The sequence below is a fragment of the Manacus candei genome, unplaced genomic scaffold (genome assembly GCF_025592945.1).
Source record: "Manacus candei isolate 608988 ecotype Guabito, Panama unplaced genomic scaffold, ASM2559294v1 h1tg000057l, whole genome shotgun sequence".
Taxonomy (NCBI): Eukaryota; Metazoa; Chordata; class Aves; order Passeriformes; family Pipridae; genus Manacus; species Manacus candei.
The window spans coordinates 13,381,561-13,510,950 of record NW_026138105.1 but is presented as its reverse complement, the minus strand read 5'-3'; the positions used below and the strand labels follow the sequence as shown (position 1 = coordinate 13,510,950).

At 55.0% G+C, this 129,390-nt stretch overlaps 2 protein-coding genes across 7 annotated transcripts; one reads left to right on the top strand and one right to left on the bottom strand.

The window, feature by feature from the left end:
* The first annotated feature begins 12,659 nt into the window (after positions 1–12,659).
* CDH22 (cadherin 22) lies at positions 12,660–90,159 on the top strand. Of its 4 annotated transcripts, none has more exons than XM_051803449.1 (12): positions 12,660–12,682; positions 37,736–38,687; positions 42,637–42,931; positions 51,890–52,009; positions 61,453–61,620; positions 62,620–62,807; positions 63,652–63,905; positions 70,947–71,083; positions 78,137–78,258; positions 78,533–78,650; positions 85,571–85,822; positions 87,239–90,159. In XM_051803449.1, the coding sequence occupies exons 2-12, from the start codon at positions 38,463–38,465 to the stop codon at positions 87,775–87,777; spliced, it is 2,418 nt and encodes an 805-aa protein (XP_051659409.1). In that variant the 5' UTR covers positions 12,660–12,682; positions 37,736–38,462; the 3' UTR covers positions 87,778–90,159. The 4 variants fall into 4 exon arrangements, with proteins under 4 accessions (XP_051659409.1, XP_051659410.1, XP_051659407.1 ...); XM_051803450.1 differs by lacking the exon at positions 12,660–12,682 and adding an exon at positions 13,916–13,932; XM_051803447.1 differs by lacking the exon at positions 12,660–12,682 and adding an exon at positions 21,869–21,889.
* Positions 90,160–120,838: 30,679 nt separating this feature from the next.
* On the bottom strand, positions 120,839–128,012 carry CD40 (CD40 molecule). 3 transcript variants are annotated; one of them, XR_007907069.1, is made up of 10 exons: positions 127,919–128,012; positions 126,556–126,637; positions 125,889–126,014; positions 125,635–125,778; positions 125,326–125,425; positions 124,311–124,372; positions 123,956–124,054; positions 123,506–123,531; positions 122,038–123,173; positions 120,839–121,231 (listed from the first exon to the last, which is right to left on the bottom strand). XR_007907069.1 is itself a non-coding variant. In XM_051803002.1 (9 exons), the coding sequence occupies exons 1-9, from the start codon at positions 127,964–127,966 to the stop codon at positions 123,024–123,026; spliced, it is 837 nt and encodes a 278-aa protein (XP_051658962.1). In that variant the 5' UTR covers positions 127,967–128,012; the 3' UTR covers positions 120,839–123,023. The 3 variants fall into 3 exon arrangements, 2 of the variants coding, with proteins under 2 accessions (XP_051658962.1, XP_051658964.1); XM_051803002.1 differs by having other exon boundaries at positions 120,839–123,173; XM_051803004.1 differs by having other exon boundaries at positions 120,839–123,101.
* Positions 128,013–129,390: the final 1,378 nt, after the last annotated feature.

Genomic DNA, 129,390 nt, shown 5'->3' with positions numbered 1-129,390 from the left:
TGCTGGCTGCCAGCAAGTGCAGGGGGATGGAGGAGCACAAGGCAGGTGCCCAGCATCTCTGCTGCCTCTGGAGCCAGCCCCTGTAGCAGAGCACTCTGGATACCCCTGCAGATGACAGCTGGTGGCACTCAGCACCTCTGGAGCTGTTCTGCAGGCTCTGAGTTTGCTTTCCATTCGAGGTGTGTGCCTCAGCTCAACCCCACACGCTTCCCATGGGGTTTGGCATGCTGTGCCCTTGGGGCTGCCTGCTGACAGTGCTCCTGTGCCAGCAGACAGCAGCTGGGGCTGGGGCTGCACTCGGCCGCGTCAGGCTGAGCTGACAGGCCTGGTGTGAAACAAGATGAATGGGCTGAAGTTGGTGAAAATTATTCTAATTTATAATCTGCTGCTTTGTGGAGCTCCCCAATTAATTCTCTCCAGATACATAAGTAGGCCACATGTTTGCTTTGCTTCAAATGTAATAAACATTACACTCTGTCCCCAGCTTTTGGTGCTGGTTGCTGTCAGAGCATTAGTCCCTGTAGCTAATTCCTCACACCTGTCTCCCAGGCTCCTGGGACCTAGGCTGGGCATGGGGCGGAAACACCAGGCTCCAGGAAACTTGTGGCATGGAGAGATAAACTGCTGATCAAAGGGCTAGTGCACAGTGCCTCTGAATATTTAGTCACAGGCAAGGCAGCCCAGCCCGCTCGGGAGAGGGCTTTGTTCTGACGGCAGCCGGGGTGGGATGGGGTGATGGGATCTGTGCACCCCCAGGCCATAAAGAACTGGTGAAGGGCAGGGTCCATGGGCGGTGCAGCAGCGATGGGGAGACTGCTCTTCACAGCTCTGCTGGGGTCTGGGTGTCAGCACAGGGCTGCTGCAGCACCCAGGCCCCAGCCTTGGGCAGGGAGAACAACCTTGGGCAGGGAGAACAGCCTCTCTGGCTGGTGCAGAAGTGGCCCCTGCATCCGTCCTCATGGAAGGGTGCTCTGCTCCTGCCCTCCATGGTGCTGCAGAGCAGGAGCTGAGCACAGCCCCTGCCACGGAGCCTGGCCAGGAGCTGCAGCCCAGTTGCCCAGAAAGAGGTGGAGAGGGTCTCAGCAGGTAGCCGGGATGTTCATGGCCCTAAAGCACCAGGATGCCCAAGGAAAGGCCTGTACTGCCTCTGCAGCCAAGGGCAGAGTCTGGGCACTGCTGGCCCAGGCAGTGTTGTCAGGGGGAAAGAGAGGTCATGGGCAGCCCCTTGTTCTTTCAAAGGACTCCTGTGTAAATAGCAATAGAATCAATTTTGCAATGCCTTGCTGATCCCTCTCACCTCCTTCCTTACCCGCAAGGGATGGAGGGTGATTCCAGATTTGCTGATAACAAGGGTGCAGAGAGGTTTGCAAGAGCAAAAGCCCTGGCTGCGCTCTGGTGCTGTGTTGAGCTGTGAAGAGCTGCTTTGCTTGCTGAGGTGCCTCTGGTGGAGGGTGAATGAACTGGGGTTGATACTTCTACCTGGTTTGATGCAACAATGGCTTATTGATTGCTGTGCAGAAAACTGGGGGAAGCTTACGTGGCACTTTGTTTTCAACATCTCCAGAGGAAAGAGAACTTTAAAAGTAAATTTAGAGTGTAGTTCAATAGTGAATTTCAGCACTGCTGCCACTAGCAGCTCTTCTCTCTCACCTGACTTTACCTCTCACATCCACAGCTTCTCTGCTGGCATCTGAGTGCAAGCAAAGGACCTGCCTGGCCTTTGGCTCCTGTCCTGCCCTGGGTGGTCCAGAGCCAGCCACACTTATTGGTGGCCCAGAGCCAGCCACTCCATGTCCTTCAGTGAGCCTTAGGGCAAGGACAATTTCCTGGAGCCCTGGTAGGGGAGAGGTGCTGGCTTCGTACTCTGTGCCCCAGCACCCAGTTCTGTGCTTGCCATAGGACATGAGGAGCATCTGCCAAGTGTCTGAGCACACTGAGGGGATGCACTTCCCGCCTGTCCTTCATGGTGGGGCTGAGCATTCACTCCACGCTTCCATGTTCTAGCAGGAGGAACTGTGTTGAGGGCTCTCAAGGACAGAGATGCCAGCCTGGCCTCGAGGCACACGGCCCCCCCTTTTCCTGAAGCCCCAGACACAGGCACTTGTGTGCCCCACGCAGGCCTGCCAGGGAGGGGAGCCAAGCAGCAGCCGTTATCAGGCTCACACAGACCTTTCCCATCTGGCTCCTCTTCTGAGGAGTGATCCGTGTTCCCTGCAGGTGCCGGCAGCCGCCACCATCACGGGAGGTGCAGCCAAGGCCGGAGGTGCTGCTGCTCTGCCTGCAGAGTCGGGGGCTGCCCCCTCCAAGCCAGGCTGGTGCAGCCCTGGCAGCACCTCCAGCCCCTTTTCTCCCCTCAGTTAGGCAGGTGGGAGCTGGCAGGGAGCCCTGAGATTTGAGTTGGCTCAGGCAGCTTGAGCTGCGTTGCAAGAGGCTGGAAACACAAAGCTCAGTCTGGGTCTGGGTCCAGAGCACTGGGGATGGAGATCTGGGGGGCGGCAACAAGAGGATGCACGAGGCCCTCGAGACTCTAAAGCCACCACTTCTCCCAGCTGCTGTGAGGGGCAGTCCTCCCCTGGCCCTGTAGGGGTGTGCCAGGGCACTGCACACCGGGGTCGGGGATCTGCTGGCAGACATGGTCCTTGTGGCCATCGATGCTCTTTGTTGTCCCCACAGCCATTTGCAATGTGCCACTGGCAGCACGTGGAGGTTAAAGGAGAGCTGCCCTCCAGGCTGGAAGGAGCTCAGACTGAACACCTTCCCTGTGGTGTTGTCAAGCCCTGTGACTGCAGAGCCACTGAGACTGAGCCAGGACATTGTCATCTCTCCTGTTTCCCCTGAAGCTATCCACGGAATTTCTGGGAAGGGCTGAGCTGAGTGGGTGCCCACCACCCTGTTGTCAGACGCTCTTGCTTTTTTGCACAGCCTGGCCCGAGGCAGAGGTGTGGGGCTTGGACTGGCTGTGCTGTGGAGTTGGGCTGCAGCTGTGCCACTGGCTGCAGACGCTCCTGCACAGCTCAGGGAAAGCAGCAATCCCTTGGGTGCCTGCTGCTTGCTCAGTGCCTGGCAGACGGGCAGGGGTGCTGGCTCTTGGGGAGCTGTGCCAGGACACGTTTCCAGGCCTTAGGTGGGAGAGTTTCTCCCTGATGGATGCAGTTTGCTTCAGAGGTGGAGCACTCGCTGCAGGAGCAGAGCAAAGCTGATGGGCAGAGGGGCAGCCAGGCTGGTGATGCGAAACATTTCAAATGCTTTTCATTCCAGCTCTCTGCAGCCCATGCCTCGCCAGGAGCTGCTCTCTGTTTTCAGTTAACTTGGTAACCGCATCAGGACCCACTAAACAAGCTTTCCAAGGATGTTGCAGGAGCCAAGGTAGTCCTGGGTGTCTTGGTCACGTCCCTGGGGACAGTGCTGCTGAGTGTTGCTGGCACTGTGACACAGCTGCTCCACCTCTTGGCTTTGGGGATCCCCAACACCTTCTCTGGTGATACTGAGCCAGGGGTTTGGCTGCAGAGAACCCCCAGCTGCCTCCTTGGAAAGGACTCTGCTCTCAGCCTGGGTTGGACACTCCAGCACAGCTCTACTCCCTCTGCATGTGTTTCCTGCTCTTTTCTCCCTCCACCTACACCCACAGAGACAGGACAAAGGACCATGGGGAGTTAGAAGAGGCAACAGAGATGAGCACTGAGAACCACCAAGCCCCATCTTTCATGGTACCCCACTTACTACACACACCCAGTTTCCCCATCCTGTTCTGGCTCCTGTCCTGAATATACTTTTACATTTAGTGACTCTCAGAGGTTTTTAAATTTAATGGGTTCCTTTTTTTTCTTTCTTCCTTCTTATCACCTGAGCTGGATCCTCTCTGAGCTACTGCCAGCTCCAGGGATTACAAGTGAATAATTTAGGTCTGATGGCACGTTTGAAGTTTAAGAAAAGGAAATGGCAAGTGTAGCCTACTCCTCATCCCTACCCCAGAGCCACGGTGCAGGCTGCTGTTGTTTCTCCAGAGGTAATTTCAAGGATTCCCTAAGGAGCCAGGCTCTGCACATGGCATGGCCCTTCTTGGGCACGGCCATCCAGGTCCTGGCAGCCTGGAGGTGAGGGCTCCCAGGGCACCACAGGGACAAGGGGCTTATTTTCATCCAGCTGCCCTTACAGCCCACGAGGCAGCTCCCCAGCACCAGCAGGAGGATCACTGTGTGTGCCAATGGAATGACCTCCCTGCCTGTGGGAGGCACTTGGGGCTGTGCCAGCCTGGTGCCAGGAGGGGTTAAATGCCAAACCAGTGTGTCCTGGCAGCTCTGCAGCATAGCCAGGAAGGGCAAACATGCCCTGCTGGAGAGCTGGGTGCTGGGCTGGCTGCTGCTGGAGGTGCCTCAAGGGTCACCAGCCTGTTGTCTCCAGGTGCTGGGGGAGGAAGGAGAGCCTGGCAGTGTGCTGAGCAATGGCAGCACAGAGCTTTTGGCTGGTTCCCCCACCTTTGCTGAGCACTGACACACTTCTGCTTGACTGACCTGCACAGGCTCTGGAGGCAGAGAACTCCCTCCCACGTCCCGGGCTGTGCTGCCAGCAGTGGGCTCTGGGCTGTGCTTGCACAATGCCAAGCACGTTGCTGGTTCTCAGGACAGGAGGCACAGGAAGATACTCTGGGAAATTATTTTTGCCTCCCTGCGATTCACTCTTCAGAGCTAAGTCACTTTTATCAGCTCTGGTTCAGCCCCAGTGAAGGCAATCTTTCCTCATACATACACTTCTCTCTGCAAGGTGGCTCTGGCAAAATTTAAATATGAACTTTAGTGGTTTCCAGGAGCTCTTGGAAGAACTAACAAGCGTATCACAGGGTCCAGCATTAAATCCTTCCCTGCTGGGATGCAGTAGAGAACGGAAACTGTCAGGCAGTTTGAGATCCACTTAGCAATTAGTGCAGATGAAAGAAGCACTAACGCGAGAGCCCTGGTCTCTGTGCTTCTGGTGGGAGGAGGAAAGGAACGTGTAAGAGAAACATGACAAAATGTGACTGTGTATCCCACAAAACAATGAATCATTTTAACATTTCCAATCCTTTTCATGCAAGCAGAAACTGTCGATCAATACGTGACAGAATTAAAGACCTGCAGTAAAACCTCGGAGCTGAGGATCTGTGAGAATTGTGAACACAGACTAATCTGTGTAATTCTGAATACAGCATACCAGGAGAGACCAGCAAATGTACAGGAGTCAGAAGTTCCAACAGTAGAAGTCTTCTGGGCAAAAGGGCTCCTCTGCCCACCTGGAGGAACACCCACTGGAGAGGAGAAACCATCACTGGCAACAGATATGGAGCAGCTACAGAAAGCAGGAGTATTTCCCAGAAAACTCCAAGCTACAACAAATGTGGCCCTAAGCCATATCCTTGTAAAAGCCTGCAAAATGTGATTCAGAATGTGTGTTCACAAAAGCTGCAGCCATATCCGTGGCTCTGGAGGATTTGGGGCCGGCAAGAGCATCTCATAGGCTTTACACTCTGAAGTGGTGAAAACAGCCAAGAGATGCCCTTCTATGACTCTGTGCCATGGCTAACTTCAGTCCAAAGTCAAATTCAAGGTAGGTTAGTAGGATGATATCCCTAGAAAAAGGAAAGGCAGGCATACAACAGCTGAACAGGGGACTAGTTAGTTATGTGCACGAAGGACACGATGGACTGTGCTTGAACCTAGTCTAAAAATATCTTTACTGGGCCATTTGAAAAGTAGTAGGGAAGACAAAAGTGCACAGTTTGGAAATACTAACATTTTTAGAAAGTTAGAATCATTCTTTGGTAACTGAGTGAGCACAGGGGCTGGACATGATGCACTTACAACATGTCTTTGGGGAGGCTCAGGCTCCAGCAGCCGCACTTTGGAAAAGCTGTAGAACCTTGTCGTACATGCAGAGAAACCTTCTAGTCACAAAATCAGGACAATAAATGGCACAAGGAAAGTGTAACTTTAAACTCAGTGCTGAGGGACTGCCAGGAGATGAAGGAAGCCAGGGAACTGGCTGTGTGTGCACACATACTGTCAGTTAAAAGCAGTGGATCTAACGGTGGTGGAGGCTGAGCAGGATTTGCGTGCTTGTGTCCTCAGAAGAGAACAAAAGGAGGCTGTATCATGTCATTTAGCCCTTGTCCTAAGCTTTCCATCTACCTGAGGTTCTTGGAAGCAGCCCAGACCTGAGAGCCCAAACCTCTACCTTTCCTCATTTCCTTTTCCCTGTCTTTTCTATATTGCATATCTAGGGCATAGCTCCAATGCAATGCCTGGCTGGTGAGCTGTGCATCCAGATGTAGTTCTTGGGAGCAAAGAACTTGGAATTGTGCCCTGTGCCACTGAGGGCAGGGCACTATGTGAACACATCCCACAGCACAGGTCATTCTCCCTCACTTAACCCCCTGGGCACTCTCTGCCTGCACACTAGCAGAGCCAGACACTTGCCATTGGGCTTTCTTCATGCCATGGTCTGGGACTTGCCCAGCAAAGCAAATGCTGAATGACTGCCTCAAATAACTGCCCCAATCACTAATTTTTACAGGCTGAGTGGCAGCATTTCACGCTGGGCACAACAAGCAGAGGAGATGAAAGCTCAAAGCCAAATAGACATCACAGAGCCAGTACAGATGTGATTTATTAAAGAAATGTCTGGATTGCAGAGGAAGCAGAAAGGTGCATCTTGAAAGGAACTTTTAACGTCTGTGAGTGAAAAGCAACAAGGGCTGGGAAGCAAGGGAAGCTGCCGGGGGCAAAAGCTAATGGACCTGGTCCTGGGGTGTGTTGTCAGCAGGGAACATGTGGCTGGGAGCCAAAGGATAAGCTGTGCTGCTTCATCTGTAGCCATGAAAGCAAGAGCTGAGCAGAAGGGCTGCCCAAGCTGAGCTGAGAGGCAAGTGTTGCTGCAGAAGGGGATATCCCCAGGCTCCCACAGGGATCTGATGCGCTTTACTGTAGTTTGTGCAGAGAAACTAATAACTACCATGCATTCAGCAGGGCATGTTGCATTTCTGCACTCTCTCACACTGGAGCAGGGATTCCAGCTCCCACCTTGTTGTCCAGATCCAGTGCCTCAGCTGCCAAGTTCTGAGCAGACTCCCCATCCATCCCTCCTTTCCCAGTGTGCCGGCACAGCTGCTCCAGGCTGGTTCCAAGCCTTGGGTCCCCCATCCCTGCAAACAGGCCTGTGCAAGGAGAAGTGTCCACCTTCCAGCAGCTGACCAGGCCCTTTCTCTCAGCTGTACATGCTCTGGTCGGGCTGAGGAACTTGTGGGGGAAGCCCCAAGCCTTCCCTTTCCCGTGCCAGCCTCCTGCTGCCCAGCCTGTCCGTCCATGCCAGCGCGCAGCTGGGGCACTGCCTGCCCACGCTGTCCCCAGCCCTGAAGCCACTCTGAGCAGCACAATCTGCTGCATTAGGTCCATTTCAAGAGCCCCTCCAGGTCAGTTAGCAATTACCTGCACCAGATACACGCTTGGAAAGGAGCTTCTGATCTCTTCAATGCACTCGTTTTCCTCTTTCAATTTCAAATTCGCCTCACTGGAAATAGGCACTTCAGCCTCTTTTACAGACCATGGTAAATTAGGATTTCGTCCAGTTCTGTTGGTTTTGCTGATATAGATGTTTTTCTGTGCAGAGGCAATGCCATGGCCAATCCGAGGTGCAGCCAGACTCCCTCTGCTCAGACTCTTCCAGCTGAGCCTGTGGGTGATGTCATGGTACACAGAGTGTTTCTGCACAGACCAGTGGCCCCAGAATGTGCTGAGCAGCCTCTCCTGGGATGGGCACCCTGGTCCCAAAACTCTTGTTATCAATTCAGACTGGTGTCCCATGTTGTTGAGACATGGCCAGTGAGGCATTCCCTCCCTCAAAGAGTCAGCTGCAGTGCAGGTTTCCCATCTGCATACTCCAGTCTTGTCCTGGAAAGGAAAGGACCGGAAAGAAGGAAATCCAGTGTCTTTGCATCTGTCCTTATTTTTGTGCTGAAACCTGACTGCCATCCGCTTGTCACAATGATATTTTCTACAGTGACAACCTTCATGCTCTTCCAGCATAGCACTGGTCACACTGTGGGGATGCTCCAGCTGGTTTGTTCTGCTGCTCAGCTGAGGAAGACACATCTCCTGCCTGTGCCAGAGGACAGGTTCCCAAGGGAAGGGAGGCTCACCGCAATCCTGCAGCTGGTGCATCTGCAGCAGTCTCTGGGGCCAGTGTGGAGCCATTCCCTGGCACCCCCCTCACAGGCTCAGTTTGGGGGCCAGGGCCAGCTGGCTGCCAGCAGGCACAGGCTGCTGGGGAAGGGGTCTGGATTTGCTGTCTGCCTCATCACGGGGTGCCTGCGGCCCAACGGGGTCACACCCCATCCCAAAACCAGGGTTCAGTGCTCAGAGGCAGAAGCAATTTTACATAAAGTTCAATTAAATATTTGCTTTATAATTGCGCAACAAATTATTCATAAAGGCATTGGAATCTAATCACAAGGCTGACACCGCCGAGTCTGCAAATGACACAGTACTTGGAGAGAATAAAGATGGGGGGGAGCTGCCAGGCTCTGGCGACAGGCAATCTGTGGGACAGTGGGAATGCTCCCAGGAGAAGACCCACAGCAGCACCAAAGAGGCTCAGCAAAGGCAGGGGCGTTTGGCTGGCAGAGTAAGTGGGGTGGCATGTGAGAAATGGCCCCGGGCAATAGTTTGGGGGTTTGGCTCATGTGTGCCCAGCAAACAGGGAAGCACTGGGCTGTGTCCCTCCCAGCCATGTTGTGCCAGCTCCATTTTTGTGTGGGCACGCTCTGCAGAGTGTTATGGAGCATTCCCAGCTCTGCAGGACCTGTGTGAGCACGGGATTGCTGCCTTCAGCTCTCGCCCCTATCTCCGGCAGGAATCACGGTGCTGCACATTTTAGGGGGTGCACAGACTCTCCCATAGCCATGAGGTGTGAAGAAAGTCATGTGGTGGTACCTGCCCATGGGGTCCATCCTAGACCTGTGCCAAAGCAGCATCCAGGAAAAGGCAGGAGGCAACCTGGGCAATCCCACAGTGCAGCCCTGAGGAGACAGGCATGTGAGACAAGGATAAGCAGCTGGCAAGAGGTGCTTGGTAAGCACAGCAGGAGCAAATGTGACCAGCCAGGGACCCCCTGCAGGGAGTTTGGCAGGGGGACTTGCTTCCATGCAGCCTTCATGGCATCCTGAGCTGCAGCCCTGTGAGCAAAGCCCTCTCTGCCAGTCCTGACACCCAGTGTTCAGCTCCTTTCAGGGTGAACTTTGGAGGGCTGAATCCTACCCCCACGAAGAGCAAGAGTGCTGGGACTGAGCTGTGTGAATCCCTGTTGGTTCTGCTGGGATGAGGCAGGGTGAGGTCAGGGAATGAACACAGCTCTGCTGGGCAGGTGCTGAGTCCAGCAGCCACTGCAGTCAGGTACCACTTTGCCTAACAAGGACCCAGATTCTGTCCCCTGCTGTGATCCTGGGCAGTGGGCTGCAGGCTGCCCTTGTCCTGCCAGGGAGAAGCCCTGCAGGGCACCCAGCATTAGAGAGGCTCTGACTGACAGAGGAGCTGGATCCTGGACAGAGCTGGACTGGAGATGGATTGCCTGCCTGCCAAATGTGGACATTAGACAGGGAGTTAGATTAATGGGAGATGGCTCTGCCAACAGAGAGGTGAGTCACAAAGCTTGTCCTGTGCTGAATCTGTTTCTCCAATAGGGAAGGAGTAGGAGGATTTAGCAAGATTAATCTCTCATAGAGTTGTGAGAATAGCCAGGATTCATGGGCTTCTCAGCAACAAATTTCCAAGTAAGCAGACAGCACTTTGGCTTGCTTGGTGTGACACAGCACAGATCTGTACTGGTAACTCTGGTTTCCCTGCCACTATCACAGGTAAGATCAACCATCCTCCCATGCTCACACATGAACCCTGCAGAGCACAGGCTGCACAGGAGCACCAGGCAAAGTGGATTGAAAGCACCACTTCCCTGCTGGCCTGCAGCTGCTCCACCCCAAACAAACAATGCTGGACCCTGCACAGAACAGGAGGAGGTAAGAAAGAACTCCTTTTGGCAGCTGAGAGGAGCTGGTGACACATCAGCTGGGAGAGTTTGCCAGGTCTCTGCCATCTTTGCATGAAGAAGGAGTAGGAGCAGGGCTGGACAAGAGCCAGAGCATCTTTCCTGGTGTGGCCAGCTCTTCCCTCTGGCTAGCAGACTGTGATGCAGCAGGACTGACACACCTGGCAGGACCTGATAGCCACGGGGGGAGGGAGAGCAGGTCGGTCACGGCTACTTTTTGGCAGATGATGGGGAGCTCTCAGACACTCCTGTATCTGCCCCTTTCAGAACCAAACACACCACAGAGGAGGATGAGGTCAGGAAGGGGAAATCTTGATAATTAGGTTTTATGTTGTGTTTTAAGGAACTGTGGAGAGAGAACCTCAGTGTTAGTGAACCAGGGAGATTTTTTCTGGAGAAGGCAGATTTCCGTTCCATGTTGGGAGTCCTGTTTCATTCTGATATTTCTTCAGTTGTGTGTGTCATGGCTCTTCAGTCTGAGCAGTTTTACAAATGTGTTGTGGAGATGAAAGCACCAGGGAAAGCTGCTCAGGATCAAGTTGGAAAAGCTTTTAACTTTCAACTCCTTACAGACAAAGGCACATAGAGGAAGGGGGGGAGTGCAAAGACTGGGAAAAGGAAGAGGAAGAAGCAAAAAAAAGATAAGGAGAATAGATGAGTGAAAGGGACAGAGCAGAGAAGACAAATCACAACAAGAAAAGGAACAAGGCACTAGCAGAAAGAAAGGGAGAGATAGGGAGAGAACAAAGCAAAGGGGCCTGGAGCTCAATGAGATGGGGAGAGTGTATCAGAATAAGGGAACAGTGCTGCAGGTAGAGGAGAGCTAAGAAATACAAAAGAGCTATTTGAATGCTGGGATAAAACAAGGATGGGAATAAGAAGAAAAGAGAAGCCAGATGAGGACTAAATTCCCATGAATATAAAGGGGACAGCAGCAAAGTCAGAGGATAACCTGGCCATCCTTCTGTCACTGCAAATACCAAACATGACATGAAAGTAACATGTGGGCTTCTGAGAGAGGCAGTGGGATGCAGCTGTGGAGGCTGCCCTTGGTGTTCACACAGGTGGGGAGCCATGCTCACACCGGGAGTGATCCTGTCACGGGTGGTCCTTTGTTCTCCTGCTTTGGACCCTCCATCGTCCCTTCCCCACAGGGCCTGGGGTGGCTCCTGGTCTGTGCTGCCGTGTGACCTGGGCATGCTCTGAGGCATTGCTGACTCCAGGTCTCACAGAAGGACTGCCATGATGTGCTGCCTTACAGTGCTCTCTGGGGCTCGTCTGGGAGCTGGGCTGGGGCAGCTGCCTGGACTTATCAGCACCCTGCATGGCAGCAGCAAGAGGGCATGGAATCACTGAGTCATAGAATGGTTGGGGTTGGAAGAGACCTTTAAAGGTCATCTAGTCCAGCCCATGTGCAATGAGCAGGGACATCTTCAACTAGATGAGGCATGGAGCTGCTGTGGCACAGAGAGGGTGATGGTAGGAGAGACAAATCTTCCCTGTCTCCAGGATAAGGGGGTCTTAGCAAAAAAAGAGCACCATGACTACAGACAAGTGCTGGAACCATCTCCACCCACTATCAGACCAGGTTATTGGATGATTTCAGCCAGGTGTGCTCAGCTCCACCTGTGCTGGGAGGGGTGACCTCTCGTCTGTCCCAGGGAAAGGATCTGGGTGCCAGTGCCATTGTTGGCACAAGAGCCTTGCAGCTGTCCTAGGGCACTGAGCACACGGGCTCTGTTTGCAGACTGTGTTAGCAGTGGAGCAGCTGTGCTCCAGGCTTTGCTCCTTTCCCTACAAGAGCATCAGGCTCAAGTGGGATCTACTTTGGCAGCAGTGCTTGCAGCTGGGAGGCCTCTCACTCTCTCACTGGGATTGAGGACATGTCTGAAGGGAATGATATGAAGCATTTCCTGGGTTGTCCTCATTGCCCCATTGACCTTTGAGCGTGTGAGTCAGGCAGCAGTTTGATGGTGGGAAGCCTTGTGCCAGCCAGTGCAAAGGTGGGAAGGACACTGCTGGAGCCTGACAATGGATCTGTGCCCTGCTTGTCTTTTGGTCCTGGAAAGGAGGAGCCACTCCTCCTGGATCCATGCTGGGGTTATTAACCTCTCTTTTGCTTGCCATCCACCTCTCCCTGACCTGCAGGCCACCTGCCTGTGCAGGAAGCACCAGACTCAGGTGGTTTGTGGATAACCTGCTACGGGATTACCACTGTTTTTTGACCCATATTGGCCAAGCAGAGGATTTGTTTGCCTTGTACAAGGTGCTGTACACACAGAGCAACAGGGCATTCCCTTTTCTGGTGTTCTCTCTTGCTCTTTTCAGGGCCAAATTCCAAGACCCAATACCAGAGAATGCTGTGGACTCAGGAGAGCATTTTCTCCAGGTAAGAAGCGAGACCCTGGACAGCGGACACTGGAAAATGTCCCACTGGCAGGTGTTTGCCTGAGCTGTGGCTAAACCCTGACTTGCATGATCAGATTTATCTGTCCCCAGATAGTACTGCAGCCTCACCAGCCTTGAGCTTCTTCTCTGCTTCCACCTTCCACCTGTCCTGATCATGGCCAAAGTGTTCTTCAAAACCAGCACTCTGCTGTGGATCCTGCTGCTGGTGAGTGACTCCACCGTAGGCAGCAAGGTGTGCTGCCACTTCTGCCCCTGCCCCCCCTCCAAAGTGCTGCTGGGCAAGGACAGTGCCCACCAAGCTTCAAGCAGGGCTCTGAAGAAGGCACCTGAGACCTGAGGTGGGTGCTGAGGACACCAGCTGCCACGGCGACCCCTGTGCACAGCAGGATGGGGTCTGACAGCCCCAGCCTCAGCCCCAGTGGTGCCCAGAGCCCCCGACAGAGCTCCTGCCTCGCTGCCACTGGGCCGCCGAGGTCTGGCACCATTCAAAGGCTGGGGAAGAGTGGGCTGGGGTCTCTGTCCCTGACCTGCCGAAGCCCTGGCACGCCGGTTTAGTCCTGCACTCCATGCACTGAATGCGTTCGCAGCCCCGGGCATTGGAGGGGCGCCCTGACCTGGGGGGCAGGTTTGCCCCTTCCCCCGCCTCTGCCCCTTCCCCTGCCCCCGTCCGCGCCCCGCTCCCGCCTCCGGGGCGGCGGGGACGGCACTGCGGGCGGCGAAGGCGACGCGGGCGCCGGGGCGGGGGTACCGCGGGGCGGGAAGCGGACCCGCGCTGCGGGCAGAGCCTCGTCACCCTGCCGGGGACCCGCGGGGCTGGGGGGCCACTGCCCCCTGCGCCGGGGCCAGGCGGCGTCCCCAGGGCGGGTCTCTAGGGGAGGCCCCGGGGCCGGTCCGGGGCGCGGACCCGGCGCTGCATTCTCAGAGTCTCCAGCAGAGGCTGGGCTGGGCTGGGCCGGGCTGGGCTGGGCTGGGCTGGCGGGGAAGGAGGGGAGGCAGGCAGGGAGCGAGGGGAGCGAGGGGGAGGAAGGCGGCTCTCGCCGCACATGCATCCCCCGCCGCGCGCCCGCCGCCCGCGCCCCGCCTCGCGCCCTGCCCGCCCGGTGCCACAGCCGGCTCCGCTCGCCGCCGCCGCCGGTCGGGGCTGCCATCCGCTCCGTGCCGGGGCTGCCATCCGCTCCGTGCCGGGGCTCCGCTCCCTGCTCCGCGCCCGGCTGCGGGGGCTGCCATCCGCTCTGTGCCGGGGCTCCGCTCCCTGCCCGGCTACTGGGGCTGTGATCCGCTCCCTGCCCGGCTGCTGGGGCTGCGATCCGCTCCCTGCCCGGCTGCTGGGACTCCGCTCCGCTCCGTGCCCGGCTGCCGGGGCTCCGCGCCGGGGCCGCGCCGCCCGGTGCCGCGCAGGATGCCGCGGGAGGCCGAGCGCCCGGCGCGGGGGGGCCGCCGCGGCCGCCGCCCCAGGTAAGAGCCGGCTCGGGGGGCGGCGGGGCGGGCACCGCGGGGCAGCCCAACTTCTCCGTCCCTCGGCGCGCCGCAAACTTTGCCGCCGCTCGGCGGGGCTGCGGCGGGCGCTCCCCGCGGGTGAGCGCGGGCTCGGCCCGGCCCCGGGGTCGCCGCCTCGGGCCGTGCAGCCCCGCAGTCCGGGGTACCCCGGGTCTCCTCGGTGTCGGCGGGAGAAGCCGGAGGTTTGATGCCTCATGGGCGTCGCTGCCGGGCGCTCAGCGCTGGCACCGCGGGATCCAGCGCGGCTCCGCCAGCGGCGGGTCCCAGCACACCCTTCAGTTAAAGCGCTCCGGTGCTTGGAGAGCTGCAGCTCCTTCTTTAACCGGTGGCATCTTAAAACACCCTCTTCGGGCTCCTTCCTGCGCAAGAGCCGTCTCCCCATTTCTCGCAGAGACCGGAGCCTTCGTGCCCATCCCATTCCGCATGGGCTTTGCTTGGGGTGTGTGTGGCTGCAATGCCTGAGGAGCCCAGCCCGGAGCCCTGAGAGCTGGCCGGGTAACATCTCTCTTCGCAGAGCCACGGTTTTTTTTCTAACAGCAAACTAAAAATAACTGTTCTAAAACTAGCACTTTCCTCATTTAAAATGTGGTTCCCAACTGGCTGCGCACAGGCCTTGTGGGAGCAAGAGCTGCAGCCGCATCTGCCCCCACTGCCTGCCCCGGCCCAGCACTGCCGTGCAAGGTGCCTCTTGCTGGGCATCTGGGGAGCCCAACCCGTGGCATCTGGGCCCCTGTGGGCAGTGGCAGTGGGTCTGAGAATGGAGGGATGCGGTTTTGATGCCTCCACTCTTCTTGTTTAATTTCTGGCGGTTTCCCCCGCACAGTCCAGGGAGAGCTGTTGTGTCTTTTCGGCCAACCTCACTGTGTGCATGAACAAGACTAGTTACAGGGCTGATGGTGGAGGCAGCAGCAAGGAGAGGCAGGCTCAGGAGTTCAGATGTAACTTCTTGAGACAGTGCAGTGCACCTCAGGGAAGCCTTTGGACCTGAGAGGGCTACAAAGGATGGATGGCTCCACCAGAGCTCTGGTTCTTCAGAGCTTGCTTGCATGGCCTGAGGTGGTAAATGGGGGATGTGCCTCTCTGTCCCTGCTCCTGGGTTGGTACCGTGCTTTTAAAATGCCATGCACTGCATGTAGTCTTGCATGCCACTGAGGAAATCTCGGCTAATGACTCTTTGGGACCTGTTTCTATTTCTTCAGAGTGCCTAATGCTCAGAGCATGGCTGAAGCCTGCAGTCTCTGTACTCATACATTTCATGCCCAGCTCAGAGCCTGGGCTTTGCCAGGTTTTCTCTGTGAGACTGGTGGATGCTCTCCACCCCTTTCAGGAGAGCACTGGGTAAGGAGTATTTGCAGCAAACAATTATCAAGGTTGGAGATCATTGTCCTGGTACATCAGTTTTCAAATGCTGAAAATAAATAGCTTCTCTGGCTTTGAATCTGAAACCGTTTTCCCTGTGCTGGTGCTGTGTTTGTTTGTTTTCAAGGCCAAAGGGTGGTTCAGCTGCTCATTGATGAAATCCTGAAATGTTGACGGTACCCTTAGTGTAGCACAGGGTAGAGCCCACTGAAATCTGAATAAGCTGGCCCAGATTCTGCACTGACTTTTATATCACATCCGCCTGTGCTCCGGTGAGGTGGGGGTCAGAGCAAGTGAGGCTTGGTCTCTGTATGAAATGCCGGTTGCTGAATAATACAGAGATGGAATTGGTGGGCTTATGAAAGGAAAAGTATGTGCTGTTTCATAGGTAAAAAGGGCCAGCTTTGTTCCTGCCTAAAAAAAAAAAATATGCCCTTTGCTTTTTGGTGCATTGACACTTTATAATATGATATGGTGATTTCATACCTATGACACAGAAGTGGCTACTGAAAGAAGGTCAGTTTTAAAACTCTTTTTCAAAAGAAGCTAGCAGGCCTCCAGGAAAAAAAAAAAAAGAAAGAAAAGGTTGGTTTTAGCTTAAAAATAACAGTTAAAATCCTATTTTTCTTAGCTTCTTATCAAATAATACAATATTTTCATGCTTTAAATGCAATGTCATGATTGAAAAATTCATAGTTCTTGCTTGTGTGTAAGGATTCTGAGAAAAAAGGTCATAATTTACTGTTCTTTGTGTATATTGTCTGATTAGCTTTTGGGGGGGTTTTGGCACATTGAAAATAATATTGGGCTAGCAAGGGGTTTTTCATAGGAAATTTTACTTTTGTGCTCCTAGTCACTATCCCATAGTAGCAACATTTGTCTGCAAACATTGCAGAGGGAATGTTTGTTTGTTTGGTTTTTTGAAACCCCTTTTACAACCCATGAACTTTATCTCCTTAGAAGGATTAGATTCTTCATGGAAGCTTTGAAACAAGACTGGACTTCAGGTGGGATTTAATCTGATATTATTCCCTTAAAGTACAATCACATATTTACTTTCAAATAATTATTTTTTATATTTTTAAAGCCCATTTTTGGAAAGTAAAGAAAAACAGACTGAAAAAGAAGAGTGTGGTGACACTCAGGTTCTTTCAACATCGTGTCACAAAACAGTATTTTAATGTAAGAATACAGCCATGTATGAATTTGTGTCATTATCTTTTAACCATGTGGTTATGCAACTGTGGTTGGGTTTACAAGCAATGACACTTCTCTGCAGATAAGTCCACACATATCCCGAGGCACAGGCCCTTTTGAGTGATCTGCTTTCTTGAAAAATTAACATGTAAAGATGAGGTGGGTGTGAGTCCCAACAAGACTCCTTGCCTGAGGTGGTAGGTGGACACGGTGTAAGCTCCCTGCTGTTCTCTGGATCCCTTTGGTCTCTACCACCAGTTTACCCCATGGAGTTTCCTTGCAGGAAGGGTGCCCGATGGGGAGGGATGTCACCAGCTTTGCCTCAGACCATTTGTTGCCCTGGGAGTGTCCTCCCTGTGCCCTCAGCACCCTCTTGCTCCTTGCTCTGCAGTGGGCAGGGTTCCTTTGGGTCACCCTGTGCTCAGGGCTCTGTGTGTGGCTGCCCCGGGCTGCAGGTGAGGGGACAGAGCTCTGCCCCGTGGGTTTGGCTACTCCAGCACCCACAGGGCTCACAATTGCATGTCCTTTGTGTTGCTTGTGAGGCACAGTCCTCCCTCCACCCCAGCAGAAAAGCCAAGTCTTTTTGTCTGGATTTGGGCAGCAAATTGCTGCCTGTCAGCCTTCCCTGCTCCCGTGAAGACTTGGAGTATGGGGTTGAACTGGGACTGGGACTCACCAGTCACCTAGCATGGGCTGGGGGGTTGTGTCTAGTTTGTGGGTTAGTTTCTGCTTCAGAGAGCTTTGGAGGGGTCAGGTGAGGGGCTCTCTGCTCCTGCTGGTAGCCACTGCAGAGACCCATCCTCCCAGTTCAGTTTCTTTTTCATTTAGTCATCACTTTCTATTATTTGCAAAATCCATAAAAGGAATACAGCACATTACAGTAATTTTCAATCTTACCCTTTGCAACAACTCTGCTTTCAGAGGCTAGTCCAGACTTTACTTCAGCTTGGCTCTGTGTCCCCTTCATTTTCTTTCTTTTCACTGTCCTTTGTGCTGTGGAGGGAGAAGGGAGTTCTGTGTTAGAGAGTTCTGTGTTATCCTGTTGAGAAAGGGTTTTTGGATGACATTTTAGTGCTGGTTCTTCAGGACAATATCTGGGTAGCAAAAGGGGATCTTTCTCCACCAGTCTCTGCCTTCTCTCATTGCACAAGGCTGACTGGGACTCCTGCAGAGGGTCTGGGTTCTTTCTTTTCTGATGGAAGCTGTGTATCTTCTGGGTGCTGCTGTTCCTCTGATCCTCTTGCAGTGTGGTTGGAATTCTTCCTGTCTCAGCTCTTCAACAGCATTGCAGCACCTTCTCTTCTCTCATTTGAGGGCCTGTGGGCAGGTGGTAGTTGGCAGCTGGGTGCAGAGCCCACGGCAGCTGCAGAGCTCCCTTTGCTGCTCGTGTTACCTGGTGCATGTAAAGGAAATGGGGATACAGGGCTCTGCTGCGAGGTAGGGGCATGAGAAGAGGTTGTTCACAGTGCATGGGTTGTCCAGGGTTCCTGTGCATCGGTGGCTGAGCATGTTTTTTTCCTTCACACTTTGGGTTTCAGTGCTGCCTCTGCACTGGGTTGACCCAACCTCTCCACCGGTGCCCAGCATGGGGAGTGCAGTGGAGGTGAGTGTGCACCCCAGTACCAGCTGGGAACAGGTCTCCCCAGAGGCCCTAGAAGGCCTCTGAGCAAAAGGTGGAAAGGTGGGGGACAGACCTTGCTAAGCTGAGGCCCCTGCCTTGTTCTTCTTGAGAGTGGGGGTGGTTGTGCCCTTGGGCATAGGAGAGGCAGCCAGCCCAAAGCTGGTCTGTCTGTGCTCCAGCCCAAAGCTGGTCCATCTGCTCCAGCCCAATGGCTTGGTTTGACTAGATCATTCATTGCTGCTACAACTACAGGCTGAGAATCAAGGTGCTTTTCAGAAAGTGTGTCCTTTCTGCTGGGTGCCAGATCTTAGGACAGCTCACTAAACACAAGGGAAGGTTACAGTACTCATTGCAACCTAATGACATTTTTTCAGCTAAAGGCAGCACTTCTGTGTTTCCAGTCCTGCCCTGCTGCTCCTGTCTGGGAAATCTGTACTTGCCTTCTCTCTGCCTGCTGTGCCCTGTTCTGCTGCCCTGCTTTTACTCACTTCCTTGCCCCTCACTCCTACTCCAGCAGTGCCATCTGTAAGCCTGGAAAAAAAGCCCGGCAGAGCTCATTCAGTTTTGATTCCACTCGGTGCTACACTTCCTAATTTCAGGTCCTAGTGAGAGAGCCATGCCTTAGCTCACACTCAGCAGGACTGAGGCTCTGGGCAAAGTGCCTGTTAGCACTGCTGTTACACTGTTGAGGGCAAGGTCTGCTCCCCAAACAGAGCAACCTTGCCTGTCTCACACTGTCACTGCTGTCACCTGTGCTGAATTTGGCCCTGACTGGGTGATGATGGAAGCTGTGGGTACAATGGAGGTGATGCTGGGTCTGGTGTTTGTCAGCAGCAGCCACAGATCTGTGGCTGTCCTGTAGAAGCATTTAGCCAGGTACCCAGCAGAGCTGGGAGCATCCTGCCCCTGGTTTGGGCAGTGATGTGTCAGGGTATGTCACTTCATGGAACAAGGTGGTCCTGTGCTCTGGCTGTGACAGTTTTGTGAGCCTTGCTGATTGGTAAGTCCTTCAGGGAATCATGAAAGCAGACTTGGTTGTTTAACAGCCTTTTGCAGACACCCCCTACCCCTCTTTGTTGCTCCTCCCTGCTACAGAGAACACAAGGGGAAGGAGACATGGGCTCATTCCTCTTTCCTTGCTGACACTGCCTCACTCACCATTGCCACTTCATCCAGGATTTTGTTAATCTCTTCCTAATTGACTGTAGCCAGTGGCATTAACTGCAGGTGACTTGAAGCTCGAGGCCCTCAACTCACCTGAAGCTGCTGATGGCCAGAAGCTTTCTGCAGCCAATGATGGGATGTGAAGGGAGTCGCCATAGAAACATCTTGGGCAATAAATGGAGCCTCAAAAGCTCTGCCTGCCTTTTGGCAGGAGCCTGTGTGTGCATGTGGGTGCAGGTAGTGGTGTGCACCCAGCAGACCAAGGATGTGAGACATTTGGAAACAGCAGCTGCAGGAGCAAGCACAGGATCTGAGCGCTGCTCTGGTAAGCTGGCATTTCCCCGAGGTTTTGATTGCAAAACTGAGTCAGAGCAGGAGGGTATGATATGATCCTGATACTGGCCTGGCAGGAAGGGGCTCATTCCCACAGCTGAGCTGTGTCCAGTGCTGTGCAGAATTCAGCCCCTCCTGGGCTCTGCAGCCCCAGCCTTGGGGCAGCCCCATCCCCTTGCTGTGCATGGCAGCACTGGGGACTCAGTGCAGCCTCTGTGGGTGACACCCACCTGTCCCTGGGCTCTTTCCTGAGCACTGCTGCCCTTGCCTGTGGTCTGGCACTTGGGAGCTGTGTGCAGGCAAACCCCAGCACAGGGAGGTCTGAGGCCCCATGCCTACCCAAGAGGTGCTGGAGCTGGGTACCTTGGAGGTTGTGTTCCCCAGGTCCTGGTCTGGATCTGCCCCCTTGGTGATCCCTGCTGCCTTCCTGGGCAGAGCCTGGATGCCCCTTGCTGGCCAGGATGCCTCATGCCAGCCAGAGCTGGGGAGGGCAGATAAAGGTTTGGCTGCTCCTGAGGCTCAGACCCTCCTGGTCTGGCCATCCCGGGACAGAAGGAGTGTTGGGAACCCTGGGCCAGGCCCTTGTTCTGATGTCTTCCTCCTGCTCTGGAATGGCTGTGCAAGACAGTAACTTGTGTACGTGTGCCTGGGGATGCTGTGCTCCCTTCCCCAGTCCTGCTTCCTTGCGTCTCTGTCTGTCACACTGGGATTATCTCCCTCTGCTCCTACTGCAGCTGCTTCCCGGAATCCCAAATCCCCAAAATGCTGTTTCTCCAGTAATCCTTGTCATTAAAAGTGGCTCCTAAGCTCAGAGCACCTCCTCCTGTCCTCATCACCCTCTCTAGAGAGGAGCAGTTTGAGATGGCACATACTAACCATGAGCAAATGAGTCTGCTAACCTGGAACAGGGCACTGTTTTGTCTCCCACCACCCACCACCAAACTCCAGTCGCCCTTGAGTCCTTCTGGGTTTTCACTCTTCTGTTTTTCAGCAGTGTGAAAATGTGCTTTCTCCCCTGTTGTTATGGCCCTGTCAAGGCACGTGGCTGTTGGTGCCAGTGTTGTGCATGTGTGGGAGAGGGAATTGTTTCCCCTGTCACTGGAGTCTAGAAGGTTGAGGACATACAGGTGAGGGAGGGGGCTGCTTTGGGAGCTGGACTTCACCAGCTTTCTGAGCTTGGCTGCCTTCCCACTTATGAAATACAGCTGAACCTTTTGATGGCAGGTAGGAATAGCTGAGCATCAGCAGAGTCCTTAAGAAATTACATCCCTGCTTAAACTTTCAAAAGTCAGCTGAACACCCGTTCGCCACAGCCCTCCCGGGCTGTTCCCCAGTGGCACGGTATTTTCTGCAACAAAACTCCTGCTGCAGCAGCACTGTCCGAGGGCAGGGCACTCCTTCACTGGGCATCCTCACCTGTGCTGCAGGAGACGGGGACTCTTCCCGTGCCAGTTTTGGGATGCTGTGGAGGTGCGAGCTCGGCTCTGCCCAGGGCTTGTCCCCGAGCCCCCGAGGCGGCCCGGGCGGGGGTCCGGGTGGTCCCCGGGTGCCGGAGGGGAGGGAGGGCGGGCGGGGGGCTCCTCTCGGGCCGGTGCCGGCAGAGGGAGCCATCCTTCCTCCTTTCGTATGCACAGCCCGGCGTGCCAATTAACCAATTAATTTGAAAGGTGCTGTGAGAGGTGAGATTAGAACTAGGGTCCTCCACTGGGCAATGGCTCTGCTCGTCTCGCTGAGGCTCAGGAGCGAGCGTGTCTTTCCCAAATCCCTTCTCTCTGCTTTGACACCCAAGTTCTCCTCTCAGGTGAACCCTTGGGTGGGTTTCATCTGGTCCAGCTTCTCCTGGCCATGCAAGAGAGGAGCAGCCTCCACAGCAGGTGTGGTGGGGGCTGATGGCAGTGCCTTGGTCAGCTGGGGGTGTGGGCAAGGGATGAGCCCCAGACATGCAGTGGACCAGGTCTGCAACTGTGAGCCCCCATGGACCATGGGATGAGTGACCAGGGACTGTGGCTGACCCTGCAGACGTAGACTTGGCCTTGCTTTGCCTTGCCTTGCCCAGGACTTGGCAATGGATTAGCTAAGGCAGACGAGCTTGTGAGCTGGAGCTGTGAAGTCCTGCCTAGAGAACTGACTGTTGTGCTGGTGGATGATGCTGCTCCCCCCTTCCTTGGTAATCACAAAGCGATGGAGGCATGAAGTGAAGTGCAAGCACTGAACCTTCCCTGGCTGGAGTAGCCACCACAGGTGAGCATTTATGGATTTTGCCTGAAAAAGCTGTTTATATTTTTGTGCAATGGGAGACCCGTGTCTGGCTGGGAAGGATGTTTGGAACCATCGGTTGAGGCTTTAATTGGTTTTGCACCTACAGTGCTAACGTGTTTTAGTGGACTAAATGGGAGGTGGGTGGTGCTTGGCTGCTCCAGGACAGGAGATACGAGCTGGTGTCATGGGACTGAGGGGCTCAAAGCTTTGTGCAAGGAGAGTGGCAGCTTCTCACTGTACCGTGGCTGCTGTTTTCTATTAATGCATTCAGAAAGGGTCAGTCTGACTTCCTCTGCTCTGGCTGTGAACCTGGCCTGCAGTGGTGCTGCCGTGTGTTTTGGAACTGCTGTGGAATAACCTCACTAAGCAGTTAAGCACCACACTGCCACCTGCTTACTCCCTCATTCCCAAGTGGGGCATGGGAAAAGGAAAGGAAGAGGAAAACTTTTAGCTTGAGATAAAACTGATTTAATAAGTGAAGGAGAAGTGAAAGAAGAGAAAAACTAAGACAAGGGATGCAAAGGCAAACACTCACTGCGTTCTATAGATAGACTGATACCAAGGCAGTTCCTGAATTAAAGGTGGCTCACTAAGCTCCCTCCTCTCCCTTTTTATTGCTCAGCATGTCATTAGATAGCTTTGTGGTTGGTCTGGGTCTTCTCTCTGGTTTTCTCCACTCCCAAACTCTTGTGCATCCCCAGTCTGTTTGCTGGGGGCATAGTGAGAAGCAGAGGAGGCTTTGACACTGCAGTTTGGCAGTAGCTAAAACATTAGTGTGTTATCGGTTTTGTTTTGGCCACAAATCTGAAACTCAGCACCATATAAGCTGCTGTGAAGCAAATTAACTCCTTCCCAGCCAGACCCACTACAGGACAGTTAAACACCCTTTAGTGCCCTTGGCAAAGAGCCCTCATCAGACCTGGGCAGTGGGAGATGAGGTTTCTATCCTGTGGATCAGATGGCCAAGGCACACTCAGGCTGTCCAGGGCAGAGGCACAGCACTGCCTGTGATGCTGCCAGAATATGGTGTTTGTTGGGAGAAGCTAGAGAGACACCAGAGTGCTGGAAAACAACCCTTGGGAAGCAGGGCTGGATGCAGGCAATGAGCTGCTTGCTCAGCTGGTGTGAATTAGCCTCAGTTCTTCAGAGTTCTGGCAGGTCAGGGTCTGACCTGTGACCATGCTGAGTATCTCCCTTCAGTTCCTGGGCACAGACTCTGGTCAAATTTGCTTCTAGGGAGGCATTTTCCAAACCTTGGGCTGTCCCAAAAGCAGAAAATCCTGCAGCTGAGCCTGTGTTGTTCATAGTAAGCACTGCCTTGGTTGTGAAAAGCTGCTGTGAAATAGAAATGAGAGGGAGGGACCATGAAGCCCCATGGTGGAAGGCCTTTTCTTTAAACTGCAGCTGAGGTGGGCTTAGGCAGAGGTAGGACACAGTGTCTGGTCCTGGTTTCCACAAGGCAGCACGTGTGTTTCCCTTGTGAGCAATGAAAGGCTGGTACTGAGACTCATCTCTATCTTTTTTATATCTAGTCCATCACTGTGCTATCTGGTGCTTCCCCAGTATATATAGAAATAGCAACAACAGATTTCTTTGTCGTCTTCTAGCCAATGCCTGAAGTGATTGATAAGTTCATATGTTTTTGTGTGTGAGTTCTGTCTGTGCACAAACATGAGGAAAGCTGTCTCGTGGACTGATGTTCTTGGTGCCCCCCACCATGGGGGCCCAAGGACTGTGCAGGTGCAGTGCTTGTGCCTGGCTTGATCCTGAACCTCTCAAAAGTTTGGTATTGGCCCTGCTCAGGGCAGCTGTGTCTTGTTACTCAGTTTTGGAATCACAGTGACTGCATGTTCAGGTGTGAGTTTTGGTGTCAAGTCACTGAGAGGTCTGATGGGAGAGGGGAGTGGCAAGACATGTACAGCTCTGAGACCGGCGAGGGGGAGAATGGCTTCTTGGCTGGACACTGCTTGACTTTGGATGCCCAAACTCTGCCTGAGGCTGCTGCCAGCCCAGCAGCCTGAGAAGGGTGGTGGTTTGGAGGGTAGTACACAAAGGAACACATTTTGTCTGCAATGCAGTCCTCCCTAGTTGGCTTCAGGCAGTCCAGTGTCTATCTGGAGCAGTGGGGGCCTGGAGACTGGCGTGGCAGCACACTGGGGATGTTTGTGCAATTTGGGATTTCAGCACTTTTTGCAACTGCCTGCATGGCTTGGGGGTGGTGGGCTCTAGGCTGGGGACTTTGGGGCATGTGAATGGGTTCTAATGTGTCTGCCATCAAACAAGCTAGAAAGGAGTGTGGAGAAGGAAGTGAAGCAGCCCAGAGACAAGGGGAGAGTGAGCTCGGAGTGACCAGGGGTCTGCAGTGTAGTGACAGAGAGCAGGATGCAAACAGTTGAGGTGTGTGAGGGTGACAAAGGCAGAGAAAGCCACAAAGGAAAGTGGGAGTGTGACTGTACGTGTGTGCTTCCAGTTCTCCCCTTTTTCCAAGTGTGGAACTGCTTTGGGAAGGTGGGGTGGCCTTGATGAGCGTACACAGAGCCAGTGTCTCTGCATCTTGTTGGTTGTGAGGATCTTTCACTGCCAGCAGTACCGAGTGGCTGTTGGACTGGATGGAGAAAGTTGGGCCATGGGGGTCCTGTGTGTGCCCGGGGGTGTTCCTGGGGAGGCAGTGCCAGGCTGCAAACCTGCGGCAGGGCTGAAGGACTCGGAGCTGCAAAGGGCTGCACCCGCCCGTGTGAGTGCCTGCACCCTCTCTTGCATGCACATGCTCACGTGTTCCAGCACGATCCCGCCTGCTCACGTGGATGTGGATCTCCTTGGCTCTATTCTTTCACATGCACTTTGTCCATTTGCTTTTCTGTCCTCCCTGTTGCTGCTGTAATCTCTCTCTCTCTTCCTCCCTTTGTTCCCTGGGTTGCTTTGCTGCCTTCTACTTCACCATGTCCCTCTTTATTCCTTTTGATAATAATAACATTAGAACCTACATACAAGGCCCCAAGGTCCCTGCTTTGTGCAGATACATGAGCAAAGACCCTTCAAAGCCTGTGTGCTGGGTTGAGAAGGTTCTCATAGTCTCTCTGTTGCCAGGAGTGGCAGAGGCAAAGGGCTTGATTGTGAAATAAGGCCTGTGCAAAACCCCACGCTGTGTCCTCTGTCCATCCTGGAATGTCAGAATGTTGGTCTCGTTTGATGGAGTTTTACACCAAAGCCCTGAACCCTTGTGCCTGATGGGAGGAACTGGACGATTAATCTCCCTTTATCACTTGTGCTGAGCAGAGTGGTTGTTCCCCAAGCTCCCAGTCTGTCCCTTCCTCACTGTGCCATTGGTTTGGTAGTGACATTAAAGTGAAGCTACTTGGGGATTCCGTTCCAGCCTGCTGCGTTCACGTGCTTTGAGCTTTCAGAGATATTCTCCTTTTCAACTGCAATTTGCACATTTGGCCTCTGCTGAGAGGTGATGCTTCAATGGGATGCTGAAGTCTGGTGGTTGGAAAGCAGCATTTCTTGTTTTGCATATGTGGTACCCACTGTATTTCCTTTGCTTGGTCCTGTGTGGCTGCTGGGTGCTGGTCCACATCTGCAAATACAGCACTGCAGGGGGTGGAGGAGGAATCAAATACTTTTTTCTTCAGCTGACAAAGTGGTCAGAGTTTCTTGCAGAGAGAAGGTTAATACTGTATCTGGCTTGCAGAATCGTATCCAGAAACCTGTTGACTTGTCACAAGGATGTGGCTCTGGTGTGCTGGTCCATCATGGAAAGGGAAGGGCTCTGAAATCCAGAGATACATTTAATGTTTTGTTTTTTTCTCCCTCTCAAAGTCCTCCAAGAAATGTGCATCCAGTCTGCAGTGGTCTCTTTCAGCTTTTTTCAGCCACACTCCAGTTTTCTGATGCTTGCTACCACTTTGGCTCTCTCATAGGTTAACCTGTGTCCTGCAACTTCTTGCTGAAAACTGGATTTGGGAAAGAGCAGGCAGTAAAATCAAAAGCCTTCACCTGTTCCTGGAATTTGCTGCTGTCTGCAACCCTTTTGGTTTATACACAGCGAGGGTCACAGAAGCAACAGGCTGTTTTGGCATATTTGCTTCCCCTGTGATTTCTCTTTGAGCAGCATGACCTGTGTGTGGGGTCATGACTCAAGAACAGTAAAAGCAGCCTGGGGATGGGCTGTAGCAGCAGGACCCTCTGTTCTTGTCTCTCTGCAGTAAAAAGCAGAGGGGCTGTAATGCCCATGTCAGCCTCTTCCTGGGCATGTGGGCCACTGTGGAGCCTTTTTGCAGGCACTTATGTTGGTCACTGTGCTGGAACTGGCTGTCAGCAGGATCATCTCCTCCTTTCTTTGGGCAAAGTGCCTCAGAGGGCCTGAGCACCCTTCCCAAGGAGAAACTTGGTCTTTCTTTTGAGCCACAGGCCTGGGGGATGATTCACTTGCGGATGCAACAGGATTGGCAACTCTGGGTCCCTGTGTGCGAAGATTTTGGGAATCCTGCCTGGAAGCACCTGTTTGTTGGTGCTGGCAGCAGAGAGCAAAGCCAGGGGCTCCCAGAGAAGGTGGCCAAGGTCCCTCTTGATGAGATGTCTGTCCCAGGCTCACCACCCTGGGAGAGAGGAGTGGTTTCCCTTTCTCTGGTATTAGCTGTTCCTGCCCTTAGGTCTGCCCCTGAGTTGCTGTGCACCTGCCTGCAGCTCTCAGAGAGACCCTGGTAGCTGAAGCTGGAGGGTGATTCCTCCCTGGACAAGTCATGCTAGTGAAAAATAAACTGGGTCTGGTCAGGGAAAATCTTTGAACAGCACCTATAAGTACTGTCTGAGCTGCTCTGTAGTGGCTGCCTCTTTAAGGGCGTGTCCCCCTTTGGATTTATCCAGGAGCTGTTTGAAATGTGGAGAGTGGCGTCGTTCTGCTTGCAGTGGGCATGTGAAAGGTGTGATATTGCTGGCAGAGCAGGCAGAGTTGTTGTCTGTCCAGTACAGGGCATATCAAATAGGACAGAAATGGAGCAGGACCTCGTCACCTGTTGTAGCATTTACTGGTGTGTGTTGGAAGAGCCAGGATCTGCCTTTCCTCGAGGGAAGGTGAGAGGACTAGCCCAGGGAAAGGCAGAGGGGCCGGTGTGCCTGTCCTTAAACTGTCCCACCGCTCCTGGTCTGCAAACTCTTCTCCTCCTGCTAGTTAATATTAGTATTCCGTTTGTGGAACGGGCGATGCAATTAACACAAAGGTACAGTCATTCATTCTGACTGGAGGACTCATGGGATCAGATGTACTGGGGATAGGAAGCGGAGGCTTTCTGCTGGGAAAGAATGTCACAGCACAGCGGACACAGAAATGAAAAGCTATTAATAATGATCCCGGAACTTCACTTCCATCAGCTGTTTATTTAAAGGTGCTCCGTATTCAAAGCCTCCTGATTTATGTGGGCAATAACACTCACAGTCCTGGGATCACTTTTTTAAGCAAGGCTAATGGGGTGAAACCATCATACTGCGACAGTAGAGATCAAGCTGGGAAAATGATACTGGAGAGAAAAATAAACTATTGCCTAGATAATCCCAGAGCTACGCTGGGCTGGGAGCTGGTGTGAGCTCCCTGCTCTTCCAGCATTTATAAAGGCTCTTACTTCCTTTTTTTCCTTGGTCTTTGTGAACAGAATTTACTGGGCATGGAAGGATATAAAAATTTGATTCTACCAGGCAGGATGCTAAAATGCTGCTTCCCTTGCATGCAAGTGAAGCTCTGTCTGTAGTAGAGCTGTGTGTGGCTGTTTGGCCATGCAGTGCCCTGGGTCAGGCAGCCTCTCCATCTCAGCCTCTGGGGCTCCCATCCTGTCTTGGTCCCTTCTTGAGGGACTGGTTCCTCTGGAGAAGGGGGTCTCTGCTCTCTGCTGTGTGGATTTGCCTGCACAGTGGTGGTACAGGAGTGCCTGGAGGGGCAGAGTTGGGATGTTCTGCACCGTGGCACAGAGGGGAGGAAGGACTGCTCTGCACTGGGGGAGGTCAGGTGCTGTGAAGATTCTCTTTACGGGGCTATTAGTCCTGGCACCACCAGAGAGGGCTGCTTGGTGGGACCCAGGTGCTGAGCCGTTGACCTGACCCATGAATTTGACACAAACTCGTGGTGGTTACCTCGTCCTTTACCAGTTAAACCACAACAGGAGACTGGGCTCAGGGCAGGAGGAGTGCGACAGCGGTGCTGGTTTCTTCTGAACCTGCAGTAGAGCCCTTAGGAGCAGGAGCTGGTTTCAGCAGCTCCCTCTGGACGTCGGGCAGAGTGCCAGGAGTGCCAGATGTTGGCCACCAGAGGATACGTGACTTGTGGTACTTGCAGGGCAGTGAGCAGCTTTTGGCAAAACCTGCATGTTTTTCCTGGGGGTGTGGAGTAGCCCCGAGGCCGTGGAGCCGCTGTGCCTGTTGCCCTGGGCAGCGACTGACTCCTGGGACACGACTCCGAGTGCTGTGCGCCGTCAGGAGCTGCTGGTGGTGGTGATGTGATTAATAGGATGAAGCAAATGATTCCAAATAAATAATGCATCTATCATTAATGGCTGAATGCAAAATTTAGCCTGTTGCTGTTGTCTGCAAGTTGCTTACAAGGAGGTCACAGTCTTTTAGTCTGCTGTGGGCTGGAGCAGGCTGTTCTCTGCAGCTCGCTGGCAAATGCTCTGCTTGGAGGATTCCTGGCCCCCTCTGCTCCAGTGTCAGTCCCTGGCCCAGCAGGAGGGGCCAGCCCATCCTGGTTGTACTTTGTGAGGGGGAGGTGGGCTTTGCTTTGAATGAATCTCTACCAGGGTGAGCATCCAGAGGCTCCTGTGGGACTGTTCTCAAGAACACCTCACTGCTGACCTGGCTCTGCTCAACACGCAGCCTGAGGGACCCAGGGAGGGACCTGGCAGGGCTCTGATCACCTGGACAGCCTCCGGGGGTGTGCAGGTGCCCATTCCTTGCTGTGCTCCTCTTGGAGGTGTTGGCTTTCAAACAGACTTGGCCAAAATGTACCTCTCTGAGGAGACTCAGCTGACAGAGGTTTCTGCCAGCTGTGGTGGACTGTTCTGTGTGATGCTGTGACTTAGCAAAGCGTGTTTGCTTCCTGTTTGGCGGATGAGGATGTGCAATGTTCCACTTCAGCTTCCTGAATTCCTGTGGTACCCAGATTACTTCCTTTCTTCCCAGTGTGTTTGCTCAGAAATTCCTGTAGAGCAGGAAGGTTTGGACCTGGAGCCTCTTCTTCCACATGCCAGAAAAGCCTCAGTGTAGTCAAAGTAGTGTTGGATTTTAGCAGGATGCTGCAGAAATAATTTTCTTGCCCATTATACTATCTTGTTTCTAATTTTTGTTTAATGAGCTTATCTGAAAATAAAAAAATCATTGTTACAGCTTTCTTAAGTGTGAAAGATCAGGCTGAAATTGGCATTAAAGAGACTAATTACTTTCATTCTTCCACCTTTCTGACAGCTGTTTATTGCTGCAGGCTCATCCTGAGGTGCTGAGGAAGCCACTTATCTCTTCAGGTGCCTTTGGCCCAAGGTATCTGCAAGAGAAGATTGGGTGCCTGCTTCTAATCTGGGCTGTGCAAACTGGATCATCTTGTTACACAGGACAAAAGTGCTGTGGAAACTGTAGGTGTGACACCTGTGGTGCAGCCCCACAGGTCTGGTCCTGGTTTTTTGTTGCTCCCATGTCCTCCCTTGTGACTTCCCTGCTTCATCAGGGAAGTTTGAGTCGCAGAATGACTGTGATGCCACGGAAAGGAACTTCCTTGGTCTTGTACTTTCCATAAAGGGGAGTTGCATGTCTCCTGTCAAGAAGACTGAGGGATTTCCAAGGACAAAATTGCTAAGAGGATTAAGATGTGTATGGAAGAAGAGTGAGCAACAGCAAGAGACCTACCTGAAAGTGGCATTTGCCTGCCATAGTATTTATTTCACCAGAGGACTGAGTCTGAACATGACCTTGAACCCCGAGAAGCCAACTGAAGGAGGTTTCTTTGAACCTTTATGGCTCAGTATAATACCCACTTGTTATTCTCTGTAGGAATTTGGGGAGACTTTCACGAGAGGTGGAAAGTTGCAGACAAAGCTGTGAACATCTTCAATTTTCCATTTAATCACACAGTATTGAATGATAAATAATTCATGCATCTGCCAAACACTGGCTTAAAAGAACCCAATTCCCTCCACATTTGTCGAAGTGGAAGAATTCCATTTTGTGCTTTTTTATTTTGCATCGTCCTTTAACTCCTGTCCAAAAGCCCTGTTGTCTGGGCCATCAGCTTTGATTCCACTTGCCCTGTTTTGGACTCGTGCCTTTCCTTTCTTGTCGCTTCTGCTGTTCAGAGCTGGCAGGAGGGGAGTGATGGTGCTCCCTGTGTGTCCACGGGGTGCAGCCCTGGCAGTGGAGGCTTGTGGGGAGTTGTCTGCCCTGCTCTGTGGGAGCACTCCTGGCTCCTCAGGAGGTGCTTAGGCACAGAAGATGTGAATCTTTTGGGAATGCAACTTCTGACTCTCTGCAGGGTGTTTAGAAGGTGACTTTCAGATGTGGCTATCTGTCCAGATCCTAAAATTAAAGACTTGCTCTGAGCTCCAGAGCTTTCTCTCCACAGCAGGAGAACTCTGTCCATCCCAGCAGTTGTGACAGAGATGCTGTGATGGCTGCCTCCACCTCCTCTCAGAGATTGTTTTTAAAGACGAATTAAAAGTATTGTATTCACGTAGACAAGGCATGAAAATTCCATATTTGGAAAAGAATTGCTGCAGAGCGAGACCGTTATGGCTGTAAAACCCTCTTCCCTAGGGCAAGCATTGAGGATTTTCTTTGCAATTAAAATTTCTTTGAAACTTGGACCAGAGAAGATTTGGAGGAAAAAAAAAAAAAAAATCTCCTGAACTTTGAAAGTACTTCTTTCCAAACAATGCTTGTGTGAGAGCTTTAACAAATGCTGTTCCTCCCAGTGTGTCTGATAGCAGAAAGTGACTGAACATGAGAAGTCAAAAGGTTGTGAATAGCTCCTGCTCTAGTCTCACTCTTTCTATTAGAATTTTTCAAGGCAGCATTAAAGGGGACAAAATTATACTTAAAGCAACTTAAAAAGAAGGGGCAAGATGCGTGTTTAGTCATACAGTCCTGACCATTGCATAGATGTATATTCCTCTGCAAGAACAACTTTTCTGGGCTGTGTGCAAGTTTATCTGAGAAGAAAGGCAGATGAAAATGTTCCTTGCTGGGAGAATAATTCTAAGGAAGTAGAAGGAGGAAATCCAGATATTTACTTCAAGAAAAAGTATGACTAAACTTTTACTATGGATAATGGGCTTTCTGCCCTGTTGTCAGAGCTGAGGCTAGGGGGACATTAGTGAGAGAACTTGATTTTATCGTTGCCTGCCTGTCTTCTGTGCTCTTTATCAGGGCTGAAGACTTGCTGAAAGGCAGATTGCTACCAAAACATTGCTTTGCACAGTCTGGACCTGCACTTGGGATATGCTCATCCAGCAGCTGGTTACACAACCCTTTCACTGTGTAAGTAAAAATAAAAGTAATTTGAATATCTTATTTCAAAAACCGCTACAGTTTTGAATCCCTTGGCCACTGATCTCCAGCATTTGTAATACTGTGATGCAATGTGCCATCCAGGTCATCCCTGGCCATCTCTCACTGATTGTCAAAATGTGTTGGGGTTCTGGAAATGACACTGAATTAGGACATGCTTTCTGCAGGATGCATTTCAGTGAAGGGATGCAACAGGGGTACCAGAGTTTGCAGTGACAGAAACCTGTCTAGCTTTCAGCTGCTCTCTGTGGCACCAGTGCTCTGATATCTTTTCTAGCTTTATCTGAACGTTGTGTCTCAGTTGTCACTGATGGGATCTGCTGTGGGATGGGGACCTTGCAGCGCAGTGACTATGATCATAATCCACCTTGCTGTGTGTGGGCATCCCACAGCTTTACTTGCAGCAGTGCTGATGTCCCTTGCAGATTTATTGGCCGTGTGTGTTCATGTATTCCACCCAAAGACACTGGTTTGTGGGTGCTGGAGCAGAGGATGTTGGAGCAGCAGCCAGGTTGTGGTGTTTGGTCCCTGGTGTTTTAAACCTGCAGAACCCTTCTTGTAGGGCAGAGGGCTGGATGCCCTGGCCATTCCTTTGTCCAGCCCAAAGGGGTAATCATGGGATGCCTCTTGCATGCTAAAAAGAGCCGTGGGAAGCTGTGGGGATATGGGTGGGTGCTTGGCCATGGTGCTGTGGTCCAGGCTTGGTGTGGTGCTAATGTGCATTGTCAGGAGGCAGCGTGTGGGATGTTGGAAGCTTGCATGTGATACACTTGCCTGGTCTGGAGGTGACACTATCGTATGTCTGGCAAGATTGCCTCATCCCTCATCTCTAGATTTTGAGGAGAAGTTTATAAAAGGAAAAAAAAAAGAAAAAATCTGCCTCATCTTGTCTTACAATATCCAGTAGAGAAAGTGAGCTCCAGAGAGCTTGAGTTCATGTCTTAGCCCTAGGCCTGGAGATTATGAACCATCTTAAAGCTTTGCAGCAGCCTTGCCATGCTTGTATTACCTGCACACAACAGATACGGGCAGTGTGCTGTAGCCAGCCTGTTCCTTTTCCCGGGAAGGGGAGCATTAAGCGGATTTGAATCCTGTTTAACAGGAGGAGACGTGGTCACGGGCTGCGTGCTGCTGCACTGTAGGCAGCACTAGAGAAGAATTGCTGTTGAAGTAATTGCAGGCTTTTTCCTGCCCCGACTCCCAGCAAGGTCTGTCTGAGGCTGGGCTGTCGTGCTGCCCACGCTCTCGGGTGTGAGGCAGGTGGGCTGCCCATGGATGCGGACTGAGCTGGCACTAATGTGTCCCCAGAGCTGCCCTTGTGCTCACACGTGGCCCGTTCCCTTGTGGTGACACAGCTGGCACGTGTGGATGGTGCTGGACCCGCTGCACACCCTCTGAGCTCTCAGGGAGCTGCTCTTTCCTTGGTTTTGCTGTGTAGCAGGTCTGGAACTGGTTAATGGATGCTCCCAGTTTGAACTCATTCAAAGCAGCGAGAGGACTGTGGAGATAAGGGCTGAGCTGTTGTTTCTGACCAGTGACCCTCCTGCTGCAGCCTTGTGTCCTCTGGGGAGTGCGTGTGCCGTGGGAAAGCAGGAGAAAGCCCAAGCTTTCAGGAGCTCCTGTCTTGTGCTTGGTATTCATTCTGTGGTTCTGCCTTCTCGAGGGTGGCACAAGTGGTGTCTTACTCTTGCCTTGCTCCTCAGCAGCTTTTGTAGCATCCTTGTGGCTGTTCTGAACAGCCAGAGCAGTCCTGATGCTCCTGACAGTAGTGATGCTGTTCTGCTGGGAGGAGTGAGGAGTCAAGGCAGAACGTTCAAGCCCACATTGGCTTAGACAGCTGGCTGAGGTCAAGGAGGGAGGGCTTTCCTTCCCCTCTGTTGCATCTTTCAGCAGCTGCTGGGCAGCTCTGCATTTTCTGCCACTTATAAGGGCTTGTCTTGGAGGAACAGTGCTGGTGTGGCCAACACTTCCAGTAGAGCTGTGGGCATGAGGAGCACTGCATGGGCTCCTGGGTTGCTCCCAGGCCTCTGGGTGGGATTGTTCTCCCTGGGCTCCTGGGGCATCACTGCCCTGGCCCTGGGACTCCAGCGGTGTTGGGCAGTAGTGCAGGACTGTGATGCACTGGGCAGTGCTATCTTTGTGTGCTCTTGCCTGCCCCTGTCTTCCCCCTCCCCCTGCCTACCTTCTCCTGCATCAGCCTGCATTTTTAAAATGAAATAAATATTGACACGGGCGGGATGCTATTCAATTTGTCCTGATCACTGGGCTGCGGTGAGTTCTGACAGAGCACAGTGTAAAACATAAGCTCAGGATGTAATTTCTACTGTCAACATGATGTACAGTATAGCTGTGCCAAATGCACACCAACAAACTGCACAAGCTCTTGTTGGAAGGGGAGGGGGAGAGTTGTGCTGATAATTGGGATGCAGGGACGGCAGAGCAGCAGGAGAGGGGACATCACCCTGGGCCTGGGGCCGTGTGAGGGTCTGGTGCTTCACTCTATGCATGAAAACCTGCTTGGCTTGGTGAGTACCTGGGCATCCTGCCACGTGGGTGCATGTGTGCTGCTGCCTGCTGGGACCCTGCAGGCTAGGCTGGCTGCAGCAGCAGCTCCTACCAGTTATTTATGGCCCCACTGCTCACGTGTGGCAGAGAGAAGTGGCACTTCCAGCTGTTGGTTAGAGATCTTCAATAACACAGGGAAATAAATTTAGTGCTTATCTCGGTTCCTATGCACAGGACTTTCTGTGGTGCCTTGATTCCTGCTGCTGCAAGGGCACGAGCAGGACTTGGGGGTCTTGGCTTCACAGCCTCTGAAAGGGGTCCGTGATGTGATAGCTGGAAAAAGGGTGTGCACACTGAGAAGAGACATGACCCTGACCTCAGCTGTGGCCTGAACCTCTGACAGAAGAGACCCAGGCTGAGAATTTGTGGGTGGAGAAGAAGGGTCTGGTCTGTGGTAATGAGCCTGGCTACAGGTGTGTTTCTGGATCAGTGTTTTGAGGTGGCTCTGGGTGTGGGGGGCTGGAGGTCACCATAGGTTGTGTAGACGGGCTTTGCAGCCTGGGACCTGGAGGAGGCACATGAGGTTACACCACCCCCACCTCTGCCCATGGGAAGAGCACACAAGCAGCTCAGCTGAGCGTAGCTGAACTTTGGACCCATGAGAGAGCCACCAGCAAAACACATTAGCAGTAAGAGGAGAAATCAGTTAAATATAAAAAGCAACATAATAGCTGAGACTCTAAACAGAAGGTTGTGGTTCCCACAGCAACGCAGCCCAGCCCATGGGTGCTCAGCAGGACTCTCCTCTCTGTGGCAGGAGCTGCTCTGTGGAGTGCTCAGATGCAACAGGGCTGAACAAGTTGCCTTGGGAACTGTGGGCCAGCTTGTCCGCCAGCCAGGGAGCAACTCAGCTCCAGTGGAGCTCACCCACTGCAGCATCTTCTGCCCTCACTTCCTCTTTTCTGCCTGACCTTAGTACGTGCATTTAAATTGTTGCTTTTACTGTTTTATTGATACATTTTAGGATTGTGCTGCAGCTCTGGCCAGGCTGACATGGAAGGCACAGTGCCCGTTTCTGAGCAAGGAGCAGGGCCATCCCTGTGTGCACAGGGCTGTCTGCAGTGCGTGCCTCGGGTAGTCGTGTCGTGGTGCAAATCAGCTGCCACTCAGGTGTGAAATGGTGTGATGAGGAGAATGAAGGTGGCTCCTGCTGGGTCAGGGAGCCAGGGTTGGTGCTGCCTGCCAGCTGTGTGCCCTGAGCACTGTGTGCTGCAGGCAGTGGGGAATGTGCTGCCTTCGTGCCAGCTCGGTCGGGGCCCCTGGATGCTGATGTTACTCGTGGTGCCAGGACTTGCACCATTGGACTGGCTTTCTTTCAGCCTCCCTGTGTGTTCAGAAGGCCTTTGGTGCTGCAGAACTGCTCCCTGGCAGCCTCACTGCTGCCTTGTCAGGCTTCTGGCAGGGCTTTATAAACCAGTGTGGATGGATGTGCTCCTGCATGGCAAGGAGAAGGTACTGGGTGGACAGAGTGGCTGGTGGCTGCCTCTCCCTAAGGCTCTGCTGATGTATTTGTCCTGAGAAATGGACTCCTTTTTAAGTTCTTTTTCTGACAGTTGCATTTACTAGGTACAATTCATTTGTACTCAGACTTTGGATGCGTCTGGAGGTGTTGTCTGCAAAAATACTGCAGGGTGGCGGGGCAGAGATGCTGAATGTGTTCTTCCCACACTTGCTGTTTGCCTTGGGTGCTGACCTGAAACTCTTGCTCTGGCAGAGCTTGTGCTGCTCAGTTTATTGACAGCTCTTGCTGTCTGCGGAACTTACTCCAAAATAACCACAAATCTCCCAGATGTGAGAATTTGGAGAGATGCTGTTTGTGACAGTGGTGCACTGTATCTTGGTGTATGTACCTCTGTGTAAACGTGATAAAGCACATTTGTACGTGTGCTGTTGTTGTGAGTGTTTTGTTCTGAAGCCTGTTGTGAGTCAGGCATCAGCTCCATTGCTCCAGAGCAGGGACCCTCGTCTCTGTAAAGTTACTTTACCCTGTGAGTCTTCTGACAGTGGGAAGAGATGACTCAGTCCACCACCCACTTACAAGTCACCTCATTTCCCTAAGTCTCTGATATTAAATACTCTGGTGTTTGATAGGGCTCCTCACCAAATTGGCAAGTGTAGCTCATCCTTGGGTAGCAGGAGCAGGAAGAGTTTCTGCCTGGGGAGGCCTGGCTGCAGGAGACGGTCACGGCATTGCCAACAACCTTACCTGGCTGGTGCAGAAATGTCTTAATAACAAATGGGCTGGCAGGGAGAAGAGGTGGGGAGGAATGTTAGTGCTTCTGTACCATGATTGCTAACATAAAAACACACTAGAGACCCTGTGTTCCTTGGAGCATGAAGCGCACAGGGCTGGCACATGTGACAGCTGATGTGCATGTGTGAGTGGAATATAGCATGTGTACATGGAGAGGAAATGTGTGTGCACCCAGAGGAGGCACAAATACAGACAAAAGAGTGCCAGTGTGTGTGAGTTATCTTAGCTGTGCATGGGCTGGAATGTGTGTGAACCCTTTGGGTGAATAGATCTGTGCACGTTGTGTGACATACCACTTGTGAACCACGAACAGGCAGTGCAGAACAATGCCTGGCACTGGTGCCTCGTGGTTCTCAGTGAAGTGTTAGTCCAGACAAGTGAATGCAGAAATGGCAAGGCAGCTCACTGGATGCTTTGGGAAATGGCCTTTTGGTGCAGTCACACAGGGGAATGGCAAATGTGGGTAAGAGCTGGGGAAATACTTGGGAGCTGTCCCTGCTCTGGACTGCTGGGGCTGTTTAGATTCATGGGGGGGTCTGTGAAGAGCACAGTCCAATTCTCTTTCTATGGGGAGTAGATGGACATCTAGTTCAGGAACATCTCCCTCTCTGGTCATCCTCTTTCCCCCTCCTATTTAGAGTAACAGCTGACAGGAGATTAATTCTGCAGACTGGTGCATGTTTCATGAGTAGCTCAGGCTGTGGCTGGAATCGCAGAGCTCTGGTGGAAGCTCAGGATGTTGGTGCAGGGAGAGATGGATGCTGCATCCCCATCTCCTGATCAGGTCTCTTTTCCCCAGGTGCTGACTGGATGTACTGTACTCTGGGCCAAAGGCCTCATGTCTCAGTCCTTAGTGCCCTGCAGGTGCCTTCAAACTTACCCCGGAGCCCTTTTTAAACTGTTACCTTTAAAGTCAGCCAGGTGGTGATTTCTTGAACAGATGCTTTTCTCCCACCCATGGCTGCAGAAGTGAGAGGACAGCAAAGCTTCTGCAGGGAAGGCTCTCAGGAGCAGCTGGACAGCCTGCCCTTCTCATGGTCAGGTGCTGGCATCCCCCAGCGTGAGCCTTGTCTGTGAGGGCAGGACTGGTGAGGTCTGGTCCTGCGCAGGCAACAGCAGCTGTGCAGTGCTGGGGGTGCTCCTGCACATCTCCTGACAGCGTGGGCAGCGATGACCCCCTCCAGGCACAGACCCTGCTCCCATCAGCAGCCAGGGCTGTGTGGTGAGGGGGTACCCTTGTCAGCGGGGTCCTTGGTCTCTGAGTCCTTGCTGGAGTAGGTGTCCACAGTGCTGAGAGCTCTGCAACCCCCCTTCTGTGTTCCTGCTCTGGCAGGACCTGTGGGGCTGGGCTCTGCTGTGGGGCACCTGGGGCAGGGCAGGGTGGCGATGCTGACCAAGGCTGCAGGAGCAGCATGGGGGGACATGAGGCCCTGCTTGCACACTGGCACTGACACCTTGACCTTTTCCAGGCTCCTGGAGACGCTGCTGGCCACCCTGCACCTCCCTGCGTGAGCCAGCGAGGATGGAAGTGACCAAGATCAGCTGGGCAAAGGACCCTTCACCGGGTGCTGGGGTGTCGTGCCCCTGAAGATGGGAGTTACAAATGACCTCCTTGTGAACTGCACGTGTGGCACAGGCACCTGCACTGCCAGACCCCTGGCACAGTAACCCAAGGCTGCCCCGGGACAGGGGGGCGTTGGCCACAGCAGCTCATCCTGTTAACTCCTCCGTGAAAACACGGGCGGAACAGCTTTCCTTCGCCTCCCGTGAATGAGGGTTGCGGGTGCCCGTGCCCCGCGCGCTGCTGCGGCGTCCCCTGCCCGCCGCGGGGGTGGGCAGCAGGCTGAGCATCCCCAGCGAGACCGGCAGCCGAGCACGGAGCCGCCCAGCTCTGCCCCTGAGGACAAATGCCAGCTGCCAGACTCTTCTCTGGAGACCCAGGAGCAGCCCGTGAGGCACCAGCACTGACTGCTCCCACGCTGACAGCGGGCAGTCTGGGACGCCTCTCCTCACAGATGTGACTCGTGGTGGGACAGGAGTGCTCCAGCTGCCGGGCACGGCATGCAGCAGGGATGGGGATGCTCTGCACTGACCGGGCAGCCTCACGCTGCTAGTGTGGACTTCCCTCCTGCTCTTCCCTAAAGGATGCTAGCTGCCTGTCCAACAGCTCCTGCTCATGCATCCTCCTAGAGTGCAATGGCGAAGGGTCTGCAGGGCTTCTCGTGGACCATGCTGCTGCTGTTCTGCGCCATCCAGGAGCTGGGGTCCTGGGCTGTGCACACAGCAGTGGGGGACCCTGGCCTAGGGCAGCCAGGGGACCCTGCACTGCTGGCCGGAGGGCGAGTGAAGCGTGGCTGGGTCTGGAATCAGTTCTTCGTGGTGGAGGAGTACACGGGCACGGAGCCGCTGTACGTGGGGAAGGTAAGCTAGCCCAGTGTTTCCATGGGGCTGAGAGAGACAGTGGCAGAGCAGACATGCTGGCAGTGCAGGGGAGAGAGGGGACCTTTGTGAAGGGCGCTCACAGGGACCTGGTTAGAGAGGTGCTCTGTGGACTGGGATGGCAGGAGTCCGGTCCCTGCTGGGGGCGGGGAGGTTAATGTGTTCCCAGAGACTATGATAGGAGCACTCCAGAATTCATGTCTGTGTTCTTACAGTCGTGTGCTGGGTTCCTGTGGTGTTGGGGGTGGGTGCAAGGAGCCCCATCTCTTTGGGAGCTGCTGGCAGGTGACAGTGCCTTGCTGGGCAGAACTGGGTCTGTTGGTGGGACCTTGTCACTTCACTGGTGTGTGACCTCCTGTGGAGGCTGGACAGGAACCTTTGCTCCTTTCACTCCTCGTGTCCTGAGGCTAAAAGAGCACTTCAGCTTGGGGTTGCTGGGCTTCAACGTTTCCTGGGAGCTGTGGAGAAGCTGCCTTTGTCTCCCACACATTGGGAAGATGTGTTATTTGTATACTGGTGAAGGCAGTGCTGGCTGCTGGGACCAGTCGGAGGAGCACACTGCAGTCCAGCTGGAGCTGGGGATGGGGGCTCACCCCAAAGTTCCCGAGAGCTTGTACAGCAGGGCTGCCTGATGGCCTCGGCCGTCTGGGCATGAGTCTGGAGGAGGCTTGAAAATGGGTTTCCTGGCCGGGGGCCAGCTGGGATTTCAGCGGTGATTTGTGTCCGTTTCAGCAGACGCTCCAAGCCGCGCTCCTCCGCCGCCCTCGGAGCAGGCACAGCTAATTCCTGGCTCCCCTGGGAGCAGCAGAGGCACCGGGCCCTGTCACAGGCCTGGCAATGCCGTGGCTCCAAATGAACCAAAAGCTACAACTCACCCATTTTGCAGCCTTTGTCCACACCACCCACCCCATCGCCTGCCCCGCTCAGAATAAGTCAGCACTGAGGTCACTCCCTGTGGATTCTGCTCCCCAGGGCTGAAAACCACCAGGGCCAGGCTTCTCCAGGGGCTGGGAAAAGATGTGGTGCCCTCCTGGGTGGTCCCTAGCAGTGTGACAGCCCTCCTGACACAGCCCATGGATCTGGAGCCTTCCTGCACAGGGGGGGGACCCTGCAGGGTAGCAGGGGCTTGCCCTCTGTGGATGCCTCTCACACACTTACATGTGCTTTCCAAAGGACCGATACCATTTCCATAAAATCTGGGTTCTCTAGCTAATCCTTCTTCTGAACTGTAATTTCCCCTGAGGCTGCTGTCAGTTTGATGTGGATTTCTTTGGGTTTTTTAAATAGAATTATGGGGTCAGCACTAGTTACAAACTTCTGCATGTGGACAGATCTATTTTAGATAGAGGAGAGGATTAAAGGGAAAAAAGCAGATTTAATTAAGTTGCTAATATTTAAAGAAAATTGATGAACTTGGGCTTTATGAGTTGGAGCAAACAGAGTGCGCTGTTATTACGGGCTAGTTTTTATTTGATTTTCTTTCTTTTCTAGCCCTGGAGTCATTTTTTATTTGTGTATCTGTGCTTTCTGTTTAATTGCTTTTAATAAGGAATGTGCACCTCTGTTCACATTTAATTTTGATTTAATTATTAGTACATAATTAATGGCTTCGTAAAAATCCTGGTTGTAGTCTTTTAGGACAAGGAAACTCTTTTCCTGTTCAACAAACAGGACAGATCAGCCTTTTGTCTGCCCTCTGGATGCCCTGGTGCTGCAAGCACTACTGTCCTTGGCTGGGCAAGGGGGGTCCCTCTCCTCCCAGGGCACAGTGCTGCTGGCATCCCCAGCCAGCAGTTCTGTGCCAGGGCTGTGTGACTTGGCTCTCCTGCCATGCCCAGGGGTGATGGGATCCCCGAGGCTGCCTGGGAACATGGTGCTCCCCAAGCCTGCCCACTGTAGCAGCGAGGCCAGGAGGAGAGAACATCCCTGGGATGTGATCTGGGCCCGTGGCATCTCCCCTCGGGTGCCTGTAGTCTGCAATCTGGCCCTCCCCCATTAGTTGTTGTTTAGCCAAGCAGCACAGATTTAGCTCTTTTAATCTTCCCTTGTAAATCAATCTCTGCAGCCCCCTGAGCCCAGGCTCCATTTTTCTTCCTAGCATTCCGGTTTGCAGGGATGCTGGTGTCTGCTCCGAGCAGTCAGTGATGAGCAAATATGTGAAGAGGTTGTGCTGAGAACTCAGTGTGATGCTGGGAAGAGGTGCTGGGTGCTTTATCTCTGCCCTAATTATTAATCATGAGCCTGGTGTTCAGCAGAAAAATGCAGTTACTTGCGCTCTGCAGACCAGGTGCTCCTTCTTCGTTCTGAAAAGCTCGTGGAGCAGTGGGGGCTGGGGAGAGGATAACAAAGTGAAGAGAGAGGGCAGCAAGCTCTCCAGCAGCCAGCAGGGAGGGCTGGGACTTGGTGGCAGTGTGGGATGACCCTTCCCACAATCCAGGGAAGGATGCTCCTGGTGGCCAGGGTGGGATTGACCCACCCCTTAGGCACATCCCAAGTGGCACCGAGCCACCACGACGGTCCCAGACACTGCTGGGCTCACAGCCCTGTTTGTGAGCTGAGTGAAGGTCTCTTTCCAGGCAAGCCTTGGGAGATGTGTCACCATGGGCAGTAATTTGTGAGTGTTGTGCAAAATGCATTGAATTGTCTAACGCGTGGGTCCCTCACTCATGAAATAAATACATAAACTGTATCTAACAAGACAAATATAATGAAGGCATCGTAAAAAAGAGGCAGCTCTGGTATAAATTCTTCCTGGTAGAGCTGTATGTCTGAAAGGTGGGTTATAGAACTGCAGTTTGGAAGATTGAATGGCCCATAAACATTTTCATATTTCATTAGCCGATTAATGGACGGCTTTTTTCTTTTTTTGGAGGGGGCAACATGACTTTGCTGATTCTAGGCAGAAATTGTAGGAAACAAATGAAAGCAGCTGATGAAACCTTTCCGGGGGCCTGTCCCGTTATGGATTGTCCCAATTAATGCCTGTGCTGCTCTCTGTCAAGATGCATTCTGCCTGTCCAGTTACTGTTAATAGATTTCTCATAAGTGGCTGGATTGTAAAAACCTCATAACTCAGTTTAATGCCACCAATAAAATTATCTCTGGACGTCTGGCCTGGATTCCAGTCAGCTCCTGGTCCATGGGGAACTGCTGTTTACCCTTTCTGTTCCTTATTTCAAACACTGTCTTAATTAGAAAATGAAGCAGAGACTGGCTGCAAAAGCATCTTTGGCAGGGGCTGGTTTTAGTCCTGAACATGAGCCTGATTTGTCACACCCTCTGCAGGCTTTGCCCAGGTGGGGCTCTGGTTGTGATGTTGGGATGTTGTGAGCCCCTGTTACCTTGCCATGTAAACCCAGCCCAGGAGTGTAGTGAGTGTGTGAGCTCTTAGGCAGGGAGATTTGTCAGCACCAGCTGCCCAGATTATGGAGGGTGGCTGTGGCTGGGGCAGGGGGGCAGATGAGGATGGACTTTGGGCAGCTGGATATGTGAGGGGGGTGAATGCTGATGATGAGGTACCTGTGCAGCTTGGGAGAGGTGATCCCATGCTGCCAGAGTCCTGGGTCCTTGGCCATAGGGAAATCTCTTTCTCTGGAGTGCAGTTGAGTTGTCTTTTCCTTTTCCTCCATCTCCTAACCCCTTGTTGGTGGGGTTTGTCCCTTGGTGTATGGTGTGGGTGGGCACTGGCAGGATTTCTGCTCTGCTGAGCAGGGTAGGCAGGACAGAAGTTCCAGTTTATTGGGTCTTCCTTCATGCACAGGAGTTGTCTAATGGTGCTCTCTGCCACTCTCCAGCCCAATGGGAGCAGAGGGGCATCATGCAGGCACTGTGGGTACCTCGTGCAAGGGCTCCAGACCCTTGCAGTCTTGGCTGGAGCTGGGCACAAGCACAGCCCCAGCCTGCTCCCACCCTCTCCCTCTTTCCCTGGCAGATCCACTCGGACTCGGATGAGGGAGATGGCTCCATCAAGTACACCATCTCCGGGGAGGGCGCAGGGACCATCTTCCTCATCGACGAGATCACAGGTGACATCCACGCCACCGAGCGCCTGGACCGGGAGCAGAAAACCTTCTACACGCTGCGGGCACAGGCCCGCGACCGGCAGACGGATCAGCTGCTGGAGCCCGAGTCGGAGTTCATCATCAAGGTGCAGGACATCAACGACAGCGAGCCACGCTTCCTGGAGGGGCCCTACATCGGCAGCGTGGCTGAGCTCTCCCCCATCGGTAGGTCTCCCGGGTGGGAGGACGTGGGTTGGGAAACCCGCGCCTCTCTCCTGTCAAAAAAAACCTCGAGCCTTCTGTACCCCTTGAAACCACCTGCAAATCCCAGGGATTCCAGTGCTAGGGAGCCAAAAGGGAAAAAATAAATAAGGTGGCTTAAGAAAAACAAGTGGATAAATCCTCTGAGCTGATTGCCAGCCTGTGTCTGAGCGCTCAGTCTCAGCCCTAAGCCGTGCTCTGGGGACGGGTCGTGGCGGTGCCAGCTGCCCGCTGTGCACTGACTCTGGCTTTGCACAGCCCCCTCGCTCCTAAATGCTGGGAGGTTGGACTAAGCCCTTGCATGCCAAGGGGCTCATGTCTGCCTGTGGTTCAGATTAGCCTGTGTGGTGCTTTTTCCCCTCCTCAGGCCACCCTCTGTGTGCTGCACTGCCCAGCCTTGTGTGTCCCCATGCAGCAGTGCCAGGCCCCTCTCAGCTGGATCCATCCCTCCTCTGATGGGCCAGGATTTGTTGGCTGAGATTGAGGAATTCATGTCCCTGTGACAGAAGTGTGGCTCCCCTCTGTTACCATTAGCTGCCCGTCCCCTTGGCACCAGGCCCCTTTTAAGTGTGTTGGTGATCAGCCTTGCTGAAGCACTGAGGGCCAGGCTGGGATGTGTATCATGGGGCTGCAGGAGTCCATCCCCCAGGATGGCCGAGCAGGACAGTCACCTTTGTGCTCACCCAGGTGTCAGGAGGGGTGCAGGGAGGTGGTGTGTGAGCTGCAGTGCTGCTGGCCTTGCTCCTGTGCTGGCTTGGTGCTGGATTCCCATGCTGCTGAGCACAGCTGGAGTCCAGGAAAGTGGCTGGTGCTGCACTGCCCATGCTGTTCCCAGTCCATGCCAGGCTCTCTGTTACCCCCACTGACAAGCCTGAGCTCGTAGCAGGCTGTGTGTGTCAGCAGAAGCTCTAAAGCACTGTTCTCAAAGGCTGCATCCAGGTAGAAGACAGCCTGTGAAAGACTAACATCAAAGATAAGGCGGGTCCCCAACAGTGTCAGAAAGGAATGAGTTGGCACAGGAGACAGGAATGGTGCCAGGACTGTGGTGAGACCCCCGGGGCAGCTGCACCAGGGCTTGACAGGTCAGGTCAGGTGAGCTGCCAGATCCTGTTGTGCTGCTGCAGGAAGGTCTGGCTGCAGAGACATCCTGGAAGCAGAGCTCAGGGGATGGTGCTCGGGTCTGCACTGCCTCAGGACAGAGCTCTGTCTCTCCGTGGTTAATATGCAGCATATTGCAAAGCTGGTGCGTGGCCTCCAGCAGGTACAGATGTACAGGAATTGCCCGCACCAGAGGAGCTGCTGCTGCCTGGATTCTGTTGATGTTTGGAGAACAAGCTCTCCCAAGGCATCCCAAGCTCTCCTTCCTCTTCCTGTTACCTGCACAGAGAATGACCCCTTGAACTGCAGCCATGTGCTCCTGGAGAAATGAAAGACAGCATGTGGGCACCAAAGCAGGAGGCATCCAGTTCCCAAAGAGAATAAAGAAATTAAATTAATCTAATTTGCTTGAACAACATTTTAAAAAGCAAGGAATTCTCAACTCTGAGTATTAGACAAGGATCCTAGTTCTTTGAAAATCACTAACAATTATGGAGCCGCCTGATCAGACTGATGCGAACAAGACATATCAAAGGAGACAGTTTCTATGCGAAATTGGAGATCAGAGGGAGAAAGAAACACGGTTTCACAACATGAAAGGAGGCGATTCCTGCAAATTAAAATACTCGGAAGTTAAAAGTAAAGAGAAGTGCTGTGAGTGGCGTGGGCTGTGCTTCCAAGCTGCGTGCTTGGAGAGGGGAGCTGAAGCCAAGAGCCTGTTCTGCTTTCCGGGCTGTCTGCCTGTGGCAGCCTCAAAGCCTTGTGCAGCCTGGCCATCCTGGGGAGCACACGGGCTTCTCCAGAGCATCTTCCCCTTGGAGATGGCCCAGGGAGAGCCTCACACATCACCCTCACGTGGTGCTGCTGCACAGTGTGAGTGCAGAGCCGGAGGGTACCCACATGCTGCTGCTGCTGCAAGTCCCCAGCTCCCTCCCGCTTATCCCTCGGCTTACCCAGGAACAGGCAGCACGAAGGACAAGATGGACACGTCCTGTGAAAGCATAAACAGGCAAGCCTGACACAGAGCTTTCTGCTCAACCCTCTGAGGTTCAGCAGCTGGGAGGGAGATGGGGCTGGTCATGGACCTGGTGTGTGAAGTTCAGCTCCAGATGCTGTAGGAAGGTGCTGAGGATGCAGGACATGGGAAGCTGCCTGGGCTGGGGAGGTGAAGTTCAGTGTGTTCTTATGGGAAATGCCCTGCCAGGCCCTTTTTGTGTGGGAGTGCTCCTTTTGTGGCATGAAGTCTGGGTGCAGCTGTGATCCTGGCTTTGTTGTGGTTGGCATTGGTAGCAATGACTCTAAGCTGGGCAGATCATCTTCCCTAGACCTGTGGGGTATTTTCACAAGAGTGAATGGGGAGTGTGCCTTGCTGCCTTCCTGAGTGTGGATGGAGGTGATCCCAGCTTGGTGCTGGCCAAGCAGGGGTAGGAGGGCTGGAGAGCTTGGGTTGGCTATTAGTGTATCAACATCAAAGCCTGGGGACCCACAGGAAAACATGCCTGCTCTCAGCTCCATTTGGGTTCAGCTGTGCTCTGCTGGGGAAAGGGACACCCCAGGAGCAGGGCTGCTCTCCAGCTTGTTTGTAAAGAGCTGCTCATTCCCTGTCTTGCTGCTCTGACAGCCTTTGCTCTGCAGCCCAGCCTGAAAAGTGAAGGGTGACCCCTTCTTTATCCTCTCATGCTCCTGCCTTCCCAGACCTCTCTGGGGTTTGTGCTTGGGTGGTTTTTGTTCCCACTCCAGGCAGCTCTCAGACACACTCTCCATTCCCTGCCAGAAGCAGAGTCCTCACTCCCAGAGGTGGGTGCCTTCCTGGGGCGTGAAGAGGAATAAACCAAATACAGTCAGATCCGCTCTGTGACAGCAGGAGCAGATCAAAGGACATTATTTGCATAATGAAGGAGTACTAATTGGGAGGGAAAGTCATTTGATTTCCTAGTGTCTAAGAGGGAATAACAAATGAGAGAACTGCACAAACTCTCAGAGCAACTGGGAGTAACAGGGGGCACAGCTGCCCCTTGCTCTGCGCTAGGGCCAGGACAGTGTGTTTTGGTAGACAGCATATGTGCTACTTGAGACTAAGTCAGGGTGGACTAAAGGCCTCTTTGTTCCAGGATCTTGCCTTGACAGTGGTCAGAGTGCACACTTAGGGAGGAGGAACAGCACACACAGAATGTGTGATGCTCCTCTTGGTACTCTCCCAGCCAGCATTTGGTTTTCAGCTTGGGAACTTCTTCAGTTGTGGTTGTTTTCTGTCCTGAACTTATCCAGACACACTGTTAAACTCTGCAAAGGGAAAAGAAAAAGGATTGCTGTTACTGGTGGATCAGAAGTGGCAGATGCATGATGGTCAGGAAGGTAAGGCCAGAGTCTGGAATTTGTAAAGGGCAGAGGTGGTGCCTGGAGACAACCCCAGCCCATGAGCCAGGCTGGAGAAGTCAGTGTTTTCTACACAATGTGGGATGCTGTTGGGATGCAGAAGAGGCAGCTGGACCTGGGTCTGGCAGGGAAGACAGCCAGGGCTGTGGTGGGGTGGAGGGGTCCCAGCTCAGCCCCCCAGGGGAGCAGGGCTGGAGGGAATGCACTGGGGTCACACAGGCTGAGGAAGGCAGAGGCTGGGGGTGCTGCCTGGGAGCATTTTTGCTGACTCCCCCCATGCCTGCTGCTGGGGAGCAGTCTGTCTGCAGGAGGGGGCCTGAACTGCAAACCCTGTTTACACCTCCACTGCTGCCCTGTCATCTCAGGTTTGCTGGCCAAGAGCTTCCAGACTGCTCTGTGCTGGCACCTGAGGCTCAGCCTCTGTGTGTACCCCGGTGTGGATCAATCCAAAACATCTGAGTTGAGCAGAATCCAGACCTACAGCTGCAGAAGGTAGGATGGGACCCAGCCAACAGCCTTGGAACTGCAGGAGCTTCACCTTGTTACAGGAGATGCTAAAATTAGCTGTATTTTGGGCTCCTTTCCTGAGCTCCCTGGGGTCTGCTTAACAGCTGTCTGCTGCACTCAGGCGTGAGCCCAAATCCAGCACATGGTGCCTCCTGCAAGACAGCTCTGTTGGTTGCACAGGGTGGGTGTTGAAGCCCAGACTTCACTTCTGGGCTGTTTAAGGAGCATGCAGAGCCTGGAGTGAGGGGCATGCCAGGAAATGCACATCCTTTCATCAGAACATCACTCTTCCCTTGGTGTATTTTGCTCTCATTTCTCTGTGTAGCACCATGTCCAGATTAGAGACGATTTGGCTGTACAGACAGAAACTTGGGGTCAAGCCCTGACTCTAGCACAAAGCTGGCTGAATGCAGAAGTGATTATTGTGAAAAGAAATTGTTTAATCTCCAGGCTGGAAGCAGAGAAAAACACTTTGTTTACCATAGAGCCAGAACACTTGCAGGCAATCTGATTTTTTTTTTCCCCCTTGATAGAAAGTGCTTAAAGCAGTTGTGTGCATCTGGAATCTGCTGGGACAGCAAGTGTCTGGGAGCTGGGGCTTGCACTGTCTGTTGGTCCTTAGTGAGACAAGTCCTTCCCCATCTGCTCTGGGTCGTGGGGCAGACTCTGGATGCTCTGCCCTGTCCATCTGAGCACCTCACCCAGTCTGCATGTGCACAGCCCCTCAGGGAAGATGAGCCCCTTCATGAAATGCTTTGGTTTGCTCCCCAAGGCACCACGTTTACCTGCTTGGTGCCAGGGCTGGGGTGCTTTGTGCCATGGGTTTCTGTGGTCGGACACCCCAACAGATGTTTCACAGTAGCACATTTGAGTGTTTGCACCCCTGCCAGGTTAGTGCCCTCGGGCTTGTCCTGCGGGGTGTGAAGGCTGTGCAGTGAATCTCCTCTGGGTCTGGCTTTCTACCAAGTCAGAATGTTCACGAGATTGCAAGAAACTCACTTCTGCTCCAGTAATTTTTAAGCTTCTCTAGTTCATTTTCTTCCCTGATGGTCCTGCCTGCATGTTTCTGGGGTGCATCAGCCCCTGCAGGTTTTTGGGCCAGCAAAAGCTGTAAATTGCATTGTTCATAAAATCCCACCTGCCTCCTGCCCCATGGCACCCAGGCCACTGGGATGGGAGTGCTGCACACTGGCATCAGCCCAGGGCACGTGGGTTTGCATGACACAGCACTCCTTGCAGGGTTCCTGATGTTCTGTGGAGGTGAAATGCCCAAGTGCTGTCCTGGAGCTGGTCAGATCCACACAGAAAGGGCTCTCAGCACAGCTGGAGAGCGTCCTTGGGCTCTGCCTGAGCTGGAGATGTTGGCTGGACCCCAGAGCTGGGTCTAGAGAGCATCTGGAGACTCCTGGCTCCACCACGGAAGGGTGTCTGTGGCTGTGGGCAGGGACAGTCGATTTTAGCAAGTGTTGGCTTTTCCTGCTGCTCATTTGCCTCTTTGCTGGCCCAGAGCCCGGCTGTACTTCTGTCCCTGGGGAAGTGACAGGTCCCAGTGGCTTGCTTGTGGATTCAGTGCAGGGCCTCTCTGCTTGTGGATGTCTTTGGAGTTTGCCTGTCAACATTTCTTCTAGCTAAATGTGTTTGGAGTGAGTGGCATAGCAAGTGGGCTGGAGCTATTAGCCTTCTGCATGCAGGGTCGCTGGAAACAGCCCCAGAGGCTCCAGGTTCTGTGGGAAGGTGGTGATGGATGCTAGGAGAGGTGTGCATTGGTATTCCAAAGGTGTCCTGCAGAGCCCAGGACTTGTGGATTCCTGTCCATCCCAGACAGGGATCCTCTGGATCTGTGGGGTGAGCTGGCCAGGGGAGGAGCCAACATCTTATCTCATTTTACATGTCTAATTATCCCTCTGGATACGAGCTCAGGCTTCTTGGTTATGGGAGGTGGGTGATACAGCACATGATGGATGTTTCGATTTTATTTAGTGTATCTTTTATGGCTAAGGCACATGCCAGAAAACTAAATAAAAGCTGTACATGCTGTACTTGCTGTGGGCAGTGCTGTGCTCGGAGAGCAGGGACTAATATTGAAGCATGGTGGGAGCCAGGGAAGGCTTGTCTCTGCGGGAAGGAGGGGGCTGTGGTCAGCTGGAATTCAAGACCAGTTCTCTTCACATGGAAAGAGAGTGGGAGGGAGGGGTGGAAAAGGGGTAAGTGGGGTTTAAGAGAGGAGGCTGGAAAGTTGAACTCATAGGTCCTGATACCCAGTAGGTGACCTTGAGCAGGATGCATTACACCTTCACAGACTACGAGTCAAGGCACAAAATGGGGTCAGTGTTCCCTACCTGCCTGTTGTTGCTCATTTGTTAATGAGATCTTGTGAAGGCAGGTGGGAAAGGGCAGACCCTTCATCACCTCCAGGGTTGCTGGCTGCTGTCCAAGGGCAGTGTGCCCCATCCTGCTGCCTCTGAGTGAAGGTGCCTTGCTGCAGTGTCCTTTAGGCTGCTTGGTTCAGCAAAAAGCTCTGGGGACTCATGCCTGAGACCTGGAACTGAATCTGCTGCCCTGTTGCTCCAGTTCTTGGGAGTGCCCAGCAGCTGTGGGCCAGGAGCCTCCTGTGCTGGCACAGGCAGACTTGAGAGCAGCAGCTCACCTGACCAGTCCAGGGCATGGCTTAGAATGGAGACACAAACTCCACTGTGGATGGGCACAGATCCTGCCCCCTCTTCATACTCTGGCACTGCTGCAGTTTTGCAGTTCAGGTGAAACTTGGAACACAGGAAGTACAGCTGTGCCTGGCAGGGAGGAATTAGGACATGAATTATGCAGCTGAGTGAATGCACCTTGTGAAAAGCAGCATGTGATACAGAGCCTGGTGCAAACTTTTAGTGGACAGCCCACCTCTAATGATCCTTATTCTGGCATCTGTGGGGTGATTGCTCAGAGGTGGCTGGAATAGGAGGCTGTGGTGGAGCAGAGCACCTGATCTGTCTGCATGTGTGCAGTCCTGACTCAGGCTATGCTGTGTACAGGGTGAGTGCAGGCAAATAACCAGTGGGCTTGTGTGGGTGAAGTTTTGGATCTCCTATTCCTAGGCAAGAACAACTGGTTCTTGGAGCGTGGGATGTTTGTGCAAGGTCAGCAGGCTCTGCTGTGGTGGTGATGGGTGCAGGAGTGGGTGCTGCTGTGGACACCAGGCGTGGGCTCCCATCTGATTGCTGCCAGGCTGAGCAGAGGGGGAGCCCTGTCTGTTGTCAGGAACAGATACTCCTTTTTGTGATTCTCAGACTTTGGCACCTCCAGCATCCCTAGGAGGCTTCTCTGCTGTAGCTGGGAGCGGGATGCTTGGAGAACCTCACGCTGTTTCCCTTCTCCGGTCCCTTTCTTTGCTTTCTGATCAGAAGCTTCCCAAGGGAACATGCCAGGGTGTTCTGCTGGTGTGGGGGTGATCTGCCTTGGCTCATACCTGCTGAAAGAGTTGTGTGACGGCAGGGAGAGGAGGAGGAGGAAATGCAGCAGTAGTATTTCTTAAACAGTTGTTTGCAAGGCAGAGAGCCAGTGTTGCCGTGGTGTAATCTGGATGTGCCTGGCAGGGATGCACCATAACTTCACTGGAGACAGCAAAGCATAAATAAGTTGACTCAAACTAGCTTGTTGCTGAAGACCGATGAGGGGGATTCTCCTGTTATCAGCAGAGCTGCAGCTCTGAGGAGGCTGCCAGGGAGAATGAAAAGCAACCATGGTAACTGCTCATTTTCTTCAGTGAACACCCTTTCCAGGAGATCGGAGTGAACTGGGCTGAGGGGAGCATGTGCATCCCAGCTGCTCACAGCAGCACTGCTGTCTGCACTGTCTCATCTCCTGCCCAAGCCCAGGCAGGACTGGTGCAGGAGCTCCCTGGCTTGCCTGCAGGCTCTGGGCTTGTGGTCTCCTGACAAGGGAAGAGGAAGGCATCGGGGATTGGAGTTCTCCATCTCCATCTGGATGGCTTCAACTCCTTTTCTACCTGATGCAGATGTGGCAACAGAGAATGCTTCTGACTTTGACTGGTGGCAGTGCTTGACCTCTGGAGTAGGGATGCACTGAATCTGGTGCTAGAGGTGGAACTGGGTAGCCTGTTCTCACAGCACTTTGGTCACACCACCTCCTTCCTCAGGGTGTCTGTAGGTAGGATTAGGCTTTCCTTCCTTCCTCCCTTCTGTTGTCTCTGTTGATCTCAGCCCCTTTGCTCCTGCCCCCATCCTCGTGCCCTGGGTCCTGCTTTTGTCAAATTGAACATGATGTCAAATTAAAGCCATCACAGGGGCAGTTGGAGTGAAGTACCCAGTTTAATGAGGCAGCCCTGAAAATCAATAACTTAATTGCAGACATTTGATGGACTTTTATCCAATTTGTAATCCTCCTGCCCTGCTACGTGTAGAGCATGAGGAGGTGGTGCTGTGTCTGGCTCTGGGCAAGCAAAAGCCTTTCCTCTCCCGTGGCTGTTGTCCCTGTGCAGGTCTGCCTGCTGCAGAGGGGTGCTGCAGTGTGGGTCAGGCCTTAGCTGAGAGGATCCTCTCTAGGCTAGAGGTGACCATGTTGCTCTGTGTTGACAGGAAGGACAAGTGTGGGTATAACATCTCATCCCCAGCTCCTTCCAAGATGGTCCAGTAGAAGTCTACTGGGAGAAAAACTCCCAGCTATTCAGACCAGTGATCTCCTGGAGAGCAGGTCCTGCCCCAAGGTGGCCCAGGGTCCTGCCACCCTGCAGTATAAGAGGGGCATTCACAGCAGTGTCTGGAGTCCTGGATCCCAGGCTTTTGTGGGGAGGTGAAGCTGCATTTGCACCCAACTGTTCTTGTTTCCCGCGGCATTTGCAAGCAATCAAGTGTTGGCTCCTGCTCTGAGGTTTGTGCTGCTCTTCTCAACTCCTCCCTGACTTTGTTTTCCTCTCTGTCCCTGCTGCAGGCACCTCTGTGATGCAGGTGATGGCCTCTGATGCTGACGACCCCACGTACGGGAGCAGTGCCCGGGTGGTCTACAGCGTGCTGGAGGGTGAGCAGCACTTCACTGTGGACAGCAAAACAGGTGAGCAGCACCCAGCTGGGCTGGGGCAGGACACCCTGCCCTGGCCACACATCCTGAGCTGGCTGTGAGCCAGCAGATCTGTGCTCCCTGGTGGTTGCCAACGCTGGGTGCCCATGGCAGGAGTGTTGCTGGGTGGGTTCCATGGCAGGGGCTTTAGAGGGGAAGCCCAGCAGCCCTGCAAAGTGCTGCCCAGCTCCACGCCCTGCCTGCAGCAGGCAGGACCCAGAGCTGCCAGCCCAGAGTGCCTGGTGTGCCCCTGCACTGGCAGAGCTCCTCTGAGCTCTGTACCTGGAGCAGGAGTGCACCCACAGGCACGTAAAATCTCACTGTAGAAGGTTTAAATACTACCAAAGGGGCCTTACCAAAGGCTGCATCGTTATCACCAGGGCTTTGATTAAAGGTAACACTTTAAATTAAGGATTGGTTTATAAATGTTCCATTAATATTTAATGAAAGAACAGTAGAAGCTGCTCCATTCCTTAATAACTTATAATAGGGGCTGTTGTAAAATGCCTCTGTAATAAATTCCTGGCAGATGATGCTCTGACATACTGGTTAGAGTAGACCATAACCAGGAGATGTTGGGGTGTATATTCTCCTTGCCTCCCAGGAGTGTGACTCTCATTACCCTTAATGGGAGCCTCACAAGCTTGCTAAGGGGTGAGACACTCAAATGCTAATAAGAGATATTTAAGGCACAAAGCATGCAATAAAGTGCCCACAGTTTAATGAAAAATTGTCAAAGGACAAGCAGGCTGGGGAGCTGCAGCTTGTGTTGGAAAACTGGACAGCAAAGTCCCTTCCACCCTATTGCTGAACCATAATGAGAGAGGCTGAGATCAACCCCTGGGCTAAAGTGCCAAGGCTCTGTCAGGCTGATCTGTGTCTGTGCTGATAGATATTTTCTAAGGCTATTTTTATGTAAGTCAGAGTGAAATTTATTTGGAGACTCTGGTGTAAGGAGAGTGTAAGGAAGGTCTGTGTGCCTGAGCCACTGCATCTTCATTAAACCCTGCACCTCCTGACAGTGGTTTGGTGCCTCTGGGGAAGCTGGACACTGCCCTGGCTGTGCCACCTGCCCTGGCTGTGCCACCAGCCTGGCTGCTGCTGGAGGAAGGCTCAGATTTGGGAGTTTGGGAGCTCCTCCAGCAGTACCAGGGTATGTGGTGGGAATTGCCTTTGTCTGGACAGAGGCTGGTGCAGTGCAGAGAGGGCACAAGCAGCAGGTTGGGGCTGTACCTGCTCCTGGTTCAGGAGCTGCTGCAGCTGGGCTCTCTTGTCTCCCAGATTTGCTTTGTTTTATACTGTGTGTTTATGAACAATAGGCTAAACACTGAAAATTCAGGTGCACGTGAGGTCCTGTTAATCTGACACAGCTTTGTGTGAGTGAAAGTCTGGCTGCTGGAATGGAGAGGGACCACTGGGAGCAAACTGCACAAGCCAGAACGTGCAGAGGCTCAGCTTCCTGCCACATTAATGCTCTGTATTAAGGCATAAACTAAAATGTGCCCTGTGGGACTGTGGTGAGAATTAATGTCACTCTGGGAATCCAAGCTTCTTGATTCCTTGACTTTTTGTGTCTTAATTCTCAAGCTGGCTGTTTCGTACACTGGGGGGTTGATTTACTGTTCTATTTGCTTGTAATTCATAGCAGTGAAACTGCTGACAGTCTGCAGAAGAGTCCTCAGCCCCTCTTGAGCCTGTCTGTTCCCAGAATATCTGGCCGCTAACGTGGGCGTTGGGGCTGACTCCGGTGATGTCTGAGCTGCAAATGGCCCGTGGCAGCTGCCCCTGGCGGCTGTGGGAACACGAGGTGCAGCTCTGCCTGTTGGCCTCTCAGGTTGTGGCTGCAGCCTGTCCTGTAGCCTCGTGCCCCTCTGTCACTGCTGGCCCACGTGGACATTTCTTCATGTCCACCCGAGCATGTCCTGTCCTGCTCCCACTCTGTGTTAGAATAGGGTTTTTTATGCTGCACGTGGGAATCCAGCTCTGATTGCCCGGGGTGGCCCCGCTCCTGCCCTGAGCATAAGATTTAATTAACCATAGCAGCAGCATAACTCTCAGTGCCACCATTGTTATTAATGACCATAAAAAGAACCATAAAACCCTGGCATGTTACATTTCTTATAATATATGGTAATGAAGAACAATTTGTTTTCCCTATTGGGTTTTGACCTCCTTCTCTGCCTTTCCTTGCATCTGCTCCCTTGCACAACACCTCAGCCCCTGACTCCTTCCAGCTTGGCTTGTTTCTTCCCTCCTTGTCTTTGCAAGCAGCTCTTTTCACACCCCCTCCTTCATAGCACAGGTGTGGCATGAACAAAACTGGTTTGCACACTTGAGCACAGGATATGGACCATGTATAGCTTAGTTTGTCTCCTGTTCTTGGATGTTACCAGCTGTAGTGTTCAGCTGGGATTTCATATTCAATGGACCTTTCACAGGCAGACCCAAACTATCTGGATAACGTGCTGTGCCAAGTCCTGCCATTCAGTAAGCCTTGAATGCCCAGAGTGCCTCAGGTGTCTTTTTGGAGATAGATGAGTGACTAAATGGCTCCACTGGAATAGCGGGTGCAGCATCATGGCATTTGAGCTGTAGGAAAATTCCAGTGGTGAATGATGGTGAAGAGAAAGCACAGTTGATGCACATGAGCTTTTCTTTCTTTCGTATACACCAGGCACTCTCATGCCTTGAGAATTAAGTTTCAGACACTGAAACTTGTGCTGTGTACCCCAAATCAGGTTCAAGAACTTCCCCTGTGCATGTTGAAGGTCCAGGCTGGCTTTTTTGGTATGTTACTGAGGAGCTTTGTGTGCACAAACTGTGAAGACAAGACTTTCTGTGTCAGCTGTAAGAATATTCCGGTGGCTTCTTGCAAGAGCCTGCAGGCATTAGTCCTGTGTAAGCTCTGTGCTGCCTTCCTCATTCATTGTCAGTCTGCAGATGGGGTGCAGCTGATCTTTGCTCCTTGCAGCAGGTGAGCTGCAGTGCCCAGGCTGTGGCTGCCCTGCTCTGCTGGAGGAGTCTGTGCCCTCACAGAATGATCACACACCTCTGCCCCACTGCTTCCATTGGGAAACAGCCACTTCTGCCACTCTGGTGGGTGTTGGCTCTCAGTCAGAGCATTAATCTGATGGCAGAGCCCCCTCACCACTGCTGGGCCACAAACCCAGCTCTGCCCAGAGGGACATGGGGCAGGAGGTTTAGTGCCAGCTCCTGTGCCAGCTCCAGGAATCTCATCCTCACCAAGACCTTTGAAGCTGATGCTTTTAAGATGCAGAGATGGGCATGTGAGTGTGTGGCTCAGTGCATTTACGTGAGAGGAGAAATCTGTGCATTTAAATCTGCAGGCAGTGTTTTCATGTTGCTTTATATCACCCTGCACCTCTGCAGATTATTCACCTTTATAGGGGCAAATCTCTCCTTTGGCAGGCAGCTATGCCTGCCTGCTCATGTCTGTTCCCACATCCTTTGCAGTGCCCTTTCTCATCCCTGGGCAGTGTGTCTGGAGACTCACTGCTGCCTGTGATCCCTGCCCACAGCCTTGGGAGGGAACCTGAAAATGCTCGACACCCAGGGAGGGACACAACCTGGTGTCCCTGCTTCCAGCAGTCTTGTTCATCTCCTTGCAGGGATATTTGCTGCTACACAACAGTCACAGCACATAATACCACAGGCCTCCTGATATTCAGTGCCTTCCTTAAAATCAAGGGATTGTCAGTTCAGGAGAGTGCATGGGAACCTGGCTTTTTACTGGAAGGGAGAGGTTATTCTTAAAACCTGTCATTCTGCTGAATGCAGGGAAAAAGCAGAAGGACTCAGAGGGTAGTTGAAACGCAGTCTGGCATTTGTGATGACTTAAGACAGCTCCTAAGTTCTAGAGCCTGTGTCCTGATTGAAAACTGAGCTGGTAAGGGCTTAAGGTTTTTGTGCTGGAGAGAGCAAACTCAAGATACCAGCCTGCTGGGATGAAGCTGATGGTTATTTGTGTGCAGTCAATAGTTGTTTCATCCCTATCAGCCTTGCCCTTTGCAGGCTGACCACAGCCCTGCCCTGGGGCAGTCAGGCTGGACTGGGAGAGCTGCTCTGACTGGGAGCATGCAGCAGCTGAGCTGGGCTGGTGAGCTGTTGGGTCTGTGTGATGTGGTGGTGGGAGGCAGAACGTGTTCCTCTGCTGTTCTTGCCAGTTTGTTAAAAATGGTCCCCGGTGACTGGAAACACAGGTATATCAGTATGTGTGTGTTTTCCTGTGAGCCCAGGGGGTTGTGCAGGTCTGTGCCCCATCCCCATCCTTTATCCACCAGAGCTGTGCACACACATGAGGGACTCTGAGTGTGGGGCGTGAGAGTCCGCAGAGAAATCACATTTATTTAAGGGGATTGCTCTTAATAGCAAGACTGAACATTAACAGTCCTTTTCAGAGACTGGTGCAGGAACTTCAGCTGGTTTGGGACCACAGTGTATGTGTGGTCATCTTGAGGAAATAAGAGTGTATCTACTAATGTACCAAGGGAGTTAATGTTAAATGATGAGGGATTTAGCTGCTAAAAGAAGGGACAAAGGAAGGGGGAGTGTGCTGGCCTGTCTGTTGGAGCTCACTGTGGGTGCCTCCCTCTGTGCTGGCATGGGCAAGGCTGATTCCAGCCTGGAACAAGCCCTTGTTAAGTGCTCCTCTCTGAGAAGAGGCAGTAGCTCTGTCTCTGTAAGTGGTGCCCTAGAAGCTACAGGGCACACTGGTTTGAATACAACTTGGCCACCTGCTGTGAAGGGTACTGTGTTAGAGATATCCAGCTGCAACATCTCTCAGCCCCAGTGATTCTGCACCCTGACTTTGGTCAGCTTGGCCATGCTGATGAAGCCATAAATGTTTTCATTTCTGGATTGCAGCCCTGTACCTTATTTGCTGAAGAGCCATGAAGCTCCTGAGCCTTGTGCCCAGCACCTCGCTCAGACCCCCTGTAGTTTCTACCTCCCAGATTGTGCTGAGCTAAAGGACAGGAGTGGGGGCTGTGCATGGAGGGCAGATGAAGTGCTGGTTCTTGGGGCTAAGACCCCTCCTGCATGGGCTGACCTCCTCCAGGATGTGTGCTTCCAGCAGCACTTGTGTCTTGGCAGATATATTGATATTTCTGTGTCCCTGCAGGCAAGTGAGGGCACAGGTGAGGAATATGCAGTCTGTTGGCAGATGCCTTGCCACTCCTGGCCTGAGGCAGAGATGGGTTTGCTCTAACTGACCAAGCTGCTGAGAGGAATGAGTCTGTTTTATCCAGCTAAATAGGAGGGGGTAGAGAAGGCAGACCCAGATTCTTCTCAGGCATGCACAGTAAAAAGACACAAATGGCAGATGACAAAGCTTGTCACCATGAAGGTGGCATTTCCATCCCTGGAGATACTAAAAACCTGACTGTTCATGGCCCTGGGTAATCTCATCTGCCTGCTTTGAGCTGTAGTTGGACCAGGAACCACCTGAGGATAGATCCATTTTTGTTACTCCATGACTTTCTGGCTTGTTGTTCCTCTTGCCCTCAGCTGGAAGGTCCTTTGTCCAAATGCTCTCCAAGGATGTGGACATCTGACCTAGAAGTACCTGAGAGCAGAGCAAAGCCCGTAATGATGGGATTCCTGGAAGGCAGTTACCTGCTGAGTGCTTTGTCCTACTTTGTTTTTATTACCCAAAGAGTGTCTGCTGTTGGAGCAGATTCGATGGTATTTATGTGATTCTGTAAGTGTCCCCTTGCCTGGTAATTATCCTGATTAATCTGGATCATGCTGGAATGCCACATGTGCCTTGTACCAGAGGGTATGCCACCACACATCTTCACTAGTCAGCTCTAACAGATGCTGACAAGAACTGGGGAGAAGAGTCGGAGCTGGAGGTTGTTCTTGCTCTGTTAGCAGAGCCTGGGAAGGACAAGGTTTGTCAGAGTTTCTGACTGGAAAGAAGGTGAATCTTGGGAGATGATAGCAACACCTCTTCCATGCTCTGAGTGTAAAGGTGCCTGCCCCTGCCCTCTGTGCCCTGAGGACAGATCTGTCACCATCCCTGGCAGCTGCTTTGCAGAGCCCCTGGGGGTCAGGTTTTGGGAGCAGAGGCTGTCCTGGCTCTGGAAGGTGGGACCGTGCAGGTTTGGTGCTGGTGGGTGTTTAAGGCAGTACCCATAGTGCCACATTCAAGGAACTGATGTGGAGCATGTGTGGAGACCCTGATTTGTCACAGCCACCAGCAGATAGTAAGTGGTACCTTGGCCTAGAAGGCAAAACCAACCTGACTCTTGGGGTGGTGACCTGGTGTGGCCCATGGAATTTAGGAAAAGCCTCCCAGTGACAATCCTGCTGGGGCACAGGGCAGTTCATCTGCAGCAGACCCCTGCTTTTCCAGGATGGATGGACACATGGCACCTTGAGAGAGGGAGTTTCTGATCAGTCTGCACCACTACCAAAGGCAGGGATTTTGTCTGCCTTGTGCTGCTGGAAGAACCAGAGCTGGCTGGGGCCATTTGCCCTGCTCTGCACGTGCCAAACAGCCTGGACTTGCTCCCCATTGGGATGAGTGACCTTGGAGGTGTTCTGGGAAGTGCTTGAGCACTTTCCTCCCATCTTGCATGGCGTATTATGAGCTATATCATTACGAGCAGCTCGGTTAAGTCATTACAGCCTTGGTGAATGCATGAGCTTTTTTCCCTCTCATCCCAATTCATCACTATTGTGCTGACATGAATCATTTTCATTATAAAATGCTTCAGACCCCATTAATTAACAGAATTGCTTAAATTTCAATGAGATAGTGCCTGCCCAGAAATAAGGTTTTGTATTCACAGTGGAGTGGCAGGAGAGGCCTGTCAGCACAAGCAGCTGGGGCTGGTCCCTGAGCCCTCAGTGCTTGTGCAGGGCTGATCCTGCTGCCCAGGTGGGAGGGTTCCATCCTTGCTGGGACAAGTGCCTGGAGAAGTGTTCTTCCCACCCTTTCCTGTGTCCCCTTCTGTGTGAGGTGGGGTGGGACTCCTTGTCAAATGTCTTCCTCTGAGCAGAGCCAGGAGGAACGAGGGGGTCAGAGCAAACCTCGGGCCCCATCACAGGGTAAATGCCCACTCCCTGCTCCGTGGGGCTGAAGGCAGAGGAGTTCAGGTAATTACAGAACTTGAAGTGACAGAGGGACAAAGGAAGCTGAGTGAAATTGTGCCTCTCCGTGAGAGCTGAGGAACGGCAAGGATCTTAAATGGTGGTTTTGTCTTTTATAATAAATGCTAACAATGATAATCATTGCAATAATTGCTGGTTTCATAAAGGACAGGAGCAATAAATGTCTCCTGAACCGTGTTGCCTGCTCCTGCTGCACCTGTAATGTCATGTAAAGAGCAAGGGGGAGGAATTTCATCCTCCCAGCTCAGTGGCATTTCTGACTGCCTTTGGGCCACTGCAGCACTGACTCTGTGATGTGAGCCCTTGTCAGGAGGTGCACAAGGTCACACTGTACACCTGAACAGGGAAACTGGCACCCTGCTGGCTGGGGAGGGCTGATACCTGGAAACCTCAGGGTCTGTCCCTGAAGCCACATCTTGGCTCCTTGCAGCCCACTTGCACCCAGTTCTCCCCTCTGCTGGGCTCAGGTTGTGCTGAGGGCTTCCCAGGAGCCAGGTGACTTGGGGCTGCAGTGCTCTGCCACTGCTTGCTTTGCTGCACGTCAGCAAATGGCTTGGAAGGTGCTCAGAGCAACTGGACGGTTCTCTGCTGTTTGCTCCACAAGGGAGGAGCTCCTTGTTCCCTTTGGGTCCGACCCCTCACTGGAGACCCGTTCCAGCAGCCCCTTCCACCATCCTCCTTAGCACCGGGCAGGATTACTGGTGGAACAAAGCAGGGATGGATTTTGCAGTTCACAGCAGGAGGAGGTAAAGCTGGTAGTTAAACGGAAAAGGCTGGAAGAGAGAGGAATCACAATAACATAAACCAATATCTAAATCTGTGGGAACACTAAAAAACTGAGCTGGAGGGGATTTTAAGCTGATTCCTTGCTGTTCTGGGATGTTGCTTGTACAGTGGGACTGGAATGTGGTGCTAATGACCTTGTATCCCTGTAGGCACTCCTGTGTGCCCCTGGTGCCACCTCAGGGCAGAGTCGTTTCTTTCTTTCATTCTCAAAATGTTTCTTCTCTACTTTGTTTCCATGTAAATGAAACCCTCCTGGGACATAGGAAGTGGTAACTTTTGTCATTCACATGGTTTTCAGGGTTTTATTGCTCTTTGTTTCTTGTTTTACGTTCCTTTATGTTTTAGTCCTGGTCAGTTCCCCCAAGTCCAGATGAATACTGGGGACCTATAAACACTATTTTTTAAGAGACTTCATAAGAAGTACTGCCACACCATACATTTTTTTTTAAGCTCCAGTGCATTCTCTGACACAGAGCATGTGTATTGTCACCTTTGGTCTCCTTAGAGGAACACTTGAAAGCCAGGAGTTTTTGCAGATAGGCTTTTGGAAGTGCCCTGTCCCCATCATTCTCCAAACACACAGAGCCCCCCGAGGCGTGCTAAGCCGTGGCCCCTGTGAGATAGAGGACACCCATTATTTGCTAGGGGTGCTGCAGCAAGCCTGGCTCTTGCTCAGCACATCAGGATACGTGGGCTGCTGCAGAGCTGTGCCAGAGGGGTTTCGTGACTCAGCCTGGGCTTTTACAGAGCCCTTGTGTGCAGACCTTGAGGCTGGCCCCAGCACAGCCCCCGCACTTGGGTAAGGGCGAGGATGAGTCCTCTTGCTCCTGTGACTCCAGCTCCCACCAATCCTCTGGCCCCCACAGATCTTCCATCCAGCTCCCGGGCTCCCTGGAGAGAAGCACAAGCCTCCTCTGTGCCAGGGTTTAACGCTGTGGGAGCTGCCAGCAGCCCACGGGAGGAGCAGCAGTTGAAACTCTTTTATGCTTCATGCGGAGACTTGCTGGGAGCAGGTTGGGCCTGTGGCTATTCCAGGGCTTCAGGGGGATTTTGGGGATGTTTCTGCTTGGCTGACAACCCCCTGGGCTTGTTCTTCTCTCCAAAGCCCTTTTTTCCCCTTAGTTGGCTTCTGCTTATGTGACCTCTGTGAAGGGGCCCGGGAGACAGTGACCAGCAGCACCAGGGCTGTGTTGGGGAGAGTGTCCCCAGCAGTCAAGGAAGGTGACTGTCCCTTCTACTTGACACTGATGAGACACAGGTGCTGTGTCTGGCTCTGGACTGCCAAATATGATTCTATGGGCATACCAGAGTGAGTCCAGGGAAGGGCCATGAAGGTTGGTGAAGTACTGGAGCATCTGCCCTGTGCAAAGGGGCTGGGAGATGCAGCTGATCCTGCTCAGAGCTGGAGCTTGCCCAAGGTAATTTCCAGCAGCCCCTTCCAGCCTCACCTCCTCTGTGACTCTTCAGATCTCTGTGACCTGCCTGTGCTCACACTGTGTCCTGCTGGTTCCCAGGTGTGATCCGGACGGCCGTGGCTGACCTGGACCGTGAGACGCAGGACCGCTACGAGGTGGTGATCCGAGCAACAGACATGGCAGGACAGCTGGGCGGCCTGTCAGGATCCACCACAGTCACCATCGTGGTCACTGATGTCAATGACAACCCACCACGCTTCCCCCAGAGTGAGTCCCAGCAGTGGTGGGGGTGAACTCCTGTCCTGGTTCCCAGTGGGTGGTGGGATGGAAGCTGCAGGCTGAGCCACGCCAAGCTGGCAGGGCAGCAGTACTGAGGCAAGCACAGCTCCTGGCCTGGGTCTGAATGTGTCCCTGCCTGGCAGCACGATGGAGGGGCAGCTGCCTTGACTGAGCTCGTCCAGGGCCCCAGGCAAGACTCTTGCTCTGGTGGTGGTTCTGGGAGCAAGCAGGGCTGTGTGGTGGGAGAGCACCAGCAGAGCTGGCCTTTTCCTGAGGCCTCTCCGAGCAACAGGGAGAAGGCAGCCAGGTCTGCTGTGCTGCTCTCTCCTGGGAGCTGGAGCAGGAACTCGTCTGTTGGCTGCTGGCCTGGCCCCTCCTGGCTCCTGTGTCAGAACTTGGCACACTCTGCCCCAGTGCAAGGCACGGTGACACTGCTCATGGACAGCAGCCTGGTGACACACAGCTCTGTTTTCTTAATTGCTGCTGGTGGCCTATGGCTCGAACTTGTGTGTGATTTGGGACCCTCCTGAAACAAGGTGGGGGGTGGTCCTGCTGTGAGGAGTGGGCTGTGCAGTGCAAACCAACTATGGAGCCTGGCAGCTCCTGCCTGGCAGACCAGGGAAGGAGCTGCAGCTGGAGGAGGCTCAGCTCTTTGGCTGTGTCTCCTAGAAATCAGAAGTGGTAAAGGAATCCTTGCAAGGAATCAGAGAGCACTGATTGCAAGGCAGTCTCTGTATGAAGAAATCAGCCTTTACTTCACCCAGCACCTGGCACATCAGTACTCCCCAGTTATCTTCCCTCAGCCCTTGTTTTTGGCTGGGGTATGTGTTTTTTCTCCTGCTGGGGCATTCAGGGACTATAGACACAGTGGAGTTTGTGCAGCCCTCAGAGCCTAAGGGTGTCCCAGGGAGGTTTGCAAAGGGTCCTATCAGACTTGGGGGTGTTCACAGGCAGAAGCAGTGACCCTGGTACCTTTTTCTCCTCCAGAGATGTATCAGTTCAGCATTGTTGAAACGGCCCCCGTGGGCACTGCCATCGGCAGGGTGAAGGCTGAGGACTCCGATGTCGGGGAGAACACAGACATGACATATCAAGTGAAGGATGAGGAAGGGGTGGAGATGTTCAAAGTCACCACGGACAGCAATACCCAAGAGGCTGTCATCACGGTACAGAAGGTGAGAGATGAGGAGGGCTGGTTGGGTAGGGATGGCACAGGTCCCCGGGAGGGCCCTTTCCATTGGGGACTGCTGCAGTTGCATTTGAGCTGAAACGAGTGCTCCTCTGAGTGCTGCTCTGGTGGTAGCAGTTGCATTTTTGTGCCTGCTGATGCAGGGAGAGACCTGTCTCTGCTCTGCCTGGATGGCAAAATGCAGGGCAGTGTCTGGCAGGAGACACTGAAAAGAAGCAGCACACAGTGCCTGCTGGAGTCCCCCAGGGTGGCTCGGGGGTGGCAGTGAAGCAGAGAGCTGTGTGGAGGGGACACCGTGGGTAGAGCTGCAGAGACGAGTGCTTACAGCTGTTATTGATAGCATCTGTTAGGGGAGAAAAATGCTCACCTAATTCCTATACCTGCCCAACAGCACTTTGACTGTATCTGCTTTTGGTGGCAAAAACAATCAAGCAAATACTTGGTGCAGGCAGAAAAGAATGATTGTTCTCCAAGGCCACAGTATGCAGCTCACCTACCCTGTAGAAATAAGAGAGTGATTAATGATCAGAACTCGCTCATGTGCAGTGCACGCTCTGCTGTCTTCCCAGTGAATCCCGGCTGCCCACAGCCTGGGCACCCTGTTGGGGGCTCTGGGGGAGTGGGCTGGGGGCTTCCCCTCCCTTCTGCCCCCTCAGTGTGGGTGGTGCTGGCAGGAGGGCGAAGCAGAAGCCCCCAGGCTCCTGCAGAGACACTGCCTGGGAACGGGCGGCTTTAGGGGCTCTAGTGCTGCCCTGATGTCTCTGGTGAAGGAAGGGGCAGCAGAGGGGCTCCTTGAGCTGGCTGTGGCTTACCCTCTTCCCTTGTGCCAGCCTCTTGACTACGAGTCAAAAAAAGTGCACACTGTTGTGGTGGAGGCCCTCAACAAGTTCGTGGACCCGCGGTTCGTGGACCTGGGCACCTTTCGGGACCAGACCATCGTGAGGGTCTCAGTGTTGGACGTCGACGAGCCCCCCGAGTTCCGGCCCCCCTCCAACCTGATGGAGGTGCAGGAGGACGCACGCGTTGGCTCTGTCGTGGGGGTGGTCACTGCCCTCGACCCGGACACAGCGAACCACCCTGTCCGGTAACGCATCGCCCGAACCTCGCGTCATCCCCCTCCCTGCCCTGGGCGTGGGGTCACCTGCAAGGGGCACGCGTGGCCTGGGAGGGGCCTGTGGCTGTGGCTGGGATGGAGGAGGTGGGACAGTGCAGGTAAAGGTGGCAAGTGCTGCACGTGTGGCCAAGTGTGTGAGAGTGTCCCGTGGGACAGGCAGGTGGCAGGTGAGTGGCAGCCTGTGCACAAGCCAGCACAGCTGTCTCGCAGGTGACAGGTACATCACTGACGGGTGATGGGTTTGTGAGTGCAAGGGAGTGTCAGGGAAGGTGGCTTGGGTGATGCTTGCATGTCCTTGCTGCTGACAGCAAGGTGTCTGCAGTGGTGCCTAACACAGGCCAGGCTATAGGAGTGGCAGGAGGACAGTGGTGAAGGATGATAAATGAGGTGAGGCTTGCGAGGTGCAGAGCCACAGCCTGGCTGTGTGTGCGTGCATGTGTGCATAGGATCAAAGATCAGAGGAGTTTATATTTGGGCAGGGGACATAATCCAGGCAGCAGCTTATCTGCACAGGACATTTCCCATTTCCATTTAATTTGTGGCTAAAGAGATTGTTACCTTGTTAAATTGTTATTACCTAAGGCACAAAGCAGCCTTCTGGCTCTGCCAACTGGCCTGAGTCACGAGCAGTTGGGTTGGAAATCTGGTGTTCAGAAAACATCCTCAACGTGTGGAAAATTTCCTTGAAATGTGTGTTCTGGTGCCAGGTGCCGGTGGGGCTGCAGGCGCCCGTGGAGCCTCTCACTTCCAGGGAGCAGCAGTGGCTTTGCACTGAGAGCTCTGCTGGGATAGACTGGGAGGGACAGGGATGTGAGGTGGAGGGGCACAGGCTGGGGAGGGCTCAGTTACAGCGCTAGTTGCTTGATGATGCTCCTGGGTGCCTGCTCAGGGCAGCTGTGGGTAATGCACCGTTTCACGGTGGGGTGAGGGAGGATCTCCTGATCTTCATGGAAACGAAGACTGAGAGGGTTAGAAAGCTCAGAAAAGAATTTACACGTGGAAAGCTGCCATCCACATATGCCTGGTAGCTAGCAGAGAGTACTGTGTCACAAAGCTGGATGCTGAAGGTTGACTTTGGGGTGAATGAGGATGAAATCAGCCATGGCGTGCCAGGAACTGTGTATGCGAGTGCTGCACCACTTGCACTACTGGGTGCTGACTGTTGGATGTGTTCTCGACATACCTCTGCTCACCTTGTGTGACTCTCCAGTCAGGCCACGTGTCTGACTTCTTTCTGGCCTCTGAGCATGTGGCTGTCAGCTCACACGCTTCAGGAACCTGGTCTGTCCCCACGTCTGTGTGTGTGCACGTGTGTGCATGTGCTTTTTCACTTGACTGTTTCTAGCACTGCTAGAAACATAGATTTCATTTTCTGACCTGTAATTGTAGGAAAGGGGCCTTGGGGATAGAACTACTCTTATTCTTGTTTTTTCTTGTTCTTCTTTCTGTTTCCCTGTGGAGCTTGCCGCATTGTTTGCAGACAGACCAAAAGAAAGCAGGGGAGGGAGGCTCTCTACTGCTGTGCAGAAGGCTATGGGGACTTGAATCAGAGAGAAGCAGATTCAAGTACTGCGCAGGAGCAAGATGGTTAGAGCCCAAACTTTGCTATGGGAGTCTCTCCTGCAGTGAGCTCAGCACCAGACTAGGCAATGCCTCGTGCTCAGGCACAAAAACCCAGCCAACAGGACTCCCAGGCATCTGCTGCAGCTTGGGAATTGCCATGTGTTTTCCCTCGTCAGGCTTGATGCATTCGAATACATGTCCTCCCTCCAGCTATCCCCAGGCAGGTAGCTCATCCTGTGTCCCCCATGCTCCCCTGGGACACTTGGTCTCTATCTGTCCATCCCTTCACTCCCTGCTGTCAGGAGCAGTGGCAGTGCAGCTTGGGTGAGCCTTCCCAGCCATCTTAACACAGGCCAAGTGGAGAAGTAGGTTGATATTGGTCGTGCTGATGCAGCACCAATGCAGGAGGAAGGTGCAGTTGAATGTCTCCTGCTTTCCTGTCCTCTGGCTATCCAGGCAATTTAATAAAATACTTTGCTGCGTAGGCAGCTGCTCACAGCTTCAAAGTGGTGCACAAACATTAATGCCAGCACCCTGCAGCACCAGGATGTGACACTAACCCGTCAGCAGGAGATGGCAGGAAGTCACCTCGTGTTTCAAGTGTGCTGCTCCGGAGTACAGTCGCCAAAAGCCAGCACTTGTACTTCACCTCTGATACATTAGAGAGCAACTGGTCCTGACAGCATGACCAGCATTTGATCCTCGGCTCCTTGAAGTTGGAATGAACCCTTTGAAGTTGCTGCAGTTCAGCGGATCCCTTTAACTTCCTGCTCCTCGTCTGCCGGAGGTGGGAGCAGAGGCACGACTGTGCTTCTGCAGTGGCTGCTCTCCTGGACTCTGGTCTGTGTGTTGGCTCTGCCTGTAAATAGCAGAGAGCCACAACCTCCTGTCATATCGAGATGCACTCTCCCCTTGAGGCAGGGAAGAACAAGGATTGCCAGAGACAGCAGAGCAGAAATCAGCTCTGTCAGGGTTTCCAGGTCCTGCTGACACCAGGCTGCCAGTAACGAGGTTTGGGAGGTATTTTTAGCCAAATGGGAAGGGAGGTGCCCTTGGCTCTTTGTTTCCAACCTCAGGCCTGCAGGAACAAGGCTGTGTGATGCCTACTGTGCTGCCCAAAGCAGCTGCCAGAGGCACATTCCAACCTGGTGGCTCCCCTGCCCTCCTGATGATCCACAGGTCCCACAGAATGTGGTCACTTGGTTTGAAAACAAATCCCATCCCACAAGCCAGGCTGGGTGGCAGTGACCTGTTACAAAGATGTGAGGGCTAAAGGGGTGTCCAGCTCCCCTGTTCTTGGGGGACATCCCTGGGGCTCTGCCTGCTGCCCCACTCCAGCTGCACATGGCTACAGAGCCCCTGGTACCTCCTTGCCTTGGGCAGGAGGAAAACTGGGGCACCCAAGGAGCTCCCCATATCTCAGAGAAGGCCACCCTCCCAGCAACACCAAAGGGAGCCATGCTGAGCTCAGCACAGCCAAGGGGTTGTATGAACCTTTGCGAGGCACAAAACTCACTGTGGTATCGGTGTGGGAAATGCCCTTCTAGAGGTCCAGTTCCTTTTATTTTATTCTATCCTTGGGTTTTTTTGCCTATCAAAAGCTGGAACTGTTCCTTTTCAGAACAAATTTAGTTTCCAGTTGGCTTTTTGGCTTTAGCTGTGTATTTTCCGGGCGTAGTGCAGTTTTTCTCAGCTGAGCCATTGTATGAAGTAATACAGTGATAGACTGTCTGTGTATGTGAGGCTGTTTGTATGGGAGCCTTTTGTTTCTCTCTCTGCAGCGGGAGCCTGTGCTCTGATTGTGTATGTTCCAGGCTTTATCAGCACCGGGAAGATGTTGCTTGGGATTTAAGGTTCTCAGAGATATTCTTGTTTGGCGTTCGCCAAATCCGGAGACACGTGTTGGACATGGGCATTTTATAGCCTGCAAGAGCACAGCAAGAACTACAACCTGCTTCAACACAAAAGGCAGAGGAGGAAAAAACAAACACAACAAAAAGCTTTTCACACAGTGTTTGAAAAGCTCCCTATTAACAAAACACATGGCTTAAAATGTGCTCCTTGGTGCGTTCGGGGGAGAAGTGAAACAAACTGCTTGAGAAATGCATTCATGAGAAAGATGAGCACCAAGAAAGCTGTCGAAATTAAACAGTCACTTGTAACATCCAAACCAACAGGCAGTGCCAGCAGGAAGAGAGGGAAATGGAGTACAAGGTCTGCATCCCAATCAGAGCTGGGGACTGCGGTTCCAGATATGGAGCACCAGCTGCAGGAAGGATGGGCACAGGTCCTGTCTCTGAGTACCTGAAGGATAAGGGATTAAATGCTGCCTCTTCCCAGGTGGGACCAGTGAATATGAAGCTGGAGGAGCAGAGGTGGAGAGGCTGGTTGGTGAAGGTCGTATTGCACAAAATGATGGGAATGAGTGCAGCGGGATGAGCCATAAGCTATTAGAAGGTGAGCTCTGTTGTGTGATCTGCAGCTCTGAGAGGGTTATGGCTTTGGGGGGAGGATGGATGTCCCTGTGGCCCCACCAGTCCCCAGCTCCCACACTAGCCTAGTGCTTCAGAGCCTCCCTGGCACTGGGACCTGCAGAGAGCTGCAGACCCACCTCCACAGACACAGAGCGTGGCAGCAGGCTCAGCCCTGCTACTGTGGCCAAGGCAGCACATCGAGCTCCATCTCCTTCCCCACTTCATTGCTGAGGAGGTGGCCATTCTTTGCAGCAGTGGTGACAAAGGGATCAGATTTCTGGTTTGTTTTTCCCTGGCCATGGGGTACAGGCAGTGTGGCCTCAGCAGACAATTCAGAAGCGACAGAAGACAACCTCAACAGCAAAGCAATGAGAAGCATAAGAACAGGTTCTTGGTGGCATGACATGGAGTGCTCCCTGCCATCCTCTTGCCCTCCAGCCAGGCGGGCAGACCTGTCAGACGTGTCTGGGCTCGGGGTGTCTCCCATCACTAACTGGGTTTTAAAGTGTCTCCCATTGCTGACTGGGTTTTTCTGTGTAGATATTTTTTACAGACATCTCTGTTTATGCAGCAATGACACAAGAGTGATCAAAACAGGCATGTGCTTACTCAAGAAGCAGGGAAGACGTGGGGAGGGTGAAGTACCATCTTGAACTTAACAATATGAAAAAGTGGAATGGAAGGCAGGACATGTTTGAGGTCGGGTGATGTGGGAGAACAATGAAAGCGGTTATGTAAATACATCAGTTATGCTATTGGAAAGGTATTGGGTGTTGTGATCCCAATTTCTGTTCCTCTTTCCAGCAGAACATTGAACTGATGTACAATTCAGAGCAGCCAGACCTCTTCTTTCCCTTTGCAGTGAGCAAGCAGAGTGGATGAGAGGCTGTGGTACGTGCCAAGACAGTGTCACTGTCCCTTCTGGAACTGGCTGTGTGCCTGTAGAGGCTCTGCTCCCAGCTGAGAGTTGGGGCAGAAGACACAGGCAGTCCCTGGCAGGTAGTTTGGAGATGCCTGAGCTTGTACTTGGCTTTGTGTGACAGATGTCCATCTCCTCTGAATGCCAGGGGGGAGGAGGCCACGTGGGTGCAGAATGTGCTAGAATGTGGCTGTGTGCAAATGCAGTTTAGATAGATAGTGACTTCTGAATGTCTTTCTTTAGCTACAAGCAAGTGCTGTTGTATTTTCTCTCTCATTCCCCCATCTGTCTGAAAGGGAGAGGGCTAGGGAATGTAACATGGAACTGTATAACACATTAAACAGCATAGGAATGCCTCTGTGTGTGCCTCCATCAGAGATGGAGCTGTGTGGATGGACAGGATGTGTAGGAAGCACTCCCACTGCAGCTGGTCCCCTCCCAGGGCTTGGGGCAGAAGAGCAGAGGGCCATCAATGGTCATCCTTGCATGCAGAAGGTGAGCTGATGTTCCTTGGCTGTGAGCCATGTAGATGATGGACCCACAGACCACAGCTGGACTCTGGCTGCCACACACAAGCCCTTGGGAAAGCTGCCCTGCAGCATGCAGACCACTTCCCCCCATCCTGAACCTGCTGCTGGCCTGGAGCCTGTCCTGCTCAGCTCCTGTCCAATGGGGCTTCTCAGTACTGTCCTACCTCATCAGCTTTCCAGTTTGCTTTGTCCCTACATTTATCTTCCTTCTGTGGTCGAACATGTGACTGAAGGCTTTAATTTATTCACAGCCCTCCTTTTGGTAATTTATCCTTTGTACTCTTTGCTGTCTTGTATTATTTAATTCTGTGAAGCACTCTGGGATTCAGTGTGTGTGAAAGATGCTGTACACAATAACATTATGCTGTATTGTTTGTGATTTGCAGGCCTTCTGGATTTCTAATTCTGATTGCAGTGGTGGTGTGTGTTATTTGTGCTATGGCTGTGCTCAAGGGCCTCAGCTGGATTGGACTTCCCTTCCAGCCCCTTCCCCCAGGAACTCACATCTCACTGTGCCCTGATTTAATGTTGGTTTGCTTAATTCTGTGTGTAATGGCTGCAAATGCAGGACATGCCGCTGGGACAGGTGTGGGCTTGTGGTGTTGTGGTGAAGGCATGGGACTAAACCTGGTGTGTGACTCCTTGTGAGATGTGGGGTTGCCCTCGGGGAGAGTGGGAATCGTGTTCTCAGGAGGTGGCACAGACAGCATGTGGGCTCCACCCCTCAGGGACGGGGCTGTTTGAGGCAGCACTGGAGCAGCTGAAGGAGAAGAGTTAGAGCTGCCTGTGAGAAGTCTCTGCTGAGCAGTTGGGGACAGAGCTGGAGGAGCTCTTCAACCTGTTCCTTGTGGGAGTGGGAAGCTCAAAATAGGGCAAATCTCGGGGCTGCTGGCATGATGTGCTGTGTTGATGGGGGGGTGCTGGCTGCTGCCCACCTCTCTGCTGCTAGGATTGCTGCACCAGTTGCACAGGTTCAGTGTGGGTGCAGAGGAGACCTCATCCTTTGTGCCTGCTGTAACTGCATTTCAGGGTGTCCACAGGTCTGGCTCATGTGTGCTGTTGTGCTGCACTCCAGGTCTCTCACTTGGGTGGATGTGGTGGCAGGATCAGCAGAGAGGGTAGCAGGTGAGGTGCACATGCTCAACTTCAGTTTGGGTTTGTACTTTTCCTGAACCTACAGCTCTGAAGCTTCCCAGAGTCACGAGTGAAGTTATAGCCCACGATTTCTGTATCACTCTGTCTAACCAGAGCATAAGGTTCCCATCAGAGCAGGTTTTCCCCCTTGTCCACGGTCTGTGCATAGTTCCACTTCATGCACCGAAAGCCACATTTTCATTTGACTTGAGAGCTCTGGGCTTCCAGCCTGGCAGAAACATGCCCTTCCTGTACCATCCTGCAGCACAGGAAGAGCATGTGTTATATTCCACAGGCCTGCTGTGTTATATTCCAGTACTTCTGGGGCTGATGGCGAGGGTGGGCTTGGCACATCCAGCTGCTCACCATTTCCCCTTTTGCCTGGTCACAGGTACGCCATCGACCGCAGCACGGACTCCGAGAGGATCTTTGACATCGATGCCAAAACAGGTGCCATTGTGACGGGAAAGGTCCTGGACCGGGAGACAGCAGGGTGGCACAACATCACTGTCCTGGCGATGGAAGCAGGTGAGATGGAGGAGGGCTGTGTGGAGAGGGAGAAGTATGGGTGCTGTCACTGCAGGGGTGGCCAAGACGCGAGTGTTAATCAACACTGAAGTAAAAAACATAAATGCAGCAGCACTGAGTCTGACATCTCCCTAGACAACCTAAAAATACTCTTCCAGACTCGAGCATTAATAAGGGAGCATGGTCGAATAGTATGTTTGATGAACACTAATCAAATTTGTGTTATCTATGCGCCATCTCTGCCAGTCATCCCTGTGCAGCTCCTTCCCCGCAGTCACACCTGCTGAGTGGCACTGGGGGCTCCCGGGGGGGATGTTCACATCGCCTGCATCCCCCAAAATCAGTCATATGCTGCCTGTGGATGTCCCATCAGCTGGAGCCCTGTGGCACTGAGTGGCTGTCAGCACTTGGTTCTGCTGGGGCTCATGCTGTGTGGGATGGTCCCAGCACTGCAGCAGTGGGAGGGGAACTGTGGGGGCAGAGTGTCCCAGGCATCATGCTGGGAAACAGAAAGGCATTGCCATGTTCTTCCAAATTTTCCATATTTTGGATATGCAAGTCACCAGGGCAGGCTGGGCCCTGCTGTGCTCTGCCTTCCACCCCACAGTGGGTACCAGGGAGCCTCTGTGGCTGCAGAGCACCTCCTGATGCCTGCTGATGTGTGCCAAGGCCTGTCTGTCTGTGGGTAGGAACCTTTCCCAGGCTTCACTCTAGGACATCCTCAGGAGTTCTGATTCTTGGTTCTTTGCTTGTTCTTGAGCATTGAAGGTGCTGTTCACGTTCAAGGAGCTGAGTCAGGGCCTGACTTGGGTCCCAGCAGTCAGATCTTGCCGCCCATTCCAACCAGGCAATGGCACAAGCCCCGTGGCCCAGGGAGAGGAGGGTCAGTGGCTCTGGTCAGACCCCTGCTGCCCGGGGGGATGTCCCTGCCTCTGCCTCGTGTCACAGCCCCTCTGTGCTGACCCTCTGTGCCGGCTGACCGGGGTCACCCTGCCCTCTCTGGCTGTGGCACTGGCACTGTTGGGAGCCCTGGCTGGCCTGGAGATGGGCGGGTGTGTTGGCACTGCCTGGCCATGTCAGAGGGAGGGCAGCCCACTGCTGAGCCATGGCCCGTCCTGGGGGCTCCATGGGGAGGCTCTGCTGAGAAGAGGGGAGGGCGGCATTGCAGCACAACTCAGCATCCAGAGGAAACGTGAGGTGACAAGAATCAGAAGGACAATATTTACACGCAGTGGCTAGGATTTCAGAACAAGTCAGTAAATGCTGTGGCTCCCCTCTGGCAGAGAAGCCTGTCAGGCTGGATCGCTTCAAAAACCAGGGAGACTCTTCAGTGCTCTGACTTCTCCCGTGGTGAGCTCTGACTCATCCGTTTTAACTGCCCAGACATCCCTCCCAGTGACATTATCCTTAACGTTTTGTAATCATGAAATATTAATGACTGATATTGAATTTAAAGTACAATTTATGTCTGAATCCTCTGGCAGAAAGGGCAGTTGTAAAGGTACAGCCTTCTGAGTGATGGAGGGGTTTCAGAGGGGGCTGTGCAGCAGCTGTCAGGCTGTGCCTGGTGAAGTGGGGTCAGCTGCAGCAGTGGGAACGTGGAATGCAGGGCGACTGGGAGCCTCCAGGCTGGCAGCAGCACAACCAGCAGTGCAGTTCCTGGCACACAGGTGTCGGGGGCCGGGGGTGCTCACCATGGGCATGCAGGGGCTGCTGCACCAGGCTGGACCTTACCAGGTACAGCAGAGGCAAGTGGTAAAATATTCCCCTTCCTCAGTGAGATGTAAACTTGGCAGGAGGAATGGAACGAGCCAACTGGGCATCCTGCTGCCCAGACTTGTGCCTGGCACTCTGGCTCATTGGGGATGGGGGGAACCCATGCCCACCTGATTCCCTCAGTGCCAGGCACAAGATGTTGCATCCCTGTGACCGCCTCGAGCTGCTCTCCCAGTCTGCTGGCAGGGCTGTCCTGAGCAGGGTTTGACTGCTGGTGGCTGAAGGACAGACAGCCCTCTGGCAGCCCTTGTTCCCGCAGGGAGCCTGTGAGGCTCGAGCAGCTCCATGCAGGAGCTGTGCCCCGACCCTGGACAGTCCTGTCCTGCAGCAGAGACTGTGTCCAGGGGCACGTGTCCCACCTGCAGATACCACAGAGTGCATTTGCCTCTGAGAGCAGTAAGAAAAGCTGCAGAAGGTACCTGGCTGTGCCCATGAGCTGGCTGGGCTGCTGCTGCTGCAGGAGGAGTGGAGGCAGCTCTGCCCCCCCAACCAGGCACCCCCAGCATGAGCTGCCTTGGCCAGCCAGGGACCACTGGAGTGTTTGGCCTCACAGTGTGGCAGCTGGCAGGAAACATGGGGGCTGTTCAGCTAATCTGGCCTGGGACCAGGCCAAGCACTTCCACAGATAAATCTTCATCTTGCTTGCAAGCTGTTTACCTTCCTTGGGCTAATATTAGTGATTCTCTTCCTGTTTTCCTCTTTGCTCATGTAAAATGATGAGGCCTTGACTGCTGTGTCCACTGCTGGTAATTGAGATGATAAATCTTCCTGCTGGAGACTGGCTTTAATCAGAGCATTGTGTTTGGATGCGATTTAATGACTCTCATGCTGCTGAGTTTGGGCAAGACTCAGGAGAGGTGAGAGCCATTTATGTGTTACTTGGCTTAACTGCTGCTTCCACTTTGTATCCCCTCAGCAGGGAGCCACGTTCTCAGCTCCAGCCTCTGATGTAGCCTCCTGTCAGAGGAGCCATACCCCTGGCATGCCCCTGCTCTGTCCTTGCCACCAGTGCTCTGCTTTGCAGGCAGGACCTGCACCAAGAGCTACAAGAGCTACAAACCCACCCTGTGCTCCCCAGCCATGGCATCGGGGCTGGAGGGCAGAGTGGCCCATCCCAGTCTTCTGCTCTGCGTTTTGTTTTCCCAATTCGCCGAGGTACCAAGGAATAAATTCCACTCCTGCCTCTCCTGGCTTCCTTACTAATATAAAAATTTTGAATTCAGTGTTGTACCAGCTTGGTGTTGACACAGAAGAGCAGGTCGTGCGCTGTGCCCAGCAGTGTCTGTGAGCTGGGCTGCCCCAGGTGCTGCTGTGCCCTGGGCTCTCCTCAGACCCAGAGAAGCTGTCAAGCACCCCTTGGTGTGTGAGACCCTGCATGGCTCTATGCAGGCAGGAGGGCAAATGGCACGTGTGCCTCAGCAATGGCTGGACAGGAAAGGTTTGGGGGTAAAAATGCAAAGCGCTTTATTGTGAGTTTGTGTGTGGGTTTGGAGGAGTAATAGCTGCTGCATCCTAGCACAGTAACTGCTGGTTCCTCCTTTCCTGCCATGACAGGGGTGGTTGAGTATCCCCGGTCCCCTCCCATCCCTGTGAGCTGCTGCTGCAGAGCTCCAGCCTTGGTGAGCAGTTGCCCAGAACTGCCCAGTGTTGGTCCTGTTGGCACTCAGTCATCCACAGCTCAGGGGGAGGGCAAGTTGGCATTTTGTGTCTGAACATTCAAGATGAGAATATCGTCCTGTTTAGATTACTTCCATGATTATTTACATTGAGAAAAATACTTTGGGATGTGGCTGAAGCATTTGAGTGTTGAGCCAGAGTGTTGCTGTGCAGCAGGACTGTGACCATCTCCTGCTCCAGCGTCCTGACACTGCCTGTCCTGTCCCAGCACTGCCTGTCCTGTCCAAGTGCTGCCTGTTTTGCCATGTGGCACCTGGGCGTGGGGGGTCCAGCTGGCACTCAGTGCATGCCCTGAACCATGCTGGTAATTGTGTTGAAGCAAGTGCAGATGCAGCAGCATGGAAGCGCTGGGCAGGATTCCGTCCCCCACCCGCAGCAGCTCCAGTGGCTCTGAAATAATTCTTCCCATGTTGGCAAAGGCAGCTGCCAGTCACCAGCCTGGATCTCCCGTGCTGCACGGCTGTGCTTCCAGCATCTCCCTCTTGTTCTGTGTATTTTCCATGTCTCTTTCCTCAGTCTTTTCAGATTAATAGCATTCCAACTCCTGAAGGAAATGCAGAAAAACGGCATGTTTAATTTTAATTTAGGAAAGCATTTAGGTAGCAGCCTAGTTTCCTCGCTGCTGTCAATCAGGTTTTCTCAAGGCTGACATCAATTAGTTTAAAAATATTGAATGTAATTTTGCCTGACACAACATATTGCAGCCACTGCAAAATATAATTTATTTTAGAAGAAGAAATAATTAAACTAATTTGCATGTCAGTCAGCTGAGCTGGAATACCAAGGAGAGATGCTGCAATGGAAGGTGGCTTTTTTGCTTTCCAGTTGCCCTCAGCCTGCACGTGCCACCCTCGCCCCGGCCCTGGGCCAGGTGCTGCTTGGCAAAGCCCTGTGAGGGCAGGTTGCTGTGCCACCCACGCAAATAGCTTCATCCACCCCCTCTGCTGCTCTTCCTGGCACTGGAACCTGCTTGCTGAGCCTTTGCCTGTGTTCTGGAGCGTGTGTTGGGTGCGTGCACACAGGTAGAGAAAGCACAGGTCAGAGTTTCTGGCCTTGCAGGCTTGAAGCCTGCATTAGTCAAGTGCTTTGTGCCTTTCATCACAGATGTACTCCAACAATCCTAATCGCACTTCTTGCTGTCATAAATTCAGTTTGTGCCACGCAGTTACAGAAAACGTATTTCAGATGTTTTGAAGATAACTTTTATCAAGTACATCCAACCATTTTTTATATCTCCCACCCGCGACTCCAGGTAGTGGCTCAGAGGAAGAGGGAGATTGATAAAGCATTTGGGGAACCTTCAAATATACACTGTACAGCCAAAAAAAAAAGAAGCTGCTGTGGGCCTCGCTGGAAAGGTAGACAAGGGTGCAGTAGATGCGTTTCTAACCTTGATGTTTCTGGACACGTCAAATTTTAACCTTGTCACTGACCCAGGAGTGAGCGTGAGCCTCAGGCTTCAGCAGTTTTGGAAGGGCCAAAAGGAGAGCTTTGGTATGACAGGGTGCATTAAGAAAGGTCACTGTGCTGTGCCTGGGGGAGTGGGACGTCAGGCAGGGCTCGGTGCGGGTGCTCAGCTCTGTGCAGATCCTATGGGTGACTCCACGCACGCACAAAGTGCTCCCGGCAGCTGCAGCTGGAGCTGTGGAAGAGCACGGACCTGTGGTTCTGCTTGGCTCTAAACGTGCTGATCACATCCCTCCTGAGGGGCTCTGGGAGGTGGTCTCGAAGTGAAGCTGCCGTGCTCAGGCTCACCTGGGTGCCCAGAGCTGGCCCTGCAGAGCCTCCATGGCACCCAACAGGTTCTGAGAAGTGTTTGGCAGCACTGGGATTGCCTCCTGCTCCCAGCCAGCTCAGACGTTGTGGAGCACTGAGGGAGGAACCCCACTCCTCTGGGTTACAGTTAGGAAGGGGAAGAGGTGGGGTTTTGGGCTCTTCCTCCCTTCAGGCTCTTCTTCCTCCCTTCTCTTTCTGCCTTTCTTCCTGTGTCGGCAGTGCCAGCTTGCTCCAGAGCTGAGCAGCAGGGATGGTTATCCATCTTCCTGTGGGCTGAGGAGGGGGTGATGAGATGCTGTCGTTCTCCTTCTTGCAGGAATTGGACCCTTTTTCCTCCTGCTCATTTGTGGGCATCAGGCGCGCACCCCTCCGCCTCCCCAGGCTCCCTTCTCGCCCTGCTGCCTCCCCCTTTCTCTCTCTCTGAAAGCAACTGCAGTTTATTTCACTGCACCAACATGCCTTTTAAAATAACACATAGTTCCAGGCTTTTAGTCACGACTTCTGCCTCCCTCCCCCAAAAACAACCATCTAGTTACCAGAGCAGCTGGTCTGGGTGAGAGGGAGTGATAACATGAGAACGGGGTGAAGGCAGCTCTGGGGAGGGGGCTTAGATTCCCAGCTAATTATGGAGCAGTGCTAAATCTCCTCTCCCCTGGGTCCTCCCCCACCTGATCTGCAGGGGCCAGTAATAATGTTATAGACAAACAGGCAGCAGAACTCCTGCCCAAGCGTGGAGAGAGGCATTAGTTCTGTCACAGGTGCAACCTCTGGGTAAAACAAAGGAGGTGGAGTAAGAGGGAGTTCTCATTTCTGGGCATGTATGAGATGCTTCAGCAAACATCAGTCCCTCCAGAGTGATTTATAATCCTGTGGCACAGTCTCGGTGTCCCTTGGAAGTTGTGCTCAGGGCAGTGATGCTGCAGTGAGTGGAGGTGGAAACACTGTCCCCGTCCCACCTGCGGACTGAACCTGTCCCAGCCAGCGGTTCTATGCACCCCAAGGGAGGAGGGGCGTGGGCTGTGAGCCCCTGGGACCACTGCCTGTGCAAGGCTGGGCTGGCAAGTGTGGGGTTGGGGGGACTGCCCTCAGTCTTACTGGGTGACCCCCCTCATACCAGCTGGCGGGTGGTGCTGGGTTCAAGTTGAAGCTGCTGATGACAGTACAAAAAACAGTGTCAGCATGAGAGACTTGGGTCCCTCAGCATGAGGCAGGAGCCCTGTGCCTCAACGGGGCACAGTCACCACCAGGTCACCTGGGTGTAGAGGAGGTGGAGGGACAGATCTCACCACCACCCTGTGCCCTCAGTTGATCTCAGCTGTTTCACATGCTGGCTCTGTTCACTCTGCTCTCGGATGTTGCCACCAGCCCCCAGGACCTATGGGTTAGGATCCAGGTCAGGGGGTGATGTTCTCATGTCCTAACCTTCTTGTGCCTTCTCTGTGCTGTTTGGCTGCAGCACAGATCCTCACCAGTGGTGACTGGCCCTTATGGCCAGGACTTGCTCTAGGCTGTTCAGCATTTTCAGGGGTAGGTCAGGCTGATGGTGATGTTTCGTGAGTCCTTGGCACACAGCCCAGCAGTTGGGATTCTTTACAGGGAGCAATGAGGCTGAGTGATGCTCTGCAGGTGCTGCTGTCCTGGAGATGGTCCGTGCCACAGGCAGAGATGCAGTGCTGTGTGTCCCTTGGTGCTGTGTGACCCTCAGTGCTGTGTGTCCCTCAGTGCTGGCTGCAGCCACACAGCCACCAGACTGGGATGGGGAGGGTTGCTCACTGACAGCAGTCAGCACTTTGTGCTGAAGCCCTGCTTCTCTTTCTGTTTCAGATAATCACTCACAGGTGTCAAGGGCCTCTCTCCGTATCCGTATCCTGGATGTCAACGACAATCCGCCTGAGCTCGCCACTCCGTATGAAGCTGCTGTGTGTGAGGATGCCAAGCCAGGCCAGGTAGTGGGTGTCCCCCAACCCTGGTCTCATGCTGCAGGCAGTGCTCTGGACCAGTGCCAGCCTGCCAGTCCATCTCCTTCTGCCTGAGACTATTCCCATGCAGCCCCTGTCACGCTGGGAATTGCTCTGCCTGTGTCCCACAGCCGAGCCCGTCTCATGGCTCATCCCATGCCGTGGCCTCAGCCAGTGATGTCACTGGCTGGACCCTGCGTGCAGGGCCCTGGGAGAGGCTGCAGATGCAACCCTGGTGCTCACCTCTGCCCTCTCCCCACAGCTGATCCAGACAATAAGCGTTGTGGACCGGGATGAGCCTCAGAGCGGCCATCATTTCTACTTCACGCTCGCGCCTGAAGCCACCAACAACCACCACTTTTCTTTGCTGGACATCCAGGGTAAGTCCTGCTGCACCCCTGGCCCATCAGCCCTTGGGCTGAGTGGCACCACTGGCTGTGAGGAGGCAGATGGACCGTGGGCTTAGGGTCTGTCTGTGCCAGGTGGAACTCCAGGTGCTTTGGGCATGCCACAGGGCTTCTTGCCAACCTGAAATGGTGGGACTGGTCAGCTAGCAGCTTGGATTTCCTCAAGGAGGCTCTGCCAGCTTTATTCCCTGCTGCAAGCAGCAACAAAGCTCCTCTCGTGCTGTCTGGTTAAGCCTTTGGTGTTTTCAGGGCTCTCGATCCCTTTCTTCATGTGGAATCTCCAGCCTGCCTGCAGGCAAGGAGATGATGTAGATTTATAGATGAACACACGTTTTGAGTATTATGATTTATCCCTCTACAAGGTAAATCCTGGAGCATGGGTCATCCTGGGGCTGCTGTGTGGGTGGGCAGCCCCATCTCCCTGACAAACAGGCAGTGTGGTCATACCACAGCCAGCCCGTGGCCATGGTGGGTCCTCTGGGATACAGCCTGCAGAGCCTGATTCCCTGTGAGGTGATGGCTCCAGGATGCAGTTCCTCTGCTTTTCCTGGGGCTCATCCTCTCCTTTGGGACATGCAGCCAAGCATGTCTATTCCTCCGGGGTTCTCTGTGTCCCTGGACTCAGTGGCATTTGTGTGGACCATAACAATCCAGAAAAGTAGTTATCAGGCTATTTTTGACTGGTGTTTAAGGTGCATTTAGGTGCTGATTGCAGCAGTAGGTATAGCAGGGACCCCTGCAGATACCGGGACCTTCTCCAGCCAGATGCGCACGCACTTGTCACAGAGGCCAGCCCTGATGGAAGCTAGCAGATCACATTGAAATTCTTCTTTGGTTTTGATTGGGTTTTCTTTTAAAACCATTTTCTGTCTCTGCTTTTGCAGCTTCATCTGTCAAAAGTCTGGTTTAGTTTGTTCTAAGCTTATCAGAGGAGCCTTCTGCTGACGTAAGATCCTGCTTGCTCAGTTCAGTTCCGCGTTATTAGGGACAGTCAAGCTGGAAAAACTTCAGATGTGATGGTAGAAGGGCTGGGTATTGTTTTGTGTCCTGAGAAGCTCAGCTGTCCCTGACCTGAGCCCCTCCCCCTGTGCTCAGGGGGCAGCTGTTTACAAGACCTTTGCTTCTTATCATGTAAGAAGGCTTTAATCCTCAGCAAGATTTTGCCCCACACCCAGTGATTAACTTCCCTCCCTTTCTCTGAAGGACCTTATGAAAATGTGCTTGAGTGCACTGAGCTGCACCCGGGTGTCCATCCCTGCCCAGACCCTCACAGGGCTCCAAGGAGCCCAAGGCCATGCTCCTGGCTCTGGGCCAGGGTCTCTACCATGGCCAGTTTGCCATCCCAGGGCCACCACTGCTGTTCTGCTGATCTGGCAGGGCATGTGGCCGGGGGTGGCTGGGCTTGAGCAGGGGCTGCTTGGTTTCCCAGCCCTGTGTAGGGGTCACACCCCGTTTGGGCCTCTGGGGTCCACCAGCCCAAGAGCTGGCATTGTAGTAGATTCAGGACATTGGCTTGTGTGCCACCATTTCCTCCAGAGCTGCTGCTCTCTTGAGTGGGATGAGGCTCTCGTGGCACGGGGTAATTCTTTGCGCTAAACGATCCCTCACGCTTTGCGTGTGGTGTAACACTGCATAAAATGAGTAAAAGCTGGCATCACCTCCGCCTCCTGCTCTTGGGAAAACAAATGTTGTTGCTGCAGGGTTATTCCCAGAGTGTTTGCAGACCCTCCTGAGTGCTGAGCAGTGCTGTCTTCCACAGCAAGCGGAGGTGGCTGCCTGTGCAGATGGAGACACCCCTCATTTCTAGCAGGCATGTGTCTTGGTGCCATCTCCCTCCCTTTGATTTCTGCCCCCTGCTCCAATTCATCAAGTGCCCTGGGTACACTTGCCTTTGCCACTCCTCTCACAGGTCCCCTTGCTGCATCCTCCCTTGTGTTCCTCCATTGCTTCCCTCTCGTGCATTCACCCCTCTTGCACTTGTCTCTACTCCCCCATATAAATATCAGTGGTGACAAACTGCTACCACCAGCCCATCTGTTTCTTTGTACAAATTTGTAGCCAGTTTTGAAACGTGATTTATAAATATTGCTTTTGCAGCCAAGGAGTGACACTGATGGATGTCAGCACAGATGGATTCGCTAAGCTCTTGCTTAAATCCGTGTTTTTTTTTTTTGCTTTGCACCTACTTCCCTTGGCTCCTTTATGGCAGCAGAAAGCCACCTCAGGAGGTGACTTGTCCTCAGCACCACCTTGGGAGTGCTGAGGACAATGTTGGGGCTCCTTCTGGGGGTCCCTGGCGTGGGGTCTGCTCAGGCAAGCACCTTGCTGGGCAGAACTGACCCCGTGCACAGCTGGGGAAGCAGAGCAAGTGACAGGCAGGTAAAGGTTTGAGTGCAGAGCCCTGTCCTGCGTGTGGGAGCACAGACAGGCAGGGTAGGGCCAGAGGGGACGCTTTCTTTCCATGCTTTTGCTCTGCCCAAGGGACTGCTCACAGACTTCCCGATTCTTCAGACAAGGAACAAATGTCACCTGTGGTAACAACAGTCACGATCCAGAAGGAAGATGCCCAACAAATGGAATGACTAAAGGAAGAGATGGAATTAGAGAAGCTGACCACGCTCAGTTCCAACTGGTGCCATTCCAAAGACATTTGCTATCCTCTGTCTCCTAACTCGCCTTTTGCTGGGTCTTTCTGGTCTGAGAAAATTGATTACAGAAGGATCAAAGGCAATTAAAGCCTGAAATCATGTTCTCCAAGAAATGCTAATTGTGTCGGAAGGAATGGTAGAAGGCATCCAAGCCCAGCAACCTGGAAGGAGTGCTAGGTAATATGGAGTGACACATGGAGCTACTGACTCCAGGGCTCAAGGGCTAGGCAAGCAGATGTCTGAACTCTCTGCAGGTCTCATTAAGAGCATGTAATGGGTGATAGAAGATCTGAAAATTGTAACAATCAAAAGGAAAATGTTAGGATTTGAGGACTGCCTGAGGATAGAGGAATCCGCTTCCTGCCCCACAGGGATGCCACTCTCAGCACAAGCAGCACAGATGCTGGTTTGACCCGGGGGATGGGGTCCGTGTGTAAAAGAGCATCGAACCTCCACGGGGCTGAGCAAACGGGGAAGGAGCAGCAGTGTTGCTGTGGCCTGGCACCCAGAGAACTCAGCAGAAGGAAGAGGCAAAAGGGAAAAACAGGATGTTTCTTCTACCAGCTGCACTACCTGGGGCTGAAGGGGGTCTGTTCCCTTTGGGCAGCCCTGGCAGCAGCGTGCCCGTGGGCCTGGCCGGGTGCCGTGGGCTCCTCCCTGGAGCTGGTGTGCCTGGGCACTGGTGCAGCAGGGCAGCTGCTGGAGAAGAGGAAGGCAGATGCTCGCAGGGCCCTGTGAGTGCAGGAGAGGGCAGGGACATCAAAATCCCTCCTGCTCTCCTAGCACTGCTTGAGATTGAGTTATGAGAAGGATTTATTAGTTCTGTCTTTGAGGCTGCCAAGAGCCTATTTGGAGAGGGAATCTGAGAGACTTAATTGTTTTATTATTCCTAGTGATGTTAAGCTCCCACCAGAGTATATTGTGTTTCTAAACTTTCCTTTAGGGCAGCCTTGATGGGTCCCTGCTCGCTCGGCTCGCATCGTTTCCTGCCTTGTCCAGTGACTTGTTCCTCAGGGGGACAGAGGGGCCGTCTCCTGCCCATCACACAAGGTGATGTGATGTGACGTGGGATAATGTCACTGTGTGATCAGGGAGAGGGTGGCAGAGGAAACCTGCAGAGAAAATGTCAGTTTGTGCAACAAGATGGCAGTGATAGCAAACGGTTTGGCTGGGGCATCACAGGACACTCGGCACAGCCTTTGGAGCGGTGTGACCGCAGCAGAAGGTGCAGCTTTGCGGGGACTGGGCAGGAAACCAAGTGTGGAGACCCAGACTTGTCTGTGCAGGGAAGCTGTGGATTAACGTCTGCTCCCGTTCCAGTGTGGGCAGCACTGCTCCTCGGCCTTGTCACCCCAGAAATGGACTTGGCAGGAAGCTGCTGAGGAGGAAGAGATGCAAGGGCTGCGGGGCCAGGCCTGCCCGGGCTGTGCTGTTGCAAACCAATCTGCGCCAAGACGCATCCTGAAGAAGCTGCTGTGGGTCAGCTGACTGTAAAGAAACAACCAAGAGAAATTACATTGTTTTGTAGGAGGTTGCTTTGGTTTCGTCTTCCAGGATACATTTTCCCAGACCCAGGTCAAAGGGACTGCGATTGCATGGCAGCAGCACGGCTTTTTTTGGAGTATCTCAGAGGGGAACACAGAAGTTTGCAAGTAACGGGAGTGCAAACACTTAACAGAGCAGACAGTTGTCCGTGGTTCTGGAGAGCCTGGGCACAGCTGGGGGGCAGTGGGGGGACGGCTGAGCCATTTCCATGCCCAAGGCAGCTGGTCCGTGCCAGGCTGGGCTCTGGCTGTCCAGCCTTGGTGAGCAGTGTCGCAGGTGTAGATGTGAAATTTCTGCAGATCTCCCTCCCGTAGGAAGGGCTCGTGTCACCCTGTTCAGAAGAGAAAATGCGGTTTCAAGACGTTTAAAATAGTGTTTGTAGTTGGGATTTTTGTTGCTCCCTTGCACCAAGTTTTGGATCACAGAGCAAACCCTCAGGCCCTTCCTGAGCCGAGGTTTCTCAGAGCAGAGCTGTCTGTCATGCTGCTCGTAGATTTAAGTACTGGCTGCTTTATTGTGACTTGGTGGGTTTGGCAGTGGCAATATTTCTCCTTCCAGTCCCTGGAGGTGGGGGCTGGGTGGTGCCACACTGCCTGAGCTGTCTCAGTTGAGCTGAGGTTGGTGTCTGCCTCTCTGCCACTTGCACGTGTATTTTCCCCTGGTTTCTAGAGACTGTTTCTAAAAATACAGCGTGGCAGGTCCCTAACAGGAGCTGGAGCTGGCTGTAAACAGAAGGGAGTTGCCAGCCTCCTGCTGCATTTCCAGAGAGGTTTGGAGCTGGTGCTACCCCTGCATTTACACAGTGCTGAAGGGCAGCTGGGAGAGCTCCCAAGCACTGTGTTCCTTCAGACCTGGGCCAGAGGTGAGCTGAGCTGTGGTGGAGGTGCAGGGCTGTGTGCTCAGGGATCCTCCGAGCCAGAATCTGACCCCAGCCCCTGTCTGGTGACCTGGCTGATGTGCCAGTGCCAGCAAAGATGACCCTCCTGGGCTGTGGCCAGAGCCTTGCTCTCTCACAGCACTTTGGTCTGTCCTATTTGTCCTGTGACTTTGTCTCCACTGGATCCAAGCGTCCGAGGCTTACCCTTAGCTGGGCTAGCTAGGAGTTAGTCCTGGTCTCTTGCTGAGATGGTGCCATTAACATTATTTATATCTCCCTGCTATGCTGCAGCAAGGCAGGGGGAGCAGCACCAAATGAGGTCTCATTACCTTTGTGCAAACGATTAGCATAACAATAACTTTTTTTTTCCTAGTTCATCCTTGGTAGGCCATAGGCAGATCTCAGCAGCCTGCCTGCACCCAGGGGTTGATGCTCCCCAGGCACCTCTGCCCAGGCTGGTGCTCCCCTGCTCGTCCTGCCAGCTCTGCCCAGTTCCACAGTGCTGGTACCATGTCCTGTTCCAGGAGTCTCAGCCACGGTGACTGGTGTCCTGCAGGGCAGGAGATGGGCTCTGTGCTCTGCTGTGCCCTGGCTGCCCTGCAGTGCCTCCAGGACTTGCTTCTCAGCTGGCTAGTGGGTCTTCCCCCCCTGCACTCAGCGCCTGCCCCTCTCCTGGCTCGCCTCCTGTCCCTGCCGTGCCCCGTGTGCTCTCATGCAGCACCCAATCCATACCGCAATTTCCGCGGTGGCAGCAGCCCAAGGGCCAGAGTTATAGTAGATGTCTTTTCCAATCAAAGAGCTGATTCATAGAGAAAGGGGCTGGTCCAGCACAAATCATGTCTGATGAGGACAGTCTGTAGACAGCAGCACCTTGCTGCGAGTGGGCCAGTCTGTGTTTTGTTAGATAAAGACTGCAGACAGTCAGCAGTGGCTTCTGAGACCTGACTGCAATTGTCACCTGCTGCTCAGCCCCACCCTGCCTGTGTTGCTGCTGGCAGCACCCCTGAGCAGGGAGTGGATCCGAGTGTCAGTCGCTGTCCCTGCCCTCCCTCCCTGCTCCCAGTCAGCAGCAGCTGCTTCTTGGGCTCGTCGCTGGCACCAGGGCCCTGGAGGGTCCCGTGAAGTGGCCGTGTTAATGGGATCGTAATGGGCTGTGCAGTGCCAGCTGAGCCCCTGAAGCAGCAGGGTGTGAGCAGATGGGGAGGAGGATGGCTGACTTGGCTGGGAGGATTGGAAGGAGCTCTGCCTGCTCCTTCAGGAGTTACAGAGGATCATAGGGGTGTTTGGCCCTCTGGCAGGGCCCTTCACATACATCTCTTGGGTTTGGAAGCTGTGTCTGCTCTTTCAGGCTCAGTGCCACCTGCACACCCTGTCTGCTCTGGTGTCCATGTCAGAAACTGATTTTTATCCTGATTCCGACTCTGTGCCACTCTCAGATGGTCTTTTGGAAGGTTTTTCCCCTCTCTCTGGTCTACCTGCTTTGTTTGTCAGTGCAGCTCAGACACTCACCTGCTGCTGCTCCTGTGTGAGGTTCAATCCTGGGTGTGCTGACAGGGAAACACCAGGCTGGCCCCGAGGTGCCAGCAAAGGGGCATGTGCTGGAGCAGAGCTGGGCACCTTCGGTCACTCAGGCTGCAGTGCTGGGGAGCCATGAGCTGGATCCCTGCAATGGAGCAGGGAGAGGCCCCAGCCTCTCTCAGGCCGGCTGCTGGAGATGGTGCACAAAGAGCTGCTGTTCATCCAGAGCATGGAGGAGCTCGTGGAGGGTCCTGCAGGCTGTGACATGGGGGTGACCTCACTGTGGGTTTGCTTGTTCCCTGCAGACAACACGGCTGCGGTGCACACACAGAGAGTGGGCTTCAACCGCCAGGAGCAGGACGTGTACCTGCTCCCCATTCTGGTGGTGGACAGCGGCCCCCCGGCCCTGAGCAGCACGGGGACTCTGACCATCCGTGTCTGTGGCTGCGACAGCAACGGGGCCATCCAGTCCTGCAACAGCACAGCCTATGTCGTGTCGGCCACGCTGAGCCCCGGCGCCCTCATCGCGCTGCTGGTCTGTGTCCTCATTCTGGTTGGTGAGTTCCTGCCTGTCCCCCCGGGCCCCTCTTGTCCTGTCCCAGGTCCCCTCCGTCAGCATCACATGAACACGTGCAGGCTGGTGCTGTGGGCATGGAGCAGGCTGCATCTGTCTGCTCCCTGGTAGCTGCAGCATGGGAGGCAGGAATCTCAGCCCTGCCAGTGGGGGACCAGCAGGGAAGCTCCCGTGTTCGCCCCAGCTCCTGTGTGCTGGGCTCCACGAGGCAGCCGGGGCAGGGCTCCCTGTGCCAGGCAGGTGTGCCCAGCAGAGCCTGGAGAGCTGCTGGTTCCATCCCCACCTGGATGGGCAGGAGCCAAGAGCTCTCACCAGCTGCCCTGCTGTGCCCACTCAGGTGTCTCAGAGCAGACAGGGTGTGTGTGCTCCCAGCATGTGACCAAGGCTGGCAGATGTGGGGTGCACAGGTGTGCTCTTACCTGAAAGGGTCAGTGTTGGAGCATGTGTGAGCACGTGGGCAGGACATGGAGCTGGGGTGCAGGCAAACCAGAGCACTGCCCAGATCAGGACCTGTGCCCCGGGAATGCTGCTGCCAGCCACTGACACACTGGCACAAACTTTGCTGGGCCACCACGGCATGACGTGTAGGTGCAGGGGGAGCATGGGCTTGTGTGCACATGGGAAGGGGCTCTGAGCATGGGGTGTTGTGCTGCCCTCAGGTCTAGCAGAGGGCAGTTGATGGATGCAGCTGCTGAAAGCCCTCAGGCCCTGGGACTGGCTCCTGGCTGGTTCCAAGGGCTGTTCAGACACCTGTAGGAGCCAGCGTGTTGTTTGGTGAGGTCTCCTTCTGCTTGGCATGGCTCCACTCCCCGTCTCCTGCTGCATCTCCATTCAGAAAACCCTTTCCCACAGGGTGCACTTTACACTGGTTTCATTTTCCAACGCAGCGCAAACAAATTTCTGCCTAATTGCCCAAACGAATAAAGTGCACATCGGTGCTTTAAAGGTGATGGGCTGAATGGATGATGATCCAGGACACAGCTGCGGCTCACTGCTCAGGCTCTCTACCATCTGCTCCACGCTCACCCACCCAACATTTGGCTGCTGCTGTGATTCATGCACCCCCTTTTCCTACTCATCTTCTGCAGAACCCATCCGTTTGTCTGTCCAGCCGTGTGTTTATCCATCTGTCCCTCCTGTCTCGGCGGTCGCGCTGCATGGGAAAGGAAGCTCCCGGTCTGCACTGGAGCCCGGGCAAACCTCTCTCCAAGCCGGTTCACAGCACGGCTGCTGCTCGATGAGCCTGGCTGATCGGAACCGTCTGGCGTTCCGGCGGGGCTCCCCGTGCCAGGGGGTGCTCTGCCTCTGCATCTGCTGCCGAGCAGGAGGTGTCCTCACCCCGCGGGAGCACAGCTTCCACGAGACCCTGCACCCGTCTGACCATCTCTTCCTTTCCCAGTGCTGGTCCTTCTGATCCTCACGCTGAAGCGACACCACAAAAGCCACCTGACTTCTGAGGATGACGAGGACATGAGGGACAATGTCATCAAATACAACGATGAAGGGGGCGGCGAGCAGGACACGGAGGCCTACGACATGTCAGCCCTGCGCAGTCTCTACGACTTCAGTGAGATCAAAGGTGGCGATGGAGGTGGGGGGCCAGGAGATGGGGGCCCGGGCAGAAACCCCGCCTCTGAGCTCCATGCCCTCCCACAGTGGGTGCAGAGCCCGGACCTGGACTTCTCTGTGTTCAGAGACTATATCTGCAGGAAGGTGGAGCAGGCGGACGAGGACCTCTCTGTACCGCCCTATGACTCATTCCAGACCTATGCCTTTGAGGGCTCGGACTCCCCTGTGCCCTCCCTGAGCTCCATCAACACCTGGTCCAGCAGTTCGGAGCAGGACTTCTCGTACCTGAGGGGCTGGGGGCCACGCTTCCGGCAGCTGGCAGCGCTGTACGCGGGGCGCAGGGGCGAGGAGGACAGTGAGGAGTCGTAGCTGCCTCACCAACCCCTGCCAGGCTCCCGGTGCCTCCTGGACTGCGGCTCCTGCACCGCGAGGTGCCACGTGGGGACCGTGGCCAGACTCCACGGCTGCCACAAAGGGGCTGCGCCGCAGGGCCGGGGGCACTGGGGAACTGCTCCTCTGCAGCTGCCTCCTGCTTGGGTGGGCTCCGCACCCCCGAGGAGGGGCTGGGGAGCCTGGAGGAGCCTGGCTGTGGTGTCTTCATCTCCTCAGTGCCTGTCCTCATTAGAGCACTACGCATTAACTTAAGGAAGAAAATCTAATTCAAGAGAGTTTGGAGACTTGATTTCTCCCCCCACAAATTATCATTTAAATAGATCTGTTCGGTGAGCCCCATCCAGGAGAGGAAGAGCAAACCGGGAGCCTTTTGTTGTCTAAATTGTTTTTGTCACTTGAGTCAGAGTATTTGAAGAGCTTTGATTTCTTTAAGAGCTTTCCTTTCAGAAGGAAACAAGCTTTTAACTTCTGTTAAGATTTCCCCCCCTTAAGTTCACTCGCTTTTTTGGAGTCTTCCTTCTCTCTGTTCCCTGTGGGCCTCTCAGCAGCCCCCAGCTGCCAGCATGGCATTGGAGGGATCACATGCTGCACAGAGCAGCCGCTCACCTCAAACCACACTTCACCCCCACACTGCAGTCTCTTCGCCCCTGTCTTGTGGTCACAGAGGTGCTTGTGATGTGAAGGGGCTGTCCAACACTCCCTGCACAGCAGACATTGTCTGCAAGGTCCTGGAGTGCCCCACAAGCCCCAGTGACAGATGGGGACATCCCACCCATGACCGAGGCACGGTGCTGTGGCCTGAGCTGCAGGGCAGTCGCAGTGCTGGGGAGCACCATCAGAGGGGCCCAGAGAAGCACCCCCAGTGGGCTCTGCCAGCCCCTCATGTGGGACTCAGGGTTTATGGAGCTCTCAGTCAGGCACTGGCTCTCACCAAACGGTATGAGCTGCACAGGGCAGCAGGCAGGACATCAGTGCTACCTGACCCACAGCAGCTGGGGAGAGCTGCATCCCATGGAGGACTATGCTGCAGCGTACGAGATAACCCCAGCCCCTGACTGGGGGGAATAACTCCTGCTTACACCCAGCTGACAGCAAAGCATCATCATGGGCGACAGAAAAGCCATCCCCAGGAGGTGTACACGAGGCCAGGTCCTGCTTGTGCTGCTCTGCCTGCTGGCTGCAGGCTGGGCAGCAAATCTGTAACACCTTGTGGTCTCTGGGGTGTTGCCACCCCGGCACAGTGCCCTGCAAGAAACCAGCATGAGCTGCCACAGTGGGGCTGCCTTTGCATGAAATTCCTGGGTTTGGAAGGCAGGTCAGGAAGATGCCAGCAGGACGTGCCATTGCTCCTTGGGCTGTAGATGATGCTGGAGGAAAGCATGGGGTGCCCTGTGCCTTCCCAGCCTGCCGACTACCCCGGGGGGGACTGAACAGCATGTGGAGCGATGCCCTCACACAGCGTCTCAGGCAGCGCTGGCTAGTGCAGCTCCTTATCTGTTCATGTTGGGAAAAAAATCAATTATATCCTTGATAGGTAACTGATAAGGTCTCCCAAGGCCTGACACATCCTGGGCTTATCATTGGGTTTGTCCTTTTAGTTTAACCACAGTGTTTTCTCTCCTTGGAGAAGGTTTAACTGTAAATGTACATGTGTGTTCATTTTTTTACCGTGTGTTGCTTCCCGGCTGCTGGTGTTGGTCCTTTGGCTGCAGCGTGAGACCTGACAGTGGAGAGGGACAGGACCTGTCCTTGTCACAGTGCCTGCCCTGCCCGCTGCTGCCACGGCCACCTGTGCAGAGCCCCAGCTTGGCTCATACCGGGACCAGGAGCTCCTTTCTCCGTAGGGCCTCTCTGGTCCCCCCGAGGAGGCGGTGGATGCCGTGGCTGGCACCCAGCCTGGCGTGCTGCTGGTTCACTGTGATGATGCTGGGGAGGCAGCGGGGCTCTGGAGGGCCAGCTCTGGCCGCGCTGCCTCGGGCAAGTCATGCCCTGCACCACCCCCTGCCCCCCCTCCCCGTGCAGGAGAATGGAGAAAGCCCTCTCTTTCCTCAGGAATGTGTTCGTGTTTTCCCTCTGGGCTGCAGATCCGTGCCCGAGCCCCTCCGGCACTGGCCCTTCCTCTAGCCAAGTGTTGTGCAATAGCAGGGCTCTGTCCTAGGAGATGGGGTCTGACAGGGTCCGTGTTTAGCAAACCTCCCACCGGGTTCCCCCCATCCCTGCCCGGCGCATGCACGCACGCTTGCGTTTTAGTTTCTACCCCACGTGTAAATAGGGGAGGAGCGCGGTGCCGAGCCGGCCGCGCCGCGCTGCCCGCGCCCCCTGCCCCGCACCCGCGGGGGGAGCCGGCAGCTGCCACCGTGTCTGATGGAGTCACACTTCGGTTTTTGTTTCTCTACCCAGATGAAATTAGAAGGTTGATTTCCTCACCCTTGTTATTTTTTTTCAAGGTCTTTCTGGGACCTGGAAATAAATTATTTCCTTGTCGTCCAGCCCGAGTCTTATGTGCGTATTTTGTCTGGTTTCCTCTCCTCACATTGCACTGTCAGTGTGGTCCCATCAGCACCTTTCCAGAGGGGCCAGGTGCTGCCTGTGGCAGAACAAGCTGTGGCAAAGCCTAGCACAGCCCATCCACCTGCTGCCCGCAGCGCATTCCCACTGGCAGGATGCTGCATCTCTGGCTTCTTCCCATTTTTCATTGAAACGCTCATCAGAAAAAGCTTCTTCAAGAGAAGGGTAATTTTTTTCTGTCTGAATTTGAAGGAAACGATGAAAAAATGTGCCCTTGGCTTTCTCTATTCCTGGGCCCCAAGGCATGTGGCTGCTGGCCGTGGAGGGATGGAGCAGGCATGGAGAGGAAACATGGCTGAGCTCAGTGGTGGCCTCAGTGCAGGTCAGCAGATAGAACAGGCAGACTTTAAACCGCTCCATAAAGTGATGGTCATTTAAACAGCAACTTGCATCCTGGCTCCAAAACAGGATTATTGATCCCCCAGGTCTTTGAGTGTTTCCGTATCCTTCGCCATCCCCGTGCCTCCCCTCCATCCTGCTCCCTTGATTATTCACTAAATGTTATGGAAGAAGCATCTGGTGACCTTTGATGACAGCAGTTAGTGGGATGCTGTGACAGAAGGGGTTAGTCTGGAGGCTGGAGGGTTTTCCAGAAGCACAAGGTGTGCTGCCAGACCTCAATGTGCACAGTTTTCCTTTTCACAGTTTCAGTAAGTGCCTCTACAGCTGCCAGCCTTGAGGAGGCCTTTCTGCCAGCGTCACCATTAATTACCCCCTCACAGTGAGTCCGCCAGCACTGCGCTTGCAGCCACCTGCTCCGGCAGGTCTGGACACTTGGCCGGTTCCTGTTTGCAGAGAGCTGATGCTTGCTGTGTGTTTCCACTCAGGTTTCCAGCCCAGGTCCTTGACAACATGAACTCTCATTCAGCTGCAGCCCACACAAACCTGTTTTCGAAGTCCTGCTGTCCCACTTAAGGCACCCAAACACCTTGGAACTCTGGAGGTCAGTGCCTGGAGTGTTCTGGGAGCTCCATGTTGAGGAGGAGGTATCTGCAGTCACCGTACTCCTTGCAGTGACAAAGTGACAAGTGCCTGGAGTTGAGTGGCGAGCCTGGGCTGTGCAGAAGGATTTGCTTCTTGATATTGTGGAGAAATTGAGAGAGCTCAAAGCAACAAATTGCCAGCCAGAACCAGACCCTTCACTACAAAAGAGGAGGATTATCGAGAGCTCTGATTGCAGAAGCATCTGTGAAGATGCTTGGAGAGCTCCATGCCTCCTCAACAGGGCCCTTTCTTTGGAAATTTTCATATAGCAGCTCTCTCTCTCCAGCAGTTGCACAACAGCCTCGTTGCAGAGCAGGACAAGGGCAGGTCCCTCTCCTCCCCCTTCCACAGGAGAGGAAGCCAGTCCTGCTCTGCAGATGATGGCCCTCGCCACGTGGTACACGGCCTGTGGCTGTCTGCTGGCAGTGGCAGAGGATGGTGGCACTTGCTGCTGTCACATTCTGAACGGGTCCTGCAGGGCTGGTGCTGCTGTTCCCCATTGACCCCTGGCTGTTGCAGCCCCAGCACAGCGAGGCTGCATCAGTCACCTCCAATGCCTGCACTGAGCCACGGCAAGCTCCAGAAGGCAAGGTGTCCAGGCCTCCTCCAGAGAGGTATTTGCAAAAGATGGATGTGATCTGCTGGGATCATTAAGGGGAAGTGAAAAAAGGGCAGTGATACCTGCACCCTCAGGAGGGAAATCCATCTCTGGTAACTGAGTGCAACAAGGCTGTGTCAACCTCCACCTCCCGCTCCCGCTGGCAATACACTGCTTGGGAAGGTGATCCCTTCTCCCCCGTATCCTCTGAGGAAGCTGCTTTATCACTAGAAAGCTGACTCCTCTAACCACCTCCACTACAGCTAATATCCCAGCTCCCTACGTCCTTTCATTTACCAAGCCCTTGAGCTTCCTTCAGGGTTGGTGTCAGACTGTCCTCCCTGCTCAGCAAAATCTCAGTTTTACACCTCTGCCCTGTGCTCAGTGCAGGCAGCAGCTCTGTCTTGTCAGGACTCTCTTGCTGTGCCACAGTGGTCCAGTTTGTGCTCTCTACTTGCTGTGGCTCTGCTGCCTCCCAGCCCATCCCAGGAGTGTTCCCAGCATCTGGAGATGACCTGGCCTTGTGCTTGTGCTTGGCAGCAGGTCTTGCTTCCCTGGTCACTGGCAGAAATGGTGCAGTGTTTCCAGGCAGCTGTCATGGCTCTGTCCCCACAGCCAGAGGAGTTGGAGAGAAACAAAATCATTGTATTTTGTGTGGCCCTGGAATCCCTCTCCCGGGCAGTCAGTGAGGCTGAAACCACCCCTTGCCCTGCTTAGCAGCCAGGTCAGTGTGGTAGAGATCTGGTGTTCCTGCTACCACCAGGACTACATCCATTTGGGATGCTGGTGCCGTGCCGAGCGGCCGTCATCTGTCATGCACACGTCCCAGCCTGGGCTTTCTGCAGCCTAAAGATCCCTTTTCAGATGAGTGTGGATTTAATGACTGTTCTTCAGATTCTCAGGGAAGGACCTTGGGCTTTGCAAAGCTGAATCCAGCACAGGTGGACAGAGTCTGAAGCAGTTGGGATACACAGGCAAAGCACAAACAGGGGCCCTCACACAGGAATCACACAACCCTGGCTTTGCAAAGGGCCCCGTCCTGCCCCACCTGTCCTCACCACTGCCCCCACCCACGCTGGAACGCATTTGTGGGGGGGTCAACATCTGGCATTTAACATCACAACCTTGGGCAGCAAGGAAGGGTAAAAGCAGGAGCAGGAGCCCAGTGCTTTGGCATTTGCCTTCCCTGGCAAACATGTCACCATCCACCCACCTCTTCTGTTGCTGAGTGCCCTGGTCTGCCGTGGTTGGGAGGCCAAGTGGTGGTTCTCAGACATCCCTCTTCTGTTGTCAGTGACAGCAAGTGTTTGTGGCTCAGGGGTTGTTACTGCTCGTGTCCAGCTACACTGTGGGCTTATAGACATCCATTTTTCATCTCTTCATCGCTGCTGTGGAGGAGCTGCTCAGGTGAGCATGAATTGGTCCAACTGTTCACTGGGGGAACAGCCACCAGCCATTTCTAAGCAGAATGCATCCCTTTAGCTAGTGTTTCTACCATGGTAATTTGGGAAATTTTAATCCCTTTTCTGCTGGAGGAAACATGCATTGCCCCCCACCCCAGCAGAGCCAGTGGTCAGGAGTCACTCACCTTTAGCCAGGAGCCAGGCAGCTGTTGAAATCCCTTCACACTACACACAAATTAGGCATTGAAAACACTCATTACAGCCAACATGACACGCCTTCATTATTCCAGAATAATTGTCTGAAAGGCTCAGCTCGGAGCACAAGCTTCACTTGGTGCAGGAATGTGATAAAAAGAAAACAGGAAGTGCAATCAATGCTTGTAATCCTTTTAAATAAAAAGGTACTTGCTAGTAGCTGCCAACATCTTTAAAAAGCTGTGATTTCCCCGGAGAGAGCCCTTATCAGCTATGACTGCGTGTCATTCTGGCTGTCTGTCAATCCATCAGACTTCAGTGCCACTGACATTAAGAAGCCAGGCGTTAAGATTATCACATTTACCCGTAATGTAGCACAGATTGTGTTGACATTTGGGAAGTATTCCACCACAGGAGCTATTTGACTTCAATGCTTTCTTTCTGAAGAAACAAATGCTTTGAAATATTTGAGGGCAGGAGCCTGCTCTGCCTGCAGGGTGCTGGCGTGGGGAGCAGGAGGAGGGTGAGGGTGTGCGGGCAATGACCATGAGCAGGAGAGATGCTGACCATGCCGTTGGTGTGGAGAGCAGACCCAGGCTCTGAGAAGGCTGGGGGGGGCTGAATCCCAGGAATGCTGCTCTCCCATTCTTTCTTGCACCTGTCACAGAACAGTCAAGTACTTGGGTTGGCTGAGGAGGGATCCCCTGCCCGCCAAGGACAGCCACAGTGCAGAACCCACTGTGCCACGGGGACCCAGAGAGCAGCACCCTCTATTTGCACTGTCCTTCCTTCTCCTGGCATTCCTCCTCCCGGGAAGGCCTCAGCTCTGTCCACAGCAAAGAAGGGGATATTCCAGGCTAGGCCATAGAAACAATGGTAAATGACCTGAAATGAACTGATTAATCTCTTTAAATAACTGTGAAACCGTTCTCCAGAAAAAGTTAATCTACTCTAAATGGCTCTGGTGCTTTTCCTGGGCTCCAATCAATACGTGGTCGCTTGCTTTTCATGTGTAATTCACAGTAATTGCAAAAGAGCGCTTTCTGAAGAAAATGACACTCTGCAAGCAGAAATGCAAAGAGACACAAGGACTAATTGTCTTTAAATCCCAGCACAAGGCACACTGTCGGACATGCTGGCAAGCTGGAGGTGCTACAGCATCACAGCTCCATGTCCTGGGCTTCTCTCCGGGAAGCTGCTGGAGGTGTTGGAGCGTGTTGTGTCCAGATGGTTTAGCTGGGAAGCTCAGCTGCTTCCAGGTCTGGCTGCCAGGACCTTGGCCTGTGGACCCCCAGCCCAGCAGCTGCAGAGATGAGGTGGCTGCAGGATTACAAGTTTAGGCAAAGACACATTCCATTCCTGCCACCACAGACATCACTGGGACCTGGAGGCAGCCATACCCCCTGCCAGGCTGTCCCATCCAGACCAGCACTGCCTCTGCACAGCAGCATTCTCCCATCACCCAGGACGTCTGTGGCCCAGGATGAGCCCTATGTGCAGAGCTGGTGCAGCCAGGTCTGTCCTGTCCCCTTCATCTCCTGCTCAAGTTTTCACCAGACTGAATTACCCCACCCTTGCTCAACCTCGAGCCGTGTCTGCCTGATAGTAGGACAGACACCCCCTTCCAAGGAGTCCATTGCTTTTCCATCATATGCTGTAAAACCAGAGCATAATTTTCCAGGATGTCATTCTAATTCTAGTAAGAGAGCTTATTACTTGAGATTTGCCCATAAAATAGCCCGGTGAGTTAGGCCGGTGTGCCTGTGGGTTTGCACATCCATCCCTCCATCCCAGGGGCGGCAGGCTCTCCGCAGGGCAGGGGAGCAGGTCCAGGGGCTGAGGTGAGCATGCCACAGTGATTGACACGCTGCTTTTACCAGCTGTAAAGCCTCTGACATATTCCTTTTGGCTCGGTGCAGATCTGCACTGCTGAGCTCCAGCACAAATGTCATTAAAACATGTTCTACCCATGGTACCTATAAATAATTGAGGCAGCAGGTCTGCGCTGAGCTCTGTGCTGCAACTTTCTGCTCCTCCAGCGAGGGGGCCAGGAAGATGACCTCTCCTCCCACTCACTGTCTTTGAGGTGAAGGGGCACCTGGTGTTTGTCCCCCCACTCATTTCTCTGTATTCCCAGGCCATGCGGGAGCTCTCAGGGCTGGGGCTTCTGGGGTGCTCCCTGCAGAGAGGTGAGTGCAGACCACTGGGCTCCAGACCTTGCCTTTGTGGACCATGAACAATGCCTGGCTCCTGCACTGGGCACTGTCATGTGTGGCTGTGTGGGGAGCACCCAGCACCCAGGTAGAGGGGCCCCAGGACTCCTGGGGTGGGCAGTGGCTCCTGGCTGCCTGTGCCCACCACTTCCCAAACTGCTCAGAGTTCCAGAGCTGCCCAGGGTCTCACTGCCTGCAGGTCTCGCTGCATCAACACATGGCCTGCGTGGGTAAATACTATCTGAAATAGCTTAATGCACTTGGATGCATTTCCAATACTGTCACTAAACGTGTGGGAAATTCACAAACCTGGCAGGGAAATCCATGGCTGATAACATTTGTCGCTGCTGTGGCTTTGCCAGTGCAATCCATCCCCGAGCACAGCTTTCCTTACCTGGCCAAGGCTGGTGGGGGCATCCTGTCCCTGTGTGAGACCCACCACAGTGGGTACCCATCCTGCTACTCATCTCATTCACGGTTCAGACCACTCCAACCTTTCTGCAAGCCCTAGCACAAAGGGTGAGTGCCACCCTTGACCTGGGCTCCTGCAAGCCGGCTGGGATGGGCCGTGGGCTGGCAGATGAGCTTGCAGGCAAGGCAGCAGTTTGGGACACCTGCATGGGACACCCACGTGGGACACCAGCGGGTTGCTCTGTCACTGGTGAGAGGGGCGAGTTCACACCTTCAGCACCAGCCCCCTGCACCTCCTATCAGGCAGTTCTGGCTCCCTTCATGCCCACAAGCAAGTTTTTTCATTCTTCCCTTCTCATGACAGCCACCAACTCCCCCGTACCAGTGGGAGTCACTTGTAGGCATTGCACTGGGAACTTGCAGTATAAATATGAAGTGCTAATAACCCACTTGGCTGTTTTGGGAGCAGCGACCCCAGGGCGATGCTGTTCCCCTGGCAGCCTGCACCCATCAGCCTGAACCCAGACTCTTCACAGCTCCTTTCAGCTCCCTGAATTCAGGTGAGTGCACGTGTGATGGAGCTGTATCATGGCCACACGCAGAGCTGTGAGGGGGCTCATCTGAATTGCCCAGTATGGAGCCACGCCAGGGTGTTCTGGCGATGGAAGAACCCCCTCCTGTGCCAGTGGCATGTCCTGGGCCGGGCTGACAGCCCTGGGCAGCAGGGCTGAGCGTGGCTGTCCTGCCCCTGCACACACGTGTGCAGGGTGGTGGGCACGTGCAGAGGCAGGTGCTGTCTGCGTGTGGAGGCGTGCAGCCATGCAGCCATGCAGAAGCACGTGTGTGCTGAGGCAGACGCTGCGCTGTGCAGCGGGTGTGTGCCCTGACAGATCGTGAAGGTGTATTAAATAGCAGCTGTCAGGCTCTTCCCGAGCACAGCGGTAACACAGTTGGGACCATTGTGATGTCTTCTTAATTTAAACTCCTGTTGTCTTTCAGCCACGTGCTAATGAGGGCTAATGGGGAGATCAGCGTGCTGTTTGCCAGCGTTGCTGTGTGCATTGCCATGGTCCTGTCACTCCTGCAGCCTGCCTGACCTCACTGGCCAGGAAAGCCACACTGCCTTTCTCTGTCTTGCTTCTCTGATGGGAAGAGGGACTTGGGGTCTGCTCCCGCAGGAGAGAACTCTGATATAGCCAAGTTCTCCAACCAGAGAGCAGCAGGACTAATTTGGGGAGCTGATGCTGTTCATGAGCAGCCCCCAGGGTCTCCAGGACTCCCTTGTATTGCAGCATCAACAGTTCCAAAAGCCCAATCAGCCCCGTGGCTGGGACTCCTGCAGTGCTGCCATGGCCCCTCCTGCCCCTGCAGCCCCAGGACAGTCACACTTCTCCTCACGGAGAAGGGACAGCTGGCTGCTCATCCACTCTACATCACCCCTCGTACTGCCCCGTTGTGCCTCAGGGTCTGCACAGGGCACAGGGGTCACTGGTAACCAGAGGAGTGATGGTTTGTCCACATCCCAGTAACATTTTGTCCCCTGCGTGCCCATCCTGGCTGGCGTGGCCATGGCACTGGTGCTTGGGGGCGGAGCATCTCTGCACAGGACAGCTTTGCTCCACAGGGCTGCTGTGGGCACCACAGCAAGGACGGGGCCATCGTCCCTCCCTCTCCCTGCCTGTGCCCAGCTCTCTCTGCTTCCTGCTGCAGATGCCAGCTGTACAGCAGGACCCTGTCCCAGGGCTGGTGGACAGGACACCCAGTGGGTGCCAGTGCCAACCTGTTGGAGCAGGAGCAGGACACAGGGAGCTCCATGGTGGCAGCATCCCTGGAGCTGCTTCTCCCAGCACTAACCCACACATTTATCAGGATTAATGAAGCGTACAACAAACGGGCCGGGAAGGCAAAGAAAGCAGCAGAGACAGTGGCTGGCAGCAGGCAGGAGGGAGATGGGGGGTGTGCTGTGTTGACAGGGGAACAGTGGCACCAAGCCACGCATGCACTGGCTGGACAGGGCTGCACACGAGCAGTGCAACTCCCTGGGTGCAGGATACAAAATTCCTGCATGGACACACGGGAATACTCGTGTTTGCTCATCGTTGTGCACACAGGCATGAAGAAAAGAGAGACAGTCTTACCAGAGATCAGCCATCAATGCTTGAAAAAAGCCATTGAATACTAACACAGCCACTTATGCCATATTTGCATACTTGCTTAATAAAAAATTATGGCCGTTCAAAGCCCAATCATTAATAACCCAGCATATTTTTGTTTAACTCCCTCCCTTTTTTATTACAGACTAAGCTGTTTTCCTGCTTATTCAGCAAAAATTCTCTACTCTTCCACCAGGACGAGACGTGCAATAAATATGTACTTATTAAGTGTGCATTACAACTGCACGAGCTGGGAGAAGTAATAACAGGCCCAACATAAAGCTGAAGTATTTATGCATGTACCTAGGGCCACTTTAGCTATTTATTTTCACAAAGAAATTAAATTAGATGGTTTGATAGCTCTCAGTGTGATTATGGTGGGAATTTACATAGGGCCCAGCCTGTCAGCTGGGGGGGTGTGTGAAGGCACAAGCCCACGATGAGGACAGGCTGCAGACATCCTGCCAAGCCAGGTGTGCAGGGCAGGACCCCCTGCCAGGAGGGTCAGTGCCCAGCCAACCTGCTCTGCCTCCCAGCCAGGCATCCCCTGGGAACACCAGGCAGGCAGGATGGACATCAGACAGTGAGGATGGACATTGGGCAGGCAGGATGAGGATGTGGCTGCTCACTGCTGGTACCACACAGTGACTCTTTGTGGGAAACGTGGCCCTTGGAGGAAAACCATGGGGATGTGAAGAGAAGCAAGTTTTCTCAGGAAAATTGCCTTTTCAAACCCTTCTCACTTGAAAGAATCCCAGCGCCTTTGTGAGTGTGTAACACCCACTCTCCATAGATGCCTTTGACAGGAGACATGACACCTGCCCCAGACAGGAGAAGGGATGGGGAGGGCAGGGTCACCCCCCTGTGCCCCCCGGCCCTCACCACCCTGTGGGAGGCCCCGTAATTAGTGAGCGACCTGATTAGCGCTGATTGCACACCCGCCGCCCGCCGCGGTGAGAGCCTGCGGCACTGCCTGCGGTGCTGCCTGCGGTGCTGCCTGCGGTGCTGCCTGTGGCGCTGCCTGCACTGCTGCTACCTCTGCCCCGCCACGACCCCACACCAGCCCCGGGGGCCACCCCAGGGCACAGCAGAGGGCACCGAGCCTGGAGGCACCGAACCTGGGGGCCCTTCAACTGTTCACCCAGGGCTGGGGCTGGGGCCGGGGCCACCTGCTCCCCAGGGAGTGGCTTCCCCTTGTGCTTGTCCTCTTGGTGTCTGATGTCCCCCCATGCCTGTCCTGCAGGTTCCTGATGTCTTCGAGTTATTAAAGATGGGATTTTTAAATAGCACGGAGGATGTACAAGTTTTGCGGTGTCAGCACGGGGGAGTGACAGGAGTTGCTGGGAACCAGCCCAACCCCTTCAGTGACAGTGTCCTTTAATTACAATTGATGGCCTGGTGTCTCCCTTCCCTGGTGCTCACCAGCTCATTGCCTCGCAGCAGGACAGTGGGATCCCAGGCCCCATCCAGCCGTTCCCTGGACTCAGGCACAGTCTGCTCTACTCCCCTGATTGCACACATTTAATCTAATCTAAACAAAACATTGGCAAGATGCCTTCCCAGAGGCAGAGGTGTCTCCGAGAAATGCCCTGTGCCTGCCCATCCACCCATAACACGGCATCGTGGTCCTGGTCACCCTGTGCCTTCCAGCAGCTGCTTCCAGTGGCGGCTCGTAGAGAAAGCAGCAGCTGCCAGACACGAGGTGGTGTTTGCTGGCACGGGGAGTGAGAGGAAAACTGCCTCTGCCTGGGGCACGGCTGGGGTGGGAGCACACGAGCTGAACACCAGGGCTGACTGTGGATGTGCTGGCTTGCCAAGAGGAGTGTGAGAACCGCCGCTCACTGGTGGAACAGGAGGGAGCACAGCTCAGCAATTACAGCACAATTAGCTCAAACAGCAGGTTGATTGTAAATTGCAGCTCTGTGCCAGCTACAAGTACGGAGCGAATGGCTGGCGGGAGCTCTCCCGCAGCCCGGCTGTCTCTGCTCGGGCCCGAGCCAAGTGGGAGGTGTAGGGCCACGGCTCGCAGCATCCCCTGTGGGGTCTCCTGGCACCTGGCCCCACACCCCACCCCCTCTCTACTGTGGACACATGAGAGGTGGTGAGGAGCCCCGTGGGCTTGCTGGGGCATGGTTCCTCTATGGAGGGCTGCCAGGAGCCACTCCGCAGGCAGGAGATGTTTGCCCTTCCAGAGGCTGCAGGGTACAGGAGCCACACTGCCTTCCCAAAGCATCTCTTGCCCCAGCAGAGCTTCTGGGCAGCCCCTGCTCCATTCTGGGGCTCTGGACTGCTGCTGGCTCAGGACCTGGCATGAACAGTGCCACCTGGGGGACCCCAAACCAAGTGTCATCCTTGATGGAAAGATGGTAGTTGTTATACTCCTCCTGCACCCCGTGCAAGGAGCAGCCATGAGAGACAGCACCTTGCAGAGGGGGGACCCCCAGAGCGGTCCCTGTGGGGCAGGGAGGGACAGTGGGGTTCATCTTGGAGGAGCGGTCACAGCCTAGAAGAGAGTGCAGGTGTTGTGCTGCCAAGGGGATGATGGCAATTAACGTGTGCACTTTTCCTGGGAATGACCCTGCCTCAAAGCAGCCTGTTCCCTGCATCATCCCATCCCATGCTGTCCTGCCTGGCATACACAAGACAGGTACAGACAGGGAACAGGAGAGGGCCCCGGGGTGGGCTGTCCCTTGTGCCCAAGCAGGCACCTTGTGCCCTAGCCCTTGTGCAGAGTATGAGGCAGCCTGGCTGCTCTGGCTGGCCACACAGACAGGACAGAACTCCTGTGCAGCCCTGGGGAGGAACAGACTTCTGGGGGCCCCACACCAGAACCCCTCTCACTCAGCTGTACTGGGAGGACCTGTGGTACAAGTGCAGGAGGGCTCAGCGCTGCCCACAGGGCTTGCAGCAGCCCCTGTCCCCAGGGAAGGCATCCCTCCGAGGGGTGGCAGGGGGATGCTCACAGCCAACTTTGGGGATGGCCATGCCGTCAGCAGTGTCCCATTGGCTCTGTTCCCCACACTGTGCTGGCAGTGGTGCTCATGGAGCCGTCTGCTCAGCAGCAGAAGCAGACAATCACTGAGCCTGTGCCGGGGAGGGGCAGGAGGGCCCCTGTACCCCGGCTGTCCCTGTGCGTGGGCTCTGGAGGGGCCTGGGGCGGGCGGGGGGCAGTGCCTGTCAGCCTGCTGAGGCTGATGCCTTCCATCTCCGAGTTACTGGCTCGTGTCAGGGCAGAGCTGGAAATGTCAGGGACTGCTGCAGGGTGACCGTGCAGAGTGGCAGATGGTCAATGATGGATTTGTCACTTCAGATTCAGGCAGTTTTTAAATATTCAGCAGAATCGGAGGTGACAGCTCATGGCAGCAGGGAGAATTTCTGTACGTCTCGGTGAGACCTCCTGGCCCCCTGGGAGGGGGAGCACAGCAGGACAAATCCTGGCACCTCGCGGCACAGGGTGAGGACAGCGCAGCCTGGGACCACGCATGGCCAGGGCTCCCTGTGCTTCCCGTGGCTGGTGACCCAGTGGTGGCACAGGCAGGAGGCTGGTGATGTGCCTGTTCTGCCCCAGCTGCTCCCCACGAGCTGGAGCAGCCTTGCAGTACCTGTGCTGCCTGTAGCCACCACACTTTGTCAGTGGCAGTGGGTTGGGGTGTCTCCAGGGCACTGGGGGTTCCCACTGGCTCTGCACAGGAGCTGGCACACCCCAGCCCTTTGGAGATGGCTGTGGCAGACACATTCTGAGGAGAGGCCCAGCGAGTGGCAGTGTGCAGGCTCCTGGGCCAGGAGGACTGGGGGTGTGGGGAGGCCAGGGGTGTTGGGAGTGTGGGCAGAGCTAGTGGCACGCTCAGCTGAGTGTGCAGAGTAGCCTGATCCCCTGATCAGGCTGAGAGAGATGCTGCTCAGCACATCCTGCAGAGCCACTCTCCAGAGAGATGTGCCTCTGGACAGGGAATGGGTCACCTGCTGGGGTACGTGCAGGTGCTCTGCAGATTCACAGTGGCAGCAGCACTAAGGCAGGGGCTGGTCCTGCTGCAGCAGGTCAGGGCTGATCAGGGGGCAGCAAGGAGCATTCCATTGAGAGAGACTCCTTCCAGAGCTGCTGGCAGCAGCCCGGATCCCACTGATGGTTATGGGGAGTAGTCGCCAGCCACTTCTCCTGGCTGGTACTTTTTCCAACTGCACAAATCATCATGTAAAGACTGTCCTGTACCTGGCCCTTGCTGGATGTGGGAAGGACATGGCCCTGCAGAGCCAGCATGGGAACTGTCTCCTGTTGCAGGAGTCAAAGAGCCAGGATGGAGTGTGGACCCTGGCTGATCCAAGGGACATGGGGCTTCCCCTCCCTCAGGACATGCGTAGCTACGGACACAATACAGACAGCGGCAGGAGGGATGCTTTGAGGTCAGTGTGGCAATGAGCATGCTGGCATTTGAGGGCAGACAGTTCGTTATTGACTCTGCATCCCCCTCGCAGAGAGCTCTCTCATGCCAGCTGGGCTGGCTCAGCTGTCCCGCTGCAGCTCGTCGGGTGGAGCCCTGACCGCGGGGCGCTGCCGACCACGCGCGTTTGCATCGAACTGCAAACAGTGCAGGTCCTGTGTGCAGAGATGCCTGGCTGAGAGGCATGAGCAAGGGCACACCATGCTCCCACTGCTTCCTCTCTGTTGCAGGCAGTTCTGGGCAAAGCTGAGCACCCAGCCAGCCCCAGGAGCACCTTCGGTTGGGAGTGGATGGGCACTGCCAGGACTGATCGACCTTGCTCTGCTGCCAGGGGTGAAACTGCAGCCCCTTTCTGCAGCTGCCTGGCCCTGCAGAGCCTGATGTCCAGGAGTGTGATGGGCAGTCCATGATTAATGCTGAAGTCAAGCCTTTCCACCAGATCCAACCTGAGAGTGCTCTGCACCAGCACTGCAGCCCCTGCCAGGGAACCTCAGGAGTGTTCACAGAGCACCCCAAATCCTGCAGCTCTGCAGCACCACTCACTCCACAGAGCCGACCCCTCTTCATTGCTGTGTCTGCTGTAAGAGCCTGTGCCCGACTCCTGCACGGGCTGTGTGATCACAGTGACTTCCAGCAGGGCCAGTTCTCCGCAGCCCAGCTGAGTGCCAAATTCTTCTTCTTCTGTTAGGTGCTTCTCTGATCAGCAAGCAGAAGGCAACTTGCTGGTCAGACTCTCCTGGAAGAGCTGAGCTTGGCTCTGGCTCCAGCCTGCGCTTAGAGCAATTTAATATTAGCAGCAGGAGGGGATGGGGAATTAATTCTGCTTGTTGCCACCCCTTCGGGCCACACCTACGTGTGCTGGATAGTCAGTGTGCTGGCTCTCTCCTTGCTCCACTCAAACAGCTGCTTGAATTTCCTTGTCCTGCCTTCATCCCTCCTTGCATTAACTGTTTCTCATCACTAAACACTGAAGGGCTGCAGCCAGCTCTGCCCAGCAGGCTTGGCCCTTCTGCTGATGGAAAAGCATGAAGCTCTCAGGGAAAGCACAGGCCATAAATCAAGGGCAGCAGCAGCATCAGGCAGCTTGGCTCTGAAGGGGCCATGCAGGGCTTGCGAGCACAGCTCCAGGCGACTGCTGTGGGTGCAGAGTCCAAGATTTACAGGGAAGCCCCACACAGCAGCAGGATGTCAGGCCACAGAGCACCTCACGCTGTGTCCCCATCCCCAGGAGACAGCACAGGATGTGCCCCAGCCTGGGTCGGGGCACTGCCCGAGGCGGTGGGGCTGAGCACTCACCCTGCAGAGGGGCACGAGGCTCCAGCTGGTTCTGAAGAGGTTAAATCTTTCTAATCGCTCAGTAAGACCTTCTCTAAGAATTTATCTACTTTCTGCCTTCCAAGAACATATGGATAAAATCCCCCTGAGCGGGACTTACATTTATAGCATCTATTACTGAGATCAAGGTTAATCCAGAGTAATCTAATGGGGTGAAAAGGACTTTATATAAATCTGTTTTAATCTATGGGACATGATAGCCTGACAAGGCCATCAGAACACTCCTGTGCCACTGCTGGGGCAGGGAAAGGTGCCAGGGTTGCTCAGGGGATGCAGGAGAAAGAGCTGGCTCATCCAGCACCCACTGGTCCGAGCACAGCAGGCAGTGCCAGGCAAGTGGCAGTGTGGGGATGTGGCTCTCAGGGCCAGAGCCAGGCCAGCTGTCCCAACGTGCAACTGCTGGTGGTGATTCCAGACAGATTGAGTGGCTCTGTCCCTGTAAGGATGCTGTGCCATGAGACAGGGAGGTTGTAAATGCTCCAAGTTATGAGCTGTCCCTAGTAGGTGCAATTTATCTGCACTTAGAGAGAGGGGATTCAGCAGGGAGAGACAGAAGGTGAAATTCATACGTCTCCCAGCACTGCAGCCACATCCTGAGTGCATGCCCATGCTGGGGAATGGTGCTCTGCCAGGACCTGTGCCTGCAGCACGTGCACAGGGCACTCCAGGCACACAGAGTGGAAGGAATGCCCCTGCCAGGATGTCACACTCTCGTCCCTACTGCACCCCACATCCTCCACAGCCTGGCCAGCACACCCATGCTAAGCTGCCTAGTGCCAAGCACTGCTCCCACTTCTCCTGCTGCTCCCACTGCTCCCTCTGCTCCCCATCCTGCCACTGGCTCGCTCCAGTCTGAGCCCTGCAATTGTGCCTGGGGATGTGCTCAGCCCCAGTCCCGTGCTGTGCTGTGCTGCCTGCCTGGGCAGTGAGGCACAGGAGTGAGTTCTGCAGACAAGGGAGGCCAAATAAGACAGTTCTCCAGAGCACGGTGTGTCGTTTTACATCTGCTCAGATGGAGACTGAGTTATCCAGGTCCCTGAGTCCCAGACCCGCCAGAAGACAGTATCTCAGCTAAACGATGCAAAAATGATTTAATGGAGGGAACTAATCAAGGAATCCAAGAGAGACTGCTCACCAAGGGCTGATGCAAGATTCAATTAAACTGCAGCCTTTGTGGGTTCACCATTTTAATTTTCCACAAATTAGTTTAAAAAAGGTATGGAAATGAAGATATTAGATTTTTTTTTTTAAGTCAAAAGGAAAAATCCTTTGAGGATTATATTAGCTATTTCGCTTTAACAAACATACTTCTATACTCATTTTCTTGTTTTAATCTCAGCTGTTGAAATACTCTTTCCATTCCAGCGCCACTGTCAGTGTTTTGAGAACAAGATGGGGAAGGCTGTTAACCCTTCCTGGAGCAGGTCCTACAGCCCACAGCAGCCACGGTGCTGGAGCAAGGGCAGCACGATGGCACCAGCATCCTTCTGGGTCAGCTGGGTGCTGATGTGGAAGTACCAAAGGAAGCCTTGCCATCTGGCTTTGTCCATGGCCATGGCACCAGCAGGTGCAGCTCAGCTGCACAGTGGGACCAGCGCAGCAGCTGAGTGTCCCACACTCTGCTTGGGACCTGCAAAGCAAGCCTGTCCTTGCCAGCGCTGTGCCCCGTGGGCAGCCCCCAGGTTTGTTAGTGGGAGCAAGTCCAGCCCCACAGTAGCCAGTGTTCTCTGCTCCGTCCCTGCCTGTGCTCAGCTGGTTGGGCAGAGGCTGGTGTTCAGTGTGGATGGGGCTGTGGATCCACTCGGAGCTGCAGCAATGCTCAGCTCCAGCCGCCCCACATGTCCTGTAATTTCACCTGCTCTTGCCCTCAGGCAGCTGAGATAAACATGGAGTAACAGTGTTGTGTGTCGGCTGCAATTTGTCTTCTGCAGGAGTCTGTCTTGCACTAAGGCTCTCCTGTGAGTAATAACAGCTGATGTTATGGCCGTGCCTCCACTGGCACCCACCAGCCTGGCATGGCTGGCCCCTCCCTGCCCGTGCAGTGCAGCTCTTCCACCAGCTCCTGCTCCACCAGCAGCTACAGCACCGGGCTTGGCTGGTGGCTGCTCTCTGGCAGGAACAGTGCCCTGAAAGTGTCAGGGATAGTGGCTGGCTCACCAGGCCTTACCTGGCTGGACAGACTGCTCCCTGCCCTGTGTTCCTGTCCCTGGGTTCTTGCTCATCAATGGGAAACAAGTCCCCAGCAGCAGCATCACTTACTGGTGCAGGGGCTTGGGCAGGACCACAGTGGGTCTGGCTGGGCTGCCCTGGCCAGGGCTGGCATGGCAGGGCCATGGCCCCAGGCACGTACCACGATGCTGAGAAGCACCATTCGCAGACTCCCTCCTCCCTGCCTGTTCCCTTCCAGGGTAGGGACAGCTGCTCACCCTTTCCTCCCACCACTGCCTGCCCCTCTGGCACTGCCCATCAGGTCCCACATCCACCATCCCACTCTGCTCTCACCTTCCTGTCCCACACTATCCCCTCCTGGGCCCCCCCTTACCCCCTGGCAGTGTCATCTCGCCCCTGGGTGACCTTCAGATCTCAGCTCCTGCAAGCACCTCCCTGTCCCCTTCCTCCACGCCTCGAGCTGGAAAGGAGCTTCATTTGTCACTGTCTCTTTTAAAAGGTCCAATCTCTTCTGTGGGGTCACCTGGCTGCTCTGCCAGCAGCTCCTCGTGCTGGCACAGCTCTGCTGCAGCCACCGCAGCTGCCAGTCCAGGATGCGTCATCTCTGTCCCCTTGTCCTTGGGGTCTTGCCGTGGTCCCCTCTTCACCCAGGGATGGAGGAGCAGTCAAAGCCCAGCCCAGGGGTATCTGCAGTCCACAGCTGGGGCCCAGGGCACCCCCTCTCCTCCCCAGCTGTGGAGAGGGGTGGCAGAACTCGGAATGTGGGGCCTCACCCTCCTGGAGATGGTTCCAGAGCAGCAGGTTGTGCAGGACCAGCTTGGCCCTGTAATGTGGGTCCAGCAACAGAGGCTGTGTCCGGGACCCTCCCTGCCCTGCAGGGAGGAGCTCAATGCAGAATTAATTTGTCATATTGACACCGATCGTTTATTAGGGAGCAGAGTGGAGCCCATTCATTTGAACAGAAAACATTTCATCTTATCTCCTGCCTTTTCATGCCTCAGCTCTCACTCTTTAACCTTGGACAACGAGACATTCATAATTTCCTCACTGGCTCTATGGCTCTTCTAGATAAGAAACTTATTTTTTAATCTTTCTTTCTATTGAATTTTAAACATGTTCCATTACAAAACCTGATGCACATAACAACATGCTTCTCCCAGCAATAATGTGGCCTTGATGTGCTGCAGCCTGTGCCCCAAGCCAGGCTCCTGGCCCCGCCATTCCCTGGGGACCCAGGGTCAGGGGACTGGCATTGCTTTCCCAAATAGCTGTGGAGGCTCTGGGAGTGGCGCAGGGGCAGGCAGGGCACAGGGGACAGTGTGCACACAGGGGTGCTGCCAGCAGCCATGGGGAGAGTATACAGGGCTGTGAGGCTGGCTTGCCCTCTCCAGGGTTTGCAACCAGTGGGACTGCAGGGGAACAGGCACCATGAAAGGAAGATGCTGTCACCAGCCCATGATTTTCAACAGTTCCCATTTGCTCTGACATGGTCTGAGCTTGGGGAAGTGGTTCATGTTTGGGGACAGTCACTGGGGAGCCACCATGTGACTGGGAGCTCTTGCAGCCCCACACGCGAGCCCGACTGCAACCCCACAGAGAAATGCAGGGTCTGCCCCAGCCCAAGGCCATGCACAGGTGAGGAGGGATTGGTCTCATCTCCACTCCACGTAGCCACTGCCCTGACAGCAAATAGCCCCACCAGGGCCCCTGCAAGGAGAGGCCATGATTGCTTTACGTGTGCAGGAGAGCCACAGAGATAAGGCTTTCACCTCCAAGGCTCTGCTGAAAAATTAGGGATGGGAGGTAGGAGGGAGCAAATTGAGATAAATGAGTGTGCTGCGTGGCATCCTGCCCGCAGGATGCTGAAATAAAAAATCAGTAAATAAAAAATCACCAGTCTTTATCTGGTCAGAGCCTGAATAGGCTGTGTGATAACTATAACGGATGAGGCTGCCGTGAGGGCCTCTGAGAGGGACCTGCTGCCCCTTGTGCCATGCAGGAAGGCACCTGCTGGTGCTTGTTTGCTGGGGACATGGCAGTGGTGGCGTGAAGGGCCAGGGCAGCAGCTCTGCCATGGCACACCCGGTCCTGTCCCTCTGAGTGCACCGTGCTGGCTGCTGCTCCAATCCCAGGTGGCTCTGGGAAGGGCTTGGCTCCTTCCTCAGCGTGAAATGCACTTTTCCAAGTCGTCCTTCACAGCGAGGGAAAAGGCAGATCAGATGCCGAATTAGCCTGCAAGAGCCGTGTTCCCGTCTCTCTTATCTAACTCACTGTAACAAGCTCTTTGCATTTATTCTACCAAATGTGCTGCAGAATTGCGTTACAGCTCATGGCTGCGAGCCATCTGTGGAGAGAAATCCAGTTATACCTTGTATAATAAGTTCCTGACAATCTTACAGAGGACTCCGGGTCATAAAAGTCTCCCAGTTTTATCGCCAGTAACAGACATGGAGAGAAATTAAGTTGTCTTATCAAATTTAGATAATATATATCCCTCTGGAGTGGAAGGTTTCTGATGGATCTTTTACAGTATTAGAACATTTAGAGGGGTGAACAGAAATGCACAGTGGGGGTGGGAGAGCAGTGGGGCACAAAACACCCCAAGGAACCCAGGAGCAGGAGTCCAGTAGGTGCTGGGCAGAGACGGGCCTTGGGGAGCTCATGGAATGAAAGAGGAGGAGAAGGCTGTTTGCAGGCAGGAACCATGCTGAAAAGTGGGCTCTGCTCCTGCCTGGCTCACCTCGAGCGTTCTCATGCAGCTATTAATGAAAGCAATAACCTCCAGCATCCTGATATGCACACTCCTTCCAGCTGCCTCCTGCGCTAGTCACTGCGCGGAGAAGGAGCCACGGGGTGTTTGCTGAGTTCCTGGGTCCTGGGCTCTGCTGAAGTCGGGATCCAAGCCCTGCAGGGAGGCTGGACACAGGACATCCCCACCATGCATCCTCTGCAGGCAAAATGGCCAGCACAGGGGGGAGTATCCCTGGTGCCAGAAGGGTCCTGCTCTGGCAGCCTGCACTGGTTTGGTCCTGTCTGGGCTCTCCCTGCTGTTGCTGGCGGCAAAAGGAGCTCTGCTCTGCTCAGGCAGTAATTTTAAGCTCCCTGGAGAGGGGCCCTGCTGATCTCATTGCCTGGGGCTTGGCCTGATTCCTCCTCCCTGGCTCAGGTGGGAAGGCTCCTGTGGCTGGGACAGCGATGCTCACCACCTGGCCTGACCTGTGGCCCCCAGCCAAGTGCTCACTCCTGGGTGCCTGGCTGCCCACGGGGAACGTGCTGGTGGCTTGGGAGTGCTGGGATCCTCGGCACACCTGCTCTCTGTTCAATATTTAGCTTCTGCAGAGGCAGAGTGCAGTAGCCATGGCAATGCAGCGGGCAGGCCTGGCGTCGCCGGCGTGCCGTTTATTATGAGCTGAGCAGTCTCGGGCACTGGGGATGCAGACACATGCCTTCCCCGAGAGCCCTGTGCTAATAAAAAAAATGAATCCTTACTTACTGATCTCTGTATTTTTAAAGATAGGTTACTCTGTCTTTTCCTTTTTTATTCACTTTTTAAAAATCCATCTTGCCCGTCAGTGCAGAATTATCTGTTTAGCACCGTTGCTACTTTAATCACAATTAGCTTTCCCACTCCATTAATAAGACTCTCAGTGGTGCTACATCATGGGAATATGCCTTCACAGCCATCCCTGGCATTCTGCCAGGTCTGATGCCCAGGGCTTGTTCTCCCTCCAGAGCTGGGGGTTGGTGCTCTCAGTGACTCCCCATTGCCTCTGTGCTTTGAGGGCTGCTGAGCCCCGTGGCCAGGCAGGCCCTGGGGATGGGCAGGCACTGGCATCACTTCCCTGGAAGGCTTGTGGCTGGGCTGGAGCTGTGCCCGCTCCTGGCAGTGGGAGCAGAGAGCCTGGGAATTAGTATTTAACCACAAGAGTGGGTCAAGAGACTACCTCGCCTCCCCACATCTTTTCTTCAGAGCATTTGGTGAACAATGCGTGCAGAAGGCTTTTTATTTTTGTGTAGAAACGTGTGTCTAATGAATTAGCCACGGATTGGAGCCTAACATGGGTAATTTACACTGAACATTCGCTCACTCAGAATCATCCATCAATTTTGTACCACATTAAAACCCACGTCCCGCCCTGGGAGAGAGTGGCTGCTGCTGCAACCCGAGACTCCCTCCCAGCACACCCCTTGGTGTGGTGTGACTGCACCAGCAGCCTCTGTGGAGACAGCAACCACTGTGGCACAGGCTGTGGTGGCAACAGTCTGACCCCCCTATGGGCAACGGGCTGTGACTTGCCCAGTACCCCTTGGTACAAAATGGGCAGGCACAAGGACAGGCACAGGTTCCCTCTCCTGCAGCCTCTGGCCACAGGGTTCCCCTGAGGTTGGCGGGGAGCCCTGCTGCGTGCTCAGCCTCCCCTGAAAGGACAAACAGCTTTTCTGCTGGGAACCATGTCCCCTCAGCTTACAGTGCAGCATGAGACTAAATTGCTTGTCTGGGGACTGGCACCAGGCCCAGGGAAGGGTGCTGCCACCAGAAGCCACCATGGCTGGAGTGTGGCACCTGTAGCACTATCTGGGTTGTGCAGTGGTTTGTGGCCATGCTCGGGGTACAGTGGGCAGCTCACCCCTTGTTTGGCTGTACCAGGACACCTCCTTCCCCCGACCTCCTCATCACTGCAGGGACTCCCCCGGGGGGTGGATTGCACAGGGGAATCTCTGGCACAGGCGTAATTGCTGAGATAACTGCTGATTGTGGAGTTTGTAAATAAAAAATAGAGTGGTCGGGGTCAATCATAATTGGTAAATATTTGTCTATCTAATCAAAAGGCCTTTTAATTAACAATTTTGTTCTTGCAACTGGTTTAATTTCTTTTAAGAACTTCTGCAGGAAGTCAATTAGACCCAACAGATGGTGAAGAACATCCCAGCATCAGCACATCCTGCCATCTGCCACCTCTGTGAATGGCAGCCCCACCAGAGCTTCATGCCCTGTGGCAGCTCCCCACGGGACAGGGAAGCCCTGACCCCTTGCCCCCCACGAGCTGCAGGTAGGTGGGATCCCCTCAGCAGGAGCCACAGGCAGCCAGTGCTGGTGCAGGTGGTGGGGGCAAGTGGAAGGGCTGGAACTGCTGGAGCCACATGCTGGGGCCTTTGGGGCTGTAGCTCTGTCCTGGGCATTTTGCCTCTCCCCAGGCAGCTCTCAAACCTCAGCCTGAGCGAGCAGCAGGAGAAAGGGCAGCTCTGTCATGACATGGGCTGGCTCCTGGCAGCTCCAGCAGCTGGCACAGCTTGGAGTGGGCACGGCTTGCCCTGCCGACAGCCTCTGCCCTGCAGCCAGACACCTCCCTGCTCCTGCCCATGGGGATACCAGGCCCCTGGTCCCAAGTGGATTGTCCCTATCAGGCTGGGGCAGAGCTGCAAGGACACTGAGCACTGCTGTTTGGGGACAGAGGGCTCTGCTGTTTGGGGACACAGGGTACACACTGTCTCACATCCCCCCTGCCCTCCTGCTGTCCTCCCCTCCACCTCGGCTGGCAGGGCTCCTCTCTGCAGGTGAGCTGGCAGCACCCGCACCTGCTGCTCTCCACAATCAGGAGATTGCTGTGCACAAGAGGCAGCTGACGCATCTCTTCCTCAATCAGCTGCTCTTCACGCCCAGCTCCGTGCCACTCGCTGTGCCACTCGCTGCTGATTGCCCTTTGTCTCCTGCAAGGCCACGCTCTGTGGTGTGGCTCTGCCCTCCACTCACCATGACCCCACAGCTCCCAGCAGGGGAAGATGCTGGGGTTTCCCAGTTTCAGGGGCTTATCCCAGGATGGGCTTGAGGGGAGCCCCTGGGATGGGCTCTCAGACAGATGCTGGCTTTGGCCCGATGTGGGTGCAGGACCCTGCTGCTCCTGACCCATTTCCTGACTGCAGGAAGGTGGCCAGAGAACCTGCAGGCAGCTGGGTCTCTGGGTCTGTTTGGCAATCAGCCAAGGGGCAAAAGCGGATGGTCCTGCAGCTGGCAGGTCAGGGGGAGATGTGGGTGAGCGGAGAGGTGGGCTGGGAGCCAGGCAGAGGGCCCGTGCCACAGGGCTGGGCACAGGGCAGGAGGGGATACAGCTTCCCCTAACACTGCTGCCTGGCCACGCCACTGGAACCTCTCCAAAGCACTAGGGAGCAAAGCACCTAAATCTCTCCTGCCAGGCCCTCCGGAGATGTCCCCCTTTATTCACAACTGCTTTTTAATTGCCTTTTGTCAATTACAGCGAGATGGATCGGGTTCCTCGGGGAGGCAGCAATTAGCGCAGGGATGAATGCCGAGGCAGCCAAGCTCCCTCTGCACGCAGCAGTGGTGATTTGTAAACCTGTCACCCAGACACCGAGCTCCGCTCCCAGTCACGGCCTCACGGCAGCGGGAACACCGTGCACACCGTGCACACCGTGCACACCTGCCCGCGGAGGGACAGGACCCGGGCACCCGCCCCAGCCTCTCCCTGCTGTGCCCCCCTCGCTGCGGCTCCAAGGAGGGGGTGTCCAGCTGGTATCCGGGCTGTGTGTGCCCATGGATGGTGGGGGGTGCATGCAGGGCTGGGGGTTGAGGATGATGACACGGAGCCAGGGCCAGCAGGGAGCTGGTCTGGACAGGCTGGGCAGCAGAAGCCCCTCTAGATGGGGTACCATCCCTGCCAGAAAGAATTAACACCTACAGTTTCCAGCTGGCTGTGGCCAGCCTCCTAATTAGGTTTGGTGACAATGGCAATTAGTCATCCTGGTTCCCCAGTGCGATGTCTGTGACGTGCAGGGAGCTCTGACCAGGTCGCTGCTCTCCACCCTGTGACTCCAGGTGTCCTGCCCTCAGCTCAGTCTGCACAGACACACTGCCTGCCACTGCCCAGCCACCACAGCCAACTGTCCTTGAGCTCAGGATGCTCTCATTCATCCCAAATTCATCCAAAATTCATCCCCCCAGATAACCTGGTTGGTCATGGGACAATCTGGGCAGGGGTTGTCTTGGCTGCACCCAGAGGCACAGCCTGCCAGGGACTTGCTCTCCCTCTGTTCTGTTGCCTCCTGGCACTCACATCTCTCACCGTCCTGCTCCCAGCTCTGCACAACTTTGGGCACCAGGGACATGTGGCCATCAGCCCATGCTGGGCCCAAAACAGCCACTGCCTGTTGTCCATAAATTCCCCCTGCCCTCCCTCTCTGCTTCATGGCTTTTGTCTAATTCCCTACACCCCTTTCCTATTTTTCTTCTTGACAGAAGCAGCAGGCTCATGCATCCAGACTCCACAGCCCTTTTTTGTAGCTGTAGATTAAATTTCCCAGCTCAGTGTCTGCTGGCCTCTGGCTGAGTCACTGTGCACAGGTGTCTTCCCATCCCCAGGAGCAGCAGACAGTCCTGGTGGTGCCAGAGCCTGGGGACTTGGTCCACACAAGGGCGTGGGGCAATCCCCACCAGCTGAGCTGAGCCCTGCCAACCCCCCAGGCCATGGCAGACAAAGAGAAGGGGGGTAAATCTTGTGTGGGCCCAGCAGCCAAACCCTGCTGAGCATCCCCCAGCTCTTGCTTCCCTCACTCTGCTCCGTCCTTGACCCCAGGGAGGATGTAGCATGTGGAGGGAGCCCGGTTGCTCTAATTAAACCATGTTTGCAAACTCTCATGGCAAGCATCACTAATTATAATTAGGGAGAGCAGATCTGCCTTCCCTGCCTCTTGGACACGTGAACAAGCTCCCTGCATGCCGACCAGGCTCGGAGGGCACTGAGGGCCAGCACACGGCTCTGCTCGGCATGCCCCGGGCTGGGCACATCCCCAGAACAGACCCTGCAGAGCCACAGCACCATGGGGGCCCTTGGACTGGGGGTGCCAGGCCTGGGGCAGAGCACCACGGTGCATCTGGCACCAACCCCTCCACCCGGGCATGGCGTGACTGCACCCCACTCCCTCAGCACGCACTCTTCATGCTTGAACCATTGGCCTAACGATTTCAGGTTTTTCCCCATTTTCCTGTATTATTATTTGTCGTCGTTCCTGTTGCAGTTCAGTGACCATGAATTATTGAGCGTCTGCTTGCTCAGTAACTCTTTACTTCCACCTCGGCACACTGCTGCCGTGCCGCCTGCGCGGGACGGCCGCCAGCTCCTGCCCCCGGCCCCTCCTGCTGCCGCGGGACCCCTCGCCACACTCGGCACGTGGCACGGCCCCACACACTGCCAGGGCTGCTGGTGAGGGTCCACGCAGGCTCTAGGTCCAGCAAAAGGCCTTTCCCCAGCTCCTCTCTGTTGGTTTTGGGGGATGCAGGAACTTCTCGGCCATGGGAACCCCAAGTGGGACATGGGACGCACTGGGACGCACTGGGGGACTTTGCAGTGGGCACTTGTGGGGCAGCGCTCACACACACGAGGAGGGATTGCCTCACACCCATCCCTGCTGTCAGGAACTCAGTGCCCATCCCTGGGCAGGGACATGTTGGCGCTCACTGAGCTGTCTCGGTGCTGGTGGCAGGACAGGGGCTGGAGCCAGGGTTTGTGCAGGAGTGAGGAGTCTCCTGGTGGTTGATAGTGCCTGACCAGGCCAACAAGGCACAGGGAGGGCTCAGGCAGAGCCTGCTGGTGCCCCAGGGCTGCCTCAGGCAATGGCACAAGTGTTAGGGATGATGAAGGGAGGCTTGTGCCAGCACCAAGCCCAGCCTGGGGTGGGAAGACTGGGCTTTCTCGGGGTTGAGGAACATGTCCCTCCCCTCTGTCATGCTCAAGGCACATTTGCCATGAGCAGAGGGGAATCCCAGGGTTTAACAAGCCTTGTGGGCAGCCCTAGGTGGGTGCAAGGACACAGGTATGGCCTGTGCCAGTGCTGGCAGTTCTGGGGCAGCCAGAGTGACTGTGGCCAGGAGCTGCTGCCTCTGCAGTGCTGCTGCTTTCCCTGCACTGCTTTTGTAGTTGGGGCAGAGCTGAGAAATCTCTGCTGGTACTGTGGGATTTCACAGACATGAAAGATAAAGTCTCTGAACTCCCACAGCTACATTTTCTGAGCCCTGCAACACTCGAATACCTCTGAAACACTATTAAGCACCTGGTGCTGGTTTGTCTTTGCAACTGTGTCCCCTAAATAAATCCCTTCCCCATGCTGAGCCGTGCTAATGGCCTATTGTTAAATGGCCAGCCAGCGCACTGTAAGCTGAAGTCATTATTTTTTCCGCTCATCACAGAAAAAAAATATATCTCCCGTATCCCCCTCGTAGGAGAAGATTTAAACTGGGAAGCTGCAAACCCTTGTGCAGGGCACATGCCCCTTGCCCTGAAGCATCAGATGGGGGTCACTCAGGCCTCAGGAAGCAACAAGAGTTTGCTGTCATCGAGCCAGACCAGGCATCTCTGTGGTGGGACAGGACAGCACCAGGGCTGGGGAGCAGCGCCCGCTCCACCACATGGCAGCAGCTCCTCTGTCGGGATGGTCTGGCAGTACCCACAGGGACCCTCAGCCCTGGCCCTTGGCACACATGTGTGCCCAGCACTGCCTCCTGCCCGCTCCCTGGCCCGGCTGCTCCCTGGCCCCCGCGCCTGTCTCTGTCTGCCGCCGTCTCGCACGTAAGCGGCTCCCTGGGAGACTCGCTCCATTTTTTTCCTTTAACCTTGAAATGCAATTTCCTCCCCAAAATACCCTTTTTCCTGTAAACAACATCTCTTTAGTGAGATTACAGCAGAAATCCCTGAGCTACCCGGTCCCGGGCGCTTTATCACCCGGTGAGCCCCATCCGTCACGGCCACGCGTGTGTTCCCGGCGCCCCGCCCTTGCCGACGGGTGATGGTCTTTTCATCACTTTTACAGATTTATTTTACAATAATTTAATTTCATCCTCAGCCCTGGGAAGACGAATTGGCCCCTGATGTGACTGGGGATTCAGAGCCAGTCTCATAAATTTGCTGCCTCTACACAAGGCTCTATTTGGAGTCCCCGCCGCAGCTGTGAGCGAGAGTCCTTAAACAACGGGGGACGGGCTGTAAATCCCACATGTGGTGGAGGGATGCTGGGCTATTCCCTGAGCCTCAGCCCAGCTTGGTGGCTCTGGGTGGCCGCAGGGCCAGTGCAGGGCACGGGGCAGGGCATGGGGCAGACAGAACTCTGCAGGCAGCCCCAGCAGCTCTCCCGCAGCACGGTGTGCCAGCAGTGCCCATGTGCCGGGGCTGTCACTGTGCTGCCAGGATGCCACCTGCCCACACAGGCACCGCTGCTGGTGGCCCCGGAGTGGTGAGTGCCCAGGACCCAACTGAGGCACGTGCCTCGCTTCCCAACTCACCAGAGCCGGTACTGTGCCGATGCTGTGCCGGGCACAGGCGTCAGGGTGGTGCCGCCGGCCCTGCCACCGAGCTTTCCGTGTTCCTGCACATCTGTGCTCGACACATCTGGGACTCACTGTGCTTTCCCTGCAAGAGGCTTGCCAATGTAATTAAACTCGAGTGACTCCCCTGCCCCCAGGCACAGCCCCTCATTTCCCTTTGATTTATTATGTCTTCTTAATTTATTTAAATGAGCCTCGGTGTTTGCACAGGCTGGGAGGGGGCTGGCTGGAGCTCTAATTGCCGGAGCAAAGGGAGGGTAGCAGAAGGGCTCCAGGGGGGCTCAGCCTCACCCCAGACCTGCTTGGAGCAGCAGGGTGATGCACTGTGGGGCAGGGGGCTTGGCCAGACCCCCAGCCGAGCCCCAGGCATGGGATGTACCTTTGGAGTGAAGCTTCCCTTGTGTGTGGTGGTGGTTTGGCCCCCCCCCGGCTGCGCCAGTGCCTGGGGATCTGCCTCAGTGGGGCTCTGTGGGAAAGGCTGAGCAGCTTTTGGGGTCAGTGTAGGGGCATCTCCCTGGGGCACTGCAGGGCAGTGCCTGCTCTGGCTCTGAGCTGGAAAAGGCAGGGGATGGAGGAGCCTGGCCAGGAAGCCCTGCTCAGCCCTGTACCTGGAGTGCACAGGGACTGTGGTCCAGCCAGATCTCACTGAGGTTCCTGGCCAGGTGGGAGAGGTGTGCAGAACCCCAGGGGAGCCCGTGGCACAGATCCAAGGGGTCAGTCTGTGCTTGAGGCCAGCGGAGGTTCCTCTCACTCCGTCCATCTGTTCCTCCTGCTTCCCCGTGACCCCGCTCCCCCAGCTCCTGAAGGAGCTCCGGGTGAGCAGGCAGTGCTCCTCCTGCCTGCCCCGTGCCTGCCCCGTGCCTGTGCGGCCTCATGCCCGGCTGGGCTCTGTGCCGTGCCGCCGGCCCTGCCATCCCCAGCCTGTGTTTGCACAGCTGATTGTTCCCGGCTCGGCGTACTGCCTTGCACTTGTCCCTGTTGAATTTCATCCTATTTTTTCCAGTCCATTTCTCCAATTTGTCAAGATCATTTGGAATTCTAATCCTGTCCTCCAAGATACTTGTAGTCCCTCCCAGCTTCATGTCATCTGCAAATTTAATAAGCACTTTCTCTATTCCATCATCCAGGTCCTTAATGAAAACATTGAGCAAACCAGAACCAGGGCAAGCCCTTCGCCATCCGAGCAGCCCGACACGTTCCGTGCTCACCATGCTCTGCCCAAACGTCTTGGGAAAGGGTGCCAGACCTTTGCCGTGCTGGCTGTGCCTCACTGCATCCCCCAGCTCATGCGGGACCTCTCTGCTTCACTGCCCTGGAGTGGTGCTGGGACCAGTGCATGCTGCCTGTGTCAGGGGAGCTGGTGTTGGGGTGAGGCTGGGAGGGGACAGGACTTTGTCTCCAGGGGGGCTCCAGCTCAAGCTGCCGCTATCTGGCACGGTGCCAATGGCTGGAGCCAGCCCCTGTGTGCTGAACACCACAGGGCCATGCCCTGCAATCCCCTGCTGTGGGACATGCCAGCGGTGCAAGGAGGGCATGTGGAGCAGCAGCGGTGCATCCCGAGCTGGGGGGCATGGCAGTGACCATGGCTACAAGTGGGGTGCTGAGAGGAACGGGTGTCCAGCAGTGGGAGGGCAAGAAGCCCTTCACCCAGTGTGGGCACAGGGGCAGCAGAGCAGCCCTGATGAGGCCATCCTCCCCCCCTCCCCACAGCTACCCACCTAAATTTCCTCCAGATGAGACTCTGCCCAGCCCTGCTATGTGGCAGGGACCTGAAGCCAGCCCCAGGAGGAGATGTCTCATGTGCTGCCCCTGGCCACAGCCATCTCCTTTCTTTAATTGATTGTAGAAAGCAATTTACAAAATACAAACTGCTGCCTGTGCCAAGCCCTGCGTGTCCAGGCAAAGCCTAATTTCACAGTAAAATTTCAAGTGCAATGAATGGCTTTTCCCAGCACCACTCCATGTCCAAGCCAAGAGCTTTGCAGGCTGCATGGACTGCACTAAGTAGCCCAGAAATGGCTCTTCACTGCCCTGCTGAGCACGCAGCTCCCCAGGCTCGCTGTCATGATGGCTGTGGCACCTCTGCCAGCACTCACTGGGCTGGCATGGCTGCATGGGACCACCATGGCTGCAGCTTGGTCTGTGGAGACCCACAAGCCCCAAATCTCCAAGCAGACAGCTGGATGCCGCAGGCATTCCGCATGGTCCATGTGGCCGTCGGGGAGGTGTCCCAGCAGGGCTGGCTGGTGCTGCAGTGGTGGGGGCTCAGCTGAGAGCTGATGCTCCCAGCCCTGACTCCTTTCATGTCAAAGTCATAATTTCATGGTCAGGGGCTAGGAGGCTTGTACAAACAGATGCATTAATTCTGCATTTAGTGATACAGGAATAATTGGTGTCACATCAATTAGATCGGTTCTTGGATACTGCAGTGATAAGTGCTGTGCAAAGGCCCCTGGGCTGCAGGATGTGAGGAATTCCAGCGGTGAGCAAGGCTGGTGGGGTTGGCAGCAGTGGCAGGGATGGCAGGGATATTGAGTGCTGAGAGAGTGGCAGAAGTGTGTAATGCTTTTGGCCTTTGCAGGACAGTGGCGAGGCCTGGGCTCTCATAGTGGTCAGTGCCTAGGGCTGCTGTGCTGGGGGACACTGCACGGCCTGGGGGTGCAGGGGGAAGGGCTGGAAACGTGGCAAACCTCTGAGCATAATGCCCCAGCCATCCCAACACGGTGCTCCTCTGTGTCAAGCCACTTGCTGGGCACCTAGTTCATCCTCATCCACTGTGCCCCTTATCCCTGGGGGGGGCAGGACTTTGCAGGCATGATGGATTTTACTGGCTCACTGCTCCCCACCCCAGCAGCTCCTACAGTACAGATCAGCACTGTCAGCCCCATCCCCGCTGTGGATTGTAGGCAGAGGTAATTTGCAGATGACAAATATCCCTGACAGTAAATATTTTTCCCACCCTCATCTCTCTACAAGCAGATAAGGTGGCAGCACTGTGGCAATACGGTTTCTGGAGGGAGACAAACTCTTTGGCAGACTTAAAAGTCTATTGTGTCCCCACAATTATTTATAGATAAAGAGAAGAAAGCCAATAAGCAGAGAATGGGGCTGCACAGCTGCATTTGTTATGACGATGATGATGATGTTATCTCTCCCTCACACCCACACACACATCTCCAGCGCATGGAAACTCACTGCTGGCAACAATCAAATCCCTATCTCGGACAAGGCAGGAAAGGCTGGAGGTTTTTGCCCTCTCCTCACTGACTTGCACCCAGCCTGTTTTGCCCCCAACACATAACTCCAGCAGCTTCTCTCAGTGAGCCATAGCACCCACAGGGCCCTGGGGTACCCATGCAACAGTGCAGTCCCTCCTTGGGGCACCCTGAGCTGCTGCCTCTTTGTTCCTGGCTGCAGCAGGATGTGAAGATCTAGTGGCATTCACCTCATTAAAACAGCCCCTGGGGTGCTGGGTGCCTTGTGGTGAGGGTCTGGGGTTTTGTGCAGGGAATACGGGACTGTCTGGGTCCTCACCAGCTCGTGCAGCAGGACTCCAGGGTGGAGTGGGTACTCCCCGCTCCTGGCCAGGGTACAGGGGTGAGTCTGTCATCTCTCCCTGCTCCACACAGCCAGGACCTCCTCTCCCATCCCACACCATTGCTGAGAACAGAAACGGGGGTGTTTGGAGGGATTAACTGATGTGGCAGGCATGGGCGATGGAGGTCGCTGCCAACGAGCGTGTTTCTGCAGCCGGTGGAGCAGAGACACCCTGAGTGAGAAACACGGACTGCAGCGTGCGAAGGGGTCGGGAAGCACCACGTTCTCCCTGCTCAGTGAGTGCTGCAGGAGCCCAAGGTGGGGGCCGGGGGACTGGCAGGGCTGGATGCACAGAAGGGAAGGGCAAAGAAGTAGTGGGCTCAAGGCCTGGGGTGTCGGGCACCGGGGTCCATGGGTGAGCTGTCACGCGTGTGACACCAGGACCCTCCACTAGCCTGTGTCTCCCCATGTCCTGGGGTCCTGTATGGCATCATCCGGCTGCTGCAGGGGCAGGAGCCCCACCACTCCCCCGGGCATGCACAATCACTGCTCCTCCCCGGGACTGGGGGTGTGAGAGGGGTGTGCACCCCCGCCAAGCGCTCAGCCCTGTCTCAGTGGAATCCCCATCCTGGGAAAGCCCCGGGACAAGCTCTCCAGCTGCAGACGGCATCCGAGACAGCAACTGGGAGCCCTTAACTGGGCTGGAGAGTGGGATGATTTTTCATTGCCTCCTCATAATAAGAGGACAGGAGTAAGTGACTAGTATAGTCCGTTCACTCGGTAAAGATTTATACAATCACTTCATCCAGTAATTGGTATTCTGGGGAGAAAGAGAGCTGCAGCTCCAGCATCCGCCTCTATTTGTTTTATCTCTGTCTTTCTCTCTTTCTCTCCCCTTTTCAGAATGAGTAATTCTGTCCCTCACAATCCCATTTAAACAGAGCATTTGCAGAGTGAATAATTAGTTACATTCAATTAGACCTCACATGCTCTCCCTCCTCACTTTGGGGGACAGACGGGCTAATGAGATGGCACATGTCTGACATGCGGGAGTAGGCACTGAACACGCTGTGTGCCAGCAGGGAAGGGTCAGCCCTGGGGGAGGTGGCCCCAGAGGGGCTTGCCCACCACTGTGGGGAGACAGTCCTTTGGGGGCCATTCAGAGCCAAAAGCTTCATGTTTGAGGCCAAAGACTCTGCATCTGTGGCCCACATGACACCAGCCCCCTCCTCCAGCAGGAGCAGGGTCACATTTGCCCCCAAAACTGGGTGTTCTCTAGGTTGGTGCCAAGGGAATGCTGGCCAGGCTGGGACCACCCCATCGGCACTGCTGGGAGCGCTGAGCCCTGAGAGGAGGGAAAGCTCCTGACATGCTTTTATCTCCCTTATTAAACCTAACATTAGGTTTTAAGAGGAACTTTAAATAATGTGCCACTGCCTGTACAGGCAGTCGCTCCTTGCTCCAGCTGCTCCTGCTCTGGGATTTATGGCCTTTGCTGTGCCGTGCTGCCTGTGCTCAGGTGGTGGTGGGTCACGGGCTGTGGCTGCTCCCAGTACCTGAAGCCTGCAGTGGGCTTGGTGCCACTGAAGTCCAGCCCCACATCAGTGTGTTGGGGGCCACAGTGGCTCTGCTGCTGCCCCCCAGCACCCTGCAGCGGGATGGACCCCACTTGTGCATCTGCTGCCGGAGCAGCAAGGAGAGGTCACAGAGCTGCCTGCTGCAGGCAGCCCTGCCTGCACCCTCGGTCCCCTGTGGGCCCAGACAGGGTGTGCTGGTGAGGTCCTGGGGCCACGGTGGGGGTCAGCATAGCTAGTGGTGGCTTTTCCCTCCCTCCTCTGGTTGAAGCATCTGTCCTGGGAGCACCTGCCCATGTCCAGAACGTCTCTCCCGCAGCATCAGACCTGCAAGCGCCGGTCCCGGGGGCGCCGGTGGGCGCGGGGGCTCGGGCTGCTCACTCACAGGGGGCGGATAATGACGTTTAATCACAGGTTTTTGCCAACGGTGGGTGGAGGGTGACGGAGCGCGGCCGCTCCCGCACGTACCGGCGGGTGCGCGGGGGAGCCGCGGGAGAAGGGCCTGCGCTGGGCAGTCCCGGGGCCAGCGTCCCCCGAACCCACTCGGAGCCCACGCGGGGCGGTGCCGGTCCCTCCCCGCGCAGCCCGCGCCGGTCCCGCAGCACCATCTCCCGGCCGCCGCACGCCGGTGTCCGCGGTCCGGCCCCGCCGCCGCGTCCCAGAGCTGAGCCGCGGGCCCGCCGGTTCATCCCAGCCCGGCAGCGCTGGGCGGCACCGGGGGACGGAGCCGGTACGAGGTACCCGGTGCCCTGCCCTGGCAGCAGCACCCACCGGGCCCTGCTCCAGCACGGAAGGCACTTCCACAGCCCTCTGGACAGCTGGCTGAGCTCTGCCGTGGTGGTCCCACACCCACAGGCCCCACTCCTGGCTGTGCTGGCATCCCCAGCACGCAGGGAGACTCTGAGCTGGGGGTCTTGCCATCAGCCGCTACACTCTGCTGTGGCAGCCCTGGTGGGTGCACCGGGCTCTGCCAGGGGTCAGCAGGGGAGCAGCCACGCTGGGCTTCACTGCAGCACCCACTTGGGCAGCAGGATGGGACCCTGTTCCGTGCACCCATGTGGGCAGCCGAGCCTTGCTCCATGTCCCTGTGCAGGCAATCAAGCCTTGCTCCACCAGGGCAGCCCAGGGCAGGTGGCCAGACCAGGTACTGGCTGTGGTGGTATTCCTGTGGGGTGGTCGTGCCATGGTCCACCGCAGTATCACATCACTTGCAGCCAGGCCAGATGCCAGATTTCCTCCCCAGCTGGAGAGGGGACAGTGGAGATGGTGCTGTTCCCAGTCCGTGCTCCCGTCGGAGGCAGTGCCCTGCGCCCTCACACCATCTCCTGCTCCGACATGCGGCTCTCCTTGCCATCCTCCTGGACCACGGGCTGGCCTCTGAGTAGGGTCTCCTGCACAGGCAAGACATTCTCATCCTGCTCCGTGGGCTGCTGTTTATTTGCGTTCTCTCCGGGCATCCCAGCCTTTATATGCACAGGGGAGGGGTCAGGGGCATGCAGCTACAACCTCCCCACCTCTGCACCCGTGTCTTTCCACAGGCTCCTGATACACTGCCATGACTGCCAGAGTGTTGCCCTGTGTAGGTCCCTCCCAAATGCTCAGCACTTGCCAGCAGCACCCCAGGGTTGCCAGAGCCCTTGTCCTGCCCCAATCTAAGCAGCCCAGTTCAGCCCCCACCCCTACTGCCCTGCAAAGCCACAGCCCCTGCTCTGCTTATAGCACATCCCCAGCTGTGCCCAGGAGGGATCCCAACCCACCCAACCTACTGCTGGAGGGGGGCTCTGGGCAGACTCACCTCCTTCTGCACCCGTCGTCTGGAATCTGGATGAAAAGAGGGACAGAGAAGGCTGAGTTCAGCGGGGAGCACTCCTGCCTGCAGGGAGCTTCCCGGGGTCAGAGCTGGGGCTGGTGCTGCTGCACCACAGGTTGTGCAGCTCACTCATTGTGCTTGCTGCCACTGCCAGGCTGGGGAGGCTGGGAACCATGGCAGAAGCCAGACTGGACCCACAGGGCACCAGTGCTGTCCCCCAAGAGCTGGCCTGTCTCAGGCTGCAGCCGTGCCAAGACACCTGCTCCCAAGGACAGAACCCCTGACCCAGCAGGGCAATGGGCTCGGGGAGCCCTGCCCTGGTGGTGTCCCCAGAGGGGCTGTCCCACTCTCAGCAGAACTGCTGCTGTCCTCCCCTGTTCGGCCCTGTTTGGCTCCTCTGGCCAAGGCAACACCTCCTGTGCCCCAGCCCCTCACCTCTGTCGACCAGGCAGTAGATGCAGACACCCACGAGGCACGTGACGACTGCGGCTGTGACGGGGATCAGCACCGACAGCGAGGAGCGCCTGCCCGACTCTGCGGGGGGAGATGGGGTCAGTGGGGCACCCACAGGACACCCATGGTGACACCGAGTGCCCCAAGCTGCCTCTGCACCAGGCCCAGCCCCGCAGGGATCCCTCACGGGGACAGAGAGGCAGGAAAGCATCACACCGGCCGTGTGCTCAGACCCTCCTCTCCCAAAAACACCCAGGGGCAAGCAAGGCCAGCTCTTCCAAGTGCTGCCGGAGACCTCTGCTTTGCACCAGATGAGCCCTGGGCACTGAGCACTTACCGCAGATCACATCCGAGGTGTTTGTCCCTTTCACCTTCAGAGCCAGCCCCTTTTCCTCACAGCTGCAGGGAAGAAAAAGACCATGTAACCACAGCAGCAGCCCAAACACAAGGAAAGCCCCCAGGTAGGAACAGCTGGGGCTGGGCAGGCACCCAAGCTGTGCCAGAATGAGTCCTGTACTGAGCCTGCCGTGCTCCAGGGTGAGCAGCCACGGGCCCCCACTGACACAGCGTGATAGGGACAGCAGATACACAGCAGTGTACCAGCCTGGGATCTTGGTCTGGAGTAGCTGAAACTGCTCAGGACGGGAACAAGTTTAGGGACCAGGCACAGGAAGGAGTAGATATTTGAGAACTGCCTGGTCAGGGAGGCCCCAGGGCTTGAACACAGCAGCTATGACAGAAAAGCTTAGAGTGGACTTGATGACAGGCTACAAGTGGCTCTGTGGGGATGTAATTTCTGGGCACAGATAAAAGCAAAGCGAAATCCAATGGCTGGCAGCTGAAGCAAGACTAATTCAGCATGGAAACAAGGCTCACGTTTTTACCAGGGTGTGCGATTAACCCCTCAAGCAGCTTTCTAAAGACAGGGATGACCTGCCAGCCCACGGCATCCTCAAAGCCAGACTCCCCATGGAGAGGACTTGTGCTTGGGCTGATGACTACAGCCACGGAGAGTGCCGGCAGGGAAACCCTGAGCAGGGCATGGGGCATCCCTCATTCCTTGCTCCCAGCACAGATGACAGGATGGATACCCCTGAAGGGGCGAGCACTCTGTGCACATACTGAGGAGCAGTCACAAGGGTTTGGATGTCTGCCTCGACCTCAGTCATGCTCCCCTGAACTTCACCGTGCTCCCAGCCCTCCTCCTCTCACTCCAGCCCTACGCCAGCCAAATGCTGTGTCCCTTAGAGACCAGCCCAGCTACCCAGTCCTTGAGGCTGCCAAGGAGACCTGCAGCAGAGGATGTGCTCACTGGAGCTGAGGGAAGGACGTGGTCAGCACTCAGACAATACCTTGTCCAAGGATGGCATGGCTCAGTTTTAGAAGAGACGTTGGAGAAGGTGCCTTCTGCACAGGGTTCACAGGGGGATGTCTTCCTTTCCATGGCCTTGGCTAGAGAGGAGCAGAGGTGACAGGAAAGTCAGTAGGGGCTATGGGGGGCAAGGGGCTGCTGAGGCCAGGTGGGCAGCACGCCCTGTGGCAACACTATCAGGTGTGGCAGCAGGTACAGCTCTCCCAAAGCCCTGCCAGGGGCACCTTGCTGTGTGAGCCCCTGTTCCCTGCACCACCTGAGGTCGGTGCTGCCAGGGCATCGAACTCACCTGCCACGAAGCCAGAGCCAGGCCTGCAGGGCTGGTTCTCCACGCAGGTCTGGCAGCTGGTGTCCGAGCAGTGCATGCCAGGCTGGCACTGGCACACTGTGTTGTGTGTGGCGTTTCCATGTGTCTTCACGATGAGTCCAGCATCTGGGCAAAGGGAGAACAGGCAAGCTGAGACAGCGGGCAGGTGAACCTGGGAGGATGCCAACCCCTGCAGTCCTCACAGGTTGGGTCCAGTGGGCACAGGGACCACTTACTGTGTTCACAGATGTCATGAGGAGCACAATGCTTCTCCTTGGTCCAGCTCTGCTGATATTGCCCCATCTCACAGATGGTGCAGACAGAGGTTTCTGTTCTATCGCACTCGGAGACCAGCTTTTCCCCTGCAATAGATGCTGGTGAGGAGAGGGCAAGCATCCAGGCAGCATCTCTGCCAGCAGGACAGTGGAGCGCTGGTGGCTGTGGACACTGGGACTGCTGCAGCATTCTGCTCAGTAGCCAGGGCTGCAGGGGCCAGCTCGCCTTGCTGGCTGCACATGCTGAAGGGCCAGGGTAGGGAGGGAGGGCTGTGGGGGCACACCAGCACTCCAGAGACTGGGAAAAAAACCTGACAGTGGCAGCAGAGGCTGGCAAAAGCCATCACAATTTGCTAGTGCCAGTGGCAGCACTCTCCCAGCAAGCTGCCTTTGCCATGAGGTCCTGTGACTGCAAGAGTACAGACAGTCCCAAGAGAGCTGTGGCAGATTTGGTGAGGTCCAGGGTGTCTCCTAGGGTACCCACAAGGTCCCAGTTGTTCTAGTACTGAGACGACACAGGGAGAGGATGCTGTCAGCACTGCTGGCAAGGGGGTGGAGGGGCTCAGTCACACGGAGCTGGGCCCTGGCACAGCCCAGCCACAAGGTCCCCAGGAAGGGGTTTCCATACCTGGCCGACACCGGTTGCAGCACCTGCCCTTGTACTCATACTGCTTATCAGAGCACGTTAAGGCATCACCAGGCTCCCAGCACTGCAAAAAACAGGACCTGTGAATTCATACCCAGCACTCCCACACTGCCACACTTCCACAGGCACTGTGCGTGTTAACCTGCACCTCGAGGTGAGGGTTTCCTCACACCACTCTTCCTACGCCTGCACTAACCACAGACCACAGCAGCCACCCACTGCCTGATGCCATCAGTGCTGTCTTTGAAGTGGGGTGGCAGCAATTCCGGTAGGATGTCACCACGGTTCCCCAGATTTCCTACTAGACGGTGATTTGCACATAACCCTGTGCCCCTGCCAACAGTGCTGTGGTCCCAGGCTGAGGGAGCACCATTCACCCAGCTTCCGTGCCCAGAGCACTGACAGCCCCTTCCCAAGGCTGATGCACCGCCCCTAAGGGACAGGAAAGCCCCAGGCAAGCGAATCATCCATGCAAAGCCTGCCAGGGCCTGGCCTTGCTCCTCTTGGCAGGGGGACTGCCTGCACAGGGAAGGGTGGAGAGGGAGCAGGGAATGAGTCCTTGGGCCTGCCGAGGTGCAGGAGGGCACCCGCAGCACGTCCCTCGCACAGAGCCAGCCCCTCGCTGCCCACCCCCAGTATCCCGGCAGGTCCTGGCGGACCCGCCTGAGCCTGGCCATCCTGGGGAGCGGGACTGGGGCTCCAGCAGAGTCGCGGTGCGAGAGGGCTGCAGGCGAGGGAGGGCCGGGCCGACGGTGCCATGGGCGAGGACCCAGCACGACCGGGCAGTGCCGACCCCCGTGAGTCCCTCGAGCATCCCCACCTCAGGGAGGCAGCGATGGGGCCGCGGGGCTCGGCGGAGGCACGGAGCCGGAGGGGAAGTGAAAGGGGCGCAGACAGCCGGTTCCAGCGCCCCCGCACGACTGGGGGTCCCGACCGAGGGCCCCGGGGCTCGCCGCTGCCCGTCCCTGCCCGGGGGGATCCCCGGGCTGGCGTTGGGCTGGGCTGGGCTGAGTTACCCGGCCCGCGCCCTCGGGGCAAAGCGAAAGCGCGTGGGAAGGAGGACCTGGAGAGGAGCCCGGCCAGCCCATCCCGCTCCTCCGCCCCGGCAGGCCGGACCGACGGACCCGACCCGGCCGGGCAGCGCTGCCGTGTCCCGCCGCCGCCGCCCTCGCACGGCCCCGGGACTGTCCGGGAAGCGGCCGCGCCGAGGGGACGGGCCGGAGAGGCCAGACCAGACCCCTTCCCGGAAAGCCCGGCGACAGGGAGGGAGGGAGGGAGAGCCCAGCCACTGCCCCTGTCCCGATCCCTGCCCCAATCCCGATCGCCCCGTCGCGGCCCCACTCACGCCCAGCAGCGCCGCGGAGAGCAGCCCCAGCAGCCCCAGCCGGTTCATGGCGCTGAGCCCCGGCCGCCGCCGCCGCCCTAAGAACGCCCGGGTCCGTTCCCGCCCAGGAAGGGGCGTTGGGCCGCCCGCCCTGGGGCTTCCCCGCCGCCCCCCCGAGGCCGGGGACAGCTCTCCCCGCCCGCCCCCCCGAGCGCCGCGCTGCCCACCCGGCCCGCGGGCAGGGGCAGTGCCGACCGGGACCCCCGGCCCGGGGTCACGGGCAGGAGTAGGGGCAGGGGTCAGCCGAGGTCCGCGGGGAGGGGAGGGGAGCGCCTGTGCAGCCCCCCCTCCCCGGCAGGAGCTCCAGGTTTCACTTCTTTTTTCCCGACAGCAGCTCAGATCTGCAGCTCTTGCGAGCACCTCTGAGCTGTGGCCCTGGAGAATCCCCGTGGCTATGAATCTGGAGGGCCCCCACAGCTGTGACCTTGGAGAGCCCCAGAGGCTGGGACCATGAAGAACCTCTGTGGCTGCAACACTGGAGAGCCCCCACAACCACCACAAGCCCCACACACGTCAGCCCTGAAAGGGGAAGGAGTGACAGCACCAGGGCCTGGCTGTGCCTCCATCTAAGTTCCCCAGAAGGGTTGCCAGCAGGCCCCAGGGAACTTCCAGCTTCCCTGCCCATTCTGGAAATGTTTCCTGGACTCCCCTTTCCATCGTGGTGGCCGGGCAGCGAGTGGCAGCTCCTCAGCATTCCTTGGTGCCCCAGTCACACAGGGCACTGCCGCCCTGTCCCCACAGCCACACTGTGCCCCCTCTGTCGTGGTGCCTGAGAGGACACACCACAGTCTCCCGGGCTGGTGGCCATGTGTGGCCATCGCCAGGTCACAGCTGCTCCTGGGGAAATTGGGAACCAACCACATGCTCTGGATTCCCCAACCCGATGTCACTCCCCAGCCTGATGTCACTTCCCAGAACCGACTCGCTTAGGAGCACAAAGGGTCCCAGGGGGACTCTCAAGGGGAGAGGGAGGTGGCAGTGGCGGAGAGGGGATTTCTGGGCCCGACTCCCCTGGGCCTGGCCTGGGAAGTCCCCACAGCCCCAGGCACTGGCTGTGCAGGGTCCCCTGTGGCCCTGGGCTGTGAGTGCCCCTTGCTCCTGGTCCTGGGTGGCAGCAGGACCTGTTGCTCCCAGGCAGCAGGAGCTGCTCCAAGGGGAGCCCCTACGGGAGCCCCTGATGCTGGTGCTCGCACTGCAGGGCAGAGCAGCATCGGTGCTGCTGCTCAGATGGCCCTGGGGCTGGGGGTGTAGCACAGGGACCCTGACCCCTGCTCCAGTCCCCATCTGACCTCAGACCTGACCCCAGTCCTGGTCTGATCCCAATCCCGGACTGATCCCAATCCCGGTCTGATCCCAGTCCCTGTCCCAGTCTGATCCCAGTCCCGGTCTGATCCCAATCCCGGTCTGATCCCAGTCCCGGTCTGATCCCAATC

What these genes read in the sequence shown, in the direction of transcription:
- CDH22 (XM_051803449.1), top strand. Translation starts at nt 38,463, where the DNA reads ATGGCGAAGGGTCTGCAGGGCTTCTCGTGGACCATGCTGCTGCTGTTC. An exon ending in AGCCGCTGTACGTGGGGAAG is followed by an intron (nt 38,688 to 42,636) that starts GTAAGCTAGCCC and finishes TTTCCCTGGCAG; the next exon opens with ATCCACTCGGACTCGGATGA. An exon ending in GGCTGAGCTCTCCCCCATCG is followed by an intron (nt 42,932 to 51,889) that starts GTAGGTCTCCCG and finishes TCCCTGCTGCAG; the next exon opens with GCACCTCTGTGATGCAGGTG.
- CD40 (XM_051803002.1), bottom strand. Translation starts at nt 127,966, where the DNA reads ATGAACCGGCTGGGGCTGCTGGGGCTGCTCTCCGCGGCGCTGCTGGGC. An exon ending in TCTCCGCGGCGCTGCTGGGC is followed by an intron (nt 126,638 to 127,918) that starts GTGAGTGGGGCC and finishes TGTTTTTTGCAG; the next exon opens with TGCTGGGAGCCTGGTGATGC. An exon ending in TCATGACATCTGTGAACACA is followed by an intron (nt 125,779 to 125,888) that starts GTAAGTGGTCCC and finishes CCCTTTGCCCAG; the next exon opens with ATGCTGGACTCATCGTGAAG.